This window comes from Triticum aestivum, chromosome 7B (assembly GCF_018294505.1).
Source record: "Triticum aestivum cultivar Chinese Spring chromosome 7B, IWGSC CS RefSeq v2.1, whole genome shotgun sequence".
Lineage (NCBI taxonomy): Eukaryota > Viridiplantae > Streptophyta > Magnoliopsida > Poales > Poaceae > Triticum > Triticum aestivum.
In genome coordinates, this window is record NC_057813.1 from 1,263,911 (window position 1) to 1,408,089 (window position 144,179).

General features: G+C 44.8%; 4 protein-coding genes, 1 long non-coding RNA gene and 4 pseudogenes across 9 annotated transcripts; 6 read left to right on the top strand and 3 right to left on the bottom strand.

Annotated features, from left to right (window-relative positions):
• Positions 1–338: 338 nt before the first annotated feature.
• On the bottom strand, positions 339–8,041 carry LOC123161002 (COP1-interacting protein 7). 2 transcript variants are annotated; one of them, XM_044578851.1, is made up of 14 exons: positions 7,680–8,041; positions 7,234–7,413; positions 7,011–7,131; positions 6,879–6,921; positions 6,243–6,295; positions 6,077–6,138; positions 5,616–5,768; positions 5,091–5,216; positions 4,963–5,033; positions 3,070–4,580; positions 1,465–2,412; positions 859–1,234; positions 724–780; positions 339–631 (listed from the first exon to the last, which is right to left on the bottom strand). In XM_044578851.1, exons 1-14 carry the CDS (start codon positions 7,736–7,738, stop codon positions 576–578), a joined length of 3,816 nt encoding a protein of 1,271 aa, XP_044434786.1. In that variant the 5' UTR covers positions 7,739–8,041; the 3' UTR covers positions 339–575. The 2 variants fall into 2 exon arrangements, with proteins under 2 accessions (XP_044434786.1, XP_044434784.1); XM_044578849.1 differs by having other exon boundaries at positions 4,963–5,216; positions 7,680–8,040.
• Positions 8,042–14,462: 6,421 nt separating this feature from the next.
• Positions 14,463–15,153, top strand: LOC123163028 (uncharacterized). Its single transcript, XM_044580786.1, has one exon. It carries the CDS (start codon positions 14,609–14,611, stop codon positions 15,005–15,007), a length of 399 nt encoding a protein of 132 aa, XP_044436721.1. The 5' UTR covers positions 14,463–14,608; the 3' UTR covers positions 15,008–15,153.
• Positions 15,127–22,115, bottom strand: LOC123163027 (transcriptional corepressor LEUNIG_HOMOLOG). 4 transcript variants are annotated; one of them, XM_044580783.1, is made up of 17 exons: positions 21,949–22,115; positions 21,715–21,812; positions 21,170–21,297; positions 20,145–20,380; positions 19,998–20,067; positions 19,800–19,905; positions 19,381–19,430; positions 19,104–19,304; positions 18,646–18,804; positions 18,346–18,555; positions 18,134–18,260; positions 17,940–18,049; positions 17,361–17,510; positions 16,150–16,305; positions 15,923–16,051; positions 15,638–15,835; positions 15,127–15,524 (listed from the first exon to the last, which is right to left on the bottom strand). In XM_044580783.1, exons 1-17 carry the CDS (start codon positions 21,981–21,983, stop codon positions 15,381–15,383), a joined length of 2,307 nt encoding a protein of 768 aa, XP_044436718.1. In that variant the 5' UTR covers positions 21,984–22,115; the 3' UTR covers positions 15,127–15,380. The 4 variants fall into 4 exon arrangements, with proteins under 4 accessions (XP_044436718.1, XP_044436717.1, XP_044436716.1 ...); XM_044580782.1 differs by having other exon boundaries at positions 20,001–20,067; positions 20,145–20,386; XM_044580781.1 differs by having other exon boundaries at positions 20,145–20,386.
• A 688-nt stretch (positions 22,116–22,803) lies between these two features.
• On the bottom strand, positions 22,804–29,149 carry LOC123163025 (probable serine/threonine-protein kinase mkcB). Its single transcript, XM_044580780.1, has 9 exons — positions 28,874–29,149; positions 25,354–28,197; positions 25,191–25,271; positions 24,727–24,879; positions 24,100–24,263; positions 23,847–23,994; positions 23,633–23,755; positions 23,343–23,430; positions 22,804–23,251 (listed from the first exon to the last, which is right to left on the bottom strand). Exons 2-9 carry the CDS (start codon positions 28,084–28,086, stop codon positions 23,061–23,063), a joined length of 3,681 nt encoding a protein of 1,226 aa, XP_044436715.1. The 5' UTR covers positions 28,087–28,197; positions 28,874–29,149; the 3' UTR covers positions 22,804–23,060.
• A 17,872-nt stretch (positions 29,150–47,021) lies between these two features.
• On the top strand, positions 47,022–48,379 carry LOC123161072 (uncharacterized). Its single transcript, XR_006480525.1, has 3 exons — positions 47,022–47,423; positions 47,547–47,721; positions 47,813–48,379. It is a non-coding gene; the product is annotated as an uncharacterized lncRNA (long non-coding RNA).
• Positions 48,380–49,514: 1,135 nt separating this feature from the next.
• On the top strand, positions 49,515–99,560 carry LOC123158893 (putative disease resistance RPP13-like protein 1; annotated as a pseudogene).
• On the top strand, positions 58,008–72,802 carry LOC123158892 (putative disease resistance protein At3g14460; annotated as a pseudogene).
• On the top strand, positions 86,270–97,368 carry LOC123155990 (uncharacterized; annotated as a pseudogene).
• Positions 99,561–110,751: 11,191 nt separating the features above from the next.
• LOC123156005 (probable disease resistance protein RF9) lies at positions 110,752–119,280 on the top strand (annotated as a pseudogene).
• The last annotated feature ends 24,899 nt before the right edge of the window (positions 119,281–144,179 follow it).

A 144,179-nucleotide genomic window follows, 5' to 3' on the forward strand; every position in this document is an offset into this window, starting at 1 on the left:
TTATTATTTTGGCCTGACAAGTGGCTACAAAAAAGGTTAATCATCCATAGCTTCAATCAATGAGATAAATTTATTTGCATTCTTAACAACATGTTTGGAATATTTGCTCTTCCTATTCGCAAGTACATGTTTGGTTGTTGGGGAGTTCAAAAATGATTTTTAAGACCTTGAAAAATGGTTTCTCCGGAATATTTGCTCTTCGTCTTCTTAACTACTACTCCATCCGTCCAAAAAAGCTTGGAAAAAAGGGCGTAGAATTCATGAAAGTAATTCTTCATTGTATATACACCAGAACTAATACGCCGCTTTTCAGATCAATACAATTCGATCCACAAGTATATAGGAGCAAGAGTTGATGTGTAGATTGTAATACAATGTAAAGGACAGATTACACATACAGTACTGCTTACAAACAACACAACACAAGCGTACAGTGCAAGTATATATATACGAAATAGTATGCACGTATGTATGTATTTACTAGAAGAAATCAACAAACTAATAATCTCAATCGATACCCAATCAAGCTGTTGGCCGGCCTCATCAACAACAACAAAAATAGTACAAGAAAATCCTCACAGCACGACCTTGTTCTTGCGGAATGGCGCCAGCAGGGAGAAGGACCGAGAAGCTGCATTTGTGAAGTGAACATGTACATTTATCTCATTTCATTTCATTTCAGGGAGAAAATTAACTTATGCTAGTTTCATTTACGGTACATACCTTTGTAAGAAGAGCCTGCAGAGTCGTCTTGTGAAATGAGGTTTTTCAGCATCGAACCTGAATGAAACATGAAGCACGGTTAGTTACAGCAATGAGCGAGCGCTTGCAATAGTGCAATCAAAATTGATTCATTACCATCTCCTGCAGGGGCTTCGTCGACTGACGATGCATCAGAATCCATCGTTGAAGTGTGGCTCTTCTTGCCGAATTTCAGCAGTTTCCTGAAGCCTTTCGGTTCTTTGCTTCGAGGCTTGCCATTTTCTCCATGTGTCTCCTCGGCTGAGACTGCATATGCAGCAGGCTCAGGTACGCGTGCCCTCACGCTCGCTGCACGCGCAAGTGTCTCGGGTTCCTGCGCAGGTAACGGGTGCTGGTTGTAAGCAGGAGTCTTGCTTGAAGCATCCTCCAATGATGTTACCCTGGCAAAAGGGGCCTCATAAGGCTTCTCCTCCATTGGAGCCAGCGGGGCTGGTTTCTCAAGCTCATCCTTCTTGTACTCAGGCACATCCACCTAGCCATAACAAGCAGTAATTCTCTTATCAATGTCGGCTTAATTAACAAACCTTAAAGCAATGTTTGATTTAATAGCATGGTAATAACATTGCATTTTAGTCGAAGGCTGCTGCACAGATAATCCGAGCTCAAAAGTACTTAATGAAGAGACACAGCAAAACAGATACCCCAAAGAACAGAGCATCAGGTAAATGAACAGGGGAAGTATTAGTGTTGGATCATACATACCTCATAGGAATTCAACTGGTTGTCAGATGCATGGATGGTAGGATTTGCATCTTCAGGAAGATCAACGGGAGAAGGTGGAGCCCTGATGGCAACATACTCCTGCTCCAGACTGGGATAGTCCATTCGGTCATCGCTGCGAGTTTCGCTCTCTGCACTTCTTCCAGGAGGTAGAACAACAGGAGGCGTAGAGACCACTTCGTTTTCAAGCATCACGACGGTCTTCTCAACCACCACATTGTCATCACTGCTGATTACCCTTGAAACTTTACCGTTGGAAGATTTCTTTCCATCTCTACTTTCTGAAGTAGCATGTGCTTTAGGTCCACCACGTGGCGCCTCTTTTGCTACTTTAGCCGCCGCCTTGTTCTTCACAACGACAGCGGCAGGGGTTCGGGGGGATTTGACTTTCAGCTCTGGTAGGGCTGCCGACTTGGTCTCGTCGAGCTGCATTATAGCAGAGATTTTCTTGGTCTGCACATCTTCCGGCAACGGCAAGCTTCTTCTCCGTGGGTGATCCACGCTCGCTGACTTGGGATTCGAAGGATGGTCAGTCGAAGCATTGCTTTTAGGTTCAGCAAGCTTTTTCAATCGCTCAATCGACGATTCAGTTCTGCCACTTTTCTCCTTTTTGATCTCAGCCAGTGATGAGGTTGACTTGCTCACTGCACTTGAGCTGTCACCGCCGAGTTTGCTTGCTTTGGCTGTTTTGTGAGGATCACTCCCTGGGGTACTGCTTCTGGCAGGAATAATTTTTCTTAGAGGCGAAGAGGATCCTGGTTCAGCGTCAGTGAACTTCGAACTCTTGTGGGTACTGGGAGAAACCTTTGGAGAAGGTTTTGCTTTAGCCTGCGGCGATGTTGATGTTGGATTAGATGCGCCACTTCTTGCAGCGATCCTCTTTTGCCTCTCTTGCTTAAGCCTTTCGAGCCGTTTAATCTGTTCGGCTTCCTGAAAATACGAGAAAAACACTGGTTTGAGCAATGCAGCAGAAAACTACTCCCTCCGTTCCTAAATATTTGTCTTTCTAGACATTTCAAATGACTACTACATACGGATGTATGTAGACATATTTTAGAGTGTAGATTCACTCATTTTGCTCCGTATGTAGTCACTTGTTGAAATGCCTAGAAAGACAAGTATTTAGGAACGGAGGGAGTACAATTCTTAGGTGGTAACTGATATTAAGAACAAACCTATCAAAAGGACAAGCGAGGGCATGCCATTTTTTTACATTAAAATTATCGTGTAGCAAACAGTTAAAAGATTCTTGGAAAACAAATAAAATAATAGGACAAGAGACCAGAAAATTCAAACTAAGAGCTCATACTACCTCGAGCAAAAAGTATCTCGTCTTGATAAGTTGGTGTTCGTTTGTTAATATAGCCATTTTGGTTGTACCAATAACAGGGGCAGGAAACAGTGTGTCTAAAAGACATTTAATCCTTGGTCTGTGTGCATGGAGCTAAAACAGCACCAAATGAGAATGACCGGGGGGGGGGGGGGGGGGGGGGGAATAAGTGACGAGCTCCAAAGGAGGATATTAAAAGATGAGTAAATTAAGTCTCGTGAAGTATAAATCATTCAATGGGTAAAATGGAAAGTTACCAGCTCCTTCTTTTCCTTTTGTAGGCCCGCTTTATACGCGCGTAGGTTTTGTGCACGTTTCTGCGCATCAGTTAGTGGGCCTTTGGGCGCTGACAGTCTCCTTGCTGAGGCATCCTTCCTTCTTTTATCCAAACCCTCCTGTGAACCTCTAAGCTTCTTGTCTTTTGCTGGCATCTTTCCTTCATCCTCGACGCAAGCTGATAAATCCTCTGCATTTGCATCTTCAACGCCGACGTCAGGATGAATCTGCATGTGGCTATCATAGTCCATTGATGGATCATATCCAAATGAAACATCTTCAGATCCACGCTCTGGCATCAACTCATCTGGCTCATAGAAAAGTTCACCTCCAGCCTTGGCATCCGATGTTTTCTGAACACTTGTGCCAAGCTCAGCATCTATGTCAATGGCAGTACGGCCGTCAGCTCCAAGGTTATCATGTGAGTTGGAGCTAACAGGTATCATGAAGGACTCATCCACACCGTGCACATTCTTCTTTTCCTCCAGAGTGGGTCTCTTGTAATGCCCCTCGGCAAGGGGGTCCAAGGAGCTCCCCCTGTCCATTGAGTTGTCATGTCCATAAACCATGAAGTCATCATTTGCCCCTCTTCTGTATCCCCCACCTCCGGCTTCTATCTCCTTCATGTCACCATCCACAAAGCTCCGACCTTCCCCAGACATCATAAGTTCATTACCAGACATCATCTGCCTGGCCCTAATTCTCCCATTGGCTGTGTTGAAAGGCATTCCATTTCGCTCATCGGCATCAGCAGAACCCCGCTCGGATAAAAGAATAGGATCATCCATATTTCCTGTGGTCTCTCTCCTCCTAGGTGGTGGTGGTGGCTCCCTTTCACTGGCGAACATATCCGCGTCATTATTATCTCTTGTCTTCTCTTCATCTCTGAGCAAGAAGTTTTGGAACGCATTCCAGTTTCCTTGATCTCCATCTTGCTGCCCATTAGACATTCCATCCTTGGTGTACTCATCTTCAGACTCAATGGTTTTCTTGCCCCCTTTTTTCTTCGAACTCGAGCGCTTATGATTCCTCTTGCTTGATTTTCTGTGTGAATCATCACTATCCTCTGATGACATATCTGAGCCTGAGTGTGACTCGCTCTCTGATGACCTATGCTTCTTCTTTGATGTTACATTTACATTGCGTATGACAATTACATTCTTCTTGCCCGAGCGCTTGCCTTTTTTACTGGACTTGCGGCCATGAGAACTCTCCCTCTCTGAACCGCTTTGATCGTCACTTTCATCATTGGAGTTGTCGAAGTCCTTGCTATCTGCTGAGTGCTTCCTTGATGGTCTCCTTTCCGAGTAGTTGTACCTGGGATCATCTGCTGGGGGATAGGGAGGAGGGTAATATGGGTTCGCCCCAGGGTAGTATGGTGGCATGCCTTGCATGGGGTAAGGAGGATGCATTGCCCATGGTGGATATCCTGATTGATATGGACCATGATGGTACTCATGGGGAGCTCCTGGGTGGTGATGTGCCCTGTGATCTGTCAAACAACGGAAAAACGATTCCTCAGATCCAAGTTCCCTCTCACAGTAAAACAAAGGAGAAACACAAATTAATTGTGCATGCGGATTGACAAAAGAAATGGTACAAATTCAATATGGCTGCACAATTACCAAGCAAAAGGGCCATTTCAAATTGGAAGAAAATTTGCCATGTAAAAATAAACAGAAGGCGGCTGTATATTAGGAATAATTTGGATCACAATGTTTAGGTAACAAAAACTTAAAATAAAATGTGGCGGTATGGAAGAAATAAAGTGAACAATCATGCAGATAACAAAATCCGCTTATCAACTACAAAGATATAAAATACTAAACAAAGTGAGCATTTGGTAAGTAAGTTAAGTCATGGCACCAACATACCAGCTTTAGCAGCATCTTCGCCATTTGTATCTCCATTAGAGACAGACATTGTTTCCTTATCTCCCATGAACATAATCCCATTTGTATCTCCATTAGAGACAGACATTGTTTCCTTATCTCCCATGAACATAATCCCAGAAGCATTGAAGGGGGGAAATTCAGAGCGTGTAGACATTGTTTCGGGTTCAACGTCAATCCACTGTCCAGTCTCATGTTTTTGCCTCCACAAATCAATGAACTGTGTGCATGCCTTCCTATAAATTGATAGCGAACACCAACGAAGTTAGCGCTTATGCACTTACAGAAATTACTTAGATCTAACTGTTAAACACGGCAAGGAGATCAATCAATGGAGGTGTGTTCCAGTTGATCAAGAAAAGGTTCAAGTGCAGTAGTAAAGTAAGACATGGACCAAGTACAGTTGTACAGCAATGGAACTGTGTGCATTATCTAGCATGATGTGCTAATTGTGCATTGCAATAACATTCAACAATCTGAAATGGCGTCAGAATTAGCATCAGAATGGAATGCAATAAGTTATGCAGTTATCATACGGAGTCGGCGCAAATTAATTATCTGCCTTAGGCTCACATTATCAATTATCCGATACATCAAGCATGATACTGCTTTATTCATTAGAAGGCCGTACTTACATCAAGCGTGAAGCACCAAAACGCTCTGCGAACGAGATCAAATATATCAGGTTGTCTATATCAAACCCAGCAGCTACAGCACGTGCAAAGGCCATAGCCTGCTCTTTACGTAAGACAGTTTTGCGAGTCTCCAGCACTCTGAGAAGCTGAACTCTGCAAAACATTGTAAAAATATATATTTCGATTAACAACTCACCAAGATGCAGATAAATACTTCTTCCAAGAAAGAAATTCCAAAAAACAAGACAACATACCAAAAAGTGGAGATAAAGTAAACAAAGAGCTGAATTTTAGAATAGAATGAGTGTGAGCCAATCGTTCATTAGACAAAAGCATATGTTACTCCACGAAAAAAAGAATTATGGCAGTGCAGATTTTTCATATAAACAAGACAGAAATGTGAGATAAAACGTCTTCAAGGAAAAGATCATGGAGAAAAGGGGGCTTATGCATATAAATACTTTGAATGCTCCTCATGTACTCCGTCGTCATTCTGCAGTGCGGATGCTGGATGTGCGTCAGGCTGCCATTGATACAAGAACGTCAGAGTTAATTATGATTCCCTTTTACCATGACACACTTATTACAGAAAATAAATGCAGTTCTAATTTATCCATACAACCTTACCTTGTACAGAACAAGTGCCTTATCACCATCAGTATTGTAACCTGTCCTGCCACCTGTGAAGGGACATGTCAGGTAAATTTACCAACGAAAGAAGGGATGCAAAATCATGTTCCAGTTCAGATCAATCTATCATGAAAAAACATATATAATTCCCACAGAATCTTCTTTACGTAGTTGTAAATTATCCTGAAAACTTGCGCACTTAATGATGGTTAGATCCATCTTACAGAATAATCAGCTTCCAATATAAGTTAGGTAAAACAGAACGCAATGCATAAACACGAATAAAAGATAGGCCGTCAATCAAACATGACACATTGTCACTTCCCCTGTACAGGTACAGCCACCCTAATAATACTTTTGAGGCGTCCACTATGATGCACCTAACTGGCTAGCTAACTCAACAGCTATGACTGATGGTACACCGCACCAAATTCCATAACTGATAGATAGATTCTAAAACAGCGGTGCGGTGCGGTCGCCATACAAAAAGTTTCTGTGGTCCAAACTCAAAGCAACGCACAGCAGAGGATTTTTTTTCAATTACGGATCAGCATTGCCGAAGATTTCTTCGTGGATACTGTGACTGCGCAACGCAATGTTCAGGAATGAAATCGGTAGTAGTATCTCCTGTACCTTCCATGGACGAGTCCACGGGTTTCCCATTATGGCCTTCTTCCTAACACAGAGCCATACAAACAAGTCATCACTCACTCTGCAGTCAGTGTCAAGTAAGTAGTACACTGCAGATTACCATTGTGTACTTACAGATTTGAGTCCAAGATTTTCGTTGCTCTGGACGGCGATGGCGTCCTCGAGCTGCAGTATCTCGGACTCTATCGTCGTCACCCGCTCCAGGACCTCCGGCGTGCTCACGAAGCGGACGAACCTAATGCGAACAAGAAGCAACCACGCAAATGAGACACTAACACCGCCGCCGCCGACAGCAACCGGCAGACAAAGACGAGACACCGACAGATAAAGGACGAACCTCTCGACGGTGCCCCTGGTGAACCATGGCGCGTCGGCCGCCGGATCCGGCTCAAGCAGGATGGTGTAGCCTCCCTTGGCAATCTGGTCCTGGGCGGCCTTGAGGTGGGCGACGAAGGGGTTGAGCAGGCCGGAGGCGATCTTCTCCTTCCTCCCATTCGCTATCACAATCAAATCACACCTGCAATAAAATAAAATAAGGGGAGAAACATAAAAATTGTTTCTTGTTGCTGCTGCTGCCGCCGCCGCCGACAGACGAACGCACGAACACACAAAAACGGAAAGGGGGCTGAAGATTGCAATGCGATATATTTCAGCAGTAATGAGAGCACAAATCCAGCGATAAAGTAAGGTGGATTGGATCTAGTACAAGTATAACGGCAGTTGGGTGTAGCAGAAAGAGCAGAGCTTTGGTGGCGGCGCAGATCCGTATAGTATGGGAGTTACCTGGTGCGGGTGGGGGTGAGCTGGAAGGCCGCCGAGTCCAGCCGCGTCTCCGGCCTCATCGCTGCCGCCGCCGGTGGTGATTCTTGACGGCTTCAGTTCAGATCTTGCGCCAGCCGAATGTCTGGTAGAACAAAAAACGTCCAAGAAAAAGTGGCAATCTCCCTAGATGGGGGAGCTGGAATCCGGCCGGGAGCAGGAGCAAATGCAAAGACTCAGAGGAAGAAGAAGAAGAGATGCTAGACAGAGAGGTAGGGTAGGATAAATATGGTAAAATAAATAAATAAATAAATAAAATGGGAGAGAGGAGGAAGAGAGCGCAGAGCACTGCTCCTGCTGCTGCTCAGTGAGAGAGAGAGAGGGGGGAAATGAGGCTGCTCTGCTCTGCTCTGCTTTTTATTTATTTAGAGGAAGAGGAAGAAATGGAGGATGTGCAGTCCATCTCGTCTCATCTCATCTCATCTACCAACTGGACTGGATGTTAACCCAAGAGCAACTTCAATGGGGCGATCCATTTCGTCCGCGGTCGTCCGTTTGGGTCGGCGCGGACAAAAAAGTCCGCCCAATGCATCGCCCTAAACGGACGCGCGTCCGCTTTCGTCCGCCTGCCGGTCCATTTTTGAGCCGGATTTGCGCCGGCGCGGACACAAGACGAACGCGCGCGCTCGCCCTCTTTCCTCACCGGGCCCGCTGATCGGTGGCGCATTGGATTGGCCTCTCCACATCAAACAGCACACGCTCGCCCGCCTGCTTCGTTGTCGACGCCGCCGGCCATTTTTTCAGATAAAAATAGATACAGAGATAGTTCTGGCGTACACAGATAAAACAAAAGACCACTACTCGTCGCTTTCTGACTCCGACTCGGTAATATCCTCCTCCGATGTTTGAATGTAGGCGTCAGCATGCTGCTTGTCTTCAAAGTCCCAACCCGACGTTTCTCGTATCTTCAGTTTCAATTGAGCGGCCTGCTTCCGCGAACGCTGGTCCTCCCGATAAGCGGCTCGCTCCGTCCTCCTCGCGTCCCTCTTCAACCTCTTTTGTTTGTAGAACTGGCGCTCGTCGACGATGTCCTGCGGGAAGCGTTCACGCCACACCACCATGGCTTCCACGTCCATCTCGGCGATGGCGAGGCGACACTGCCGCCTCCGGTGGACACGACGATCCTCGTCGGTGAAAAGTCGCGGGAGAGGCGCCAGATCCTGCGCCCGCTGGCTCGACACGTCGGGAAAATTCATATCCCGACGAGGCCTCAGGAGGCGCCACGCCGCCACGTCGTGCGCGCGGGCCGCCTCCTCTGCGGTGTCGAAGGTGCCGAGGATGAGACGTTTCTTACGAAACCAGATCTCGAAGGAGAAGGCGCCGGAGCGGCGCTCGCGGACTCCGCGAAAATCCAAAGCGCCCAGGCGGCGGATCGACATGGTGGCGCAGAGGCGGCGAGGCTAATGAGAGGGGGCGAGACGAGTGGGCGGCGGACAGAGTGTGGAGGGAGCGCCTTCTTATAACGAGCGCCGGCTGCGGCGCGCGCGAACCTTTCCTGCGCGCTGGAGCACCAAAACCAGCGCGCGCTAAGCCGCTTTCCCCCGCGCGCTGGAGCGCCAAAACCAGCGCGCGCTAGGCCGCTTTCCCCTGCGCGCGCGAACCTTTCCCGCGCGCTGGAGCGTCAAAACCAGGACGACTGCATGGCCGCTGGCATGATCTAAAACGCGCACGGTCATGAAATGGGTCGGCCTGTTGGACGCACTGCCGACCCAAAACTAAAAGAGGACAGGCGGCGGGCGGGCGGCCGGCCGACTCAAATGGACAAAAAACTGACAAAAAACGCCGTCCGTTTGGGTCAGCCCGTTGGAGTTGCTCTAAGCTGTAGCAGCTGAGAGTGAACACACTCAAAGCTTCTCCTAACTGCTTTGCTCCATCTAGACCCAGAGCAGAGTGTGGAAACAAATCCAATTGTGATTTTTCGGTGGGTTTATTAGGATTTGAAGGTACTTCACTCCATTATTGTGAGATTAAAAAATCATTTATTTGCTTATTTATGGTTTTTGGATCAGCTGCCTGCCAACAACCTAAGATGGCATTGGATTCCCCTGGCTAGTAGTCTAGACAGCCTGGGAATGGAATTACCTCAGTCAGAGTGACAGACAAAATAATAAATGAGGTAGCTGTAGTATGAGGAGGAGCATGTGGCATGGCATACAAGCATACTACTACTACTACTACTAATATTAGTATACCAGATTACCAGGGAGGGTGGAGGTTATGTTGGTCATTTCGGCTGGTTAGCTGATTATAAGTTGGTGAGATTAAGATTAAGGGAGAGAGAGGGAGAGCCCAGGAAGAAGTTTCCTCTGCTTTGCTTTGCTTGATGGCTGTCTTTAATTTGGTTGAGTGGTTTGGTCTTGATTGACAGCTACTCTAGATAGGTGGTGGTAGATGCTGGACTAGTATATTCTTTGCAGGCAGATGTGGATTTGCTTGCTGATGTAACAGTCAGATCTATGGTTGCCACTGCAAGGGATCATGACACTCTGATCTCAAATTCTGGTTTACTTGGGTCTACTTTATTCACTCATTTAGGAAGGCTAATTAATTAAGTTAAACAATGAGCCGCTCCTTTGACACCCACCCCATGTGAGGTCTGAACCTTAACTGCTGGTATGTATATCATCTGCAGTAACCAAGTATTAGATACTCTACCAATTATGATGCCAAGTTGTGAGGCTAATTAATTCTTGTTAGCTTGATGGGTCAAGTGATGATGATGAAGATGATGATCATGTCAAATCAAATCATGGAGGATGAGGCGGTGGTTGCCATCCTCCTCCTCCGTATTTATCTTCTTCTCCTTCTTCTTCTTCTTTCTTCTGTGCGCGTGCGCGTGCCCCACCTCTTTTTGAGCTTGTGTTTTTTTTTGCTGTCACTTGCTAATTGTTGGCTGGCTGGCTGGCTCCGTCAGTGGCTCTATTTGTAACTAATTGCTTGCTTAATTAATTCTAGCTAGAGACCTAGGCTAGTGAGGCCATTTGATATTTTCATTTTTATTTGCTAACTTTTATTTGGGAATCAACCACTGTGTGTAGTCTCTCAGTGCTCCACCGTGAGAGTCTTATAAATTACTAGCTTGCTAACTTGGTTACAAGATGAGATTCTATCTTAATTAAACAAGATACCACAATTGTACAAACCATTGACAGAACAGTCTTACATCCTAATTAAACAAGATACTACAATTGTACAAACCATTGAGAGGACAGTGTTGCCTGCCTTGTGTTAGTGTCTCTTCTATTCTCCTAACTAATTAGATACATTTGATTGTAACGGATGATTGCATGAACATTTTAAATTAATTCATATATGGGAGGGGTTTTAAAAAAAATAGATACGTTTGATGGGATGGCATCTAACTCTAATCCGGCGGTTGATTGATTGATTGGTTAATTGGTTGGTGAAGAAATCAAACGATAGCTTATGCCGTGCATGCATCACACCTGCTACCTAGCCATTTGATTCATTCTGTACTTCATGCAAATTTTTAGGCTCACTCAAATAGACGCGTGTTATACAATCACTAATTGCCATCATCCGATCCACCCACAATTACTCTAAAAGCAATGGCATGCATGCTTGCTTGCTTGCATCAATTATTCCTTGTTTATCGCAATGTACTATAGCCAGCTGATAGTTGACTAGTAGCAAGAAAGCTCACAGCGCAATTATAACATGCAGTGCCACCTAAGGAATAAATTATGTGCCACTATAATTAATGATGTGATGGGTGGCACTAGTAGTAGTATCATGCTATGATACAAATATCATAGTGCAAAACCGATAAAATATACTGCCAAACAAATCATGTACACAACTTCATATTGCGATTCTATAAATTCTATGATAGTACTAAGTACTCCATCCATCCCAAAATAAGTGTCTAAAGTTGAGACACTTATTTTGGGACGCAGGGAGTATAATGCTATGAGAGGTCTTAGTATATACTTTGCAAGTGTTAGTCAGCTATGCATATTTAGTAAGCTATCCAATGATTATTTTTTGTGACAACATGGAGCTATTGCCATTGCCAAGGAGCCCAGATTTCACAAGAGAACCAAGCACATCAAGCATCGTTTCAACTCCATTCGTAATTATGTTAAGGATGGAGACATAGAACTTTGCAAAGTACATACGGATCTGAATGTGGCAGACCCGTTGACTAAACCTCTTCCACGGGCGAAACATGATCAGCACCAAGACTCCATGGGTGTTAGATTCATAACTATGTAAACTAGATCATTGACTCTAGTGCAAGTGAGAGACTGTTGGAAATATGCCCTAGAGACAATAACAAATTGGTTATTATCATATTTTCTTATTCATGATAAAGGTTCATTATTCATGCTAGAATCGTATTGACCGAAAACTTAAATACATGTGTGAATACATAAACAAGTACTATGTCCCTAGTGTGCCTCTACTAGACTAGCTCGTTGATCAAAGATGGTTAAGGTTTCCTAACCATAGACATGAGTTGTCATTTGATAACGGGATCACATCATTAGGAAAATGGTGTGATGGACAAGACCCAACCGTAAGCTTAGCAATTGATTGTATCAGTTTATTGTTATAGCTTTCTTCATGTCAAGTATCTATTCCTAAGACCATGAGATCGTGCAATTAATTCTAGCTAGGGCCTAGGGTAGTGAGGCCGTTTGCTAATTTTATTTTTTATTTTCTAACTTTTATTTGGGAATCAACCACTGTATGTAGTCTCTCAGTGCTCCACCGTGAGAGTCTTATAAATTACTAGCTTGCTAACTTGGTTACAAGATGAGATTCTATCTTAATTAAACAAGACACCACAATTGTACAAACCATTTAGAGAACAGTGTTACATACTAATTAAACAAGATACTAGAACTGTACGAACCATTGAGAGGAGTGTTGCCTGCCTTGTGTTAGTGCCTCCTCTTCTCTTCTCTTCTCCTAATTGATTACATGAATTTGATTGGATGGCATCTAATTCTAGTCCAGCGGTTGATTGATTGATTGGTTAACTGGTTGGTGAAGAAAGCAAACAATGTTTTATGCCGTGCATCAGACCTGCCATTTGATTGATTCCTTGCACATTTTTGTTTAGGCGCCTAGCTACTCAAATAGAAGCATGGCTTATACAATCACTAATTGCACTAATAATCCGATCCATCCACAATAACTCTAAAAGCAATGTCATGCATGCTTGCTTGCTTGCATCAATTATTCCTTGTTTATCACAATGTACCTTTTTTTGCGGGGTATCGCGATGTACTACTACTTATATTGCCAGCTGATAGTTGACTAGCAAGAACGCTCACAGTGCGATTATATCATGCAGTGCCACCTAAGGAAAAGATTGTATGTGCCACTATAATTAATGATGTGATGGATGTGGCAGTAGTAGTGTTATGCTATGATACAGTATCATAGTGCAAAATTGAGAAAATATACTGCCAAATGAATCTTGTACATAGCTTCATATTGAGATTCTACACAAATCAACAAATAAGATGACACTATGATACTCCTACAGGTGTTAGTTAGCTATCCATATTTAGTGTCTTGCTCGGTTTTCCTGCTAAGAGCTCTCTTGATGGGTTATCTATGCAATTGAGTTGCAAAGCCTTTTGATTTTATAGGCTCTGCTTGGAGGCTGGCAATTTTTTTTTACGGAACACAATACCGACGCGGACGCTCACAAACACAAACATACACTGACCCCTATGAACGCATGCACATTCGAAGACTAAGCCAGCGAGTCTTGCGATTGACGAAGTCACCACAAGTGTTTTGCTATCGACATGAATATCATCTCCCACTGAAAGAATATTCCACCTTTACGAGACACCAAAGTATCAAACCTAGGGTTTGATCCCTGATGGCTGGAGGTATCACGGCCCTTCTAACCATCCAACCACATGTTGGTTAAAAAATGCAGGAATTGTGTCGGTGTGGATTCTGGCAGACCCCTCAGACTAGCCGGAAAGCCCAGAGAGGAAACATGAGACAGATTTATCCAGGTTTGGGTCCTCTCTGTAGGAATTTTTTCGGTGGGAGGCAGATTCCAAAAAGGCAGCTAGGAGTTTTTTCTCTGTAGGAATTTAATCGTACATTTATTATTATTTTTGTTACGATTTCCCTTCGTTCCAGAGGGGTTAGCGGGAGAAGGGAAAAGCATGAATGGGCATGATGTGTATGGTTGAAGGATCAATTTCAAATGCTGCGCTTTCCTGGAGTGGACTGGGCCCTTGTGTCGTGTAGGTAGAGAACTCTAAGCTACTGCAAAGATATGCATCGATCATGCATGTTAACTTGTCATCATCAGTACCAACTGAATTATGCATATATTTGTATGCAATGGTAGCTCGCAAGTACACATACAAAATGATAGAATTAGCATGCATGCATGCAGCCCCACGTAGGAAAGTGACAGTTGAAAGTTAGTTCCTAGCTACTAGTTCAGGATGGAGTGACCTGTAGCTTAGCGAACTGAATTTTGCAGGTGTTGAAAGAAGAAAATCTAGTGAATTTTGCAGCTGAGCTGGGTTGGCTATTTAGGGTTTTTTCGAAAAGGAGGAATACCCCGGCCTCTGCATCTTTTGATGTGATGCACACGGTCATATTTATTAAAAATCCAGGTGCCAAACAGGGTCTCAAAAAGCTTTACAAATCTATTTAGGTAGGTAGGGAATAGCATATACCGGCATAACTAACGCATGCTAATTGATGCACTCTTCCCTCCCAATATTTACTGGTTCATTTGGTGAACGCCCGGACGTTACGGAGCTCATGAATTCATCCTCTCCATCACCTGTCCCCAAATAAACAAGGCAAGGCAAGGCAACGCATGCATATATAAGCAGCAGGCGGACGGAGCTAGCTCGCCGGCAAACACCAAATCGAACCACATGCCAACGACGACGACGACGGCGACCAGCGGCAGGGGTTGCGGGAGGAGCATGACGGGCGCGTTGCTGGTGTTGCTACTGGCGCTGCTTGGCCGGCCGTCTCCGGCGAGGGCGCAGCTGGGGGACGCCCACAAGTGCCGGGACACGTGCCTGGAGGGGTGCACCGGGTGGGTGGTGGTGTGCCACATGTCGTGCGCCAGCGCCTGCGCGGGGGCCGGCGGCATCGGCATCATGAGCATCGACAACGGCATCCCGCCGGACCACCCCAACCCCGACGATCTCCCCAAGCCACCGCCGCTGCCGGACCTTGTCCATCCCCTCCGAGGAGCCGGCGGCATCGCCTTCAGCCCCGCGCCGTCACCGGCAGCATCTTCCTCAGAATCATCGGATGATGATTAAGAGATTACTAGGCAACTAGTTAAGCACTATCCATAGATTGGTTGCAACAAGCAAGCATATGGATGACTGACGAATGTGGTAGGCCTTCTCTCTGCGGGTATGTCTAATGGATGGATGGATGGATGAAAATTCATCATATTTGCAGCCATTGCTTACTTTTACTGCATTCTCTTTCAACAATTCTCTCTCCCACTAAATTTAAAAACAAAATTAATTAAATAGCACGCTTCTTTCCACTAATAAAATTAATATTGATGGACGGTTTAATTACACAAAATAAGTAGTTACTAGCATGCATGTATTTGCTTGCTGCCTTGTGCTTCACTTCCAACCTCTCCCCCCACAAGCTTCGTCTTTACAACCAACCAATCTCCTACTTCCACAGCTTCACCCATCTGTCGTGGCTCGCCGACGCAATCGACCCCGTCAGCGGGGAGTGCGCCAGCGCCGCAATCAGCCCCTCGTGCGCCGGCACCACGTTCCTCTGGTTATCCGCCACGCTCCACAGCTCCACCGTCTGCATTATCACATCGCATCACATGTTTGCCTCTCTTGTGCTATACACCACCTTATTATTATTATTATTATTATTATTCAGAATTTGCAGCAACCATGTCAATGCTTGCTTACCTGGTAACCACCAACGATCAAAACTTTCGGGTATCTCGGATGGAATATGCATGACTGGTACTGGTTCCCGTGCGACCTCAGCTCGTGGATGCACTGCCCTGACGCCACCGACCACACCTTCACGCTGTCCTGGCTCGCCGACGCCAAATACTCGCCCGTTTCGTCCCAGCAGATGCAGTTTACCTCGCTAGTGTGAACCTAAATAATTTTAAAAATAATTCAATGGTGAACAACTACCTCCTCTCCTCACGTTGCACAAACGACCGCCGTGCAATTCTTGATTACCTTTGCCTGCGAATGTAAACTCGTGTCCGTGTCGATATCAATCATGTTCACCGTGTTTCCTGCTGCCACCGCAAGGAGCTTTCCGATCCGAGGCTGAAACCTCACCCTACCAGTACCGCCCTGTTTCACCTGTATCCATTCATGTACAATTCAAGTATTATTATTATTATTGTCACTGAAATGTGTGGCTGCAAAACATCTACAAACGTCATGCGCTAGAGACAAACCCTGGACACGCGTGAAGCCGCATTTTGACCAACTGTCCAGAACCGGATCTCTCCATTGTCGTCACACGAGCATAGAATCTCTGTCAATTTCGGGTGAAAATCTACCGATGTTACATGGGAGGAATGCCCAAGAAAAATTTGCAATGCGCCGGTTCGCTGCAAAATGAAGAAAATAATGGATTTAGGTATCTGGCAGTCAATACTAACATGGTGAAGTGAAACATAGGTCCATAAAAAATCAGTCACATCATCAATATGTGCACATGATTAGCGAATTAATGCGTGAAGTTTGGTTCCCTACAATTAGGATCAGCCAACTGTATACTAAACATATATGTTATGTTCAAGCTCAATCTGACTAAACCTGTCTGCGTCCAATCAACAATCATGTGTATCAAAAAACGACAGACAGCAAAAGAACTAGGGTTACTGGGCCGCTCTGTAATAAACAAATCAAACTAAATCCATCATCAATTTCTGTCTGGCCCAAAGAACAGACCACTTTAACTTCTGATCAGCCTTAACCCATTAGACTCCATAATCATGAACGGTACTTGACTTGCAATTTGATTACTGGAGTCTGGATTCCTAAACTTGAACAGTTGTGTCAACCGGCTGGACTCCATAATCATGAACAGTACTAGACCGCTTTACCTTAAGATCAGCTTCTACCCAATGAATTTAAATTGGTTAGACAGCCTGAGGGCCCTGTATAGTAGCTTATGCCACAAGTAAATGTTCTTGGACAACCACGACAAATGATGTCCTGGCACAATATTATTTCAGATTGCAGAATATAGTTTACATCTAGCAAGTACCCACATGCTTTGAATAATCAAACATTGCAATTAAAGGTACCAGTAAGTCTTAGATATTCAGTTGAGATTTTTGCATTTAAGATATAAGTGTTCCATGGAGTTACAAAAGCTTGGCGCTTACTGAAAAAGAGACAAAGGTGTTCCCCTTTTACACTAACAAATAGGAGAGCATGATTTACACTTCCTCTATAAAGACCTTCTATGGTATCCCCCTTCTATGGAGTTTGTAACTCAAGTTTGCAGTGATCTCTTGCCACAATCAAAGCGCAAAAGTTTAAATTTCAGTGTCAATGGTAGGCAGTGAAAAGCACCAAAAGGCCGGAACTTGCAGCAAATAAGGAAAGTAAGAATTACTAATGAGAAACACATATAAAAGAAAGTAGAAGAAAATACCTCGGCTGCATTCCATAGTCGAACAGTTCCATCAGAAGATGAAGTAGCCAACTGAGTCGAATTCGGTCTGAATCTTATGTCTGTTATAAAGTTTGTATGTTCTTCTGGTTTAGTATCCATGCTAAAATTGTCCATATTCCAGAGGAAGACCTACAGTACCATAGAAACATCACATATAAGAAAATATAAACTGCTTTAGAATGGCCTAATTTTCTATCAGAGGCGCAAAGCAATAACAAAATTACATGTCAACATTGCAGGTCAAGGTGGGTGAAAGGGTAATATTGCATCTCCAGCGATAAACAGAATAAGATGGAGGTGCCAGTGTACGGTACGGCAGAAGAAATATGAGATAAATATTTTATTACTGAAAAAAATCGTGACTGGAGTTAGCAATAACAGGTACTTTTAACAGTGATGAAATCTTGTGCCAATATTAAAGGTAAATTCTACTTATAAAATCCTAATATTCTTAAAAGAAGAAAACTGATTTTTAATGATTTGAACACTCTGGCACAAGGAAGGAATTTACAAGATAAATTGTTAACTCGCATCTACTTGTGAGTTTACACAGCTTACCTTTTTCTCATGACCGGCGCTAGCAAGTAACTTTCCGTCTGTAGAGAAGTGACAGCAAACAACCTTGTTGTTGCTTGCACGGTTATTAGCAACCTCACTCAAAGAAAGACCTACAAAAGAATGAACGGTTTATAATGATTATACTTTTTCAGGGCTGAAGTTTGCGGCACAGCTCAAAAGCTTAAAATATTTACTTTTCAGGGACTCCTGCTCCGAGGGCCCTTTCTTCAATGCAGCGAATATGTCTCGACCATCCCCATCATCATTTGACAAAAATGAATCGACGTTATCTTCAAAATCAACGAAACTATCCAAATTATCCTGTCAGTAACAAAAGTTGTTTGAGCACAACAAACTTACAACCAAAATTTGAAACAGCAGAGCAGTATACGCATAATAGTGGTACCATCTGATTAGAGGATGAAGCAAATCCACTTGTTCCATCCGCGCCACAAACCATTGAACTTTTTTGCGCAATGTTCACGTTGCTAGCTACTGGTATTCCACCACCAGGAGTATGAGTTGATGGAGTTGAGGGTGGAGAATGCCCAACGGTATTTCCTGTGCCGGTACTATTAGCTGCCCCAGAAGAAGTCGGCTTCCGCTTTCTAATATTCTGGATATCAAGAATAATGGACACGCTTAGGTATCACACGTATGGAGCTAGAAAACTTAAAAAACATCTCAAGGTAATTACTCAGACTACCTGCTGCTGCTGCTGCTGTTGTTGCTGCTGCTGCTGCTGTTGCTGTTGCTGTTGTTGCTGTTGATGTTGTTGCTGCTGTTGCTGGTGGTGGTGCTGCTGCTGTTGTTGCAATTCCATCATCCGGTGACCCGAGGACTGCTGCATCTGGGCCATCTTCAACTAACAGATAGCAAATATTGTATAATAGTCAATCATAACATGCATAGGGTGCCATAGGAAGGCATAAAAGTGAAATTATAGAATCATCCATACTATTCCCAAGCAGAAAAACTGTGGAAAGAAAGTACCAGTAAAATGCAGAACATCTTTCCAGAAAATATAGAACATTTTATTTAAACAGTGAACATATTTGTAGAACAATGTAATTTGATTGATAGTGAACTATAGTTCGTTAGAATTGTCAGCTTTATAATGGACTTGACATGTATCAAGTTTCTCAGAACCAATTGTATACTGACCTTCATCATATACTCGTGTTCATCTGGCCGAACCTTTGGTGAACCAGAATGAGCTGGAGAACCCATTCTAGCAAGCTCATTCTGTGTTTGTGCTTGAGCCATCATTTGCTGTTGAGGTGATAAAATTTGAAATTGGTTTGGAGATGTCATCAACTGCTTCTGTGCTCCTAAAGTTGACCGGAGTTGATCGATACCTGGGACCTTCAGCCAACACCAAAAACAGATGAGCTTTCAATAAGAAAAGTAAAGAAGAGTAAAGAGATGTCAGCAAACTCACTGTTAGGGGCCAGCCTTTCAGTGGCACACTCCCAACTCCTTGATTTAGCCCTAAGTGGAGGAAGATGGATCAGAAAAAACACCTTCGGCCATTTACTGAAATTATTTTCATTGTTTGTCATATGGTTCTACAAATCTCAGTCAATTTAATTTCAGGGTGTTTGTCGTGAGTTTAATGTGCAAGCTAACTAGCTGTATGCTCACATCTAAATCAACAAACACTCGAGTATGAATATGATAGTACTAGCCACAGCAAGCCGAAAAGGTAATAATGGGTAAAAACAATAGAACTCATGATGCAATTTTCACAAGGACACCCGGTATGAACACATAATGGGTCTTCCATCAGTACCATGTGTTTTTCTACATCAAGAGACACAATGAGCAGCAGTACTTATATCATCTCAGGATGTTACTCACCAGAAGCGGCTAATCCAGATTTTGATTGCAGCATGGCTGCTCCGTATAATGCAGAAGGGTCTGTAGGCATTGTTCTTTGTTGAGTAGCACCATCACCTTTGATGTCCTTGAAAATAGTTGAGTAGAATATTAGGAAGCAGCAAAAAGGTGCAGAGAAACTGTGAATAGAAATGAGCTAGAGAAGACAGTATGCATTACAACTTGCTGGTTTCTTGACTGAAGCTGCTGCTGCAGAGCTGCCATATTGACCGAGCTGCCCTGAAGTTGCCTGAATGGACAAAAGGATTAGTCAGAATCTCATCATCAACGCTTAGTTGGTGCTGGAATGAATTGCTGAAAACCTACCCAGTTTGGTTAGCTGCTGACTTGAGAAGAGCCATCCTATTTGCATCGAAGAGCTGCTGTGATGCCTCGGAGTCCATGGGATTGTGATTCCTCATTCCTTCCATCAATTTAGAGGCCAGAACAGCTGATACATCAGAGTTCATAGCACCATTAAGGGCCGGTTGATTTGGATCCCGTCTCTGCAAGTGGGCATTCTGCTGTTGTAATAGCTGGAGTCTCATCTGGTGCTCCCTTGACTTCATCTAGTGCACCACAAAGAATTCCATATAAATACAAAAGCATATACAATGAGCAGCACATGTGACTTCTTGACATACCATTAAACTTGATACACAGAATGCAGATATCACATTCACATTTCACAGATAGGAAAAAAAAAAGACAGTAGCATTCTGAGTAAGTTACACGCAGTATCCATGTTACGGCCTAATTCAGTGTCAGTGCACTTAGACATCTAGTCACACTCTCTGGTCAGTTTTTACTACTTTGCCAGATTATGCATGCCACATTCCACTTTGAAATAGTTAATGCATCCTATTGCGGGCGCTCTGTTTTTCTTTTTGCACTCTTGAGGTCACTGTGAGTTGGCCATAGTAGCATCGGATCACACGGCAGTAAGCATAAGCTTGTGTACATACAGAGTAGGTATTACAGAGCAGGATATTTATGGTAGAATGCTAGTTGCTTCCCAGCTATTAAGTAATAGAATTTCAGCAAAAATGGAACAGATAATTATAAAAGTGGATGTTCAGCTGAAGAGCTAGCTTCCAATAGCATTTTAGCAAAATAAGAAAGAGAGGTTGAATGAATCCGTATTGAAGTCACACATTATTAGCATTGCAGGCCAAGAATAAAGGCTATAGTACGTCCTGTTTGACGTAGTAACATCGACGTGCAGGTACAGGTGTGGTGTGGGATGATATAAAGTAAATCCTAGTTAAAAGCAGGGTAAGGCATAATAATAATAATAATAATAACTGAAGCAATGTAGAAAGAAGTTGGTAACGGAGGAAGTAATGACATACGTCCATAGAAGGCGGTGTGGCGGCACCGGGCCCTCCTCCTTGTTGGGGCTTGTCCCTTGTCCTGGCGTCGAAGATGTCCCAGAAGATGGACCACCACTCGAAGAGGAAGCCTCCCGGGGCGTCGATCGCTGCGGAACGAAACGGAACCGAACCGAAGCGAGAGCAGACAAGCATTAGCCATTAATTAGGTAACAGATGAGTTACTAGTACTAGTACATATTCCTCGTGGTTGTAGTGCTGGGTGTTTTTGGTTGGTGTGAATTTTGGGTGGGGTGGCAGGAAAGAAAAGATGCACGTATATCTGTTGTAGTGAGTGCCTTGGGGGGGAAAGGCACAGGCCGTGGTATTTATATTTGTTTGTCTGTTTTCTTGCCCCAACAAGGGAGGGGATTGGTTGTAGCATCTACGTACTGTCTATTATTAGGCACTAGTAGGTCTCTGCACAAGTAGAAGAAGAAGAATATGTATGCATCCCTCCCTCCATCCATCCCTCCCTCCATATATACTGGTGCAGAAGAAGAGAAGAAGAAGAAGAAGAAACGTACCGACGGGATCGGTGGCGACCTTGCCCTCGTTCATGAAGGCCTTGGCGGAGTTGTGGAGGTTGCGCTTCACCAAGTAATCATAGATGTACACGTCCAGCCTGCAATCCCCCCAATCCCAATCCCCCCAAAATTGAATTGAACTCAATTTCAATTTCGATTTGATTCGATTCGATTCGATAGGAACTAGAGATAGAAGAAGCAGAGGAGAGGGGGAGGAGGAGATTGGATACATACATCTTGTCCGCCTCCCAGTTGCTCCTCTGTGCCATCTCCGGCTCGCCGCCGGGATCCCTCTTCCTCTCTCCGCTTGCCGCACGGGTCGGGTCGGTGTCGGGCTAGGGTTGGGCCGGGCCTGTCCTGCCCGAGAAGAGTAGCTACCAAGCACACACTAGCAGGTGGCAACCGAACATGGATGGGGGAGGAGGTCGGCGGTGGTGGCTGACTGGTGGGTCCCACCTGCCTGCCCGCTTGCCGGCCGGCTTTGGCTCTCCTCCTCGTTTTACCCAACGATGCACCAAATTATCAAACATTTATATTTCCTTTAGTGGGTAAATTTATACGTCAGTAGTTACACGTACTATAATGGTGCTATAGTATCATCACATGGTGGCGCTTATTTTTTTAGGTGGTAAGAGGGTGCACGGGATTGATATGTTTTTCCAGCCGGATGGTGTTGATTGATTTGAAAAATCATAAACCAAATTCAAAATTGGATATCTCAATCAAATAAAAAGACTTCAAAATTAGAGAATATGGTGAACTAAAATAATTAAATGGGGGATCTCCTCTAGAAATATTGACCCGGCCAAAATCGGATAACCAAGTTCTAAGCTGAAGACCTCAATTAATCATGATGATTTAAAAATTAGGAAGCATAATATATAGTATAAAAGAATTGAATGCTTGCTTTGAGGAATTGTTGACTTGGTCAAAATCAGGTAATCAAATTTCAATTGAACACCTCAACTGATTGTGAGGCCTTTTTACCCCTAGGGCCTAGAGAGCTTAGTGATATAAGTGGATGACATGCCCCACCCATGCACACAAAAAAACAAACAAAATGAAATTCACTTTGTACCGACTTATATATAGATAATAATAATAATATATAATATTTGTTTATAATAATAGTACATAGTGTGTGTATAATTTTTACACCCGACCGAGGACACGATTCATTCATCATTCTCACCAATATTTTTACACTCACAACTCTATAACAGGCAGACAAACAATACATACACCACAGACTCCACCGCAACCGCAACTAGTAGAGCATACATTCCTCCCACCAATCACCAGAACCAGAACCTGAACCCAGCCCCAGCCGGCGATTTGTAGTACTTCTACTTGGCCGCCGCCGCCGCCTTGGCCTGCTGGTTGGCTGCAGCAGACATGGACCGCAGCCGCGCCGCAATCTCCGTGAAGGCCGGCCGCTGTGCCGGGTCAGGCGACCAGCACTGCTCCATCAGCCTCCTCCACTCCGGCCCGCAGTTGGCCGGCACCGGCGGACGCAGCGTGTTGTTCACGATGCCACCTGCCAAAATAGACCCATCCATCCATCAACCAACCACCACAGTGGACAAGAAGAAAGATGGCTCCACCAAGAGAATCATCGGCATACGTACCTATTATTGCGCCATAGTGCATGTTGGCGTAGGGTTCCTCCCCGGTCAGGATCTCCCACAGGACGATACCGAACGAGAACACATCCACCTGCATTCATCATATGCCAAAAAACCAAAAAAAAGAACACTCTCCCTGTCATATACTTTATTTATTCCTTCACTGCTAAGTTTAACTAACTTCTTGCTAACCAAACTCTCTCAACTCTGGTCCAGTCAACCAGGAACAGGCCACGCCTAGATAGATATCACCAGAACAATATCCACGAAAGAAAGACGCGTCACCGTCTTACCTTCTCAGACACCTTGCTGCTACTCCCGTTGAGCAACTCTGGAGCCATCCAGGGGAGCGTCCCCCTCACGCCGCCCGAAACCAGGGTGTTCCTCTTGATTTTCGACAGCCCAAAATCACCCACCTGGACACAACGACAGCAGTAATTTACTCAACAGGTGGTCACCGCAACACTATTTTTAAGCGGATGGAACGGAAACATCCACTAGGCTTACTTTGCAGATAGGGCGTGCGTGGTCCCTCAGGTTCACCAGCAGGTTGTCGCACTTCAGGTCGAAATGCACAATGTTCTTCGAGTGAAGATACTCCATCCCGAACGCCGCGTCCATTGCTATGATCAGCCGCTTGCGGAGATCAGGACACCTTTCAAGTTATACAACAGATTATTACTTTTTTGCTTAGCTATTTATACGTTTTAGATCCAGAGAAGGGCAAATAAAAGGGAAACGCCAGGAAGAGCTTGCTTACTTGTCCTTCCGCTGCAAGACATGCCGAAGAGAACCATTAACCATGAACTCGGTCAGCGTCGCCAGGGTACCGCCCGGCCCGTCCTTCACCACACCATAGAACGCTACGACGTTTGGATGATGAAGCTTTGACAGAATCTCAGCTTCTCGCCAGAATTCTTGTGCCTAGAAACCACAATGTTTATTTAGAGCATCATTACAGCACCCAACATCTCCTTTCTGCTCAAATTTCAGCTGTGGTATATAAGACCACATTCATAACTACCTTTCATATTCAGAGCCTACCATCATATAGACATTAATAATACAAGTCACAGATTTCGAGAAGGTTAGTGTTCAGTGATGCTGCAACTACCTTTCATATTCAGAACCTACTGTCACATGCTCCCTTCGTTCCTAATTCCTAAATGTTTGTCTTTCTAGTGATTTTAACAAGTGACTACATACGGAGCAAAACGAGTGAACCTACACTCTAAAATATGTCTATATACATTCATATATGGTAGTCCATTTGAAGAAATCTAAAAAGACAAATATTTCGGAACGGAGGGAGTAGTATATGCCAATAAAATGGGAAATCAAACTAGCATGCTTAACACACAACTTTAACACAGGTTCAGGAGCTTACCAGCCTTTCTTGCTCAGATGATCGTCCTGTAAAACAGCTCTTCTTGATGCGCTTGATAGCCACATCAGTTCCTCTCCATTTCCCATGGTAAACAGTTCCGAAAGTACCAGAACCAAGTTCCCTAAGCTCCTCAAGATCTTCATTCTTGATTATCTGTTAAAATATTTGTTCCCAACAGAATAAAAGTGAGCATTGTTGGCATTGTCTCAAAAAATAAAGTGAACATTGTTGGCATGTCACTGGTCATGCTCGTAACAGAGGTTGTCATGTGCCCTTTGGTTGGCAGAAACATTGGATATTATGCACCCAGAAAATGCCAATATTGTCTTTCCAGAGCTAGTAATAACACTTAAACATGTTGACAACAATGAATAAAGATAGCAACATCATGCAACTTTAGATGATTCTGGTTTGAGAATTTATCCAAAACATGTTAAGTTTCTTCCAACACAAAACCACCATACCTGCAAGTGTTCAAAATCAGAATCTCGAAGAGAAGCATCCATGACTTGTGCGGCAGTTCTGTCCTCTTCGAACTTTGGTTCCTGAAGCCATGAAAACAATCATAAATATGACAACACAGTGTGATGACAAAAGTGACAGTGGACTTCTACTAAACATGCATACCTCGAAATCTGGAGCAGGCAGATTCGTATTGTCCACCACAGGTTGATATGGATTGTCAACTTGAAATGCTTCAACACTCCTCTCCATCTTTGGGAGATGGTCAATATGTGACGTGGCATAAGCTGGAGGCATGCTGCTAACGTCAGCAACTATGATGGAAGGCTCTGCCTTCTTCTCGGCATCAAAATTGTAGGTAGGATTCAAACCCTTCATGCTGATTGCGTCATTATCTGCTCCTGCGAATGCATACATCCCTTCGTCAATCTTTGCCAGGCCTTGTTGGTCATTACTCTTGCTTGGGAACTCATCCTTTGCAAGATTTCTGAAGAACGACCAGTTCTTAGGCTCATAGTTTGGCATGTTCAAGCTAAGAATAGGATCATTAAAAGGAGTTGATGACTGTGCTGCATCTTTCGCCTTTGCAAAGAAATCGGAAAGAATATCAGGGGGGAAGCGGTCATTGATATCAACAAAAAAATCTCTGTTCTCCGAGTTAGCAGCTGCAGATACACTATCTGCAACAGCTCCAGCAGTGCTGGTGGACGATGGCACAGCTGGATCATGCTTAACATCATTGGGGGGCGCGGGCTTGGGAGCCTCCCAACTAACACGGCGTGCCATGGCAGCATCACTTCCCAGCTGCTTCTTAGCACTTTGCATTCTATTGGTGGTAGTGGCTTTCAAATTACCTTTAGCTGGAGTCTTTTCAACTGAATTCATGATGTTAGGGACATCCACTGCCCTCTTTTCACTGGCCTGTTGCTGTTCAACCACAGGATTTTCAGACATCATTTTAGCATCTGATTCTTCTGAAGGTATGATTATACCAAATTGACTCGGCCGTGGTACAGCTTTGGCAAAGTTTCTCTCAAACTGTGCTAGGGAATCATCGCCAGACGGTTCATTCAGGTTCAGTGATGGGGCCCCTGAATTTGGATTTTCAGCTCCTTCAACAGAATCAGAAGCCTCTGCAATGGATTCTCTAGCCACACCAGACTGAGACTGAGGTATTAGAAACTGAGCACCTGAATCATCAGATTTTGACAACCGATTCAGGGATTCCATTTGCTCCCGAGGGATTCGTTCAGAGTGGAAGGTCCGCCCAGAACCAGGTTGTGGATCCATGAAGCCATGATCGGTCATGTCAGACTCAAATTCAGAACATCCAGATGCAAAAGCTCCACCAGAGGACTGGCGGTCATCTTCATTTAACTCTCTAGGCTCTAAGCTCTTTCCACTGTCACTTGGTTGAAGAAAAGATGTCCGGCCTTCTTGAGCCGAAGAAGCAGGGGGCACTTCCAAATGCATGCTATTTGAAACAGACAGATCATTATGCAGCACAGGAGCACTCAAATTCTCAAGGGTTTGGAAGTAGTCCACTTCACTTTTCTGATGCAGCGTGTTCTTGGAAGCCTGATTTGCATCATTTATAGAACCTTGCATCATGAAGCCATCCTGATAAGACCGCTGGTCAGGAGTTGCCAGAGATGCAGGCCCAGAATGTGGCGCATACTGAGAGGCCACTCCATAATCTGAGGGCGCAGATAGAGGCATAGAGATGCGCCTCTCAGTGTCATAGAAATTGTCTCTAGAGCTCTGAGCGTACAGCATTTCCTGCCCTTGGTAAGATTGCAAATTTGCAGTGTAATCACTGGATAAACTTGGCGGTGTTGGAGTTGGTACGGTAGCAGCAGGCACCAAAGATGGCCCACGCATACCATGAAAATCTGACATGCTTTGGTTTGGGTTTGACTGATCATTATCATTATTGAGATTAATGAACTGATCCATCATACTCACGGATGTGCTTGCTAAACCATGGCCACTTGAAGGCTTCCCTGATCCTACATCTATTCCATTGACAGCAACAACATAATGGAGCTCAGAATCACCATCCATGCTACCCAGGTTATCATCAAAATCGAGTGAGGAAAACAGAAAAACACGGAGCTTCTGAGAACCTCCTTCACTTTCAATCATGGCAAACTCATCCATCATGTTTGTCAAATCCTCGTCGCCTGACACCGAGATCAAAGAATCGAGGTCTTCACCAGGGAGCTGGTACTTGATGATATGGGGCTGGTTGAAGATGGCAGACGTCTTTTGTCTGAGCTCCTGCCAGGAAATGTCCTTGCTGATTCGAATTATGCGCGTCTCACCACCAACATACCTAAGCTTCCCGTCACTGGGCCGGGGCAAGATTTTGCCCCCAAAGCTGCACAGGAACTTGATTCTCTTGGAGGCATCTGAAGCATCGGAGGAAGCATAGCCATGAGACAGTCCCCGACTACTGCCATCGCCACCTGACAGAGCTCGCGGCACCGACCTGGTCGACGAGTGCCTGCTCCTATTCTGAACCTGAGCAACAGGTTTTCTCTCGGGCTCCTTGTGCCGCGGATCAACAATAGGTTGGAGCATGAATATATCAGGACCAGTTTCTGATGCAGTGTGGCTGGCACCAAGCATCCCTCTCAAGTCCATGTATCCGCTTGTCGCAGAGATCTGGTCTCCGGACGTACCAGTGGCCAGGATCTTCTGGGACATGGCACGGTCCCTCATGAACTCGAGGGCAAACTCCTCCCCGGTCTGGATAGAGTAGTTGAGGACGGGCTTGACAGCGCCCGGCACAAGGTACTCTGGAACACGGGGAGGAGCGGTGGAAGCTGAAACCAATGGCGCGTGCATGGCTCTCTGGGGCGCAGAGCCAGCAGCTGCGTCCCTTCTGGGGTCCATGGCGCTCTGTCAATTGCTGTTGCGGTTCATATCATTGATGCTTCATTTCTGTTTGCGAGCAGTGCAGTGCGTCGTGGAGTCGGCGGGCAGGAGGGGAAACGTGAGTCTGACCTGGAGTAAACAGGCATAAGAATGTATGTCAGATGCAGCCAAAAAAACAAACAAGATGATTAATCATTGGCAACGAACAGCAGAAACTAGAGTTTCCTTATGAGTAAGAAAGGCACACACTCGTTCCATTTCCTAGTACGGCATGTTTGTTTGTTTATGTTCCATACAGACATAGAAAGCATACACCAATCAAACTATACAAGTAGTAAAAATCAGAGTATGTGCGACTTTTCTTTTCTTATCATTTCCGTAGTAAAAAGGGCAGCACAGGTATCAAGTGGAAAAAAAAATGAGTGGGTGGATTGATGTGTGTGGAAGCAAGCAGGTAATCAAAGCATCAGAGTCAGTCTGCCTAGTAGGAATGGATTGGAGTCAAAGTCAAGTAAAGTGCGGTTGCTGGAGTTTATGCATGCAGATTGGTGGAAGGGGATTAAACAGGAATGAATGAATGAATGAATGAATCCGTGGGTGGTTTTGTAAACAATCCTGTTACATAGATACATACATAGATACGGTAGATAGAGTAGAGATAGAGATAAGGTAGAAGAAGAAGAAAGGAGGAGTAAACCCTAGCTGGCGGGCATATAAGTAATAAGTAAGGTGGATAAGCATGGGCATGAATCAGAGATTAGCGGTACGGAAATACTTATAATCGAAGAAAGCTAGGGTTGGTTACCGTCCAAGGAGGCTCCAGGTCCGGATGGGGTGGATCTCCGCTCCGCGCCGCCAAGTCGCCGGTCCGCTCCAGCAGAGAGGAGCGGCGGCGGCGGCGGCGGCGAGGCGAGAACCGGTGGCGGGCGCGCTGGAGGCCGGGTGGTCGGAGGGGAGGGGCGGATTTGAAATTGGATGCAGACGAGACGCGCAGAGGAGGAAGGAAGGAAGGAAGGAAGGAAGGGGATGAAGACGACTCGCTCCAGGACTGGAGACGGAGGGAGGCAGGAGGCATCTTTTCTTTTCTTTTCTCTTGTCTTCTCTTCTCATCATTATTTTCTCCATCTTTTCTTTTCTTTTCTATTAGTATATATATATATATATATATATATTCAAGTGATCCATCCATCGACTAACTATGTCCTCCGTAAACTAATGTAAGAGTGTTTAGATTACTATTTTAGTGATCTAAACGCTTTTATATTAGTTTACAGAGGGAGTACTTTACTATAAACTAAACTACAGGAAGAAGACGTAGTTGATCGGTAAAGTGCATCATCAGAAATCCAAGGCGTGGTTAAACATTTTTCCTCCATCTCTAGTACTAGTACATCATCATTTGTTGTATCTCCTCTCAAGACTGGAGACGGAGGGAAACATTATCGTGCTTACTAATTAGTTGGAGAAGACTTAATAATACACCGATGGCCAACGCACGCCTTGCCGCGATTACATTTTGCGGGTTTAGTGCAAGTTTTATCCCATAGTAACGTGGTTACCATCCAAAGGCAAGATTTCCTGCCTTGTCGCGATTTTACACATATGGGGTCTTCTTTTGTCCTCTCGATGTTTCGTGTTTTTTTCTTCAGAAATAGCGCCACTTTATTGCTTGTTAATTTGGGCTTATTTGTCTTGGTGCACTCAGGGTGTATAGTTTGTCATTCGGTATGGGAGGAGCAGTTTGCCAATCTTCTATTTAGCGCCTTTTCTTTTCTCTTATTTTTTCCTTTTCTTTTCATTCCTTTATTTGTTTTTTGTATTTCTTTTTTCTCACAGTTCCTAATTCATGATTTTTTTTTCAATTCTGAGAAAGAAAAATAGTACATTCATTAACAACTGTTAATGTGCGAACAATTTTTAAATTTGATGGACAATTTAAAAATTCATAAATATTTTTAAAAATATGAATTTTTTTAAATTCATGTAAATTTTTTAAAACACAAAACATTTATTAAATATTTGGTCATTTTTAAAATTCGAACACTTTTAAATGAACTTTTGGAACACTTTTCCAAATACATGAACATTTTAAAATTCTAAATGTTTTCAAATTTTATGAAAATATAAAATTCATGATCTTTTTGTCTTACCAAATTGTTTAACACAAATAATTGGTAGCCAGTTTTGTTGGAGAGGGAGGCTGCAAACTTTTTTTAGCAAGCACGAGTTTCCTTTCTTGAGCACTTGCACAGAAAAGCTACATGGGGCCGGCAATTCACTCGTAGACCCCCTAAAAAAGTTTTAATTGGCATTGTGGAAAGCTTCAATCTGCAAGAAAAGCTTCAACCGGCATAGAGAAAGCTTCAACCGATGAGATAAAAAGCTTCAACCTGACTCGCCAATGGCGGCGAGCGGCGACGTTGAGAGCTGCGTCGGCGAAACGACAGTGCAGCGATGATGGCGACTGCTAGGTGCTGCAACGACAGAGGGTGCCGGTGTGCTTCAAGACGACGCCTTTTTTGCTGCGAGGGGCAACGGCTTCCTTCTATACCTAGGAGGGAGGCTAGTACGGATGCTGCGACGACGACGGAGAGCACATCTAGCAGCGTGGGACTGCGAGGGGGAGAGGAGGTCCAAGTGAGGGGGGTAGTCGCCAGCGGCAAGAGCGGCTGGGGTGGGCGCACGGTGAAGAAGAAGAAGAAGAAGAAGAAGAAGTCAACACAGGAAGAGGGGGGACGAGGAACAGATCTGACGGCTCAAGCTCGCAGATCGGACAGCTGGGGTGCGACCGGCCGAACTGTTTCGGCCAGCGCGCCGGCGCCAATCACTTGTCTTTTTTTAACAGCCCGCTCCATTTTTTCACACATGGGGTGTTTTTCCCCTCTTGTATTGTGGATGTTTCGTCGCTTTTTTCTTTTTCTTTTGAGAAACATCGGCATATTATTGCTTGCTCATGTGGGCTTATTTGTCTTTCTGCACTCGGTGATGCAGGGTCAGTTTGGATAGATGTCTGGACGTCATGCATGGGCAAATGAGATGACTGGATCCAGCCTGAGAATATGAGAAAAAACATGTGCGTTTGGATGGTGTCTACAGCCTGCCACTATTTGTCAGAGTGTATTGATGTGCATTAGAGCGCTTAAAGCTTTTAAATGGGACGCCTGGACCAGACTAAGTACCCTGTTGGAATGACACCAAATAAGTCGGTTACCCTAGGCAGGGTACTTAGTCTGGTCCGGGCACGCATCCACTCTATGAGGACACCAAATAAACACGTACCAGGCAGAGTACACCAAATAAATAGACGATGCGGAAGCCAACCAAACCGACCCGCATTCTGTCAATCGGTATGAGAGAGCAGATTGGCGCCTTTTCTTTTCATTATTTTATTTGCCTTTTGTGCTTACTTTTTCTCACAGTTTCCAAATTCATGAATATTTTTCATAATTTCTGAACATTTTTTCTACCACTCACTAATATTTTCTCAATTCTTCGAAAATAATCATGAACAATTATTAATGTGTTGACAATTTCAAATAATTACGGAAAATTTTAATTCACGAATATTTCTAAAATATATATGACTTTAAAAATCCATAGAAATTATATGAATATTTGGTATTTCTTAAAAGTCCCGAACATTTTTAATGAGATTTGGAACATTTTTAAAATTCATGAATATTTTAAAAGTTTATGCAAATAATCGAATTCATGATATTTTTTTCATTTAAAATTTATTTAACATAAAAATTTGATATCCCTTCTGTGTTGGAGTTGATCCCAGTTCACTGTGCTGCAGAGGAGGTAAGGGGCTTGGAGCCTTCTTTGTCTGAAAGGAACATGCTTGATTTGTACAACTTATTACTAATTCTCTTCTCTGTTAACGCACATGCCATTAACGCGCAAACTGACTTTCTGCAAATTAAAGTGAAAATTTGAGCGGTAACGCTAGATACTTGTAGCATGGGCTCCGATAGCAAGCTGCCAACTAGCATCTAAGGGCCAAGTATTTTTGTATTGCACATTTTTTCCTTGATTTCCCATCTTTTGTATTTCTGCTCAAGCCCTGCTACAACATGGACCCACCACACGACATGTTCTCATCCCACGTACTAGATAGCTCCATCCGTTACGGTTTAAACCAAGGAAAAAAATAGAGCGTTATATAAAATAACACCGCCCCTAAAAATATGCTATTAGCGAGCTATTGTACGCTGATCAATTTAGCGAGACAATTCTCTACACGCTATAGCGTGCTATTAGCGGTATTATAGGGGGCTATTTTTCAGTGGTTTAAGCGATGTGCTTAGCTAATTAAAACAACCATATCTTTTAAATCATATATTTGTTTCTAAAACTTCTTTTATATTTGAGCTCCTTGCGCCAAAACCTTTAAAACAGGACCAATATTGAATAATTTTCAACCACATTTAAACTCAAACGTACATTTCACATTCCATTGGATTGTTTTATATTTCTATTCATTTTCAGAACCTGCATTTTACTTTCCACTAACTTGTTTCATAAAAATTACATCCATTTAGACTACACATTTTTCAATTATTGTATTTAAATTTTTTGAAACAAATTTTTACACATTTTCAAAAAATCAATTTCACAAGTTGACATTTTAATTTCATATTTGTTTTCACTTTCAAAGCCTACATTTCACTTTTCATTGACTTGTTTCACAAAACTCACATTTATTTTAATTGCATATTTTTTAAATAACCTATTTCACTCTTTTGAACAAATTATGACAAATTTCCAAAAATCAATTTGACAAGTTGACATTTTAATTTCATATTTGTTTTCACTTTGAAAACCTACGTTTCACTAACTTGTTTCACAAAAATCACATTTATTTTAATTGCACATTTTGAAATAACTTATTTCTCCTTTTGAACAAATTATTACACATTTTCAGAAAATCAATTTCACAAGTTCATATTTTACATTCATATTAGTTTTCACTTTCAAAACCTACATTTCAGTATTTCACTGGCTTGTTTCCCAAAAATAACATTTATTTTAATTGCACATTTTGGAATAACCTATTTCACTCTTTTGACAAAATTATTACACATTTTCAAAAAATCAATTTCACTAGTTGAAATTTTAATTTCATATTTGTTTTCACTTTCAAAACCAACATTTCACTTCTCACTGACTTGTTTCACAAAAATCACATTTATTTCAATTGCACATTTTGTAAATAACCTATTTCACACTTTTGAACAAATTGTTACACATTCAACAAAGTCTATTTCAAAAGTCGACATTTTAATTTCATATTTGTTTTCACTTTCAGAACCTACATTTTATTTTTCATTGGCTTGTTTCACAAAAATCACTTTTATTTTAATTGCACATTTTTAAATAACCTATTTCACTCTTTTGAATAAATTTTTGCACGTTTTCAAATAGTCAACACACTTATACAATTCATAGAACACACAATAGTAATAGCTTTGCTCGGAAGCAGCCATTAGTGGGTTTGATTCATAAAGATTATCATATTTATTCCGATCATACTTTTATTTTAGTGAGTATATCCCAATAGCCTTTTGTTTCATAACCTCTTTGTTATTAGCTATTGGTTCAAACTTCAAACTATGCAACATATCTGAAAAGTCCAGAAATTGGAGAATTCATATCCCTTATTTATCTTTTCTGTTTTGTGTGTCTATGATAAAGATAGCATACTGAAATATTTTTTGGTATTTTTGAATTGTTCAACAAGCAAACAAGCGAACTAAAGGTATATAAAAGTAACTAACAAGATAGATAATGAGAAGGTAATGTGGTAGTATGTAGGACCTGTTTGTTTGAGAAGAAACTCCCTAGCAACGGCGCCAGAATCTTGCTTGCTCTCTCCTAAGATTGTTTGGCTAACTCTCAAGTGTAAGGATGAAGTAACCTAGCAATAAGTATTTCCATCAATTGAGAATAAAGGTTTATCAAAGTAGAAGAAGTTTTCCAGCAAACACAGTCCTGGGTATCTGCACACAAAACACAAAACACTATTGCCCGCAACATTTTAAAAGGCTGTCAAGCTTCTTGTCCTGCTAGTTACAAGATTAAGTTGCACAATATGGTAGGAATTGACAGATAGATAAAATAAATAAAACGGAACAACAACAAAAATATATTTTTGTAGATGTTTTCAGTAATGGAAAATAGACCACTGGGGCCATAGGGTTCACTAGTGTCATCTCTCAAGTAGATAAATATGGTGTGATGAACAAATTACAGTTGATTATTCATACGGAACAGCAGCACTTAAATTATAATTTTTATATTTATGACTATGATTATTCATCGCATAATCTTGTATAGGCATTACGTCCGTGATATGTGGTAAGCAATCGAAGCTATTTGAAAACAAAAATATGAACAAGTCGAGGATGTAAATTATTCCATGCTACTAATTTTGGCCCCACAAGATCTCTCATCCATTGTACCATTGTAGTAAAGATTTGTATATTGGTTCTGCAGCGGTATATTACCTAATAACCACTTGACCTCTCAAAATCTGATTTTGAGTGCTATCCTTTATTGTGAAAGTACTCGTACCAAAGTGGAGAAAACCCCCCTTCACTTTCATGTGGCCGGCCCAATAGTATTGCAAGATCCAAGTCATGTCTTCATTTAGAAAACATGGATCTGGTTACCAAAAGCATTTGACGAAACAAAAAAAAAGAGAATTCAACTCACTCTCAGAAAAGAGATATGGATAAGTGATGTATTGGAGAAGATTGATTATGAGGATATTATTGAAGATTTTATTACAAAGAACACTAAAATAATAATGTTCTCTCAGTGAAGACTATACAACCAAGAATATATACGATTCTTGATATTTCCAATTCGTATGTAAGATATTATGATCTTTGTATTACTTTTTTTAGGGGTATGATCTTTGTATTACTTTTTTTAGGGGTATGATCTTTGTATTACTATACTTATGTTTATCTAGTGTTCGTTAGTGAGATATGGCCCATTTTGGAGTTTCGCATAGGGCCTCCAATTTGCTGGTTCGGCCCTGCTCAAACACTACTAGGGAAAACCTTATATACAGAATCTTAGCAGCAGCGCGGTATAAAAACAGGCGCTACTGCTAATTAGCAGCAGCGAGCTTTAGAAAAGAGCGCTACTAATGACTGAGTAGCAGTAGCGCTCTAGGTGAAAAGAGCGCTACTACGATGAGAAGGCCCTGGCCATCTATCTCCATGAGTCGTCGGGACCGTCGTTGGCCGGTGGAGGCACGAACCTCGTCGGAGGAGCGCCATGGGTTACCAGATCTGATGCCAGCGCACGACCGACATGGCCTCGCGCTTTCCCAACCATGAATTCGTGCAGGTCCATCACACCACTGGATTCGTCGTCGGTTGGCGTGATCCGGCCTCGTTGCCTCTCGGTTATTGGTGAATCTTGCGAAGAAAAAGATCGATCATGATGTGAAGATGGACGCTGGTTATCTTACCGGTACATACCTTTAACGCGCAAACTGATTTTCTGCAAATTCGAGGGAGACAAAGCTCACTGGGATTCTGAATGAACATATTTTGATGGTGGAAGAACTCCGGAGTAACTGACTACTAATGATGTTCTACTCTGCTAATGCTTGTCAATAATCACTAGTGTGGTTGAGAAACGCCATGGTTCTTCCGATCGAGGAGCCTGGTATAGTCCCCGCCAGCTTGAGGCTATGACCCTGTGAGGCTATTAATTTCAAATCAAATCATTTTTTTGGCAATGCTTCATTCATTCATGCATGTAATGATTTGTCTATTGTGTTATTGCTTTTACTTTGTATACCTGCTAATGTGGCTATTAATTGTAGTCTTGCAGATAGGAGATGAGTGCACATCTTGGGCCTGCCTGTGCAAACAGTAAAATACAATGTTGGGTGTGCAAAATGGGAGCTCCTATCTGCCGCTCTTTGCGGCAGATCGATGGCTGAATGCACATGCTAGTACTTTACGGATGCAAGATAGAGTGAGTGAGGCTAGTACATTAGCGATGCAAAAAAAAGGGCGGAGAGTTGAACCTACGACGATCCCCCGACGGATCGAACTTACGGCGTCTCCCTAAAGTTGACGACCAGCCGGTCAATTGAACTAGCGAGCGTTGTTGATCCTACAATAGCGAAAATCCTTAATGACCAACTAAAACACAGATGCAATTTTATTTTACAAATTTCGAAGGCAAAACATTTTTTTAACAACGTGAATGCTACATGAAACGCGAATACTTCTCATATTCATTAACAAAAAATTTAAATATTCAAAACATTTTTGAGAACACAGACATTTTTCTGAAATCAAACAATTTTTGTGGACAAGAACATTTTTTTAAAATCATGTATTTTTTGAAACATGATAATTTTCGTAATCTAGACATAAATTGAGAACACTAACACTATTTTTGAAACATGAACATTTTCTGAAATTGCAAAACAAAATTTGGCAACACGAACATTTTTTGGAAATCCTGAACAAATTTTGAAAACACGAATAGAAATTTGCCAAAAGAACATTTCAAATCTTCCTACAATTTTTTGAATCACGAATTTTTTTTAAAAAATAGAAAACGTTTTTTATATTTCTGAACATCTGTCAACAAACAAACTTGAAAAATAAAAATACAACATTAAAGAAAGTAAAAAAGGAAAGACAAAGAAATAAGAAAAAATAAAGTAAAATCAATAAATGAAAGAAACTACAAGAAAAGGAAAAGGTGACAAAAAATAAAAATAAAAAGTAAAAAACCAGTTCAGGAACCTTCTAGAAGGTTCTAGGAAGCAGAAAAAACCTTCTGGGAAACTCTAGAATGTTTCCAAAACCAGAAAACGCTGCAACTCGGTAACGGGGCGGCCCATGTCACCGCTTTATCACCAGCTCGGGTGCGAAAGGACAGTTTGACGCAGGATTCGTCAAATAGGATATTCCGTGACCAAAGCAGTGGCAAGCCCAGTGTGGGGGTGCTGCGCGTCCTTTTTTATCTTCATTTTTTCCCTCCTTTTCCTGTTCATTTTTAATGGAATTTCAAGAAATATGGAAAAAATGCAAACTTAAAAAAATGTTCATGAATACAAAAAAAAATGTTCATGAATTCAAAAACACGTCCATGATTTTGAAAGATGGCCTTGGATTTGAAAAATATTAGAGTATTCAAAAAAGTTTATCATTTGAAAAATTGTTCGCAAATAAAAAAAAATCGTGGATACAGCAATTGTTCCCAAGTAACAGAAAGGAAAAACACACAAAAAAGGTAGACAAATATGGATAGGCGTTTGCTCCTTACCCAGAAACCCTCACCATACATATGGGCGTCGTATCTTATGCATCCGGGGTGGTTCGTGAATCCCTGTATCCGCAGTCTCCTCGACCGGCCGATCGCCATCCCACGCACGCAATCAAAATCGGAAGGAAATTGCAAATACACACCCGCAGCAGCTCTTAGTTAAACCTGCTTATTTGCTAATAACCCCTCGGCCAAGCTAATCCCCGCTCGTCTTCCTCCCAATCCCTAATCACGGTAGCAACTGCTTTTGGCGGCTCCTGCTGTTATAGATGTCCAATATGCATCAGCAGTGATCCATAGTTCAAGTGCTGATCCTGAGTATGCCTCTGCATCTAGCCGGTTGGAGGCCCATCTCAGTTTCCTGTTATGGCTGTAGAAACTGTTATGGCTGTAGAAAATACTACTACTGCAGAATACGAATCAGATTTCAGTACTGTACATGGAGCTTCAGGTAATGACCAGGTTGTGTATGACCTAGACTATTTGTGTGTTGTACATGCGTACTACTTGTTATCTAGAGACTAACCATGTTGATGCATGTGCAGTGCAGCTACAGAATTAGGCAAAAGCCTGGAAACTCAAGTGAAGGAGGGAGAATTTGCTACCGTGATTAGGGATTGGGAGGAAGACGAGCGGGGATTAGCTTGGCCGAGGGGTTATTAGCAAATAAGCAGGTTTAACTAAGAGCTGCTGCGGGCGTGTATTTGCAATTTCCTTCCGATTTTGATTGCGTGCGTGGGATGGCGATCGGCCGGTCGAGGAGACAACGGATACAGGGATTCACGGACCATCCCGGATGCATAAGATACAACGCCATACATATGACAGACTCGTGGTCTGTAGCTCTCCCACGTGCGGCCTTAAATGACCTAGGCATAGCGACGGAACGCATTCTTTTATTTTTATTTTTTCTCCTATATTGTTTTTGAAATGGTGTAAATGTATAAATATTTTTAAAAATAGTATTGTGTATTAAAATTTGTCCATCATGTCTTTGAAGAAAATACATGTCATTAGAAAAGTGTTCAAATACTTTAAATGTCTGTGTAAAAATAAAAGTAGGAAAAAAAATGAAGTGCAGTATGTGTCCCCCACATGACTTAATTTACTCCTTTTTTTATCATCCTCATTGCATATTTTAAATGACCAAAAAATCTAAATACAACAACAGAGTGCTATAGTATTATCTATCTCCTTTTGGAGTGGCAAAACTTAATTATTACCCCCACCGTTGTCAAATGTATCAAATGCCATTTTTTGCATCATTGTTTCCTAAGCTTGTTAACCATTTTTTTATAGTACACCACTACCTAGAAGCAAATAATAGGGCAAGTAATGTGGTGGAGAATGTCATTTGTTTGCATCTGCAGAATTGCAGTTTTCAAACCTCTGATGATTTTTTGTTGTTGTAAATAAATATTTTCAGGAAGCGGAGCAGATGAAACGGCCGGAAAGGCTCAAGCAAGAGAGGCAAAAGAGGATTGCTGCAAGAATCCTCAGAAAACCACAGCTAAAGCAAGCGCAGTGAGCAAGTCAACCTCATCCTTGGCTGAGATGAAAAAGGAGAAAAGTGGCAGCACAAATGAATCGTTGATCGAGCGATTGAAAAAGCTTGCTCAACCTAAAACAAATGCTTCAACTTTGAACCCCAAGTCAGCGACCGACCCACACACGCCGAGAAGAAGCTTGCCAGAATAAGGTCGTTGTGCTTTGGGTATTTAGTTTTGTTGATTGATTGACGAGGTCAACAATTCGATTTTATATAATTGTGGATTGGACATATTGTTTTGAAAAGTGGTGTACTAGTTCTGGAGTATATACGCTGAAGAATGACTTGCGTGAATATCTGTGGATCAGCTGAACAGATTCTCTACTTTTTTTCTTTTCAAATTCCCATACTGTTGTGTTGATACCTTCTTTTTAGGGGAAAATGAGAGTTCTCATTCAACAAGAGAATCCCAATCTTCTGAAAAACAAAACCGTCGAACTGGTTCTTCCATAGCTTAAGCTCTTCAAAGGCACGCCACTCATCCCAAGGACTGGCCCTAAAAATTATAGCGGCTGCCACAAAACCAAAAAATTTTGTGGCACGAACCCAACCGCCGTGGTGAAACTTCCCCGCCTCCGACCGTCGGCACCTCATGCCGATTCTGGCCCATTCTCGGTGTGGCATGCCACCGCCACGACTCAGTTGGTAGCCCCCCTAGCCCCGCCGCTCAGGACTTCCGTCGAAAACATGGCCATCTGAAATGACCTGCGGTTCACGGTAGCTTAATTAACAATCACGGCTACTGAACCACCAAAATGTATATCTCCGTACATTATATATATATACTGAATCACCAAAGGCAATGTGTCCCCTCGGCGTAGGGTGTGGGACCAGCTTGTCAGGTGGTTGCCACATGCTGTTTGCTATTCATTATCTTTGCCGAGAGCAGCTCTCGGCAAAGCGTCCCCTCAACGTAGGGTGTCGGACCACCTTGTCAGGTTGTTGCCACGTGGCTGTTTGTTATTCGTTGGTTTTGCTGAGAGTAGCTCTCGGAAAAGATGGGCCACATGGCAACCGCCGTCTCCGTCTGTCATTCATGTGTCAGCTTTATTTTGCTGAGAGGCCCAGTTTGGCTCTCGGCAAACCCTTTGCCGAGTGTCCGATGGATGGTTCTTGGCAAATTTCTATTTGCCTGAGCGGTGTACGCTGGGTGGTCTTTGCCGACAACAATTCTCGCAAATGTTTTGCCGAGTGTTTTAGGCCCTTTGCTGAGTGTTTCTGGCACTCGAAATAGTGTTCGATTCCAGTAGTGACTATGGATTTTTCCGCGGCAGCAGTTGTCAAGGCCTTGAATTGGAACTCTATCTTTTTCTCTGGTTGCAAGACCTTGGTAGAAGTGGCGAAGGCGAAGGATCTGATACGACACCCAGGACAGCGAAACTTGCAGCCTACTCTTGCTGATTTCTTTAATCTTATTTCTAGTCTCGGTTCTTACAGTATTGAGCACATTCCAAGGATCAAGAATCTTATGGCTCATAATCTTGGGAAAAAAAGCTTTCTCTAGTAGAACTCCATCTAGTTGCAACTTTTTTACATTAAAGACTCCTGATGCAACTCCAAAATGGCTTTTGAAATCATCTTCTTTCCAAGAGGAAATTTGATCTCTGTACACTCCCTAGGTTGCTAATAATAAAATGTGAAGCCCTTTTTTGAAAGTTGTTGGCTTGTTGCTAAAGAGATGGATACATGCATCTATCACAGGCACATCAGGAATCAAACGATGGATACATGCATCGATCACAGATCACACAGATGCACAAACAAACATTGCTACACATTACAGATCCGATCAGTGCTATCGCTGCCTACCTAGTGCACCTATGGTCGCAAGTACTCCTTCCGTTTCTAAATATAAGTCCTTTTAGAGTTCTCAATACGAACTACATACATATGTATATAGACATATTTTAAAGTATAGATACACTCACTTTGCTCTATATATAGTCCATATCGAAATCTTTAAAAATACTTATATTTAGGAATAGTGGAAGTTACTGCCTTGCATGCTTACATGACTACTACTATTTTGGATTTTTATCATATATGCCACTGGTTATGTCCCACTACTCAGTTTTGCCACTAGGAATTTTAACTGCTCAAAAATGCCATCACTTCTTTAGGCGCATGCTAAAAAATGCCACTGGAGACTATTACTGTCAGCTCAAATCTCGTTTTCCATGTTATAATGACAAAAATCCCTATGAACCAACATGCTAGCTCTCCCTTTATCTCACTACAATAAATTGTGAGTCCCACTTGATCCCAACAGCGTTCTTATTTTTCTCTAAAATTATTTACTTGTTTACTCTTGACAAGTGAGGGCCACACTTATCGTTGTGAGATAGAGTGAGCCGACTTGTGGGTCTAGGGGTATTTTTTGTCATGTAACATGGTCAATGGGTTTGACCAGACAATAACAATATCTAATGGCATTTTTGAGCAGACATCTAATGGAACGATGGTATTTTTAAGCAGTTGTAATTTTTAATGGCAAAATTGAGTAGTGTGACACAACTAGTGGCATAAATAATAAAACCCCCTACTATTTTATTCGGCCGATTATGCGTGGAAGCTAGGTAGTAATACATAGCCAGCTAATTGACCGCTGGTGGCTCACATCCTGACATAGCTAGAGCCACTGAACTAAACAAACTACAAACATAGTTAGAGAACCTAACAAACAAACGGAGCGGCTAAACTGAATTAAACAAACTAGAAGGCAGCGGGCAGGATAAATACTCACGTTGCATGCTCTACTCACAAGAGCTAGCTTGAAGTAGTGTGGCACACCCGTCTGACCGAGCCACTCGCCGCAGCTGATAAACCTGTGTGGCATAAACTTCCTGGCATCAGCTTCACTGAGCTTGTAGAAGGCACACCACTCGGCATGGTGGCTGACATTGGCGTCGATGCCATGGTTCCCGTACTCGCCGTAGTAGATGTGGTCCTCGTGTCCGGGCTTCGCGCCGCCTTTGACGGGTTGCTCGGCACGTCAACGATCGAGTTAATGGAGCAGAACATGTAGATGACCCGAGCATGGTCCTTCCAGGTGTACATGTGATTACGTACTACTTGACATAAATAATGATTACAATAACTATCGAATAAATATAACATGGTGAAGTGGGGAGGGGAGGGGGGCAAATGCCCCCTGCCTGCCCCATAATAGTGTTGATGTTATGTCCTACAAATCACATTTCTATTGTCTAGGTGTATCATTGCACACCAATTAAATGAGCATTACACTACATTGCATGCAAACAAAGTACCACCTAGTTCATGAAACATCTCTTTAGCCATTTCTTTCATTTTGCATTATCATTTCAAGGTAGCTAGGTTCTCAACACTTTGCAAGAAAAAAATATACTCCATCCGATCGAAAAAATGTGTCGTGATAATCCATTCCCCCCCCCCCCCAAAAAAAACCTCCATGTTTTTGTGTGTCAACCCGCACTACACACTGTCGCGAGTCACAACTACACCCCGCACGCTGCTCTCGCTCGATGTGTTCCGCTGCCGAACTCCCTCTCTTTGCTTCGCTCTCCCCTCTCTACTCCGGCATCGGGCTCCCCTCGCCTCATAGCCGCGCTCCTCTCGGCTCATCACACTCATCCCCTCCACATTCCCTCGGCTCGTCACACATCCCTTGGACCAAAGGATTTGACCTTTTGGTCCAAGCTGGCAACAAATTGTCGGATCCAGCGTCGGCGAGGCCAGATCAGGTGGCAACGAGGCTGGACGCGCCGAATCTGGTGGCTGCCAGGACCGATGACCCCCCCTCCCCGACACATTCCCAAGCAAGGAGGGAGGGTCAACACGAACATCGTCGAATCCGCTGGCGCCAACAAAGGTATGGGTCTCTGATCTTGTACGGATCTCACCTCCTTGGATCTTGGTACGGGTCTCCTCCTCTTCATCTCTGAGCAGTTTCTCTGTCCATCATCGATAAGGGTGACGAGATGAGCGCTGATTGTGAGAGCTGTACTTTTTGGAGGGATTTCAAGAACACATGGGTGACGAGAAGAAGCAATTCTTTGTTGTAACTAAGGGTGAGTTCAAGAACAACACCGCGAGTTACTCATGTTAATTCTTTTGCAAATTTATTTCAACCATGCATTGTTGCTTCTAGATTGCGGGAGATGTGCTTAGCTTCTCCATGCTTGAATTGAAGTGTTCATGCTGCTCGGCAGATTAGACTACATGCCATGCTTGAATTGGATAGTCATTGCCACATGGTGTTTATTTGGAGGGGAAGGCTAGTTAGCAATATTTGATAAGTATGTGATTGAGATGGATGAATAACCAAATCTAGCTCATTAAGATGTATGTGATTAAGATAGCCACTATACCTAATTAAATAGCCAACCAAGTCAGTGAACTGGAAATTGGAATGCGTGAAAGATTCCATCACTCATTTTAACAGCTACTCCATGATTAAAGAAGTTTGGAATTTTTTTTGTTTGTTTCTTTAATACTCCAAAAAGGTTTGATTAATGCTTTCCTTGTCAATGAAATGCAGCTTATATATATACTGAGAGAAGTGTTCTGGTGACCTTGTGTTGACACCACATTTTGCCATGGCCAAAACCCTAATTAATATGGCATCAAATGAAAAAGTTGTCAACATGAAAAAGTTTTTTTTAGAATCACCAACGCGGATCAATACTTACTGAGTACATTCCTTTGTCACTATAACTCACTAATCCATCCGACCCCATGACCGTTCCTTGCAATAGCACCACACGCACTCGCACCCGATCGAGACAGCGTCAAAAGCAGCGTCAGTATTCAACTTCACTGAACCGCTTGGGGGAGGGAGCGATAATTTTCCTGGATTTCAATATGGGCGTCAGTATTCAGCAAATCTACACTCTAAATTATGTCTATATACATTCTTATGTAATTTTTATTATAATCTCTAGAAAACAACTCATTTTTTTCCTAAAAAAATCTCTCAAAAAACTTATATTTAGAAACAAAAGGAGTATATTATCTCTTAGGAACCATGAACGCCATAGCGTGAGCAGAAATTTGTTTCGACCATCTGCATCAACTGAGTTGTGGATGCCTTGGAGCCAATCACCATGGTGTCATGTACTCATGTTCCAATGCCGAGGCGGAGTACCGGGCTGTGGCTAAAGCCATCGCCGAGTGTTCATGGCTTCGCCAACTCCTTCAGGAACTACATCTTGACGTTCCCACGGCCACCATCGTCTACTGCGACAACATCTCCATCGTCTACCTCTTCGTCAATCCTGTTAATCATCGCCACACGAAGCATATTGAGTTTGACATTCACTTCGTGTATGAGCAGGTGGCTCTCGGGCGCGTCCACGTCTTGCGTGTTCCCACTGCTTAGAAATTGGGGTTACCGACAACCACCTTCGAGGAGTTCCGGTCCAGTCTATGCGTCATAGGTGATGTATTGACTCGGGAGCGCTTTACTTTATATAAGAGTTTGTCCAGACTTGTCATTTTCTATAAAAAGGATTTTGCCAACTTGCTGCACCTTTGCTACACTTGTTATTTGTTACCCATTACGAATTATCTTACTATAAAACTATTTGTTACCAATAATTTCAGTGCTAGAAGAGAATACCTTGCTGAAAACCGCTTCTCGTTTCCTTCTGCTCCTCGTTGTGTTTGAACTCTTACTTATCGAAAGGACTACGATTGATCCCCTATACTTGTGGGTCATCATGCAACCTCACCAAGCAGCCCCATGGTGTTCAACCCCAGAGATCTTGTGTGGCTACACCTTCGCAAAGACCGCTTCCCCAATGAGCGCAAAGACCGCTTCTACAATGTGAGCGATATCTTCAACGTCACAGCCCTATCTCCCTTTTGATGGTGATGAGATTTTCGATCCGAGGTCGGATCTTTCCCAAGGGGGTGGGGGCAGATGATGCAGAGCATCCTATGGTCATGCCCATGGACCTACCGATATCTCGCCAAGTGCCAAGTGGACCGATGACACCAACACATGCAAGATCTCTCGAAACCGAGGTGACATCTCTCCTTTGTGATATTTCGTATGACCCAAGTGAGACATGGCTACTAGCTACCTAAAGCCGGAATGCTATGTGTGATTAGGTACATAGAAGACGCTCTAGGAGATGCTCGTGATGATGGACAAGTCCCCAAGTACATGGATGAAGAGGACCGACAAAAGGAACCGGAAGGAGTCGACAGGATCCGGGCATCTGGCCCCCGGCCCGGACATCCGCCCCCCGGCCCGGACATCCGGCCCTTGAAGATATCTGCCACAGAAACAACCCAACAACCGAAGCTACAGGACCCGGACATCCAGCCAGAGCTTGGACATCCACCACCCTCCCAGAAATCCGATACCCCATATCCATAGAGCAACCGAAACCGGCCCCCGCCAGCTTGGACGTCCGGCACCTGTCTGCGCACAGTGAATGAGCCGAAGGCCCATGTATCTCTCCAACTCATCCCACCTCCGTTACTTGACTATATATAGACGTCCTCCTCCTCCTCCTTCTCCTCCTCCTTCTAGGGTTGGCATTGTGATAGCTCATTGTTGAGATAGAGCTTTGCTCATCCACTTATCCCTCTACTCCATTGGAGGCCAAGGCCTCCTAGGAGAAGATCCCCCAAGTGGGTTCAAGACCCCCATTGTGGGAAGATCCTATATGGATTCAAGACCTCTTTACTCATAGTATTGGGATGAACTAGTTACCCTTGTATCCTCCCTTGTTGTCCTTCGATCTTTGTTACATCTATGTGTATATGGATCTAGCACATGTGTGATTGTTTCTCGTTGATTTGAGTGTTTCCTCTCGTTCCCCTCATGTTTTCCTCTTGTGTGTTCATCGTGTTCTTCGGGAATCCCCCTTCCAATCGTGAAAGATCAGCCCCTAGGGTTCCACTCTACATCACCATGGGCTCGCGTCTGCAATGTCCATCTCACTTGTGTAGAGAAGGGAAAGTAGTGGCTGAAACCCAACTCGGTGCACCCACGCAAGAAAACATAGCAAAACATTTAAAAAAAATCCAAAACTTTGTTTGAATGATCATCATAATTATCATCAAAAAATTATGGGTGCTTGCAAAGTTGGTAGTCAAATAACATTCGAGGAGCTCTGGACAAAAAGACAAAATTTGACCACCAAACTTTGCAATTGTTGCCACGCCTTCAGCTTCTCTGATAGTATTTCATATCAGACAAAAAAGGGAGAGTCATTGCCAGACTACTGCAATTGTAGCCACACCTCAGACTTCGCTCAGCCTTAATGCCAACACCGACATCTTTCGTGGGTCCCGCTTACCTCCTCGGCTAAAGATCACACTCATAGTGTAGCAGTTCAATCGGAAATGACCCAAAACTAAGTGAGTCAAGCGGACATGACCCAAAACTGGTGAGTTAGATGGTTTGTCTAATTGCCAAACATTGACGCATAAACTTATCGATATATGCTACTATTCAATTGTGTTTTATTCATCTTTAGTATCTTGTATTTTAATAATACATTTTTGAGTCACTATGGGAAAACATCAATCTGGTTTCTCTAAGCGCAAGAGGAAAGAGAGAGAACAAAATTTAGTTGATAAATCTTATAAGGGTGGACTGGAAAGATATATTAGAAAAGAAGCACTGCCCGACCCTAAAGAGGGGGTGGCAACAATGCTGCCTCCAAGAACATCAACGATGCCCGTAGCCGCCGCCATCACTGGTCACATGCCCAAGGCCGAGATAGAGTCTTCACACAAGCTTCCATACAAAGCAGCAAATGCTTTTTGAGCATACAAAACAACAGTCTTGACAAGTCCGCCAAAACCCATCACCACCAACGAGCGAGCCCACAAACAAAGAAGCCCACCGCAACAGAGCACCAACAACACCTGCGGAGGTTGCCGGTGTACACCCACCAACACAACAGTGGATGCTCAAAAAAGAAAAGAAATAACCAACACAACAGTGTGAATCTGAAGATCCAATTGTATTATAGGTGATTGATATGTGTTTTGTGAGGGTGGATTGCTTTTTTTTTGAGAAATCTTGTGGTGTGTATCAATACTTGTGCCATCAACACATAAACATTTTGTTTAAAAAAATACATAAATATTTTCTATGGTAAGAAAAAACATAGAGGTTTTCAACCGATATTCCTACTAGAAAATGCTAAGAAAAAACATAAAGGTTTTCAATCAATATTCCTACAGACGAATCATATTTTTCATCTGTCCTCGAAAAATCGGAAAAAAAAAAGGGAAAAGAGGCAACCGGCGGACAGAGTTGCTGCGCAGCGGCGGCGGCCTCGGATCTGGGCTATGGTTGAGCTTCCTTATCCGGGAGGAGGTGGTCGATGAGCCACCGGCGGCGGAGCTGGGCCAGAGCAGGAAGAGGTCGTGGAGTCGGGGCCGGAGGTCTACTCGGGGCGGCGGCGGGGGTCGTAGGTCGCGGAGGTGGTCCGGCCGACGCGACGCAGCTTCCTCGTCCTCTCTATGGCTCTACGTTCCGGCCCCTTCCAATGTGGTTTTCGCTCAATCCAATCCAATCCAATTAATCAATCAGGGATGAGTTGGCCCCAAGTGCCTTCTTCCTGTAGCTTCTCTCCTTGTAGTTGCCTCTCAGTGGTTTCTTTCTTTCTTTCAGATTCAGATTCAGATGGATGGATCCTGTCTGCTACAAAATTCATCAGCTGCAGCAGCAGCAGCAGGACAAGATTAATTATATATATTGGCGACTTTTTAAAGGATTAATTGGTAACGAGCATTTCTATCGATCCGGGACAGCATCTGCGTTTCGATTTTGAAAAATAAGAATCAAGGTACACCCGAAAATTTGTCAGTATTTACTCTCTTTGCATGGTTATTATTATTATCTACACCTGTTCTGAATATATCCTCTTGCAACTTCAGTCAGCCTTCAAGCAGTGATGCCTTTCCATGTCAATGTTCGTTGATGCACAGATTGGGCTCACTTTAGCTCACAACTAGCCAGCCCAACTTACAATGTTGAAAAGACGAAACGCCGTTAGCCAAGTCCGATGGGCAATGGGTACTCGAGTTAGGTGTCATCTCTCTTTCGGAACCAAGGATTGAATATATATGCCTCATGAATGAAGAATACTTACATACATATAGTTCTAGGAATGCCTCATGAGAACGAGCAAGGTCCTTCCATGGAGTGCTCTTTGCTAACGAGAACAGCATGGGCTTTGAACACAGAAGCACATAACTTGGTTTGCTATGCTTTATCTTCGTGTGTTGGCCGCCATCTTTGGCTGGCAGTGCCACCCAATGAGGTTTGTATTCCTCAAAACATTATTAGCTAAAAAAAAGAGAAGTGCTCTTTACTTTTTTCTTTTCTTTTCATTTTCTGATGTGTGTGCATATATGATCTACAATCTCTACTGCTGGCCCTAGTTGTTCCTTTGTCGTCCCCTTTCTAGAGGCATTGTTGTTGAAGCACCTTTCATGTTACCTGACCTGGGGTTGCCCTCACTGATGGTTGCTTTTGTTCCTGCTACAACTGTTATGCTTATCTTTTGTTATAACATTAAAGGACCAGCTTTCAATAATTTGATTTTTTGGAGAAATCAATTGAGCTAATTTATGTGTGCGCTAGTCCTGGTCAGGTTTTCTCAAAGGCGTCTCGAACAACAAGTTGCTCTTATACTACTAGGAAGTATGAAACAACGTACGAGTACTGCCTTTGTCATGTACTCTCCTATGTTACCACGCGCATCGATCGATCTTGGTTAAAGTGATCAATCCTACTTATATTGTTAAGAAATTCATCGATTGGGTGAATGCATGGGTTTATGAATACAGTACTACAAGTTGTGCCTCAAGGTTTTAATTATGCCCCTAATCACATTGATTCATGCACCAACCACGGCAGCATGGGAGGGCTGTCAGTTCAACACAAAAAAATGATGAACTCTCCACTTTTTATATGCCTGCCGGTGGTATGCCAAATGAATGCTCCAGGATTCACGTGTGTGACAGCACATACGAGGACAAGAGATAAGATGGAAGAGTTTGTAAATTATAAGATTCAAGATTCCAAGAGCCATATATGCTTTTCCTTTGATTAGGACCAGGATAACCTAATGTCTTCAGGACATCACAGTGGAGCATGGTCATTTCTTGCAAAGATTTCAAATTAATAGTAGCTGGATTTTCAAGATGCCATCCACTACCAATCACCTTGAATGTCCTAAACGTAAAAATGGTTAAATCGGTGCACACAACTTGGTTATTAATTTGAATCACTTTAGTCGGAAAGCTCACGCCCCAAAAAAATGTCGCACATCATCACGCGCGGAGCCATGTGAGGGAGGCAGAGGGGGCGGCAATCTTGCTAAAAAACCCTGAAAGTTTATATACATTGTGTTATCATTGCTCTCATAAAAGTTAAAACCCAAATCCCTGACTCGATAGAAGTCCCCAAATTTGCGGCGAACTTGGATCTTGGCGAGCGGCGGCCAAAATCCTGTGGGCGACGGTGACTTGGCCACACTGGCGGGGAATAGAGCGCAACCTGCACGCGGCTGCGCTCACATCTATCTGGCGTGCACATGGTGGTTAGCAACTTGGAGACCACCTAGTTTCACTCAAGTTTTTTGGATCTTTATTTATAAAGCTTTGGAGACTTGTGCAAGTTCGCAGATTTCACTCAACGTTACCCGAATTGTCTAGTACTCCCTCTGTACCGAAATACATATGGTCCGCGACATGTATTTCGGTACAGAGGGAGTACTTAGTAAAAAACAAATCCCGCAAAGGCACAAACCCCCATCGAAAGCTAGTTTCATTGCGTTCCTGCCTCCCCATGTTACCATCGCCACGCCGCCCAGCCCCAGCTCCTGCTACCACTACCAGTCGCCGCTCCCCGCTCAACGCCACACACTCACGCCGCGCCGCCCAACGCCCAACGCTCCTCGCCACATCTCTAGCAGGCCACCAAACCACCCCGCTAGCAGCTGCGCTGTCTGCTGCTTCCACCACTGCTCCGGCGTAGTGCAGATGGCGGCGGCTCTCGGCGCTGCGGCCACGCTCCTCGGCAAGGTGTTGACGACGCTGTCCGCCGTCCCGGTGGCGGCGTACGTGGACAGCCTTCAGCTCGGCCACAACTCGGAGCAGATCAAGGACAAGCTGCTGCAGACGCAAGGCCTGCTGCACAACGCCCAGGCCCAGGGGAGCCACCTCGGCGACAACCCTGGCCTCCAGGGGTTGCTGGAGAAGCTGAGCAGGGACGCCGACCAGGCCGAGGACCTGTTGGATGAGGTCCACTACTTCCAGATCCATGACAAGCTCCATGGCACCACCTACGCCACCACCCAAGAGGCCGGCCATCAAGCTCTCCACGCCGGTAGTGCTATTCGCCACTTGTTCCGGTGTTTTTCTTGCTCGCCTACACCCAAGAGCAAGAGCGATGGTAGTGATGATGATGCTCGGCAATATCCCAACCAGCAGCAACACGACAGTGACAGTCGTCCAAGACCGGCCTCAGACTGCTTCCATGATTATACAGGATACATTGTATGGCAGGAAAGGCATTTTTGAGGAAACTGTCAGTCGTATCACCGCTGCCACAAACATTGTTTCTGTTCTTCCTATAGTTGGTCCTGGGGGTATTGGAAAGACAACTTTCACCACTCACCTGTACAATGATGCAAGTACTCAAGACCACTTCCAAGTCAGGGTCTGGGTATGTGTGTCCACTGATTTCGACGTGCTTAAGCTCACCAGGGAGATCCTTGCCTGCATACCTGCAAGTGAAGAAGGAGGAAGCAGCAGTGTTGCAAACGAAACAACCAATTTAGACCAGCTTCAGAAATCCATAGCACAACGTATCAAGTCCAAGAGGTTTCTGATTGTATTGGATGATATATGGAAATGTGACGGCGAGGATCAGTGGAAAACCCTGCTAGCTCCGTTCACAAAGGGGGAAGCCAAAGGAAGCATGCTACTCGTCACAACTCGATTCCCAAAGGTAGCAGACATGGTGAAAACAGTTGATCCACTAGAGCTGCGGGGTTTGGAGTCTAATGACTTCTTCACATTCTTTGAATCATGTATATTTGGTGCAGACAACAAGCCCGAGCATTACGAAGATGAGTTTGCTGGCATTGCACGAAAAATTGCAAACAAGCTAAAAGGTTCCCCGTTGGCAGCCAAAACAGTTGGTAGGTTATTGCACAAGGACCTTTCTCAGAAACATTGGAATGGAGTTCTTGAAAAGCATCAGTGGCTAAAGCAGCAAAAGAATGATGATATCATGCCATCTTTAAAGATTAGCTATGATTGCCTCCCTTTTGATCTGAAGAAATGTTTTTCCTGTTGTGGCCTTTTCCCTGAAGATCATAGGTTTACTTCTTCAGAAATCAATCATTTCTGGGTTGCAATAGGTATCATAGACTCTGATCATCAAGACGATAGGAACTACTTGGAAGAACTAGTGGACAATGGTTTTCTCATGAAGGAACCAGTGGACAATGGTCATCGGTACTGCTATGTAATGCATGATTTAATGCATGAGCTATCTAAGATTGTTTCTGCACAAGAATGCCTCAATATAAGTGACTTAGATTTCAGAGCTGATGCCATCCCACAATCTGTTCGCCACTTATCTATCAACATAGAAGACAGATATGATGCAAATTTTGAGGAAGAAATGTGTAAACTGGGGGAGAGGATAGAGATTGCTAATCTACAGACTTTGATGATTTTTAGAGAATATGAAGAAAGAATCGCCAAGATTTTGAAAGATAGCTTCAAGGAAATAAACTGTCTGCGTGTTCTGTTTGTAGTGGTGAAGTCTGCACAACCTTTTCCATATAGGTTTTCAAAACTTATCCACCTCCAGTACCTCAAAATTAATTCATCTCTCGATGGTGACAGGGAAATGAGGTTACCTAGTACACTATCAAGATTTTATCACTTGAAATTCTTGGACCTAGATGGTTGGCATGGTAGCTCTAATTTGCCTGAAGACTTTAGCCACCTTGAGAATTTACATGATTTCCATGCTCGAAGACATCTCCACTCCAACATTCGCAATGTCGGAAAGATGAAGCATCTGCAGGAGCTAAAAGGATTCCATGTTAAAAAGGAGAGCATGGGATTTGAACTGTCAGAACTTGGGGCATTGCCAGATCTTGAAGGAGGACTGTTTATATGTGGTCTTGAACACGTGGCAACCAAGGAGGAAGCTACTGCAGCCAAAATGATGTTGAAAAGGAATCTGAAGGAGTTGGAATTATTCTGGGGCAGAGATGGACCAACTACAGATGCCGGTATTATTGATGCTCTTAAACCACACTCTAATCTTAGAGTACTGACAATTGTAAGGCATGGTGGTATCGTTGGTCCTTGTTGGCTGTGTCTTGACATGTGGTTAACAAGTTTAGAGACTCTCAGTCTACATGACGTATCTTGGAGCAACCTCCCACCTTTTGGGAAGCTACCAAATCTCAAGGGCCTCTATTTGAATAAAGTTTCTGGAATGCTTCAGTTTGGGCCTCTATGTGGTGGCGCTCGAGGGAAATGTTTTATGCGCTTGAAGGAAGTTGGGTTTTATGAGATGCCAGAACTTGCTGAATGGGTTGTGGAACCTAATTGCCATTCCTTTCCAAGTCTTGAAGAAATCACATGCATCGATTGTCCCAATCTCCGTGTGATGCCCTTGTCGGAGGTATCTTGCACCAATTTGCGGAGACTTTATGTTTCCGGGTGCCCCAAGATGTCTCTGGCCTCCATGCCTCACACCTCCACACTGACACATTTGGATGTTATAAGAGGTGGAAGTCCTAATCCAGATAAGTTGTTGTCTTATGATGGAAGGAAATTGGTTGTTAGAGAGTATGGCGGTGCTTTGGCCTACCACAATCTGGATAAAGTAGAAGATATGGATGTCGGAAGATGCGACCATTTGTTCCCTGAAGAGCTGGATGGCAGTATTATCTTCTGTTCAGTTAAGAGTCTCAAATTAGATGTATCTCATCTTACCAGCAAATCATCATCTTCAAAAGTGGTAAACTGTTTCCCAGCTCTTTCTGTGTTGAAGATAGATGGATATGGACACCATGACTATGAGGTGGAATGTGTAATGCAGCAGTTCCCATCATCCAGCTCACTGCAGAAACTTACCTTGTCAAGGTGTGAGGGCGTGGTTCTTGTGCCTGTGGAGAAGGAGAATGGAGGAGGAATTCAGGAGGACAAGTCATTGCTCCAATCATTAACAATATTCAGCTGTGGCAAATTGTTCTCTCAGTGGCCCATGGGAATGGGAGAATCAGAGACCATTTGCCCTTTCCCTGCTTCCCTGAGGAAACTTGATGTTCACGGAGAGCCAAGCATGAAGTCAATGGCTCTGCTCCCAAACCTCACGTCTCTCACCAGTCTAAGTCTGTCAAGCTGCAGTAATTTAACAGTGCACGGATTCAATCCTCTCATCGCAGTCAACCTCGTACAACTGCAAGTTCATAATTGCAACACCTTAGCAGCTGATATGCTCTCAGAGGTTGCCTCTCAGAGGGCCAAATTATTGCCTGCGGGTTACATCTCTAGATTGGAGAAACTCAGTGTGGATGACATCTCTGGATTGCTTGTTGCTCCTATTTGCAACCTCCTCGCCCCGGCCCTCCGCGAACTTTTATTCGAGGATAATGGGATGGAAGGCTTCACAGAAGAGCAAGATAAAGCGCTGCAGCTCCTCACCTCCCTCCAGAAACTAAGTTTTTCCCATTGCAAGGGTCTGCAGTCCCTTCCTCAAGGGTTACATCGCCTTTCTTCTCTCGAGGAGTTACATGTCATTCAGTGTGCAGCAATCCGATGGATGCCAAAGGAGGGCCTCCCGGTTTCGCTGAGAAAACTACATATGGATTGTCGCAGCGCTGAGATAGACGAGCAAATTGAGACAATCAAAAGAACCAACCCAGATTTATCCATCTCATATTACCCCTCAAGCACCAGCTGTGAGATAGACCTGAGCGCTTTATTCGCATGACGCAGTAGGACTGAGCAGGCCAATTTAACTGTTGGCGAAGAGGAGGTATTTAACTGCTGTTATTTCCTCTTACCATGAATTGAATGAATCAAGTGCCTTTATTTCCTCTTTCTTGAATCCTCTCCTTTGACAGGATGATGTTATTGCAAACGAGAGAATGCTTTCCAGTTTGTTTGATTCTTTCTTGAAAATATTTAGCCTGATATCACTGAATTACTCTTCTAACTAGGACAGAAGCAATGAGGATTATTATTTGGTCAACCACCAAGTTTAGTTTATGCTGGCTGGGGCAGAGTGCTGAATTTGAGGTTTCTTTGATTGTGAAAGAGCTCTGTCGATGCTTACTGTTGTGATTCAGAAAGCAAAGGAATGAAAGGCCATGCTTCTTGTGCCTGAGGAAGATCCGCTATACGCCTTCAGGTCTGAATCTGATCCTGTAAGTAAGATTATTAATTTCAACTGAATCATTTTTTGGGCAGTGTGTCACTCATTCATCTATGTATACTTATTAATGTGGCCACTGATTAATTTTCTTGCAGTTGGACCTGCCTGCCTGTGCATATATATATTCAGATAGATAGCGCATATATATATATTAAAGTGGGCACGACGGCAACGCAATCGCCGGCCCAATCCAATCACACATTAATCTCTGGAAGGGTAGTTAGTTAACGCTAGGACCTAGACAAGGAACGGGCCAATAGTGGGCTTTACAATGGGCTTTCTCTATTGTTTATATTTCCGTTTGAGTTGGAGGGGGCCAAGTACTTCTAATACCTCACGTTTTCGCTAATTATTGGTACTACGTCCCCCCCCTGTCTCCGCCCCTGATGCCTTTGACACGGGAACCTTTGACACTTGGTTACAGGTTTTATACCTTTGCTAACAACTATGCAAGAACACCTCCAGAGGAGTAGAGGACATGACTAGGGCTTTTACCTCCATCGCTGAGAGGCATGAACCTGTATACACCTGATGCCACCCTTCTGTGCGTCATTAGATCAAGCCTCATCTCCTTCCCTCTCTTGATGTCAGATTTCACCCCCGCGACAGCTGGCGCCCACGGGGCTGCGCATTTCACAAACCATGAACAATTATTAATGTGAGAGTTTTTTTTAATACATGAACATTTTCAAATTCATGAATATTTATTTTTAAAATCAGAAAACGTTCGTTAAATATTTGGCCATTTTGTAAAATTCTTCAACATATTTTCATGAATTTTGGAACACTTTTTCGAATACATGAACATTCCTAAAGTTTGAGAACAATTTTAGAGTTCATGAATATTTTAAAAGTGTATGGAAAAATCAAATTCATGATTTTTTATTTTATGCATTAACAAATTGTTTAACATAAAAATTGATAGGCAGTTTCGTTGGAGCCAAAAACTGGGAATTTTTTCAGCAAACACGAGTTTTTTTTCTTGAGCGCATGCACAAAAAAGCTACATGGGCCAGCCAACGTCAAATAGAAGATGAAACAATTCACTAGAGCAAATAATTGAGGAGCGCTCCTTCGGAAACCGTGGCGCGCTCTCAGCTGCCGCCACGTGTCACGCTTTGGACGCTCTCTTCAGATTTTTTTTATTTTTCCACACACATTTTCGGCTTTTTAGATGTTTTTTTGGGGGTTTTCGGCTTTCCACCACTCTTTTATACCATTACCAGAAAAAAATTTGCGCAAAAAGCAAAAAAAGAAAAGTTTTTTCCACGAGAGGCACATATTTGCTCCTCGTGTAGGCATAAATGTGCTTACGAGAAAGAAGGGTTGCGTGGGTACCTTGGGACTGTGTGATCATGCCCACATATAAAGGAGGACTTGGATTCAGAGATACAGAAATTTTCAACCTTGCTCTACTAGCTAGGCAGGTGTGAAGAATCCTAAATGAGCCGATGACTCTAAGTGCAAAAGTGTTGAAGGTTGTTTACTTTCTGGATAGTGATATTCTGTCGGATGAATTGGGAAAAAAAAATCCTTTGCAAGTTTGGAGAGCTCTATGTGAAGGTAGGACCACCTTAAAACTAGGTTTGATTCAACTCATTGGGGACGGGAGTTCAACGGAGATTTGGGAGGACAATTGGCTGCCACAAGATTATAGTTTAAGGCCTCCCTGCTCGCTAAAGGCTAACCCACCTGAATTAATGTGATTTGCCCTGTGACGCGTACATGGAAAACTTAGGTGCTAGCTGAAAATTTTCTTCCCATGGATGTGGACATTATTAAGCAGACTACGCACAGTTTTGGGGCACACACCGATATTTGGGCATGGAACTATGAGAAAAAGGGTACCTTCACAGTCAGGACGGCATACAAGATGATTGCAGAGACAAAACTTAGGCATGAATGATGTCTTGAAGGAAGAGCAGATGTGACAGAGAGCATACAACTAGAAAATAGCTGGAAAAGTTTGTGGAAGGTGAAAGTCCCTTTGAAGATCTGTTTCTTTGCATGGCAACTAGCAACATCTATCTTCCATCCCGAGGGGGCAGGAGAGAATGAGGAGGCACATGTCATCTTCGGCTTTGTGCAATATTTGCAATGCAGCGACAAATTCCTGGCGACATGCTCTGGTCGATTGTGACATGGCTAAGGCCGTTTGGGCTATGAAAGATGATGGCACGGTCCTTTCGTTGTATGAAGATGAAAGAACCAATGCCAAACTTTGGTAGTTCTCTCTCAGCACCACACTGTCAAGGGAACGGTTTATCGAAGTCTTCGTCACTTTATGGGCAATGTGGTGGGCTTGAAGGAAGGCAATAGTACACGAGAACCAATTCCATAGTCCTCTCACCACCCATTTATTCACCAAGAAATATTTGGAGGAACTCCGTAAAGAGAAGCTCAAGAGGAGGCCGGCTGAAAGGAACAACAGCTTGGATTTATCCTTAGGCTGGACTGATGAAAATCAATTGTGATGGAACTGTAGCCAAATAGAACGTGAAGGATGCTGTAGGGGCTATATGCCAAAATGAGCAACGGCTTTTCTCATGTGTATCAGAACTACTCCCCCGTTCCATAATATTTGTCTGTCTAGAGATTTCAACAAGTAACTACATACCAAGCAAAATGAGTCAATCTACATTCTAAAATATGTGTACATACATCCGTATGTTGTATTCCATTTGAAATGTCTAGAAAGACAAATATTTAGGAACATAGGGAGTAGTTGTAAAAGGAATTGATGATCCAGCTATACTGGAGGCACTCGCATGTAGAAAGTCTCTAATGTAGTGATTGGCAAGGTTCAAATGGCGACTGTCTTGGGGTAGTCACTGAAATAAATCAAGGTAGCAATGCAGGTCGACAACGTATGATATTCAAGGACATAGAGGGTAGCCGGAAGGATTTCTTGATGTCCATCTTCAGACACGAACAATGAGAAAAGATTCGGGAAGCGCATCGTATTGCAAAAATGGCCACATCCCTTGAGGCTGCCCGTCATGTCTGGTTTTCTTCCCCTCCTGAACACCTTTGTATCCCTGTAAACGCCTGTGATCAATAAAATATTCGTTGTTTCAAAATGCCCCAGCGATGCTCTGGGACGACTGCAAGAGATCCAAGATGTTCAAACATATGATCGGACGGTAAAGAGCACTAAATCTGGGACGACTTGCTGCTTGTGAGAGTTTTATCTACAACTTGCCTCTCTCTCAGTGGTTTCTTTCTTTCTTTCTTTCTTTCAGATTCAGATGGATTTTCTACAAAATACAAAATTCATCAGCCGCAGCAGGACAGCATCTGCTCTCTCTCTCTCTCTCTTTAAAAACGAAAATAAAAATACAATCGAGGTACATTCGAAATTTGTTACTATTTACTCTCTTTGTATGGTCATAAGCTCATCTGTTCTGAATATAATATCCTCTTGCAAGTTGCAACTTCAGTCAGCTTTCAAGCCTTTCAATTTTAGTGTTCATTTAATACACAAAAGACCAGGTTGGCTTTTGATTATTACGGTTTCAGGCTTTCAGCTCCAATATTTCGTCACTCACATTCTGCATGCTGTTAATTATGAAGTGTTTCCAGAGGGCCCTCTTGTGCTCCCAAGTTCTCTAAAATTTGAAAAAACTGCATCATGTTCTGTTCTGCATCGAAAAATTAAATAAAGTGGTTCGACAGACGACAACCGCTTCAAGCAATAAGCATAAAGTGGTTCAACACCACATTGGTTAGTTTATTACATATTCAGTTGCACTTTACGTACATCAGTGGAGATGGAATGTCTTGGGAGTTGGACTCAAGAAAAGAACCCACTCCAGTCATTATGCTTTTAATTTGAAAGCCCTGCCCAAGCAAAGCAAAAGGCATTCCTTGTCTCACGCAGCAATCAAATTCACAAACCAATATTCTCTACTTCGAACGAGGGACACACCACATTCTTTAATCTCTGGCTGGAAGCTCTCTCGTTGCACTCCTGCAATTTATTTACAAACAAAGCACCAATACTCCATTCTCTTCTCGTGGGTTCAGACTTCAGAGAGACCAGAGCAACAGCTTGGCTTCGCTGGAGATCCATGGCCACGAGCGGGATCGGGGGCGTAATTGCCGGTGCCGTGGGGAAGCAGATCGTCGGCAAGCTGGGCGGCATGCTGGGAGACTACGCCGCAGCGGAGGTCACTCTGCAGTGGAGGTACAGAGAGCAAGTGCTGGAGATGGAGGAGAAGATGAAAGATCTGGAGGCAGTGCTGGGCGATGCCGACGACAAGTCGCGTCGAGGAGGAGAAGGCGGAAGAGTCTTCCAGCGCTGGCTTACCAAGTTTAAGCGCGCCGCCTATGACGTCGAGGATGTGCTGGACGAGTTGGACGCCAATGAGCTCATCAACAAGAGCCAATCCAAGGTATTCATTCCCATATTGATTCTTCTTATCTTATCTAAAAAAGATATCGTGTTTGGAGCAAATGTCTTTGTGCATCTGACATAGCCCATCTCTGTATATCCCTTTTTTTGTAACTAGCGTCCAACCTTTTGTGCTCCTGCGGTGCATCAGAGTCTGAAACTTAATCTGAAAAAAGTTGTGCTCAGAGACTTCAATTTTTCCTTGTTGCAGGTCAGCTTATGGTTTTCCAGGAATAATCAACTCCTGCAGCGAATAACCATTCCCCACAAGATGAAGAACGTGATGATGAAGATAGACCAAATTGAAAAGGAGGGCAGAAGGCGACTTAATCTTGTGCCTCAAGAAGCAAGGGAACAAGGGAGCAGAAACAATCAAACTTTTGCAGCCAATTGGAATGGTAAGGGAATGAAAACTGGAATGGTGGGGAGGGGCATCGAGAAGGAGAAGATAATCAGCCTGCTACTCACAAGGGAAGAAGCTAACCAGCAAGATATCTCCATCATTCCAGTTGTTGCTTGGTGGCATAGGCAAGACAATATTGGCCGAATCAGTTCTTGCAGACAAGAGGGTCAGTGTCTTTGATGTCGCAATCTGGGTTAATGTGTCCAAGCAGTTTGATTTGCACAAAATTGGGGGTGCCATCCTGAAAAGAATGTTGAATAGCACCATCAACCTTGACAGCTGCGATTTGCAGTTTCATCTGAAAAAGGAACTTGCTACTAGAAGATACTTGATTGTTCTAGATGATCTCTGGGAAGAAGATGGAAACAATCTTGAAAGGTTGAAGGAGATGTTACAGCATGGCCGCAAGGGTAGCCGTATTATAGTAACTACCCGTAACCGAAGCGTAGTGCAACAATTGCGCACTGGGTTTCTTGCAAATCAGAGGAAAATTTGTCCAGTTCCAGAGTCTGACATGATCGATTTGGTTGTTTTAGAACCTGCAGAATGCTGGGAATTAATGAAGCAAAGGGCGTTTGGGCCTGATGATGACCACAGTGGCTTGGAAGAAATTGGAAAGCAGATTGCAGGCAAGTGTGGGGGTTTACCGCTCGTGGCAAATGCTCTCGGGCAAGTAATGTCGGAGCTAAGGACCGTGGGGGCATGGGAAGATATAAGAGACACCAAGGTTGATTTGGGTTTGAGAGAAGGACATCAGAAAGAAACATTAGAGAGGCTAATGCTGAGCTATCACCACATGAAGCTAGAATTTAAAATGTGTTTCATTTACTTGGCAACCTTCCCCAAGGGATTTGTCATGGATAACAATCATTTAATCCAGCAATGGAATGCGCTTGGATATATTAATTCAAGGCATGATGGTCAAAGGTGCATCAACTACCTTTTGGGGATGTCCTTTCTTCGGATTCCAGGATCCGCTCTGGTTAGTACCTATAGACACCATTTCAATTGTATGGGTGGTTCCCTTTTACTATTACGTTTATTCTACTTTATCTGTAGCCAAGAACATGCTTTCATAGATTATATTCTTATGGTTCTCGATTTGGCCCTACACTTTGATTTCTAACATATGTTAATGATTTAATATATCTATTGCTAAATTTAAATTTATTATCATGACTGATAAGTTTAATTTTGTAGTTTACTAGGTCTATTATTTTGACTATGTTGGGTTTATATATTCCTTTTCTTGAGATCCCTTCTTGTCCTTCGATTCCTGAATTTGATATCTCGATTATGTGCCACAGAATTAAAATATATTTATAATCAATTTATTAATCTATTTTTAATAGATTTGGAATTGTTATATGATGTATTTATATTTTTAGATCCTTCGTTATAGATCTCTCCAATAATATGCCATGTTCATTATTCAATCCTAGTTAGAGTCCACCAAATTATGTGCATGGTTCTATTCTTTTCGTGCTAGAATTTGTGGCATTCCTTTTGCAACCTGCCACCTTTTTTTGGAAAAGAAGATACATTCCTCCTACACGTATATTAATTTAATAATTTTAGAAAAATAGGCTTTGGGACTCTAGCTTAACTTAGTAGAGTAACAAACCACAATATGTCATTTGGTAGAGCTACAGGGTTAACATTATAACACAACTATTTTGCAGGAACAAACCTGGATTGACTTAAAAGTTCATGAACTGGTTATAGAAACAAAGAAACTTACAGTTAGAGCACATTCGCTGGTGTGAGCACTAATCCCAACACTCTGCCAATGGCCCTTCGCTAGTATATAATTTTTCCAGGTCACCCGCAGGCAGCCCACATCATTATTGTGGTTCCGTGGACCATGACGACAATGCTCTTGGGAATGGTGATGATCACATAAAATTTGATCAAGCTCATATTAATGGCATCTCATGTTGTTCCTACAAATCACAAGCAACGCAATAGGAAGAACAAACTACAAACATACATGATAGTCTAGTGAAAACCCCCCAACTGCAGGCAATGGAGGCACGCCTGTGGATTGTGGTCAACCTTGTCGAATGTTCTGGCGGTATTTACAGGCAGACATAGTCGTGCGCCCCCTTGTCTAGGTTAGCCACTGGAACATTATGGGTTTGGGGCCCATGGACCTGTATGGGCGACATATACAACACTCCTCAAAAGGGGTGATGAATATCTATCATCCCGATCTTGTCACTCTAGATTGCATTCTTTAGTTCCCAATCCTTTTGTCAAACAGTCTGCATTATGTTTCCCTGAATTCACGTGCGCTATCTTGATGATCCTAGCATCTAGCTTTTCTTTGATAAAGAGTCTATCTATTTCCAGATGCTTGGTTCCATCATGGTGTAGTAGATTGTTTGCTACGTTGATTGCTGATTTGTTATCACACCACACGTTCACACAACAAGTCTTCAATATCTTCAGTTCTTCTAGTAAATTTCTAGTCTAGAACATCTCATTTGGTCCTTGAACCATAACATCATGTTTCTTCTCCATGAGACCTTATATTCGGCCTCGGCAGTCGACCTGGACACAACAACATGTTTGTTCTCCATGATACTAAGTTCCTACCAACAAAGACACAAAATCCCGAGGTTGATTTACGATCATAGAGGCAACTTGCCCAATCTGCATCATAATACCCATCAATTATGAGATGCCTGTTTCTCTCAAATAACAGTCCCCTTCGTGGAGTCCCCTTCAAGTACCTTAGAATTTTATGCACTGCTTCAAGATGACCACTCCTTAGTTCATATGCATGTATTTTCTTACACACTAACTGCAAAGGCAATGTCAGGGCATGTATGATATTAGTACTACAACTTCCCAACTAATATTTGATACCTCTCCTTATCCACTGGCTCTCCTGGTTGAGCTGTCGCTTTGTGGTTTTGATAACTTGGGGTTGAGGCTGCCTGACATCCTAGCATTCCTACATCACACAGGAGTTGAAAAATATACGTTCTCCGAGATAGCACAATCCCCTTGGCATACCTGGCCACCTCTATGCCTACAAAGTATTTGAGTTGGACCAGATCTTTGACTTCAAAGGAGTTACCCAAACGTTCTTTCAGCCTTGCTATTATTTCCTTGTCGTCCTCTGTGATAATAGTATCATCCACATATACAACAAGTATAGTCATTTTCCCATTTTCAGATCTTTGGCTTCAAAGTCCATACCCAAACACTCTTTCAGCCTTGCTATTTCTTCCTTGTCATCCCCTATGATAATAATATCATCCATATATACAATAAGAATAGTGATTTCCCCCTTTTCATGTCTGTAGAACAATGTATGATCACCATTACAATGCCCATACATCATATTACATACAACATGTCTGAACTTATCGAACCATGCTCTATGAGATTGTTTCAGACCATAAATAACTTTTTCTAACCTGCATACTTTTCCAACGGTCTCAGAGTAGAGAACCTAGGTGTGATCTCTATGTAGACCTCCTCCTGTAGGTCCCCATCCAAGAACACTTTTTTCACATCATTGATGTAAAGACCACTCGAAATTTGCCGCACAGGAGATTAGAATCCTCACATTGTGCATCTTTGCTACTGGAACAAAGGTATCATCATAGTCAATGTCGTAGGTCTGGTTGTACCCCCTAGCCACAAGTCTTGCTTTGTACCTTTCAATCTTTCCTTCTGCATTCTGCTTCATAGTGAATACCCACTAGCAACTGACTGCCTTCTTTCCTATTAGAAGAGGTGTTAGTACCCATGTCTTGTTCTTACTTAATGCCTCAAGCCGCTCTATCTTAGCTGCTCGGCACTTTGGATTTGCTTTTGTTGCCTTCCAAACAGCTGAAAGAGACACCAACTAAAGAGAAGCAACAAATGCTTTGTAGACTAGAGATAATGCTTCATGGGAAACATAATTTTCAATATCGTTGACATCTAACCATACCATTCCTCCGTGGTATCCCTACTTTTGCTTGAGTACCTTTTCTCAAAGCAATTGGCAAATCAATTGACCCTTTTGTAGCCACTGACTATTCAGCCCGATCCCCATCAGAGGAGGAAATCACATCAGTATTACCATGTTGTTCTACTTGTGGCTGATCTAGTTGCTCCCCATTATGTCCAACACCATCACCTCGCCTCCGTGAATACACCTTTAGCCGTGGCTGATCTAGTTGCTCCCCTGATGTGCAACACCAACACCTCGCTTCCGTGAATACACCTTTAACTGTGCCTCTTGCTCTGTTGTCCACCTCGACACACTACCAGTTTGAGCAGTGCACCAACTTCCACATACTCAGTGCCATTGTCTGATTTAAGTGCTTGTATTTTCACATTGAAATGAGTCTGAACAAGTGCTTGTATGTTTAGCAAACTCAACCGCATCACACTTTAGCTTGCTCTTGTGCACACTACTCATCATGTCATGAAAAATTTGATACATTTTGTCGAAAGACACATGTCCCATAACACAATGATGAGTTATGGCTCTAGTTTATTTTTCCTCAGCAACTGTAGTTAGCATGTACATTCCCTCATTAGTGGAAAAAAGCCTAGCTATAGCGTAGCAAAAAAGTGTCTTGCTGACGTAGAGACCCAAAGCCACCAATATGGCGCCAGTGTTAAAAAATAGTGGTGGCGCTGGAGCCTACGCCAGCACTATTCTGTATACCTATGGTGTTGGGTTTAAACGCACGACGGCATTATAAATAATATCTATGGCGTGTGACATAGTTTAACGATAGTAATCAGTTACATCTTCTCTGCTCGTCCAACTCCAGCAAATGATTTTTTTGGTAATAAAAAAATAGATAATCATTACATAAAGAGGCTCATGAACTCAACAAGTTGATATTAAACTTCACAAAAGTTCACTCAAGTACTCTAGTTACTCCATCGCTAGCTAGCTACTTAAAAAACTAATCCTCAGCAAGGATTATGCCCAGCTGGATCCGCTTCTTTCTATCTGCCTCTCCTTCTCTTCTGAAATGATCTACATCCATCTTCAGGTCAATCCTCTCACGTCTCCTATCCTCCTTAAGTTTATCCTGGTCCTCGACGAGCTTATCCCTCTCGTCCCTAAGCTGATTAGTCTCCTGAACGAGCCGAACAACATCCTTGCGTAGCTCTTTGATCTCCCCCTTTAGATTGTCATTTGCCCCTTGCACGCTCTTGATGACATACTCAAAAGTGTTTACGAATTCATTGTTGGCCATGTCCACATCGCACACCGACTCGTTGTTGCCTCCAGAGTTGGCCATGACCTACAAACACATCGCGTATATATACGATCAAGATAATATGCAATGTAAAATAGTTCATGCGTTGGAAAAATATGATTTGTAAGGTTTCATTATCAAATACTTGGTGTGAGCTGTATCAAAACAAAATCATATTCTTTTATAGTGAATAGTGCATGTGTTGGAAAGACATGATTTTGTTAATTAAGTAGACATGATTTTGTTAATTAAGTAGAATATATAAAATTAAGATATAGCAAACTGACTTCTATACATACACATACTATCATATATAAGAATAACTTATGTATGCAAAGCTATTTGATATACAAATACCAGTCAACCTATATAGAAATGTGTAAAGAAAACTAAATTGACAACTTTGAAGAACATACATAACACATTCTATAAATTTCTACTAAACTAGCCCAGATCCGCCAATGGAGGGGAGACACAATAGCTATCGGATGATTATCACTACAATTTTCGGCCGTTTGGCGTGTCCGCGATCGGAGGAGAGTGGATCTAACCTTGGTGCCGGTGGGGGCGGCGGGGGCGGTGGCGAGGGTGGCGGCGGGGCGGCGACGATGGTGGCGGCGGCTTTGGTCAAGAGGGAGTTGTGTCTACTACCGGGCCGGGTGGGGTGTGAAATAAGAGCGAGCGGTGGACTTATGTATTTTAAGTTGACTCAGATAGGTTATTGCCGGCGTTGGATAAAATGGCAATGCCATAGCCAATCACAGACCGAATAAAAAAAGATTAAAATTAATAAAAGACTTGACAAAATAAAAGACTCAAAATTTGAACCGGTGGTAAAAACTAAAATTCCTAACATGATAAAAACTGTAAAAATAATGATGACAAAAAAGCATAATATAATTATATACTTAAAACACTTGATAAAATAGGAAAAGTGTCTCTGGCATGCAAAGAAAAAGAACGCCAGCACTAACAAAATAACTATGGCGTTCGAAGAAAATCTACGTCACCAGTGGTTTCCAAACGGTGAGTGTATATGGGCTAATATATTTGTGGCGTTTACAAGACAAGCAACGCCAACACTATGCTTGTAAGGCTGACATGCGGATTTGGCCTACGTCAGCACTATTTGAAAAAAATAATGCTGACGCGGATGTAAAATGCCGCGCCACCAACAAAAGTTATGGCTAGCACCTTTTCCACTAGTGCCTCCCTCGTCATGCTACGGTCCATTTACCACGAGACCCTAGGCCTCACTTGTATAGACAAAGTTGGCATAACTGGTAGCAGTGTCTTATCCTTTGGTTGGTAGCCTCCCTTAAGCTTAAGCAGGTACATTCACCGGAGCATTCCAAGAACCGCTACTCACATTCTGACCACCATACCTAGTCCAACCCCTCTGTTGCTACTGCCACCGCCATGCTCTTTGTCTCTGCCTCTTCTAAACTGAAGGAGTGAATGATTGGTATCAAGTTCATGGCACGTGATGGAGTTGTGACATGGAAACACAGAGCTCCTCCATCTCAACTCACAACTTAAAGGTTAGAGCATCTTTCTCATGTGTCTCCCCCTTAGATTTTTCCTTGTCAGTCTAGATTTCCTCTGTCTTCCTCTTGAGGCTCTCCAATTCCTTAACAATTTTAGTTTTCTCAGCGTTGAATGGCTTGCAAACGACCTCGTTTGCCTTCACCAACACACCCAATTCTATCCTAAGCCTCTCAACCTCTGCTATCGACATGCTATATTTCTTCTCTGAACCCTTCTCTGCACTCTCCTCACCACTCTTCTATGGCTCAACATCACCTCTTATCGTGTTATCATTCCCTACAGACTCATTGACTGCATTATCAGCATCAGAGATGAGATTGCCCACCTCTGTGCTATTTTTTGGAGCCTCCACAACCTAGTTGTTAGCATCACCGTGGCATGGCATCACACATCTCAGTCTCATTCTTCAAAGCATCCTCAACTGTGTTAGCAGAACCAGAGGCACAACCATCCATCTATAGGCAGTTCTCCTCAACAGCATTTTCCAGAGACTCACTTACTACTCCCTCCGTTCCGAATTACTTGTCTTGAATTTGTCTAGATACAGGTGTATCTAGACCCATTTTAGTGCTAGATACATCCGTATCTAGACAAATCTAAGACAAGTAATTCGGAACGGAGGGAGTACGTGTTAAGCACCAGCCGCAACTATGGCTTCTTCCATCTCCCGTCCCCCTGCACTTCCCCTTTTCCCAGCCTCCTGGCAAATCCAAGTCCTTGTGAAGCCTCTCGCACTGCCGAGCTACCTCAGATGCTTCCGGCCTCCTGCTGCTCTATGCGTGTGCCTTCCACGAAAGCACCCTCGTTGCCAAGATCGCCCATAACCCAGACGCCGGGGCACATCACGGATGACTTGTCGGTGCACCATGATGGCCTCATGTCGCCGACCTCCTTCTCCGTCAGGAAGTGCCTCTCCTTGAGCGTGAGGTTCTCCTCAAGCCCTTCTCCTCTTCCTCCGGAGCAGCCACCTCAAAGAATCCTGGTCGAAGCGTAGCTCCTCGTGTGCACCGCGCCGCTCATCGCTCTGCTCGATCACTGCCTCACGCATAGCCTCGCACACACCTCGCCCGCAGCTGCCTCTCCTTGCCAGGCACCACCGTCGACTATGCCACCGCGTCTTCCCCGCTCACTGATACCATGTAGACATTGGAGGGCTGGAGACACACCTGTGGACTATGGTCAACCTCTTCGAGTGTTCTGGCAGCGCTTAGAGGCAGACATCTTCATGCGCCCCTTGTCTAGGTCAGCCACTCGAACGGTATGGTCCTCGGCCCCATGGGCCTGTATGAGACACATATACAACACCAACCAAATCCAACTAGATCAAAGAAGAAAGAAGGGCACTACGGCGCAACTCTTGATGGCAATAGCGAGAAACCTGACCGGTTATTGCCATGTATTCCTTGTCCCTGCTCACAGGCAGGGCAAGTTTTTTGTTGTCCCTGATACCCTCCAGGGATTCCTGCTCTGCCCTGACCTTGAGTTGCTAATGCGGTAGCACTGTAGGATGGTGGTCGCTTGGTTGCTGGACGGTGGTCGGTGGACCACAAAGATCAGTTTGGGACAGCACCACAACGTAGGGATTGGTAGCTCAGGACATCTTTTGCGACCAATGACTACTAGGATCAGTCAGAGGGGAGGTCGGGGGCGCGTCGGCGTAGTGCTGTGCGCGGGCGAGGATGGGGAACAGTCAAAGTGCGGATTGACGTGGTGGAGGCGTGGGGCTGACGGACCACCATCATCAGTGGCGGTTTAGCGGGAGCAGGCTAGCAAATGGCGGTTGGTGAAGTGGCCATTGGCAGCGGCGGCATGGACTTTGTGGGAATAGGGGAGGCTTAGTTCCTTAGGATCTCAAAGGAGGTCCCTCATGTTAGGCCTCTCCTGTCGATCGGTGCTATCAAGAGAGACAGTTGAGAGGAATAAATGACGAGAGATTGTTCATATCCTTTGCGTGGTTCACGTAAGATCACCGTCCACCTTCTTCCTCCACTGGGAGCAGTGTGAATGTAGGGCCACCCCTGCTGTGGAGGAAGCGGCGGTGGCGGTGGCGGTGGCGGCGACAGAAAGTGCATGCATGGGTGGACTTTTGCTAGCTAGAGTTAGGCACCCCAGTGCCACTTAGGGAGCGGCACAGAGTGGTTCCTTTAATAATCATTCATATTCATAATTTATAGTTAGTAAGCAAGTTACATATAGTTTCAAATTATTTGAAACTTATTGAACTTATTTTGAGGAAGTTTGGATTTTGCTGGATATTAGTGTTTTCTCTTAACTGCATTTAACATTTCCTATTTTCAAGGCATTTTACATTTCTGTTTACAATCCTATATTGATAGTAGTTACTTCCGCAGGTTGGTTCAAGTCCATTGCATTTCAAGGCTCCTCCGGAACTCGTCATGCATGATTTGGTGCATGATCTTGCATCAACAATTTTTGCTGATGAATTCATCGATTTGGATGCTACCAGAAGCACCAGCTGGAACAAAGCTCGTTACTACCGGCATGCACAATTAACCAACTTCAAGAATGATCCTAAGGTTTTCAAATATATTCCAGGCAAACTTAGATCCCTCCACTTTAGGGATTTGGGGGGAATGAAACTCCCGAAAAAGGCATTTTCTCGGTGCAAGTACATACGTGTCTTGGACCTAAGTGGACATTCAATGAATGGCCAATTAGCTCCAAGTATCATGGTGCTGCCATCTTCCATTAATAAATTGAAGCTAATTAGATATCTTGATGCCACAGGCTTGCCAATAACATCACTTCCTAAGAATTTTCATGCACTTCAAAACATGGAAACTCTTATTCTATCCAATTCCTTGCTCGAAACCTTGCCTGACAGTATTTGTCGCCTCACCAAACTATGTTATTTGGACCTATCCGGCGGTTGCAACCTAAGTAAGCTACCTGGTTCACTAGGGAAGCTCTCTCAGCTCTTTTTCCTTAATCTATGTGGGTGTTCTACACTCCAAGAGTTGCCTGAATCAATCTGTGAGCTTACATGCTTACACCACCTAGACATGTCAGATTGTTCTGCTCTTCAAAAGCTGCCTGAAAATTTTGGTAGCCTTCTTAAACTCTCATTCTTAAACTTATCAAGTTGTTCAAAGCTCACCAAACTACCTGACAGTGTTAGCTTTCCGCATTTAGAACGCCTTAGCCTATCAAATTGCCATGAACTAGGAAACCTGCCAATTGATTTCGGCCACCTTCAGAAACTTGAGTTCTTGAACCTCTTTGGTTGCTACAAGGTGTCAATGCTGCCAGGGTCATTTTGCCAACTTAATCATTTGAAATACCTAGATCTTTCAGATTGTCATAACCTCGAAGAACTCCCTAAATGTTTTGGTAACCTCTTCGAGCTTGAATATTTGAACCTAACAAGCTGCTCTAAGCTCCGACAATTGCCAGAGTCATTATGCAAATTGTTTAAGTTGAGATTTCTCTATTTGTCATACTGTCTGCAACTCAGAGGGCTCCCCTCCTCATTTGGTGACCTTAAGCTTCAAATACTGCACATGAGTGGTCTTATATTTATGGATGATTGCCCTGATAGCATTGGTGACATGACTAGTCTCACCCAGTTGGTATCTGATATTGCAACTTCCCATTTGCTTGAAAAGACTCAAGCAATTCGAAAGCATCTAAATCTTATGGGCACAGTAGTGCATCATGTACATGAGATAGAGAGTAGAGGATGTAGCAGTATAGTGGATCTTATGGGGTTGACTTGTTCAGAGCTGATACTTATAGGCCTTCAGAATGTCAGACATCCAGAAGATGCAGACAGAGTCAGCCTACGGGATAAATCAGATATTCGAGTGCTAAAACTTGACTGGCAAAATGAAGGAGGTAGATCTGTGCTGGACAGGCTCGTACCTCCTCGGACTCTTGAAAACTTTTGGCTAGTTGGGTATAGTAGCAAGGATTTCCCTAACTGGATATTTCACACCTCGTCTTACCTCCCTTTTGTCAGCGAACTGACTCTCAGTTGTTTGGAAGCATGTGATTGTCTTCCTCCATTTGGGGCACTACCAAATTTAAGAAAGCTGTCTCTGGAATACATTCCTAACATTAGGAAAATCGGTAAGGAATTCTATGGAGAGGGTGGACCTTGTATGAAGCTAAGAGTTCTGGTATTGACATTGATGGAGAATTTGATGGAATGGTGGACAACAGAGTCAGGTGAAGAAACTGAAGAGTTTCTAATCCCTATTTTGCATCATTTGCAGATAGTGGATTGCCCAAAGTTGAAGTTCCTACCATATCCCCCAAGAAGTATGATTTGGGTTATGGGCAACAGCGAGACAATTTTGCCAGAGCAAGGATTTGGAAAGCACTTGTCTTCCATTAATCCTTCTGCGATGGTTCTAAACAGATGTAGGTTCTCTCAAGACAAGTGGGATAGACTTCAACATTTTCCCACCCTTGAGATATTTCAAGTATCCTTCGTCAGTGGCTTGAGGGCGTTGCCAGAGGTCATGCAATGCTTCACCTCTCTCACTGGACTATATTTGTGGTCGTTGAAGGACCTGGAGACACTACCAGTATGGTTGGGCCACCTCGGTTCTCTACAAGTATTTGAGATCCAAGATTGCCCCAACCTGACATGTTTGCCTGAAAGCATGAAGAAACTCACCGCTCTTACAGATCTGACGTTGATAGAGTGTAAAGGCCTGGAGACATTACCGGAATGGTTGGGACAGTTGACTTCTCTAGAAGAACTTACCATCAGAGATTGCCCCAACATGACATGTTTGCCTGAAAGCATACGGTGTCTCTCTGCCTTGAAGCTACTTGAAATTGCTCGATGTCCAAGTCTGATTGCGAGGTGCCAAGGGGAGGATGCCCACAAGATCTGTCACATCCCCAAAGTCGAATTCTGGCCTTGAAGGGGTTACTGTGAAGCGCTGTCGTACAAAATTGTTAGTCTCCTATGCAGAGTTCGTTTTCTGAGGCCACCTCTCCATCTTTACATGCTCCCGGTGGCTACATACTCCATACTCCATGCTAGAGTTGATGCCAGCTACTGCTAGAGTTGAGCCTTCCTTTTCAAATTTCTTTCACACCAAGCTCGCTGGGATTATCAAGGATCACATTTTGTTCTACATTCATGTATGTAATTTATTTGAAATATTTTTTGGCAGTGCTACATTCATGTATATAATTTATCTGTTGTGTTACTACTTCCTTTCTATACGAGGCAGTGCTAATGTGGTCATTGTATTCCAGACAGCGCACATCTTGGGCCTGCCTATGCAAACTACACGAGGGTGTGCTGTCACTTGCTTCATGATGATTCAGTAATACCAAGCCTAGCGCCCAAGAATGGAAGACGACACAACTCACATTGGCCGTCCCTTGCTGCATATATAATTTTGCTACTGTAAGTTGGCTCTGTACGTATACTTCAGTGACTGCAAGGCGTGTTTTTGATTTGTTCAAACTGTTTGATGATAAATATGTCGGTTTATATGTCTGTCCTCAAGTATGAATAATCACAGATTAGCTCATGTGCTGCTAAATACGAACCACTCCATCGATCCTAGCTAGGTAGAGCTTGGTAGCCGGTCTATTATGCTAATATTAGCATAATAATATTCTGCGAACACTTTTAAACGTCCTGCCGAATCTAAACGGACTTCATTTGGTAGCAAAAAAACTACACTGCTAGCAGAGAAAACTGCACGTGATTTTAAGTACTCCCTCCGTCCAAAATAAGTGTCTCGACTCTAGTGCAACTTTTTACTAAAGTTAGTACAAAGAGGTGACATTTATTTGGGACGAAGGGAGTACTATTTTTGACCCTTCTTTTTAACCGTTTGTTGGAATGAGGCATATGATATGCCGTTGGAAACCAATGAATTAGGCGTAACTCTGCCATGCTGAACACTTTTTGAAATTCCTCATGGTTTAAGAGCAGTTTCGAAAATAGTGCAGTACCCAACAAGTCGGCGAGCGTTTTTTCGCTTTTTGTGCAAACCACTCATTGGAATATGGCAAATGATAAGCAGTTGAAAATATATCATCAAGGTGCAACTTTTTCATATAGAACACTTTCTCTGATTCCTTACAGTTTAAAAGTAATTTCAAATTTACCCAAACACAAAAAATTTAGTTTTCAAGTTTTGCGATTTTTTTGTACGGTTTTCGCTACAGTTTTTAACCATTTGTCGAAACGAGGAGTGTGATATGACATTGGAAAGCTATGGAATATGTTCAGCTTTCATATGTAGAACAATCTTGCATGGAGATTGCATGCATACAGGTTTAGGTTTCATTGGCACTCATGGGTAATGAATGATTGGGTGTTTAAGTTACCTTAGAGAGAGTGCTTTGTTCATACTCTGTCTGACCCAAGTTCATTTATTCTACTTATTGGATTCTGCAGTCCCAGTAGTGAATTTCACAGCTGATTCAGAGCGAACAAATAGAACAAAAGAGTACTGAAGCAATTGTCTCTCTTGATATGCTGAAAGGTCAGTGCTGGATACTTTGTTCTCATTTTTGGGTTTTCCCTACTAATATAATTCTCAAAAGTACCGTACACTGAAAGATTGTAATATCTGAATTACTCGAATATGCTGTCGCCACATTCCTCAAGCACCACCTGATATAATTGTGTTGCGTGTTTGCAGAATAGAGTATCGACCTAAGTGATGGCTCACAGTGGGCTTTGTGGATGCAGCAACAGCCAACAGAGCAGAGCATTCCAAGAAGGGACATCCATTCCAAAGGGTGCCAAGGTGTGAGGTGGTCTCGGCACGATGAACTTTCGCAACGGTGCATACTCAAGGAGAACACTTGTACCTTCAAATTTTGTAAGGGATCATCTTATAATGCTACCGTCGTACTAAGCTAAATAAGAAGCATAATAAGATAAACATCACATGCAATCAAAATATGTGACATGATATGGCCATCATCATCTTGTTCTTTTGATCTCCATCTCCAAAGCATCATCATGATCTCCATCGTCACCGGCTTGACACCATGATCTTCATCGTAGCGTCGTGGTCGTCTCGCCAACTATTGCTACTAGTACTATCGCTAACCAATAGTGATAAAGTAAAGCAATTACATGGCTTTCGTAATTCATACAATAAAGAGACAACCATAAGGCTCCTGCCGGTTGCCGATAATTGACAAAACATGATCATCTCATACAATAACATATAACTCATCACGTCTTGACCATATCACATCACAACATGCCCTGCAAAAAACAAGTTAGACGTCCTCTACTTTATTATTACAAGTTTTACGTGGCTGCTACGGGCTTAGCAAGAACCGTTCTTACCTACGCATCAAAACCACACCGATTTTTCATTAAGTGTGCTGTTTTAACCTTCACAAGGACCGGGCGTAGTCACACTCGATTCAACTAAAGTGAGAGAGACAGACACCCGCCGGTCACCTTTAAGCAACGTGTGCTCGTAACGGTGAAACCAGTCTCGCGTAAGTGTACGCATAATGTCGGCCCCGTCCGCTTCATCTCACAATACCGCCGAATCAAAGTATGACATGCTGGTAAATAGTATGACTATTATCGCCCACAACTCATTGTGTTCTACTCATGCATATCATCTACGCATAGACCTGGCTCATGATGCCACTGTTGGGAAACGTAGTATTTCAAAAAAATTCCTACGATCACGCAAGATCTATCTAGGAGAAGCATAACAACGAGCGGGGAGAGTGTGTCCACATACCCTCGTTGACCGAAAGCGAAAGCGTTTAGTAACACGGTTGATGTAGTCGAATGTCTTCGCGATCCAACCGATCAAGCAACGAACGCACGGCACCTCCGCGATTGCACACGTTCAGCTCGGTGACGTCCCTCGAACTCTTGATCCAGTTGAGGCCGAGGGAGAGTTTCGTCAGCACGACGGTGTGGTGACGGTGTTGATGAAGTTACCGACGCAGGGCTTCGCCTAAGCACTGTGACAATATGTCCGAGGTGTGTAACAGTGGAGGGGGGCACCGCACACGGCTAAAACAATTGTCAACTTATGTGTCTATGGGGTGCCCCCCTGGCCATGTATATAAAGGAGCAAGGGGAGGGGGCCGGCCGACCTCATAGGGTGCGCCCCAAGGGGGGAATCCTACTCCTACTAGGAGTAGGTTCCCCCTTTCCTAGTCCAACTAGGAGGGGAAGGAAAGAGGAGGAGGGGAGAAGGAAAGAGAGGACCGGCCCCCAAGCCCTAAACCAATTTGGTTTAGGCCTAGGGGGGCGCGCCCCACACCTCCCCTGCTGCCCTCTATTTCCACTAAGGCCCATGAAGGCCCATTGACCCCCCGGGGGGTTCCGGTAACTCCCCGGTACTCTGGTATTTATCCGGTGACCCCCGGAACCCTTCCGGTGTCCGAATATAACCTTCCAATATATCAATATTTATGTCTCGACCATTTCGGGACTCCTCGTCATGTCCGTGATCTCATCCGGGACTCCGAATAACCTTCGGTACAACAAAACACATAAACTCATAATACCGATCGTCATCAAACGTTGAGCATGTGGACCCTACAGGTTCGAGAACTTTGTAGACATGACCGAGACGCATCTCCGGTCAATAACCAATATCGGAACCTGGATGCTCATATTGGTTCCTACATATTCTACGAAGATCTTTATCGGTCAAACCGCATAACAACATACGTTGTTCGCTTTGTCATCGGTATGTTTCTTGCCCGAGATTCGATCGTCGGTATCATCATACCTAGTTCAATCTCGTTACTGGCAAGTCTCTTTACTCGTTCCATAATACATCATCTCGTGACTAACTCATTAGTCATTTGTTTGCAAGGCTTATTACGACGTGTATTACCGAGAGGGCCCAGAGATACCTCTCCGACACTCGGAGTGACAAATCCTATTCCCGATCTATGCCAACACCACAAACACCTTCGGAGACACCTGTAGAGCATATTTATAATTACCCAGTTACGTTGTGACGTTTGATAGCACACAAGGTATTCCTTCGATATTCGGGAGTTGCATAATCTCATAGTCAGAGGAACATGTATAAGTCATGAAAAAAACAATAGCAGTAAAACTAAACGATCATAGTGCTAAGCTAACGGATGGGTCTTGTCCATCACATCATTCTCATAATGATGTGATCCAGTTGACCAAATGACAACACATGTCTATGGTTAAGAAACATAACCATTTTTGATTAATGAGCTAGTCTAGTAGAGGCATACTAGGGACACTCTGTCTTGTCTATGTATTCACACATGCATCAAGTTTCCGGTTAATACAATTCTAGCATGAATAAAAGACATTTATCATGATATATAAGGAAATATAAATAACAACTTTATTATTGCCTCTAGGGCATATTTCCTCCAGTAAGATTATTAATTCAAACTTAACCGTATTTCTGGCAATGCTTCTTCTTACGTATGTAATTTCATTATTGTCTTGTAGATAGCATGCATCTTCGGCCTGACTATGCAAACTAGTACCGTGTGTGCTGTGCTGTCTCAGCATCACGATCGTGGTGAGTTGTTTCCTGGTGCTTCAGGGCGGGTGCTCGCAAGGACACGATCAACAATACCACGTTGAGTTGGGCGCCCAAGGAATGGAACACAAGACAGCTCAGCCTCCAATGGCTAGCCTCAGTTGTGTTGTGAAACTTTGCCAAGCAAAGCAAGAAGAGGGAAAACTGCTAATGCAGCAACGCACAGAAAAAAGAGAGGAGTATATCTCATCACAGCTCAGGCATGTAAACACCATCTATATTAACATCATATTCGTTGCGGAGCTCGGGCTCTCTGCATTAATCTGGTTTTGTAAAGTAATTTGTAAGGTTGTTGATGTTTCAGGAGATGTTTATTTCCATTGAGGATTATAGCTATGTTTGCTGTTTGTTTGTTCCCATTTACAATCATGTACGCTGCTATATACTGTGCTCTGTTTTCTTCATGTGTGTACTTGAGCAAACAAATTGATGAGAGAAATTATATCTTTAGTTTTCATCTTTCATGTCTTCTGTGAAAATTCAGTCCATCTAAGATGGTTTTCTACCCCTATATACGGTGCATTACAGTTAATTGGACTGCAAAAATTCACCAAAATGTAAGACGTTTTTGCAGTTCGAATTGGACTACAAAAACGTCTTATATATTTTAGTACATAGGTAGTACAAAAATGTCTTATTATTTAGGGTTTAGGGTTTTGGTCCGAGATAAATCTCTCTGTGTGTGTGCTCTTATATGATTATTACTTTTTTTTTACCTTTTTTTGAGGGAATGATCCATTCCTTTTTCCGCTTCAAATCTGACATGGCAATGCTTTCATGTTTCAAGCAGTGTATATTCATCTTCAAATATGAAGGATACCATCACATCTGAAAATAATCTCTAGCTCGCTTTGGTGCCAGTTTCTCGATCGACTGGAGCAGCCGCTGCTCCCGCCTGTGGATCTCTACTCCGCGCCACCAAGTCGCCGGTCTGCTCCAGCGACGCGGCGGCGGCGGCAATGGGAGGAACTGGCGGCCGCGCTTGAGGTTGAGGCTGAGGCTACATGAGTATACCATGTGCTCTATTAGAGAAAATCGGTGGGAATGTAGAAATTCTCTCCTTATACTTGCAACGTACCTTGGGTACCAAAGTATTATTTCTTGCTTGTACTAATCGTCTCACCAAAACAAGTCAAAATATGTACGCACGAGAGCACTAATCGCCTCAGCGAAACAACTTCAGATACATCCTATAAATTGATGCTTCCCAGTCCGCATAGGCACCAACATCGACTTGCTTGTCTACACAGCCGCAGCAACCAAACATCAAGAACAATAGCCAGTTAGCCACCACCAACACCAAACCCATGGCGTCCTCTCGCATCCTTCTCCTAGCCGCGATCCTCCTGGCCCTGGCTTCTATCCAAGCGCGCGGCCAGAGCATGCCGCCTTCACCGGCAATGGCACCAGCACCGGCCACTCGCGGTGGCAATTGCACTTTGAATGGCGCAATCGCGCTTGGTGTGTGTCTTAAACTTCAACCGGGCAGGACAAGCCCGGCCGACAAGAACCGGTGCTGCCATCGGATCCAGGGGATGCAGAGCCCCGCCGACTGTCTGTGCTTGGGCTTCCAGCTGGGTGGTGGCCTTGTCGGTGGCATTCCCGATGGCGTCAATTCCGTGCTCGGCATCTGTGGCATGGCCCGCATCCCCAACCTAGTTTGCCTGGTGGCCTCTGGAACGGTCTGATCGGCCTCGGCCTCGCTGGTGGGCTCAATGAGTGCTGGCTGGAGGCAGGCTCACACTCTGACAGGTGTATCAGCGCACCTACGTCACCAATAAAATATAAGTGCTGCCTAAATAATCTGCCATACTAGCCATATGTATGGGTTTCGACCCGACTTACTATGTATGCATACTGGTTTTCCAAATAAATAAGAATTTGCGATCTACTTACCATACTTGTCGTGTGGGCCCATCTGACGACCAGTAAGTATTTATAGCATCTACAACCGCAAACATCAAAATCCACCCCCAGACGCATGCGGTCGCGCCCGGGCGCACACACAAACAGTGATCGACAACACACACAAAATTGATTCAACAACCACAAACAACATTTTCAAATCATCAATTCCTTAGATGCAACATAAAACTAATTGGGCACAACGCGTTTGGCTCCGTCCTGTCCATAACCCGTGGATGGCGGTGCCCCTCGAAGAGTTGATGCGCTGGCGAGGTAGAGCAGGACATGGAACACACACTGGCTCACGGGACTCGATTCCCCGCCACATCTCCCTTGTCCTACTCTTCATCCTAGGAGCTTGTCGTTGGTGCACGTGATGTCAATGTTGGATTTGTCGCGGTCAGAGCCGATGACATAAACCATTACGCGGTTGTGCCACCCGGGGTTGGTGGGCACCATACACAACACTGGAGAGTGCGACTCCGCGTTGCCAACGTCCACCGCAATGGCTGCTGCGGCCTCCTGTGCCCGGTGCCTCGCCCTGCGGGCATGTCGTGCCATATTTGCATAGGACAACTCGCATGCGTTCACTTCTGCCTCAGATGAAGATTACACGGAGTCTCTCACAAGAGAGCAAACATGAGGCCACTGTTGAGGCAAAGTTGCAAGTGTGACGTGTCTTGACTTCCCTACCTTTTTACTATTTCTTGCAGATCTGCTAATTATTTTGACCGTGCACTCAGGAAGCAAGATTTGTCCAGTAGTGTAGCGTTCCAAGTTTGCTTCTTACAAAAGCAAAATGGATACATGAGTATACCATGGGCTCTATTAGAGAAAATCGGTGAGATGTAGAAATCTACGCTTATACTTGCGACGTACCTTGTGTACCAAACTATTATTCCCTGCTAGTACCGCTGCACTAATTACAACCTTTCTCTAGAAGACAAGACAGATCTTAGATGGGGCCCACTTTCTATGAGCTTTCTGATGGGGCCTTTAGTCTTTTGATTAGAGTGGAGGTCGCGAGAGAGCAGAGCATACCGCCCTGCCATAGTCGCGAGGATCTTAATAGTCGGTCGCGACTATTGTCATAGTCAACGATGGTTAAATACTAAAACATGAAGGCGCGCGTTGCGGCATCCATGTATTTTTTTTTAAAATACACTATGGAAGAATGGGCTATCATTATCACCCTTATAGTCTTAAGAGTGATGAGATAAAGAGAAAAACACAGTAAAGAAAAAAGAGCGGCATGAAGGTATATATCATATTTACTCGTGCAGAGCATCCAAGCCCTTCATTTGTTTGGGATGCCATATTCTTAGATCTGATAAAAATCCACATAAACCAGTTAGCAATAAATTAGTACAATCAATCAATATAGCATATAGGGTGGGCAGCAAACAAAGATAGTCCCGTTATTTGGATGCGACCCAGAAGCGTGAGATGCCATGTGGTTCAATGAATACAGCACATCACAAACAAAATTACCATCTATGCACTGAGGCGATAGCAATGATAAGCAGCCAATACCTGTTTAAGATCAGCAAGGGAAAACATGGTAGAGGACCAGAAGATTGGGATGGCTAGGACCGGAGTCCTCGAAGGCGCACCATCATCGGGCTGCTGAAAGTTGGGCAGCGCGAGCACCGAAGCTGACACCAGCTGATCTTTGAGCACTTGAAAGGCTGTGTCAGTGGTGGAAGTCCAGAGGAAGGGAGTGCCTTTCTTAAGCAGATTGAATAAAGGCCTTGAAATCACCCCAAAATTCCGAACAAAGCGGCGATAGTAGCCTGCAAGCCCCAGAAACCGCGTACCTCCTTGACATCTGTCGGTGTGGATCAATTGGCGACTGCAGTGATCTTGGACGGGTCTGTGGAGACACCCTGGGCGCTGATTGTGTGCCCCAGGTAAGAGACTTGTTGTTGCCCGAAAGCGCATTTGCTGATTTTGACGTACCAGCTGTCTCGCCGGAGCAGTGTGAGGACTTGGCGCAAGTGGGCAACGTGTGCTTGCAGAGTAGCACTGAACATCAGAATATCGTCAAAGAAGGAAATCACGCAGACACGGTTGACTGGTTGGAGTGTAGTTGTGACTGCCCCGATGAAGGTGGCTGGCGCTCCCGCCAACCCGAATGACACCACTTTGAATTCAAAGTGCCCTTGGTGTGTTTGAAACGCTGTCTTGTATTCTTCCCTTGGAGCCAGTCGTATTTGATGATATCTGGCCCGAAGGTCGAGCTTGGAAAACCAGGCTGCGCCGTGGAGCTCGTCCAAGAGTTCTTCTATGATGGGCACGGGGTGCTTGGCGACGACTGTAAGTGCGTTGAGGTGCCTGTAGTCGATGCATAACCTCCAGGTTCCATCTTTTTTCTTGACCAAAATCACCGGCGAAGAAAAAGGGCTGGTGCTTCTTTGAATGATGCCTGATCTGAGCAATTCTTCTACTTGTTTCTCGATCTCAGATTTGAGTTCAGGCTTGTGTCTGTATGGACGCACATTCACTGGTTGTGCGCCTGGAATCACTGGAATTCTGTGGTCACAGGCACGCCTGGGAGGAAGGCCAGTGGGTTCCGCGAAAATGTCAGGAAATTCCTCAATTACTTTCTGGATGCAGTCAGGGATCGGAGTGGTGGTTTCAGCATCAGGAGCAACCACGCACAAGTGTATGATGTGAGAAACTGAACCTTGACTACAGAGCCCTTGCAGCTGCACGAAATTGATGGATTCACAGCGAGTGGATGAAGCATCTTGGCCCGTGAGACGGAGGGGTCCTGCTGGTGTGGGTATCTCAATGAACCGAGCACGCCATTCGACAACCATAGGACTGTGCTCTTCTAGCCAGTCCATCCCCAAAATTGCATCATAATTCCCGAGCGTGAGCACTTTCAGATCTGTGAAAAATTCGTGTCCTTGCGAGTACCAGGCACAACTTGGCACAGCTGCAGTGCAGATTAACTCTCCTCCGTCAGCCACACGAACACGCCCTGACTTTGGCAGACTCTGAACACCGGAGAGGGACTTCGCCAGTTGAGCATCGACGAAGGAATTGGAGCTGCCGGAATCCACAAGCATCAGCACTTCACGTCCTTGAATCCAGGCGCGTAGTTGGAATGCCTTGGCCGAAACGCCTCCAGTCACTGCAGACAGAGAGAGTGCCATATAACAGTATCACTTGTCTCCCCAGGTTCTGGAAGTTGAGTGTTGGAGAAGTTGTCGATGCCGAACATGTCCAGCAACTCCTCGACGACGTGTAATTGCACCGGGGTGGGGCACACATGATCGTGCCCCGACTTCTCGCCGCACTTGAAGTAGAGTCCATGGGCGCGCCGATATTCTCGCAGCGTCTTGAGTTTGGATGCTTCAGCTCGAGCTGCGTCAGTGCCACGGCGATCGGTGGCGACCGTGGCTGGCGGGTGACGCATCGGAGGTGCAGGTAACGGTAGCGGCACCCCTGTGCGCTGCGGCAACTCCGGGGGCCGTACTAGAGTCGCACGCGCGCCGTCGGCCACTTCCTCCTGAAGCAGGGCGAGTGCACACGCCGTGTCCAAATCGGGAGGCCGTTGTACCATCACCACCGCTCGTATATCAATCCTCAGTCCCTCGACAAAACGGGTCAAGAAATAGTAAGGATGTATAGTATCTGAATAGGAACTTAAATGATTGATAATAAGTTCGAATTTCTCTATGTAGTCTGCAACAGAAGTGGTCTGGTGGATAGTGTAAAACTGCCGGATAAGCATTTGGTGCCGATCACGGCCGAAACGTGTGGCCAGCAGGGCGGTGAACGAGTCCCAATCGAACTCGTGCAGTCGTTTCTGAACGGACTGAAGCCACATGGCCGCTGGCGCCGAGAAATTGAGAGCGGCCATGGGAAGCCAAAAAGAAGGGGTGATCCCAAACATGCTAAAGTATCGCTCGAATGGGGATGAACACCAAGAACTAGGGTTCGAGAGAGAGTGGGTAGGTAGCCGCCGCCGATTCATTGATCCACTGGATGCTCTGTTCTCTTCCGCGTCGTCCTTAAGTAGCTAGGCAGGGCCTCAGCTGGTCCACTCCGGCCCAGACACGCGGGTTGGGCCGCCTTGGTCTTGTGGGCCGCTGGGCAGTGTGGTTGCTGGTGTAGTCGCTGCCCAGCGGGTCCGGTGCGTTAGGCATGCTGACACTCTGGGAATAAATCAAGATACATTTGAAATTTGTTATCTGTACTACTATCTTTGTATGGTAATCTCTCTACACATCTTTTTTGAATATGGGCATCCTTGTGCAACTTCAGTCAGCCTTTAATCAGTGATGTGATGCCTTTTGATGTAGATGTTCAATACGTAATACACAGATTGGATTGGATTGGATTGGCTTTTGATTGATTATTACTGGGAACGAGCATATTAATATTAATTGGGGATGTATCTGCTTTTGTTTTCACATTCTTATTTTCTCCGTGGGACAGACTTGAACCAGCTAACTGCTGACAGACAGTCAAGGGCACACCCAACCATTTTTCGATCTGTGGAATCGCCCAACCATATCTTAATCTCTTCCTCAAACGAACCAACGAACGAGGGACACACCCGCCATATTTTAATCTGTGCAGAGTCTCTCTGTCTCTGCACTCTTAACCACAAACACATGAGTCATACTTGAGAGATGGGAGAGCAATAGCCTGTTACGTCAGGTCGCTCGCTCGGTTCACCATGTACTGGTTTGGTCCAGTTTTTTTCCCGATTTCCTTACCAATTTCTTTACGGTTTTCTTAGTTTTTTCATCTGTTTTCTTCGATTCTTTCATGATTTTACTGGTTATTTTTTATTTCCTTTTTTTTTACTTTGTTTCTTTCTCAGTTTTCATTAGTTGTTTGCTTTTCTATCTTTTGATGTTACCCATTCAACATTTTTCGTAGATACTAGGAACATTTCTTGTATACTGGTTAATATTTTCTAAATATATGATTACATTTCTTGTATACATGATTACATTTCCTATTTTATGTCTACTTTTCCCATATACATTGTAGATTTTTTTTAATATATCAGTAAAAGAATATATACACGTTTAACATTTGCCAAGTACATGCTAAAGATTTTTTTAAAATTTACATTTTTTATGTCTACTTTTTCCATATACTTTGTACATTTTTTATACATCAGGAACAATTTTCATATACATGTTTAAAATTGCTATCAGGTGCAGGCAAGGAAATTCTCATCAAATCCGTCATCCATGCTATCCCAGCATATTCCATGGACGTTTTCAAGCTTCCAAGGAGTTTATGTGAGTGAAGATTCTAGTGGGGGAGCAAGAAGAGAGAAAGAAGGGTGGCGTGGGTATCTTGGGACTGTGTGACCATGCCCAAGTATAAAGGAGAACTTGCATTCGGTGATATAGAAATTTTCAACCTTGCTCTACTAGCTAGGCAGGTTTGAAGAATCCTATATGAGCCGATAACTCTTAAGTGCACAAGTGTTGAAGGCTGTTTACTCTCCGAACAGTGATATTCTGTCGGTTGAATTGTGAAAAAAAAATCCTTCGCGAGCTTGGAGAATTTGATCCCGCTCATTGGGAATTTGGGATGGGAGTTCAACGGATATTTGAGACGACAATTGGCTATCATGGGATTATAGTTTAAGGCCTCTCTGTTCGCTGAAGGCTAACCTGCCTGAATTGATGTCAGAGCTTATTTGCCATGTGATGCGTACATGTAAAACGGAGGTACTAGCTGAAAATTATCTACCCTTGAATGTTAACATTATCAAGCAGATTCTGCATAGTCTTGGGACACACACGGATATGTGGGCATGGAACTATGAGAAAAAGAGTGCCTTCACGGTCAGGTCGGAATACAAGATGATTGCAGAGACAAAACATAGGCGTGAGTGATGGCTTGAAGGAAGAGCAGATGTGTCGAAGAGCACATAACAAGAAAATAGCTGGAAAAGTTTGTGGAAGGTGGAAGTCCCTCTATATGGCCATTGCCCCCTCCTCCACCCCTCCCCCCTTCCGGCGGTGTGGGCCATTCGCCTGCCTTTGAAAATCCGGATCTTCATGTGGCAATGGATCCGCGGACGGCTACCGTCTGGGGTGGAGGTCCGTAAGCACAATGGTCCTGGCTCCGGCCTATGCCCGCTGTGTGGTACCGCCGAAGATTCGAACCACATCTTGTCCTCTTGTGTGTCCACTCAATTCTTGTGGAGCTGCTTTAGAGAGGTTGTGGGAGGTGATTGGTGCCAGACCAACTTCCCCGACCTCTTCGCCGAACTTCAGAACTCCCCCCTGCCCTCTCGCCACATTAGGTGGCTTGAGATTGGGGCACTCGCATGGACCCTCTGGACGATTCACAATAAGTTTGTGATTCAGCGCATCCCTCTTCGAGAGGCTACTAACGCTCTCTTCAAACTATCTAGTTACTTGCAGCTTTGGCGGCCGCTTAGCCGCCCTCAGGACCGGGACGCCATCTCCGCCTTCATCGCCGACCTTCGCTCGATGGCCGTCCGTCTGTCGCCCCCCCCCCCCCCCCCCCGCCGCCGCCTCCTCCGGAGCCAGATTAGACGCCTGACTTGTTCTCCGGCTTCGGCCTCTTCTTTTTTATGTTGTTTTTTGGGCTTGTTGAGCTGTGCCCTCAGCAGAACATTTGTACCTCTTGTTGTGTGACTTGGGTGTGTGTGTCCTGGACTAGTCCGTGTATGTGTGCTCTTGGCGGTTTGCTTTATCTATAAAACGGGGCGAAAGCCTTTTTGGATTAAATAAGCATAATAACACTGATTATGTATATCCGTCAAGCATGGCAATAGGCACTTAGTTTACATTTTCAGTTGCACTTTACACATACTCAATTCCACTTTACACTAGCCAGTGCTGATCTGATCGACACGCATACAGACTTCTTTGGGCTGAAGAAAAGAATGGTTATGCTTGTGAAAAGTGAGGCTGGTGAAAAATGAGCGGTGATTGCGGAGGGACGGTCGAGGCGAAAAGGGGGCGACGCCCGTCGTACCAACGAACCGGCCTGCCGGCGGACTGCTCCGGCGATCGGAGAAAGGAGTGCGGAGGTGTTGAGGACGAGAAATTCTTGGGAGAGAGCGTGGTATCGCTGAGGGTGCGGGAGGCATGGTTACGGGAAAGGAAGTTGGAGAAACAGATTGCCATGGATGGGGAGAAGATCGACGAGACCAAATCTGGGATCGGTAGGAGATCACTGTTCATTGATGGGGCCGGCTGGGAAAGAATCAGAGAGAGGATACATGCTACGAGGAGAGATCTCGATCATGGGTTGAGTAGGAAAGTTTCTAGGGTTGCGGCCCTGGGATCATCCTGCATAAAGGATACAGATCCACCTGATAAGTCCAATAAGCCAACAAATCAAGAACATGGGGAAAGTGATCAAACGGAGGGAAAGAGATCATCCATATGGACAAGAGAATCGCGGGATTCAGATTGGGTGTTGTCCTGTATAAAGATCGGAGATGGGCAGGAAGAAACTCCACAACTTGCGCTTCTCCTTCTCCTGCATCTGCGTGCTCCTTCCTCGTGCGCGCAACCTCCTGGGATGGCGAACAAGGAATCGCGGAAGGACAAGGCCCCCATGGAGGCCCAGGCTGCCTCTGGCCATGCCGGCGGCTAGTCCATGACGGGGGCGATGCTCCATGGTGACTCCTCCCGTGGTCAGGGGGACAGAACATCCATGAGAAGGCTTGGAGCTGGCGGCGACATTGTTGCGCCAAGGTTCCTGACTCGCTACGACCCCCGTGGCGAGGGGGTGGTGGAGCTGGATCTGTCAAAGGAGCGAGCAGCAATGAAGTTCCGGTGGGTTGCTGTAGGGCTCTTCTTCTCGCCCCTGCCCTACAGTAACGAAGGGCTTTTTGGTGAGCTCAAGGGCAAGTGGGGCCTCTGTGGAGGCATGGACTACAAGCCCCTGAAGAACAACCGCTTCCTCATCGAGTTCGAGCGGGAAGGAGATCGCCGTTTCATCCTCAACAACGGCCCGTGGACGCACCAAGGGGATGCATTCCTCATGGTGACTGTGGACGGCGGCGCCCCACCGGGCGAAGTGGAGGTTGCGCACATGCCCATCTGGGTGCGTGTCCACGACGTGCCCCCCATCATGCTTGATGAAGGCGTTGCATGGAAGCTCGGAGCAGAACTAGGTGAGGTGTTGGAGGTGGACACAGACATTAGGGGCAAGATATGGGGGGATTTCATAAGGATCCGAGTTAACCACGATGTAGATGAACCACTCAGAGATAGAATTAAGTCTCGTGACACTCCTAGTGGTAAGGTTTTCTCTTTAGAGGTTAAATATGAGAGAGTGCCACGTTTTTGTGGTTTTTGTGGTTTCCTTGGGCATGGCCAACGCGATTGTAAGTTGCCGGAGGACCTCCATGAGATGAGGTTCACGGCAACGATGCATGCCTCCCCATATAAGAAGAGCAACAGTAGAGGAGGATATGTGGCTCCTGTTGCGAATAGCGCACGCCGCTTCCTTAGCTTTGGAAATGAGGTGCAAAAAGAGAGAAGCTCATACCAGGAGAGGGCGGGCCGAGGAAAGATCCTGGAAGATATTCTGCTGAATCCACAGGTGCAAGCTGCCATTGCTGCAGTGAGTGCGCTCAGAGTCTCTGACGAGACCGCCCCCATCAGTTCATCTACTCCAACTCTGACTAAGGGGGCTGCCAAGGACCAGGGCGAGGACAGGGAGAGGGATGCGGCCAGGCCTACCACCGGGGGCAGAGACACCCAGATGGCTGTGTACAAGCACCCCCATGCATTAGAGTCCGGTACTATGAAGGGCCAACCTGAAGAGGCGAAGAAAATAGTGAACGTATCTCAAAGCCAGGAGGGCGAAAACGCCTCCATGAGCAGTCTTAAGCTCGGACGGCGCATGCACTAGGTAATCAGGAGCTGGGAGTGGACAAGGCTGCGATGCACGGGAGCGGAGGTACTGAAGATACAGGGGGCGATGGTGAGAAGACCGACGAGCCGCAGTTTCCACCTGGGTTTGGGCCGCTCCCTCGCTTCACTTCTCAGGAGGCGGTCTGGACGGTGGAAGGCCTGTTTAACCGGAGGGTTATCAACATCAGCAAGCCAAAGAAGAAGGCTTCGCAGATGAGCTCAATCCTGGGCAAGAGGGGTGACCGCGGCGAGCAGGCCTGCGACGCCCCAAATGTTGCGTATCTGAAGAGGGACCGGACAAGTTCAGAAAGGTGGGTGGGTCAGGTATGGTGCATGAGGAAATAGTGGGCAGCAAGGAAGCATCCGGGCCAGGGGCTCCCGGCGACCTGGTGGGTGCCAACGGCGGCGCCCACCAGGAGCCATGACGATCATGAGCTGGAACTGTCGAGGTCTCGGGCAACCTCGAACAGTTCAAGAACTGGTGTGTCTTATACACACACACAAGCCCAAGCTCGTCTTCCTCACCGAAACTCGGCAAAATAACAAGTATGTCACAAATCTCAAATGGAGGCTGGGCCTCCGTCATTGTATCACGCAACCCGGTACCGGTAAGGGTGCTGGCATTGCTCTTTTCTATGATGAAAGTGTGGAAATAAAGAAGATTGCCATGGGGACGAGGTATATTGATGTGTTGGTCCGTTTAAACCCTCATGGCCCTCAATGGAGGGGCACTTTCATTTATGGGGAGCCGAAAGCGCATGAACGGCATCACATGTGGTCACTGCTGAGTAGAATCAAAGACACAAGCAACCTACCATGGCTCATGACCGGAGATTTCAATGAAACTATGTGGCAGTCAGAGCACTACTCGGTCGCAAAAAGATCAGAAAGGTATATGAGAAACTTAAGAGAGATCATGTCGGAATGCAACTTGTTTGACTTAGGCTTCAAGGGGCCGGGATGGACCTATAACAATAAACAACAAGGTAACAACAATGTGTGAGCTAGGCTAGACAGATTCATGGCCTCCCCGTCGTGGTCTGACCTCTTCATGAATGCTTCCGTGGAGCATATTTGCTCATCGCGATCTGATCATCTCCCTATCCTTCTGAGGATGGGCGCCAGGAAGGAATGGAAACCGGTCGAGCAACCTAAACAGAGCATTTTCAGATATTAACAGATGTGGGAAAGGGTTGAATCTCTCCAGCCAATAATTTCTGCGTCTTGGAGCAGGTCTGGTCCGGCGGGAAGCTTACGTATGGTTAAGGAAAAGCTCCAGAACATGTAGAAGGACCTCTCCGCCTGGGCAAAAAAGGACTTTGGATCGGTTATTCGGAAATCAGCGGAGATAAGAAAAAAGCTGAGCAGAATCTGGTGCTCCACACCGTCGGCTACACTTGAAGTAGAAGCCGCAAAATTGGCAAAGAAACTTGATGAGCTACTTCTTAGAGAGGAGATCATGTGGAGACAAAGATCCAGAGCGACCTACCTGCGTGAAGGTGATAGAAATACAAAGTGGTTCCATAGGAAAGCTACATGGCGCCAGAAGAAAAACTCCATCTTAAAGCTGCGGGATGACAATGGAAATTGGGTGGAGGACACCAACGGACTGCATGCGATAACCAACACATATTTCAGCGACCTGTATACAAATGAGGTTAATACTGACCCTATGGACATTATGGAGCTAGTTTCAACTAGAGTCAATGGGGATATGAACAGCGAGCTTATAAAGTCATTCTCGGACGAGGAAATCAGTGATGCCCTTTTCCAAATAGGCCCCCTAAAAGCACCTGGACCGGACGGCTTCCCGGCCCATTTCTTTCAGCGTAATTGGGGTGATCTTAAGGAAGATGTGATTAGGAGTGTACGGGGCTTCTTTGTGGACGGAATCATGCCTGAAGGAATTAATGATACGGTGATCATTCTCATCCCAAAAGGAAAAGACCCCCAGTCGATCAAGGACTACCGCCCGATCAGTTTATGCAATGTTATCTATAAGGTAATTTCCAAGTGCCTTGTAAATCGACTGCGGCCTATTCTGGATGGGATCATTTCGGAAACCCAAAGTGCTTTCATTCCGGGCAGAATGATTACTGATAATGCTATCATCGCTTTCGAATGTTTCCATAAGATTCAACACTGTAAAAAGGACAAGGACAACTACTGTGCCTACAAGTTGGATTTGGCCAAGGCTTACGACCGGGTTGATTGGGGTTTCCTGGAGGGGATGCTTCTGAAAATTGGCATCTGTAATACTTGGACCCAATGGGTGATGCAATGTGTTAAGTCGGTGAGGTTCTCGGTTAAGTGTAATGGAGAGCTTTTGGAGCCGAGGGCGCGACAGCCGCGGTTGACGGGGCGGCGGCGGTGTGGGCCACAAGCGCCTGCCCAGGCGAAGTAACAGCCGGCGGGAGCGCGAAGAGGGAGCCGTCGCTCCATGTCCCGATCGGCGCCTGAAGGGAGGCGGCATCCAGCGGCCTTGAGAGAAGTGCCGCGAGGGAGGCCGGCAGAAAACCGGTGGCGGTGGAGCCGGACGCAGCGGCGGACGTCATAGCAGTCGAGCGACGGCGACGGCGGGCGCAGCGGCGGCGGCGGCGGCTGTTTAGAGTTTTTAGGCGGAAGCGGACGTAACCTAGCGTGATACCATGTAAGATAATAGGCTTTGGGGGGAACTGGCACAACCCTCTAGGGGTGGCCTATCACATATATATATATATAATGAGGTGGTATACAACGTTACGATATACACATGTAAATACAGTCTAACAGAAGTTGATGAAGATGGCGAAGTCAGGTTGATGTAGAAGCCTTTCTCGGCGAGCCCGGGATTGGTGATGACGACATTGGCGAGGTTGATGAAGATGTGAAGACGATGAGCAGCTCCTCCCCCGTCTTCTTCGTTCGCACACAGGTGAGCGCTGATTATCCATCCATCTCGATCGTGATTCGGATGCACTAAATGAGAATGATAGGAAAAGAGAAAGATAAAATGATGCATGTACGCATGCCCTTTAAAGAAGATTGATGACGTGATCTTAATCTTCCCTCGCTAAGGTAGATGATGGTACAGCCTTGGACGACGACCTCCTCACTCCGGCTTGTACACCACTGCTGACGTTGGTCGTTGTCTTCGCGGTCATGCGTGTACATCATGCGCAAACAAGTCATGGTCCGGTTGATTCATCTGGCCTTTGTTTAATATGCGCCATGCATGCATACGCACAGTGCAACACGTGAGTCATGCATGCACACATAACTGTGATTAATTAACCAAACTGATTGGGCCACATGGATGCATGATACCCTCATCATGGCATGTACGTAAGCTGTGTCTATGCATAGCTCTTGTATTCTCACGCACATCCATTTGCTTGTTAACTGAGGCTCACTAGACCACGTACGTGTAGGCATAATTAAATTATGCTCCACTGATCTCAATGAACCCTTTTTATGAGAAAATCAATATCTTGGTCATTGCTATACACATGCAGGTGCACACGTATTAATGTCATATTTCATAATTGACAATCCTGAAACGCGTCGAACAAATGCACCCTCGCCGAGTCGGGTTCGAGCGCGAAGCGAACTGGACTCGGGTCGGCGAAAATTCCCGGTGCGGCCGGTAATATACGCCCCTTGAACATAAAGATTCTGCACTATCCGCTGAGCGGTTACTTTGAATATATATCTTCAACTCACGGTCGCACTTGAACCAGTTTGTTATCTCCTTAGAGAATCGGAACAAACATCTAAACTGCCAACCGGTTTAGATCTTCTAGTCTAGAGGACTTATATAAGCAACAGCCCTCGTGAGACATCGACGCTCATATTCGAGAGAAGCCACCTCTTCAACTCAAGCAGTCGGTCTCGAGGAATTTCTTCTACGCCGACGCTCGTCGAGCAGCCGGCTCTTCAACTCGTAGACAAGGTACAACTCCATCTCCCCTAGCCCTGTTAACTTTGCTTCTCTTGTAGTGACCAAGTAATCAACATACGCCGCATGCATCTGCAGAGATGAGGCATAAGATGATTTGTGTAGCATACTCACGTGCATGCATGCTCGCCTACATGCATAGTGTTGCCTTTTAGTATAGATCATAAGATCGCATCCAGTAGCACGCTTGACTGCAAGCTTACCGATATTTATTTTCTTGAGCGCACATCATAGATCAGTTCCAGTAGCATACTTGCGTGCATGCATACTACCAACTTGATTTTTTTTTTTATCTTTCCGCGCATAGATTCAATCGTAGCAAGCTAGATGCGTGCATACTGATGTATATACAATTTTTTTAGCATACATGGATCATACAATCGCTTCTAGTAGCACGCTCGCCTCACTAGTAGAAAACCGGCCTTTTGTCCCGGTTCATACGGGCCTTTAGTCTCGGTTCCCGAACCGGGACTAAAGGGTCGTTACTAATACCCTCACCCTTTAGTCCCGGTTCAAATCAGAACCGGGACAGATGGGCCTCCACGTGGCCTGTGCGCCGAGCCCAGGCAGGAGGGCCTTTGGTCCCGGTTGGTGGCACCAACCGGGACCAATAGATCTCCACGCGTCAGCATTTCTGTGCCTGGGTTTTTTTTTTTTTGAAAAGGGTTTGGGGGTTTTGGGAGGTTAATTTAGGTATTTCATATATTGTGTTAGATAGCTAATTAATAGAGAGAAGTGTCCTCTCTTATGTCCGTGCTTGGTCGACGCTACGTACTATACATACGTATAGAGAGAACTAATCACGCTAACTAGCTAGTAAGCAAACGAAGAAAACAGAAGATCGTCATGAACATATATGCATACAGAGAGAAGTGATATCGACCACCTCTCCTTCTCCGAGAGATTGGTCGAACAACAAGTTCTCGTATATCTATCGTCCGACACTATCGGCTACATATATACAATAATTATCTCTTACAAATATAATCTCCTACATTATGGACGCATGGTTCACATAGTATTCTTCGTCTTCAGCGATCACGTGGTCAAGAAAGAATGCCGCCAATTCCTCTTGAATTGCTCGCATGCGATCTGGTTTTAGGAGTTCATCCCGCTGCCGAAACATCTAATTTGAAGAAGGGGGTCAATACATATATATGAATGAATGGAACTCAACACAAATGATGGTAATAAACAAAAATTGTGAATATTATTTCTTACGCACTTCATATTGTTTGTCAGAGTAGCCCCGCTCACAAGTCGTGTGGCGGATGGACTCGCAGATGTAGTATCCACAGAAATCATTTCCTTGTTCCTGCCACAACCACTTTACAAGAAATAGAGGTCAATCAAACAGATAAGCAAGAATACCAAATGGTATTGATGAAACTAGCGCTTGAATCAATAGCTAGGAGACGCGCGGAACATGGTACTATATGTACTTACTTTCGGATATCTAAATTGTAGCTCCTTCGGGAGTCCCGGGGATTTTGTGCTGAATTTTCTCCAAACCCTGCCAGACAAAAGAAAACAATTACTTGATATCAGGAAATGAACAAATTTGCTGATATGGTGGATAATGATCGATTTAACTTACTTCTTGAGGATTTCAGTCATGTCCGCATACTCCTGAGGATCTTTTCGTCTCGAGTCCAAGACAATTACTACTCCCTGCTCAAACCTAATCTCCAGGAGAATATAGTGGAAACTGCGCACGCATGCATAACTCATCAATTACATTACTATAACCTGGACTAATATATAAGGGAAAGCGAATATGCACAAAACAGCACTCACTTGAAGTTGTAAGGAAAGAGTATTATATCTTTGTGTTCATTTATTTTGAATGATCGTAGCAAGTTGGCCTCGGTTTCTGCCGCATGATCTTTAACCTGAACTGCGTCTATGAGATTTGTGTTAATGAACCCAATATCACCGATTTGTCTTTTCTTCAATTCGGCGATCTTCAATCTGCATAATATAGTGAGGATAATTATAAATACATGCAATGAAAGAGCTGAGCTATATAGAGAGACTTAATGATAGAAGTAGTAGTACTTACAGACAGTAGCAGGTGACCGTTGCTTTATCGAGGGCCAATTGATTGAAAAACTGATAGAACTCCCCAAATGGAATAGGCAACAGTTCAATTCCAATGAGGTCATGCTCCGGTTTAACTCTCGCATAAAAGTACTCCTCCCCCCAGACTCTCTGCAGATTTTCAAGTACCAATCATGCAATCTTCGCATCATCATTGTTAGAGATTTTTCATCTTTGACGAGAGGCTTCCCATACTCGTATCTGTGTATCTGCACGTCCAGGAAATCATAATGTACAGCGTCGGGTAGGTACTCGTTGATGGTCACGAACAGCAACGCCTTTAGGTTAAATTCCTCCTGTCCGTGCTCATCCCACGTACGTACACCGTTTTCATTCCACAGCTGTAAAAGTTCTTCAACTAATGGACTTAGGTACACATCAATGTCGTTGCCGGGTTGCTTAGGGCCTTGGATGAGAATTGGCATCATAATGAACTTCCAAGAAGGAAGGTTATACATACATAGAGTGACCGGCCAGGTGCTGTGGTTGCTGCTCTGCTCCCCGAAAGGATTAATGCCATCCGCGCTTAAAGCAAACCATACGTTCCTTGGGTCCTTTGCAAACTCATCCCAGTACTTTCTCACGATTTTTCTCCACTGCGACCCGTCAGCGGGTGCTCTCAACTTCCCGTCTTTCTTACGGTCCTCACTGTGCCATCGCATCGACTTGGCATGCTTTCCGTTTCTAAACAGACGTTTCAACCGTGGTATTATAGGAGCATACCACATCACCTTCGCAGGAACCCTCTTCCTGTGGGGCTCGCCGTGAACATCACCAGGGTCATCTCGTCTGATCTTATACCGCAATGCACCGCATACGGGGCATGCGTTCAGATCCTTGTATGCACCGCGGTATAGGATGCAGTCATTAGGGCATGCATGTATCTTCTCCACCTCCAATCCTAGAGGGCATACGACCTTCTTTGCTGCGTATGTACTGTTGGGCAATTCGTTATCCTTTGGAAGCTTCTTCTTCAATATTTTCAGTAGCTTCTCAAATCTTTTGTCAGGCACAGCATTCTCTGCCTTCCACTGCAGCAATTCCAGTACGGTACCGAGCTTTGTGTTGCCATCTTCGCAATTGGGGTACAACCCTAGGCAGCTTGGTCCAGTGCTTTTCTTGCTCGCCTACACCCAAGACCAAGAGGGATGTTGGTGATGCTGCTGCTGCTTCTGTTGCTATTGCCGGTGCACCACGCCGCGTCACCAACACCCTAGGCACCTTGCTCCACTGCTTTTCTTGCTCCTCTACACCCAAGAGCAAGAGGAATAGTGGTGATGCTGCTGCTGTTTCTGTTGCCGGCGTCACCAACTCCAATTCTGCTAGTGCTGATGATGGTGACACGCTGTCTTTCGACAGAGTGTCCATGTCCAGAAAAATCAAGTCCCTATTACAGGGCATGCAGTCACACTGTGATTCCGTCTCCAATTTGCTCGGCAATATCCCAACCAGCAGCAACACGACAGTGACAGTCGTCCAAGACCGGCCTCAGACTGCTTCCATGATTATACAAGATACATTGTATGGCAGGAAAGGCATTTTTGAGGAAACTGTCAGCCATATCACCATTGGGGATGCCACACAGACTGTTTCTGTTCTTCCTATAGTTGGGCCAGGGGGTATTGGCAAGACAACTTTCACAACTCATCTGTACAATGATGCAAGGACTCAAGACCACTTCCAAGTCAAGGTCTGGGTGTGTGTATCCACTGATTTTGATGTTCTTAAGCTCACCAGGGAGATCCTTGCCTGCATACCTGCAACTGAAGGAGGAAGCAGCAGTGCTGCAAATGAAACAGCCAATTTAGACCAGCTTCAAAAATCCATAGCAGAACGTCTCAAGTCCAAGAGGTTTCTAATTGTCTTGGATGATATATGGAAATGTGACAGTGTGGGTCAGTGGAAAACCCTGTTAGCTCCCTTCACAAAGGGGGAAACCAAAGGAAGCATGCTACTTGTCACAACTCGATTCCCAAAGCTAGCAGAAATGATGGAAACAGTTGGTTTTGGTTAACTAAAACTGGCAGGTTTGGAGTCTAATGACTTCTTCACATTCTTTGAAGCATGTATTTTTGGTGAAGACGACAAGCCTGAGCATTACCAAGATGAGTTTGCTGGTATTACACGAAAAATTGCACACAAGCTAAAGGGTTCTCCGCTTGCAGCCAAAACAGTTGGTAGACTATTGCAGAAGGACCTTTCTCAGGAACATTGGAATGGGGTTCTTGAAAAGCATCAGTGGCTAAAGCAACAAAATGATGATGATGATATCATGCAATCTTTAAAGATTAGCTACGATTGCCTCCCTTTTGATCTGAAGAAATGCTTTTCCTATTGTGGCCTTTTCCCTGAAGATCATGAGTTTACTTCTTCAGATATTAATCATTTCTCGGTTGCAATAGGCATCATAGACTCTGATCACCAAGCCGATAGGAATTACTTGGAAGAACTAGTGGACAATGGTTTTCTCATGAAGAAGAAAAAGTATGTTTGGAGTGATCAATACTACTATGTAATGCATGATTTAATGCATGAGCTATCTAAGATTGTTTCTGCACAAGAATGCCTCAATCTAAGTGGCTTAGATTTCAGAGCTGATGCCATCTCACAATCTGTTCAACACTTATCTATCAACATAGAAGACAGATATGATGCAAATTTTGAGCAAGAAATGTGTAAACTAAGGGAGAGGATAGACATTGCTAATCTGCGGAGTTTGATGATTTTTAGAGGATATGAAGAAGAAAGAATCGCCAAGATTTTGAAAGATAGCTTCAAGGAAATAAACAGTCTGCGTGTCCTATTTATAGTGGTGAAGTCTGCACAATCTTTTCCATATAGGTTTTCAAAACTGATCCACCTACAGTACCTCAAAATTAGTTCGTCTTATAGAGACCGGGAAATGAGTTTACCTGCTACACTATCAAGATTTTATCACTTGAAATTCTTGGACCTAGATGGTTGGCGTGGTTGTTCTGATTTGCCTGAAGACTTGCCACCTTGAGAATTTACATGATTTCCATGGTAGAAGTGAACTCCACTCCAATATTCGCAATGTCGGAAAGATGAATCATCTACAGAGGCTAAATGAATTCCATGTTAAGAAGGAGAGCATAGGATTTGAACTGTCAGAAGTTGGGGCATTAATAGAGCTTGAAGGAGGATTGATTATTCGTGGTCTTGAACACGTGGTAACCAAGGAGGAAGCTACTGCAGCCAAACTGATGTTGAAAAGGAATCTGAAGGAGTTGGGATTACTCTGGGGCAGAGATGGACCAACTACAAATCATGCTGGTATTCTTGATGCTCTTCAACCACACTCTAATCTTAGAGTGCTTAAAATTGCAAATCATGGTGGTACCGTTGGTCCTCGTTGGCTGTGTCTTGACATGTGGTTAACAAGATTAGAGACTCTCAGTCTAAAAGGTGTATCTTGGAGCAACCTCCCACCTTTTGGGAAGCTACCAAATCTCAAGGGCCTCTATTTGAATAAAATTTCTGGAATGCTTCAGTTTGGGCCTCTATATGGTGGCGTTCCAGGCAAATGTTTTATGCGCTTGAAGAAAGTTGGATTTTATGAGATGCCAGAACTTGCTGAATGGGCTGTGGAACCTAATTACCATTCTTTCCCCAGTCTTGAAGAAATCACATGCACCGATTGTCCCAATCTCCGTGCCATGCCCTTCTCGGAGGTATCTTGCACCAATTTGCGCATACTTGAAGTGTCTGGGTGCCTCATGGTGTCTCTGCCCTCCATGCCTCACACCTCCACACTGACAGATTTGTATGTTCAAACAGGTGATTCAAAAACGTCCTTGTCTTATCATGGAAAGCAATTGGGTATTAGAGGGTATGGCGGTGCTTTGGCCTACCATAATCTGGATAAATTAGAAGATATATCTATTGCAAATGTATCACACATATCATTGACAGACATTCAAAAGTTTAAATCCCTAACAAAACTAAGTGTTGGAAGATGCGACGGTTTGTTCCCTGAAGAGCTGGATGGCGGTTTTGTCTTCCGTTCAGTTAAGAGTCTCAAATTAGATGCATCTCATCTTACCAGCAGCAAATCATCATCGTCAAAAGTGTTAAACTGTTTCCCAGCTCTTTCTGTGTTGTACATATATGAAGATGAAGAATGTGTAATGCAGTTCCCATCATCCAACTCACTGCAGAAACTTACCTTCTGGGAGTGCAAGGGCCTAGTTCTTGTGCCTGTGTAGAAGGAGAATGGAGGAGGAATTCAGGAGGACAAGTCATTGCTCCAATCATTGAAAATACGCAACAATGGCAAATTGTTCTGTCGGTGGCCCATGGGAGAATCTGGGACCATTTGCCCTTTCCCTGCTTCCCTGAAGAAACTTGATGTCGAAGGAGAGGCAAGCATGAAGTCAATGGCTCTGCTCTCAAACCTCACGTCTCTCACCACTCTAAGGCTATCAAACTGCTGGAATTTAACGGTGGACGGATTCAATCCTCTCATCGCAGTCAACCTCATAGAGATGCGAGTGTATAATTGCAACACCTTAGCAGCAGATATGCTCTCAGAGGTGGCCTCTCACTCTCAGAGGGCCAAATTATTGCCTGCAGGTTACTTCTCTAGATTGGAGGTGCTTATTGTTGATGACATCTGCGGATTGCTTGTTGCTCCTATTTGCAACCTCCTTGCCCCTGCCCTCCACACACTTGAATTCTCGTTTGATGAGAGCACGGAAAGCTTCACGGAAGAGCAGGACAGAGCGCTGCAGCTCCTCACCTCCCTCCAGAATCTAATATTTTATGCCTGCGAAGGTCTGCAGTCCCTTCCTCAAGGGTTACATCGCCTCTCTTCTCTCAAGGAGTTACTTGTCTTTGGGTCACCAAAAATCCGATCGATGCCCAAGGATGGCCTCCCGGTTTCGCTGAGAAAGCTACAGATGAATGATCGCATCGCTGAGATAGACAAGCAAATTGAGACAATCAAAAGAACCAACCCAGATTTATCCATCTCATATTACCCCTCAAGCACCAGCTGTGAGATAGACCTGAGCGCTTTTTTCGCATGAAGCAGTAGGACTGAGCAGGCCAATAATTTAACTGTTGGCGAAGAGGAGGTATTTAACTGCTGTTATTTCCTCTTACCATGAATTGAATGAATCAAGTGCCTTTATTTCCTCTTTCTTGAATCCTCTCCTTTGACAGGATGATGTTATTGTAAACGAGAGAATGCTTTCCAGTTTGTTTGATTCTTTCTTGAAAATATTTAGCCTGATATCACTGAATTACTCTTCTAACTAGGTCAACCACCAAGTTTAGTTTATGCTGGCTGGGGCAGAGTACTGAAAGTATTGTACCCAGCTACGTACGTACAGTCTTGCAGGGAGATTGCATGCATACAGGTTTAGGTTTCACTGGCTGGCATTGATCCTTGACTCTGTCTAAGGTAATGATGAATGATTGGGTGTTTAAGTTACCTTACTAAGAGTGCTTTGTTCATACTCTGTCTGACCCAAGTTCATTTATTCTACTTATTGGATTCTGCAGTCCCACTAGTGAATTTCACAGCTGATTCAGAGCAAACAACCAGAACAGAACACAAGTGAAGCGATTGTCTGTGTTGATATGCTGAAAGGTCAGTACGTACTTGACACTCTGTTCTCATTTTTGGGTTTCCATAACAGAACAGTAATGTAATTCTCAAACGTGTTGTGCACTGAAACATTGTAATCTCTTGAATTACTCGAATCTGCATGTCGCTAGAATCCTCAAGCACCAGCTGATACAATTGTGTTGCGTGTTTGCAGAATATCATATCAACGTAAGTAATGGCTCGCACTGGGATGCCCTTCTTTTAAAGAAGTGGGCTTTGTGGATGCAGAGGTATGCAGCAAACAAAGCAGAGCAGAGCATTCCAAAGACATCCAAAGGGTGCCAAGGTGCGAGGTGGTCATCGGATTCAGCTTCAGCCTCGCACCACTTGATAAGAAATTTTTGTGTATTCGCCTCTGTAAATTAAATAGGTACTGCAGTAGAATTGTGTTTTTTTTCTTCCCAGTGTTCCGATCATGATTTTGTTCCGTAACGACGGACCAACTGATCGGTGATGCCAATGGTAGCCATTACATTCACGCTTGCTTAATGTCTAGGATTTGGCAGCTTCACATCTGAATCTGATATTGAAGGCAAAAGTTGTGTGGTTTATAAATTCCTCAGTGGCAGCAACCAATGTGAGTGACTGCCTTGAGCTGTACATTGGTCAAGAGTGCAGCAGCAGTAGAAGATTGGTGTGCTTTAAATGATCACTGGGAACAAATCAAGATACATTTGAAATTTGTTGTTTACTACGTATCTTTGTATGGTAATCTACACATCCTTTTTGAATATGGGCATCCTTGTGCAACTTCAGTCAGCCTTTAATCAGGTGATGCCTTTCGATGCAGATGTTCAAAGTTACACATATTGGATTGGATTGGCTTTTGATTATTACTGGGAAAGAACATATTTATCGGGGATATAATATCCGGGATGGATAGCATCTGCTTTTGTTTTTCAAAATAAATAAATCAAAGTAAACTTGATACTTGTTAACTACTTTCTTTGTATGGTCATTTGGACTCATCTACACATCATCTGTTTCGGTCAGCCTTTAATCATTGATTGATGATGCCTACTTTCAATGTTGATTGTTACAGTTTCATCAGACCACAAGGGAAGAAATGGAACTATTTCGTCAGTCACATTCTGCTGTTGGTGCTTGCACAGAGCTTGGCTGGGGAGCAGCCATGAGCGGGATTGGGGGTGTGATTGCGGGCGCCGTCGATGAATTTGAGGTTTCTTTGATTGTGAAACCTGACTGTGCATACATATACCACCACACAAGGCAGGGCGGCATCACCCATCCTGCTCCTCAGTTGCTTCAAACCAATGGTCGTCTAATTTCTACATGCTCAACTGGGAGAAGCTTAGCTAGCTAGCCTTGTGGAGGGTACTTGCTTGTTCGTGTGGTTTCTTATATAGAGAAAAAGGGCCACAGCCCCAGTTGTTCCATTAATAAGAATGAAACAAGCAGGTTTGGGGTTCTGAAACTTTGACAAGCAAAGCCAAAAGAGAAAAACTGCAAATGCAGCAACAAAAAATAGAGGAGTATACCTCCTGTCTCCGCATTCATCTGGTTTTGTAAACTACGTAATTTGTAAGGTTTTCGATGTTTCACCATGGTGTTTAATTCCATGGTTTGTTTGTTTGTTTGTTACCATTCAGAATCATGTACGTGCCACTGCTATGCTCTGTTTTCATCTTGTATTTGAGCAACCAAAACGTTGAATTTATTATCTTCAGTTTCGATCTTCTGTTAGGCTATCCGCTCTTCCATGTCTTGGTGAAAGTTCAATCCAACCACCAGTACTCTACTCCACAAAATATGATTATTATCGCTGAGAGGCATGAACCTGTATACACCTGATGCCACCCTTATGTGCGTCATAGATCAAGCCTTGTCTCCTTCCCTCTCTTATGTCAGATTTCACCCCCACGACAGCTCGCGCCCACAGGGCTGCGCATTTTGCAAACCATGAACAATTATTAATGTGAGAGTATTTTTTAAATACATGAACATTTTCAAATTCATGAATATTTATTTTTGAAATCAGAAAATGTTTGTTAAAATATTTGGCCATTTTGTAAAATTCTTCAACATTTTTTCATGAATTTTGGAACACCCTTTCGAATACGTGAACATTCATAAAGTTCGAGAACAATATTAGAGTCCATGAATATTTTAAAAGTGTATGGAAAAATCAAATTCATGATTTTTTATTTTATGCATTAACAAATTATTTAACATAAAAATCGATAGGCAGTTTCGTTCAAGCCAAAAACTGGGAATTTTTTCAGCAAACACGAGTTTTTTTTTTCTTGAGCGCATGCACAAAAAAAGCTACATGGGCCAGCCAACGTCAAATAGAAGATGAAACAATTCACTAGAGCAAATAATTGAGGAGCGCTCCTTCGGAAACCTCCCCAAGGGTCACTTAGGGTGGGTTGAGTGGCGCGCTCTCGGCTGCCGCCACGTGTCGCGCTCTCGGCTGCCGCCACGTGTCGCGCTCTGGACGCTCTTTTCAGATTTTTTTTATTTTTCCACACACGTTTTCGGCTTTTTAGATGTTTTTTGGGGGTTTTTTCGGCTTTCCACCACTCTTTTATACTACTACGAGAAAAAAATGCGCAAAAAGCAAAAAAAAAAGTTTTTTGTCCCACGAGAGGCACATATTTGCTCCTTGTGTAGGCATAAATGTGCTTACACGGAAAACACTGCTGTTCCTCTTGGACAGGAAAAAAAATGTGTTTTCGGCGATGGTTTTTTCTACCAGTTTTTATGGGTTTTTCGTGAAAATAGTTCGTCAAAACCTATTAACATGAGATCTAGTTTCATAGATCTTGATGTGAGGAATCAACGCTGAAAACAGTTCGGCATTTGGACGCATGGTTCAAAAGATAAAACATTGTGAAAAACGAATCTAAGATAAAATAAGAAAACTCTCAGGTTGCGATAAGTAGTGCACTGCGTGGAAACCTTCATCTGTGTTCTTTGATTCTTTCATGATTTTTCTGTTTTCTTTTCTTTTTTTATTTTCCTTTCTTTCTTTCTTTCTCGGTATTCATTGGTTGTTTGCTTTTGTTTCTTTTGATGTCAACTATTTTACATACGCATTCAATATTTTTTTAGATATTAGGAACATTTTTGTAAATACATGATCACATTTTTTGAAAGCTTATATTTTGTATGTCTACTTTTTACCATGCACATTGTATATTTTTTGTACATCACAAAAAAAATTTATGTAGATGTTTACCATTTTTTTCAAATACGTAATTATCATTTTTTTAACTTATATGTCTTTGTGTCTAGTTTTTCATGAACATAGTACATTCTTTGACACATCAAGAACATTTTATTTATATGTTTTTAATATTTTTTTAACTGCAGGATTAACAATTTGTTAAACATAATTTTTTATGTCTAATTTTCCCGTACACATTCTACAGTTTTTTAATATATCAGGAAAAAATATATACATGTTTAAAATTTGCCAAATACATGATTACCATTTTTGAAAAACTTATATTTTTAATGTCTACTTTTTTCCATATACTTAAATTTTTTTACACATCAGGAATATTTTTTGTATACACGTTTAAAATTGCTACCAGGTGCAAGCAAGGAAATTCTTCTCAAATCTGCCATCCATGCTATCCTGACATATTCCATGGATGTTTTCAAGCTTCCCATGAGTTTATGCGAGCACATAACCTCGTTGATTCAAAGATTCTGTTGGGGAAGCAAGAAGGGAGAAAGAAGGGTGGCGTGGGTACCTTGGGACTGTGTGATCATGCCCACATATAAAGGAGGACTTGGATTCAAAGATACAGAAATTTTCAACCTTGCTCTACTACCTAGGCAGGTGTGAAGAATCCTAAATGAGCCGATGACTCTAAGTGCAAAAGTGTTGAAGGTTGTTTACTTTCTGGATAGTGATATTCTATCGGATGAATTGGGGGTGGGGGGGGGGGGGGGGATCATTCGCAAGTTTGGAGAGCTCTATGTGAAGGTAGGGACACCTTAAAACAAGGTTTGATTCAACTCATTGGGGACGGGAGTTCAACGGATATTTGGGAGGACAATTGGCTGCCACAAGATTATAGTTTAAGGCCTCCCTGCTCGCTAAAGGCCAAACCACCTGAATTAATGTGATTTTCCCTATGACGCGTACATGGAAAACTTAGGTGCTAGCTGAAAATTTTCTTCGCATGGTTGTGGACATTATTTAGCAGATTCCGCACAGTTTTGGGGCACACACCGATATTTGGGCATGGAACTATGAGAAAAAGAGTACCTTCACGGTCAGGACGGCATACAAGATGATTGCAGAGACAAAACTTAGGCATGAATGATGTCTTGAAGGAAGAGCAGATGTGACAGAGAGCATACAACTAGAAAATAGCTGGAAAAGTTTGTGGAAGGTGAAAGTCCCTTCGAAGATCCGTTTCTTTGCATGGCAACTAGCAACATCTTCCATCCCAAGGGGGTAGGAGAGAATGAGGAGGCACATGGCATCTTCGGCTTTGTGTAATATTTGCAATGCAGCGACAAATTCCTGGCGACATGCTCTGGTCGATTGTGACATGGCTAAGGCCGTTTGGGCTATGAAAGATGATGGCGCGGTCCTTTCGTTGTATGAAGATGAAAGAACCAATGCCAAACTTTGGTAGTTCTCTCTCAGCACCACACTGTCAAGGGAACGGTTTATCGAAGTCTTCGTCACTTTATGGGCAATCTGGTGGGCTTGAAGGAAGGCAATAGTACATGAGAACCAATTCCATAGTCCTCTCACCGCCCATTTATTCACCATGAGATATTTGGAGGAACTCCGTAAAGAGAAGCTCAAGAGGAGGCCGGCTGAAAGGAACAACAACTTGGATTTATCCTTAGGCTGGACTGATGAAAATCAATTGTGATGGAACTGTAGCCAAATAGAACATGAAGGATGCTGTAGGGGCTATATGCCAAAATGAGCAAGGGCTTTTCTCATGTGCATCAGAACTACTCCCTTCGTTCCATAATATTTGTCTGTCTAGAGATTTCAACAAGTAACTACATACCAAGCAAAATGAATGAATCTACATTCTAAAATATGTCTACATACATCCGTATGTTGTATTTCATTTAAAATGTCTAGAAAGACAAATATTTAGGAACAGAGAGAGTAGTTGTTAAAGGAATCGAAGATCCAGCTATACCGGAGGCACTCACATGTAGGAAGTCTCTAATGTAGTGATTGGCAAGGAAGGTTCAAATGGCGACTATCTTGGGGTAGTCACTGAAATAAATCAAGGTAGCAATGCAGATCGACAATGTATGATATTCAAGGACATAGAAGGTAGACAGAAGTATTTCTTGGTGTCCATCTTCAGACACGAAGAACGAGAAAAGATTCGGGAAGCGCATCGTATTGCAAAAATGGCCACATCCCTTGAGGCTGCCAGTCATGTCTGGTTTTCTTCCCCTCATGAACACCTTTCTATCCCTGTAAACACCTGTGATCAATAAAATATTCGTTGTTTCACTTAAAAAATGCCCCAGCGATGCTCTGGGACAACTGCAAGAGATCCAAGATGTTCAAGCATATGATCGGACGGTAAAGAGCACTAAATCGCTGTGGACGTCATAGTTTGCTATAACTGTCCCTTTTTTTGCGGGTGAATAACTTCTATTACTCAACTCATAGAATTACAATCATCAGCAGCTAACTGGACAGTTTCCTCAGGACCAGAACCCAACCAAGTCATGGTTCTACCTTTGGTACGAGCAAAATTAGCTAGACTGTCACTAACCCTATTTTGGGATCAAGATATATGAGTAATACATGATTCACGAAGACTCAAAAGATATCTAATTTCACTAACTATGGAAGAATACACTGATCTATCAACTTCTTTAGACTGAACAAGCTTAACTGCCACAATGAAATCCATCTATATGGATATCGGACAGTTGCTTCTCTGCAAGGAAAAGGAGAGACCCTCCATGCATGCACACAACTCCGCTTCAAGAGCATCTCTGCACGAAAACAGTACTCGACAGGCTGAGAAAATGATATTACCATTGTTGTCCCTGAGCACCATACCCGCACTGGCAGATCCCTCGTTCGAGAATGCGCCATCACTGTTTAGTGTAACCCAACCCGATCTAGGAGGCTGCCAAGTTTCAGGGGAGGAGCAGATGCTATTTCATGCGGCCACAGCAGCACCTTATCACATGTGATAATCTGTTTACCTTTCTCCGGGTCAGAAGCTAAGTCCACCTTCAGGCACAAGATCAAATTCAAACAGGACACCAGAAAACGCTTCAAAGCTTCCATGGTCGGCATTGGTTTATGATGAACAACCTCATTGCGGATATGCCAAGAACGCCACAAGGTAAAGAGAACCATGGAACACTCCACGTCTGGAAGTGACTCAAGAACGTTTAGCAACCACTCGCGCCCATTGTTCTGGATTGAAGAGAGGGTCGGCAGCCGCCATACTTCCGACATAGTGTCCCATAATAAGCGTGACTGAGGACAGCGGCAAAAGGCATGGAAATTATCCTCGGGTTCACAAGCACAACTCGGACACAAATCAATCAACTCCAGACCTCTAGTGCTTTTCTTTTGCCATGTAGGAAGCGAATTTGTAGACAATCTCCAAGCGAAATTTCTGACCGCAGGTGGTACAAGGGACGCGACCTACTTGAAGCAAGTCGAGACGGGTTTCTCTCTTTTTCTTTTTTCTTTTTTCTTCTCCGTTCTTTTTTCATTCTACATTCTTATATACATAATCAACATTTTTTAAATACTTGTACCACATTTTTCAAATAATTGCTCAACATGTTTTTTCAAATACTTGTTCAACATTTTTATATACATGATCCACATTTTTTTACAAATACCTGTTCAACATTTTTCAAATATTTGTTCAACATGTTCCAAATACTTGTTCAACATATTCTCAAATACTTGTTCAATATTTTTCAAATACTTGTTCAGAAATTTTTTATATACATGATCAACATGTTTCAAATATGTGTTCAGCATTTTCTTTAAATACTTGTTCAACATTTTTCAAAATACTTGTTCAATATTTTTATATACATGATCAACATTTTTTTAAAAAATTGAAGATTTTTTTGTAGTATATAAATTTGGAATATTTTAAATATAAAAAATATATAAGTTAAAAATAAAAAAGGAAACAGAAATGTAAAAAAGAAAGGGAAAAGAGGCTGTGGCTCACGCGCTCCTGGGCCGGTCGACACTGCCCGCCCTTCAGCGAGAGCTTACTCTGGGCTCGCGTCAAGCGAGACATAGGGGCTCCCGTACACGTGTATGTATTTTTTTTGTTCTCTGCTCTTTTTTGCTTTTGGGTTTCCTGTTTCTTGTTTTTTCTTTTCTGATTTTATTCCGATTCTCTTTATTTCTTTTACTTTTCGTTTTCATGAATGTTTTTTGGTTTTGTTCTTCTAGGTGTGGTACTTTCTTTGTTATTTCTTCTTTTTTTGCATTTTCTTCTAATATATATTGAACAGTTTTTTAAAGATATAATTGAATATTTATTTAGTAGGACGTGAAGTTTCTTTAATACATGTTGAACAGATTGAACATTTATTTTATATACGGTGAATTTATTTATATACAGTGAGTTTTTTTAATGTATCGTGACCTTTTTTCTAATGTACCGTGAACTTGTTTTCATATAGGCTAAACAGTTTTTCGTACTGAACAATTTTTATTTTTTCTGTATTGGTTTTACATTTTTTAGCTATGTAAGAATTCAGGAAAATGGGTTTCCAAAAGAAAAAAGAACTGCCATACAAACGCATAGATGAAAATAAAGAAAACCGCTCAAAAAACCGCCATACAAAAGGCATAGAAGAAAATAAAGAAAACCTCCAATGGTGAAGACAACGGCGAGGCATGAAGATGAAAATCAAGTCATCCAAAATGCCAATGAGCAGCAGTTTACTCCACCAAATTTCTCTCGATCTACATCTGTACACTATCTAGCTATGCACTGTACTCTCTTGAGCCAGTGTCCACTCCATTCTACTTTTCCAAATTATCTACTGTGTTGTTCTCAAGATATTTGACAAACCAAAATGAACTACCAACAACAAAGATAACAACCAACAAATGAAGCTACACCTTAGCCAATGGACGGGCCTATGCACGGGCGCACCTCCGCCCTGTTTGCTGAAGTCGGCAAAGGTCCCCTTTACCCAGTAATATACTCAATATCTTCAGCAGGTGGTATACCGAGCTTATAATACGTAAACTCAGCAAAGCTTTTATGCAGTTAAAAAAAGTAAGTACAATTTGTTTACCCCGAACGGCTGTGCCACGTGACTCTTAGTTGCCCAGTTCGACGTGAACGGCTGTGTATTCGTTTTATTGCCGAGGAGGAGGCGCGCCCGCCCTCGTTGATGACAATGCCGGCGCTGCGGGTGCGCCGGCCAAGCGGTGTCTCCACGGGCTCGGCCTTGATGTCGAACAGCGCCGGCGACCCGGAGGAGGCGGAGCGGGAGAAGGAGGAAGAAGAGGACGCCGCCGTCCTTCTCGGCATCCATTGGCCGTCGCTCGGGGTCGGGGCGGCCGGGTACCTCAACGGCGGGTCGTTGCCGCCCTCGATATACCGGAGAACGGCGTGAAGCGAGCGGCCGGGGGCGCCCCACCACATGCAACGCCCCTTGCTGTTCTTGGTGCCCCGCACCACCGGCGCCCCGTTGATGGAGGACAGTCGCTGCTGGAAGTACGCCGCCCACGCCTCATGGTTGTCGGCGGCGTACTGCGGGAGGGTGCGCTGCTCCTCCGTCGGCAATGCCCGTACGCGGTCGACCTCATCGGCAAAGTAGTCGGGGCGCGCGTTGAGGTCGGGCAGCGGGGGAATGGGGACGTCACCGGCGCTGAGCCTCCACTCCCTCCCCCCGGCCCTGCGCGCATGTCGGGAGGCGCCGGGATGTTGGCCTCGAACAGCACGTACGCTTCCCACCCGTGCAGCGACCGGCGGCCGAAGCCGTTGGCTGCCGCCCTATCGCCGGGGAATCGCTCGCACATCGTCGCGGCTGGGCTTGGGGAGAGAGGGGAGGAACGCCGGCGGCGGCTGCGCACGGGGAGAGAGAGGCAGAGCACGTCGGCGAGGTAGAGCACGGTGGCTGCGGGCGGGTGTGGCCAGAGGCGAGGGGGAGACGTTGCTTTTATAACGGCCAGGCGCCGTGTGTACGCGTGGCGGGAGGGGGGGGGCGTTGCTGCGCCGCTCATAAGGAATCAATGGAAGGCTAACCGGCGACAGTCTTGGCATTGATTTCCCGCGGGAAACCGAGGCGTTCTGAGGATGACGAGGCGAGTGTCGCTGACTCGACGGGTCCGTGGTTATTTGGCGCCAAAATCGCTTGCCCCGGCGTTCCCGGGCGCCCCCAGCGCGCCGGGTTCGGTCTGGGACCGCCGACACCAGTTTTGGCCCAAACCGACGAAAAACGAGCTTCTGAGAACATGACTGGACTGATTTTTGGACACCAGCGCGAGAAAATCGCCTAAAAAAACGTGTTAGGGACGCGGCTGGAGATGCTCTAGCCGCCAATGGACGGGCCTATGGACGGGCGCAGCGTACCGCCACACCTCCGCCCTGTTTGCTGAAGTTGGCAAAGGTCCCCTTTACCCAGTAATATACTCAAATATTTTTGGCTGAAGTTGGTATACTGAGTTTAGAGCATCTCCAACAGCTCGTCTAAACGGATGTGTATATGCGTTTTACACGACGAGAGCCAAAAACTGGCGTCCAGCAGCTGGTCTAAACGGACGTGCAAATATACACATTGTCCAAACCGCAAGCTAGATTTTCCCCTCCCGCCGAGACCAGGAAGAGGCGCTCAACCGTCGCCAGGACGCCGTCGTGCACTCGTGCCGCACAACCCCATCCGCTGTCGGGCTGGATCAAGGCGTTGCCACCGCGCTCGGGGGAGTGACGCCTCACGGTTGGGACTTGGGAGGCACGCGCTCGGAGGAGAGGTTGATCCAGTGAGCGCCGCCGCGCTCGAGGTAGCCGCGCAGGGGATACAGAAGGGGTTGCCACGGGCGGCTCGATCCACGCATGGGACCCAGCGCTTGGGTAGCCCGCCCATGGGCGTCAAGCTGGCCGTGCAGGGGGGAGCAGGACCTCTGAACTGAAGATGCAGTTTTAATTGAATATGTTCAGTGCTACTGAACTGAAATTTTAATTAGATACTCTGCTGGTACTAGTAAATATGTTCAGTGATATTAATGTCGCTACTGCTACTTATATAGAGAATTTTATTTGATATTGATGCTGCTAGGTAGGCTATATGATATAGTGCTATATGAGACTTCTGTCGATTTTTTTGGAGATGGAAGGCGACGAGAGTTTTTCTGGGCATGTTGAATATCAGTATCTCAACACAAGCAGCTGTTAGAAACCAATGCAATTGTTTAAATTACCATTAAAATTGAAATGATAGTTACAAAATAATATTAAGATATATGAGAGAGAATATAGACGTTTTGTATATAGACGTTCTACTGTAAAACTGGACGTGTATATCAAAGAATCTTTATAGACCATTGTCTATATGGATATATAGACATCTAAATTTAGACATGCTGTTGGAGATGCTTTTATAATACGTAAACTCGGCAAAGCTTTTATGCAATTAAAAAAAGTAAATACAATTGTTTACCCGGAACGGCTGTGCCACGTGACTCTTAGTTGCCCAGTTCCATTTGGTGAGCTCTCGCCATGATGCGTATTGGCTGTGTGTTTTCGTTTTGCTGAGTATTATTTTGACAGATACTTCCTCTGTCTGGGAATAGTTGTCATCAAAATGAATAAAAGGGAATGTATCTAGACGTAGTTCTAGAACATTCTTTTTTATACATTTTGATAATAAGTATTTTCGGATGGAGGAAGTATCAGCGAACTGATCTCTCAGCCGAATATGCAATATTTGGTTCTTGGTAAAGGCTGGTGTGCCGAGAGCCCATGAAAGGGAACACGGCAAAGGACATTGCACTCAGGAAGCAAGATTTTTCCACTAGTGCAGCGTCTCAAATTGGTTTCTTACAAAAGCAAAAGGGATACAGGAGTATATCGTGTGCTCTATTAGAGGAAATCGGTGAGAATGTAGAAATTCTACGCTTATTAGAGAAAATCGGTGACAATGTAGAAATTCTACGCTTATACTTGCAACGTACCTTGGGTACCAAAGTATTATTCCTTGCTAGTACCGCTGTACTAACTAAAACCTTTATTATCTAGAAGAAGAGAGATATTAGATGGAGCCCACGTTCTATGAGCTGCCTGAAATATACTCCTACTTCCGAGACAAGCAATGGCCTTCTTGTACTAGTTGTCTCACTAAAACAAGTCATAATATGTACGCACGAGAGCACTAATCGCCTCAGCGAAACAACTTCAGACACATCCTATAAATTGATGCTTCCGAGTCTTCATAGGCACCAACATCGAACTGCTTGTCTGCGCAACCGCACCGCAGCAACCAAACATCAGCAACGATAGCCAGTTAGCCACCACCAACACCAAAACCATGGCGTCCTCTCGCATCCTCCTCCTAGCCGCGATCCTCCTGGCCCTGGCTTCTGTCCAGGCGCATGGCCAGAGCATGCCGCCTTCACCGGCAATGGCACCGGCACCATCCGCTGGCGGTGGCAAGTGCAATCTGAATGGCGCAGTCTCGCTTGGAGTGTGTCTTAACCTTCAACCGGGCAGGACAAGCCCGTCTGACAAGAACCGTTGCTGCCATCGGATTCAGGGGATGGGGATGCAGAGGGCCGCCGACTGTCTGTGCATGACCTTCATGCTGGCTGGTGGCCTTCTCGGCGCCGATGTTGCCAATGGCGTCAATTCCGTGCTCGGCGTCTGTGGCATGGCCCGCATCCGCAACCTGGTTTGCCAGATGGCCTCCGTAACAGTCTGATTGGCCTCGGTCTCGCTGGTGAGCTCAATGAGTGCTGGCTACAGGCAGGCTCACAATCTTCGAGGTGCATCAGCGCACCTACGTCACCTACCCTAAATAATCTGCCATACTAGCATGTACCGGTTTCGACCCAGCTTACTATGTGCGCATACTGGTTTTACATAATAAATAAGAATTTGCGATCTACTTATCGTACTTGTTGTGTGGGGCCCATCCGACGACTGCATATTTAGAGCATCTACAACCACAGACACCAACAAAGGTTGGGGGAGACTTGTGTGAGATCTCACATTAGGTGAGATCAATGTGATTGATTTTTTTTTTGAAAAATCTACACGTTCAAACATTCTTAAAAAAATTGTAGACACACATCAACAGTTGATGTTCAACCTCAAAAAGTTTCAGCTCCTAATTCAACCTACATTAATAGAAACAAAAAGACAAAACTGAAAGTGAATAGTGTCAAAGTACTATTCACCAAAAGTTGCCACAATTCACATCTGAATTTGTCTTTTTTTAATCTCCAAATATACTTTGAGTTTTGAGCTGAATTTTTTTGGAGTTGTAGACATACCCCACATGAATGTTATCAAATAATTTTAGATTTTTCCGAAATGTCTAAATATGAATTTTTAGGGTTGATCTCACGATCTCACCTAATGTAAGATCTCATACAAGTCTTCCCCCACAAACGTGTGCGGGTGCATCCGTGGACAGTGATCGGACAACACAAAAAGTTGATTCCACGATCACAAACACCATTTTCAAAGCATCAAATCCATATTATTATATGCAACATAAAACTAAACTTGGACGGAGCTCTTCCGGCTCCGCCCTGTCCATGACCAGTGGATGGCTGCGCCCCTCGAAGCGTTGGTGCAGTCGCTGGCAAGGTAGAGTAGGACATGATACATGTATCGGCTCTCGGGACTCGATTTGCCGCCATTTCCCATGTCCTACTCTTCCTCGTCGGAGCCTATTGCCTGTGGACGTAAGATCGATGACGGATCCGTCCTGGCTGGAGCCACCGACGTCCACCACAACGCAGTTGTGGTGCCCGGGGTTGGTGAGCACTATACCTGGCGTTGGAGAGTGCGACTCCACCTCACCAACGTCCGCCGCAAGGGTTGACGCGGCTTCTCGGGTCCGCCATCTCGCCCGGAGGGCCCGCCCCGCCATATTTGGGTCGGACTACTCCCATGCGTTCACCTCCGCCTAAGGTGAAGATTGCATGGAGTCTCTCACACGAGAGCAAACATGAGGCCATTGTCGAGGCAAAGTTGGGGATGCGACGTGTCTTGACTTCCCAACCTTTTTACTATTTCTTGCAGATCCGTTAATTATTTTGGCAAAACGAATGTGGTTGTGGTTGTTTTTATTTTTGTACAAACTTCTAGATCTTACTGGAGGCTTTTTTGGAATTATTCAAGGTTTTTTCTCAAAAGTTTATATATATGTATTTCGACCGGGACAATTGTCGTATTCAAGGTTTGGGGTCAAAGGGGTCCAAGATGACAATTAGTTTGCATTTTCTACACAGACATATAATCCCAATCTGGTTACTTGAATACATGTCTTGCACCACGGATCGTAACCATCTTTCCACCACCCTTCCACTGACCTTCATGATTGCCTACGCGGTATAATAAGAAAAAGAATTATTACCATGCATGCATACATATGCATATATCAAAATCATATAAAAATTCGGCATGACCTTCCTTAAAAATAGGACATATAGAGTTTACCCGAAATTTGTCGAAACGGAAATAAATCGACATTTCAACAAAACGTAAGCAACTCATGTCACACACGATCCGACAAATACACATAGGCGGCAACTCATGCCACACGCACATTCCCATCATCGTAGCGCAAACACAAATGTTTCCATTCTTGCAAAGCACAACTTCTTACTCATCTATCGTCTCGAGAGAGGGATCAAGCACACACGTATGGTAGATGGCCGGTGCCACTATCTAGGGATAAAAAAGTAGTAGGACAATGATGCATGGTAGATCTAGCTGGACGGAGATGCTCTACCTAACTAGTGGAGAGGGAGGGAGAGTTAGCTAGTGAGACAAAGGTATGAGTGGGGAAGAGAAGGAGGGCGAGACAAATAAAGTGAGGAAGAAGTTAGAGAGAAAGAGAGGTCATTGATGGAGGAGATGGTGGATGGGGGCATTAATGGGGAGAGAAGAGAGGTAGGAGAAGGAAGAACTAAGTGATGGAGTAGAGGAGGGAGAGGGGAAAGGGGAGGAGGGTGGGAGAGAAAAGATGGCTGCTACGTGTAGCAGTAGCGCTGGAAGCATGCCAGCGCTACTACTAAGCTCCTTAGCAGAGCGCGTGTCGATGGCCCAGCGCTGCTGCTAATCAGGGACCACCTGCTGGCACCGTGCACACATAGCGATAGCGGTGGGTCACAGACACGAGCTTACTGCTATGGGATTAGTACTAGCGCTAGTTTTCGCCAACCGCTACTACTATGGGTAGCCCCGGTCGGTGACGATGGGACCACTTAGCAGTAGTGCTGCCTAGTTATCCCGCGGTACTGCTACTTTACTACCTGTAGCGTCGGTTGGAGCCCCGCGCTACTACTAAGTAGCAGTAGCACTGTTACCTTAGCCCGCGCTACTGCCACTAGTGCAGAACCGGGATGTATCACCGGTTCGTAAGGGCCTTTAGTGCTGGTTCTACAACCGGTACTAAAGGGGAACCACCCCTTTAGTACCGGTTCTGCACGAATTGCCGCTAAAGGGCCACCACGTGGCATGAGCCAGCGCCGGGGGCGGGGAGATCTTTAGTACCGGTTGGTAACACCAACCGGTACTAAAATATTTAGGGGGTTTTGGTTTCATGATTTCTTTTCCTTTAATTCTGTGTTTTCCATTTAATTATTTTTCGTTTGCTGGTATTTTACGATACTACATATTGTACACGTTATGCATATATAAAAATATAATTTCTCGTAGAACCGATCATATATATATATATATATATATATATATATATATATATATATATATATATATATATATAATCAAATGTCTCACAACCACCATTATTCTCACACACACATGTATATATATATATACACACAATTAGGTATATATACAATTTCTCCTATATGTTGCCTTGGTGTCTTCAGAGCACGATGACAATTGGGAGTGGTTCATGGGGGCGATAGCGGGTAATAGTATTTTTCTTTGGGATCTATGACCTGGTCGAGCAAAAATCCCGATATTTCCTCTTGAAGTGCTCGTATGTGCTCCGTTGCTAGGAGCTGGTCCCGCACCTCTTTGAATTGTTAAGAAGGAGATCAATATGCATGTGTATTAGTTGTGTGACTAGATATCGATAATCATGTAAAAATTATGAATAGTGTCCTATCAAACGTACCCATTCCTATCTTTGAGATTTACTCTTTTCGGATGCCATCATGCGATCTCGAAAACATAGTATGCACACACATCAGTCCCCGGCGCTTGCTTCAGGCCTTTACGAGAATAGAATTTAATCAGATAATAATTAATCAAGCATGATAATTAATTAATGGTATTAAAACAAGAATTAAAGAGATGGTAGCTAGTTAGTACTACTTAATTACTTACCCTGGGTCGATACCAAAACAATTTTTGTCGCCATTTGGCTGGAGTCACCTTGAGGAAATTTGCCCAAGCCCTGCCCGCTGGCAAATTTTTTTAATAAAGGGGTTATTAAATAATTGATATCAGAAAATGACGAACTAAATAGGCCGAGATATAGTCAATAATGATTGAAATTACCTGTCGAGTATTCCCTTCACGATGGTGAAGTCACTTTCTTTTTTAAGTAGTGAGTCCAGTACTTCAACTTTTTCTTCTTCAACTTTAATGTCTAACAAGACCCAGTGGTAACTGCATGCGCACACGTTTGCATGTCTTAATTAAGCGGGCATGTGCATAACACTAATCAACTATACCCTAAACCCTATACACTTAATTATTAACATCTAGCTAGGTAGTAAGCAAAAACAAAATTTGTAGTACAAGACAGTGTGACTCACCGGAAGTTGTAAGGAAGTAGTATATCTTCATTGCTGTTGAGGCGCTTCAAAAACTCTAGCATTTTATTCTCTATATCTTGTTTATAATATTCATATGTCCATCTCTTTTCATTAATGGTATTTCGGTCAATGAACCCAATGCCATATCGTCCAACTTTTTTCATTTCATACATCTTTATCCTGCATAATACCACAAAAAAGAATATAGTGAGGATAATTACAGGTAATGATCAATCAATGAGCACTAAATCTATCTTGAGACTTAAATTACAGAAGGAAATCACTTACAGACAATAGCAACAGACGAGAGATTTGTCGAGTGCATTTTGATTGAATAACTGAAATAATTCTGAATACTCAACGGATAGAGCTAGCTTATGGAAGTAATGCTCTTCCTTGACCTTCACCATGAGGGACTCTCGATTTGAACTCTTGGTAATTTTCATGTACCAATCATGCAATTCATACATTCTCGTTGGGCGGTTCTTGACCTCCTCGGGCTTCACCAAAGGTTGGCCGCGGACATATTTCCGTTTTATTTCCTCCTCTCTAAGCTGAGACATGGGTTCGATCTCGAGGATTTGTCCAACTCGGTGGGCCCATCCGCTTTCGCGCCAAAACGCCTCGCCCCGGCGCCCCCAGCACGCCTGGTTCGTCCTGGGTCCGCCGACGCCAGTTTTGGCCCAAACCGACGAAAAATGGGCTCCTGGGGCGCGACTGAGCCAATTTTTGGGCGCCGGCGCGGGAAAAACGCCTGGGGAGGGCCTGTTGGGGGCGCTGTTGGAGATGCTCTAACCAGAATATCTCCATCATTCCAGTTGTTGGCCTTGGAGGCATATGCAAGACAATATTGGCTGAATCAGTTCTTGCAGACAAGAGGGTGAGCGTCTTTGATGTTGCCATCTGGGTTAATGTGTCCAAGAAGTTTGATTTGCACAAAATTGGGGGTGCAATCCTGAAAAGAATGTTGAATAACACCATCAACCTTGACAACTGCGATTTGCAATTTCATCTGAAAAAGGAACTTGCTACTAGAAGATACTTGATTGTTCTAGATGATCTCTAGGAAGAAGATGGAAATAATCTTGAAAGGTTGAAGGATATATTACATCATAGCCGCAAGGGTAGTAGTATTATAGTAACTACCCGAAACCGACGTGTACTGCAACAATTCCGCACTGGTTTTCTTGCAAACCAGAGGAAAATTTGCCCGGTTCCTGAGTCTGAAACAGTAGAGTTGGGTGTTTTAGAACTGGGTGAGTGCTATGAATTAATGAAGCAAAGAGCATTTGGGCCTGATGATGACCATTGTGGCTTGGAATAAATTGGAAAGCAGATTGCAGCCAAGTGTGGGGGTTTACTGCTCCTGGCCAATGCTCTTGGGCAAGTAATGTCGGAGCTAAGGACCATGGGGGCATGGGAAGATAAAGGTTGATTTGGGTTTGAGAGAAGGACATCAGAAAGAAACATTAGAGAGGCTAATGCTGAGCTATTAAAAGGCGTCTAAATCTTGTGGGCACAGTAGAGCACCATGTACATGAGATACAGAGTAGAGGATGCAACAGTATAGTGGATCTTGTGGGATTGACTTGTTCAGAGCTGAGGCTTCTAGGCCTTCAGAATGTCAGGCAGCCAGAAGACGCAGACAGAGTCAAACTGCATGATAAATCAGATATTCGAGTACTAAAACTTCAGTGGGAGAACCAAGGAGGTGAATCTGTGCTGAACAGGCTCCTACCTCCTCGGACTCTTGAAAACTTTTGGCTAGTTGGTTATACGAGCAAGGATTTACCTAACTGGATGTTTCACATCTCATCCTACCTTCATTTTCTCAGTGAAATGACTCTTGATGGTTTGGAAGCATGTGACTCTCTTCCTCCATTCGGGGCACTGCCAAATGACTCTTGATGTAAACATTCCCAACATTAGGAAAATTGGTAAGGAATTCTATGGAGAGGGCAGACCTTGTTTGAAACTAACTGTAATGCTATTGACGTCGATGGAGAATTTGGAGGAATGGTGGACAACAGAGTCAAGTGAAGAAAACAAAGAGTTTCTAATCCCTAATTTGCATCATTTGGAGGTAGTGAACTGCCCAAAGTTGAAGTTCCTGCCGTATCCCCCAAGAAGTATGAATTGGGTTTTGAGCAACAGCGATACAGTTTTGCCCGAACAAGGATTTGGAGAGCTCTCTTCTTCCACTCATGCTTCTACAATGGCTCTAGAGAGTTGTGATTTCTCTCAAGACAAGTGGGATAGACTTAAACACTTTCCCACCCTTGAGAAATTTAAGGTAATCTCGGCCAGTGGATTGAGGACTTTGTCAGAGGTCATGCGATGCTTCACCTCTCTCACTGAACTATATTTGAAGTCGCTGAAGGACTTGGAGGCACTCCTAGTATGGTTGGGAGACCTCGGTTCTCTTGAAGAAATTGGAATCGATGATTGCCTCAAATTGACATCTTTGCCTGAAAGCATGAAGAATCTCAGCCCTCTTAGAAAACTGAAGTTGAAAGAGTGCAAAGTCCTGGAAACATTACCGGCATCATTGGGACAGTTGACTTCTCTAGAAGAAATTTTAGTCCATGATTGCCCCAGCCTGACGTATTTGCCTGAAAGCATGAAGAACCTCACTGCGCTTAGAAAACTGATGTTGAAAGAGTGCAAAGGTTTGGAAACATTACCGGCACCGTTGGGACAATTGACTTCTCTAGTTGAAATTTCAATCGATGATTGCCCCAACCTGACATGTTTGCCTGAAAGCATGAAGAACCTCACTGTTCTTAGAAAAATGGCGTTGATAGAGTGCAAAGGCATGGAAACATTACTCGGTTCGTTGGGACAATTGATTTCTCTAGAAGAAATTTTAATCGGCAATTGCCACAACCTGAAATCTTTGCCTGAAAGCATGAAGAACCTCACCGCTCTTAAAAAACTAATGTTGATAAAGTGCAAATGTCTTGAAACATTACCAGGATTGTTGGGATAGTTGACTTCTCTAGAAGAAATTTTAATCGGCGATTGCCCCAACCTGACCTCTTTGCCTGAAAGCATGAAGAACCTGACTGCTCTTAAAATTAGGGGTGGAAAGTGGTAGCGGATAATCCGAAATATCCGATATTCGTATTCGATAAAATGCCTATTCGTATCCGAAACATCCGCATACGAACCTAAATGGAAATGGAAATTGTCCGTATCCAAATTTATTAAAAAATACAAAATAAAATATGGTAGGAGATTTTGACACAAATATGGATATGGAAGTGGATATATCCGTATCCGAAGAAGATTATGGGAGGTATTTTTTAAAATTCTAGGCCCAATATTCCAATTATCCAACATAAAAGCCAAATAAGTGGTTAAATTTTACTCTTTATATGATTAAACTTATAAATTATTATGCATTACAATAGTATTTATTCATAAACCTATTTATCATTGACTTATTGTATGTCACAAGTTGATTATTTTAGGTCACATAGCTATCGACTAATTTACTTAAGCAACATGTTGATATTATTCGTATCCGTTTCGAATCAAGAAAATATCCGATACGTATCCGTATTCGAATAATATCCGAGCCGAATCTGTATCCGAGAACATCCGTATTCGGATTCGTATTCGTTTTGAAAATATGAAAATGGAAGTGGTAAGAGCACTATCCGATCTGCATCCGATCCGTTTCCACCCCTACTTAAAATACTAAGGTTGACCGAGTGCAAAGGCCTGGAAACATTGCCGGGATGGTTGGGACACTCTTCTTTAGAAGAAATTTTTATCTTTGATTGCCCCAACCTGACATATTTGCCTGAAAGCATGAAGAACCTCACCGCTCTTAAAAATCTAACATTGGTAAAGTGCAAAGGACTCGAGATATTACCGGGATTGTCGGGACAGTTGACTTCTCTAGAAGAAATTTTAATCGGCGATTGCCCCAGCCTAACTTTATTGCCTGAAAGCATGAAGAACCTCACCGCTCTTACAAAATTGACGTTGAAGTGCAAAGGCCTGGAAACATTACCGGGATCATTGGGACAGTTGACTTCTCTAGAAGAAATTTCAATTGGCGATTGCTCCAACCTGACATCTTTGCCTGAAAACATGAACAACCTCACCGCTCTTAGAGAAATGATGTTGAAAGATTGTAAAGGGTTGGAAACATTACCGGTATCATTGGGACATTTGACTTCTCTAGAAGAAATTGTAATCATGAATTGCCCCAACCTGTCATCTTTGCCTGAAAGCATGAAGAACCTCACCGCTCTTCAAAAACTGATGTTGGAAGGGTGCAAAGCCCTCGAAACATTACCGGGATGGTTGGGACAGTTGACCTGCCTAGAAGAAATTATAATCAGCGATTACCCCAAGTTGACATCTTTGCCTGAAAGCATGAAGAACCTCACAGCTCTTAGAAGACTCTGGATTAAAAGTTGCTTTGGCATGGAAGCATTACCGAGATGGTTGGGACAGTTGACGTCTCTAGAGCAACTTATCACCTGCGATTTCCCCAACCTGACATCTTTGCCTGAAAGCATAAGGAGTCTCTCTGCTTTGACGCTACTCAAAATTGTTCGATGTCCAATGCTAATTGTGAGGTGCCACAGGGAGGATGCTTACAAGATTCGTCACATCCCCACAGTCGAATTCTGGTGACCAAGGAGTTAAAAACCGTGAAGCAAGCAATGCTTACAAAATTGTTGAATTCTAATTGATTCGTCACCTGTCCCATCTTTGCTCCCGGTGGACACATACATCTGCATACCAACAAGTGTTGGTGGCTGTCCGGCAGAGGAGGTAAGCGGCCTGGAGCCTTCTTTTTCAAGTGTTGTAAGCATATTGTGCCCAAATGGATTATACCATGCATTACCACTTTTTTCAGATTGTTTTCTTATGCATGCAGTCTTACTTGTAGCAAATCTTGTCAAACTTTTAGAAATCAAACAAGTAACTATGAATTACCGAGTACAACTTCCCATTGGTTCTCTTCTTTGTTCCTACTACTTGAAGTATATTTGCTACTGTCGCCAAATGGATTATACCATGCATTAGCTCTTTTTCTTTCTTTCTATACAGTTTTCAAGGGCAGAAACATATACAGTTGTAGCTAGTCTTGTCAACTTTTAGAAACTGAACTTTCATCCAAGAACTAATTAAAGGGACTTGCCTTTCATGGTTGGCTGCACAACATGTTCGGAATGCAATTTCTTATTGGTTCTCTTCTCTGTTTCTACTGCGTAGATAACTTAAAAAATATCTACTCAAGGAGACAATTTTAATTGTGCCATAACATCCAGTTGGCATCCACATGACTGTTATTGGTCAATCATGTGTGCAGGGCTTACATTGCTGTTGCGGACTTGCCGAATCTCACAGAAGATCAATTTCAGAATGCAAAAGATGAGGCAGAGCTCAAGGAAGCGGCCGATTCCAGGTAGCAGTTTCCTTCGGACCAAATCTCACTGGGATTCTCAAGGAGCATGTTTTTGATGGAGGAAGAGATCTCAAGTAGCTGACTAACTAATGTTGTTCTGCTCTAGTAGTATCTGTCTGTTGTGATTCAGAAAGGATTAAAAGGTCATGGTTCTTGTGCTCAAACCTCGTAAGATTGTTAATTTCAACTCAACCACTTTTTGGCAAATGCCCCATTCGTTCATGTATTTAATTTACCCATTGTGTTACTGTTTTTAATTTGTATAAATTTTAAAGTGGCTATTAATTGTCTTCCAGATAGTGCACATCTTGGGCCTGCCTGTGGACAATACTAGGTACCAGGCGTGCTGCTTCAGGTACCATGCTGAATTGGGCGCCCAGGGAATGGAATGGAAGGCAACAACTCATTTTGCCAAGCGCCCGAATCAACATCCATGCACGTACGTAGAGGATATATACTTTTACTTATTTATCTAGTTTTGTAAAAGTCATTTGTAAGTTTCATGAGATGCTTACTTGTATATATGGACATGGAGCAGGCCGCATGGACATGGTGGAAGTTATGGACATCACGGCTGCGGCTGAGTAATTTCATATCAACCCCGGACTCCCTCTGCCCTGTGGTCAGAGGACGACGAGCTCAAGGAGACAAAGCTCGCTGGGATGGGATTCTCAAGGAACATATTTTGATGGTGGAAGAACTCTGAAGTAACTAACTACGTACTAATGCTGTTCTACTCTGCTACTTCGAGGAGGCTGCTATATTCCTCGTCAGCTCAACTGACTCTGACTGGGAGCAGCTAGCTATGCCCAGCCATGCTTCACTTCAGGTAGAGGATCCATCTGGTTTTGTAAAGTCATCTATAGGATGTGCTCTTGTGTCATGTTATGGTTTTGTAAAGTCAGCTATGAATATATCCACTAATTGCCATCAGTCTTCCGATTTTACTGTGAGACTTCTTTGGCCCAGGTTCATTTTCTTCCCTGAAAAGGAGGTTTTTTTGAAGGGTACCACACCACTTTATTTAGTTATTAAGGTTCGGAATTTCATCCGCAATTACATCCAAAATAGAGTCCGGAGGCACCATGCGCCAAACATTACTTATTTCATCTCCTACACCTAACCGCGCTAGTTTATGTGCCACCTTATTCGCCGAGCGTCGCACCCAAGTAACCTTCACTTCTTCGAACGAGTTTATCTTTTCTTTCACCTCCCAGATCCAAGGACCAACACCGCTCAGATTTCTGTCGGTTGCATTGATCATTTTCACAGCCATCTGACAGTCCAACTCCAGATGTACTTTCCTGACGTTGCACTCTCTAGCCAACTCCAACGCCTTCTTGGCTGCTAGAACTTCTGCTGCTTCTGAATCAGCAACCTGGGGGAAGAAATAGCATGCTCCCACTATATAAGCTCCATTCTGATCCCTAAGCATAACTCCCCCTCCTCTTTTTCCTCCGCCTCTTGCCGTGGCTCCGTCCGCATTAATCTTCACCCAGCTCGCCTCCGGAGGTTCCCAGCTCTGCTGCTCGCTAACTTTTGGCGATCTAGGCGTTGCAGCATGTACTTCTTGCCATTCCTTTGCATGGCTGAGCATGGACGCCATTATTGCATGTGGCTCGGCAATTCTTTTACCGTCTCTAGCTTCGTTCCTTGCCAGCCATAACCCGTACACAGCATGGATGAACAGCTCCTTCTCGTCCTCAGCAGCACCTGCGAACCATCCTAGTAGCCAGTTCGACAGGTCACTCTGGGAACTAATCATCTCTGGTGGGTTTGCCACCATAGCTCCCGTTTCCGAGCGCAACAGCTGCCAAAAAAGTGAGGAGTGTGGGCACGTCCAGAATCGATGTAGTATAGTCTCTTCCCTTCCGCACGCCACACAAAACACTCCTGGTTTGATTCTTCTTCTGTATAGTTCAGAGCCCGCGGCCAGTCCATTCCTCAGCAGTCTCCATACATGAACTTTGGCTTTCCCCGGGGCCAAGGTGTCCCAAAGTGCCATAAAACCTTTGTGTTTACTTGTAGACGTCGAGGGTTTCCGGCCGTCCGGATCTCAACTTGTTCATGGACATTCTCAAGTGATAAGTTGATCTCACTGTAAATGTACCATTCTTAGTGAAATTCCACACTAACCTGTCCTGGCAACTCGCTCCGCCCACAGCTATCTTCTTAATATCCTGCGCATCATCTGGTGTAAACAAAGAATCCACCCTTTCCTCATCTCAGTCCGCCCCGTTGGGGAGGAGGAGATCTCTTACCTTCGTTATACCCCATGCAAAGTTTTGACCGAGCGGCCTCATACTTCCAGCTCACGGGATCCAATTATCATGGTGGATGTTGATCCGTGACCCGTTACCTATACGCCACAACAAACCGTCCCTTAAAAGATCTCTGCCATGAAGAATGCTACGGAACGTGAATGAACCTGCCGATGGACAAGTGGCCGAAAGTATAGAGTCGTCCTGAAAGTAATGAGCTTTCAGTACACGGGCGCAAAGAGATCCAGGAACTTGAAGAATTCTCCAAGCTTGTTTGGCAAGGAGAGCTTGGTTGAATGCCTCCGGATCACGGAAGCCCATCCCACCCTCCTTCTTAGCATCGCACATTTTCTCCCACGCAATCCAATGCACCTTTCGTTCATCTTCCATTGCACCCCACCAGAATTTCAAAGAGATCGAGGTAAGATTCTGGCACATCTTCTTTGTGAGGTGAAAGCAACTCATGGTGAAAGTAGGTGTTGCTTGGAGGCCCGATTTTGTCAGAACCTCTCTTGCCTTCATGGACAGGCCCTGTCCCTTCCATCCACTAACCTTGCCCTTTGAGCTCTCCGTCACATATTTAAAGGTACCATCCTTTGACCTCCCAACCTGTGTTGGTAAGCCAAGGTATTTCTCATTTAGAGCCTCCTCCTCTATCCCAATGTATTGCTTTAGCTCATCCTTTGTCTCCTCCTGACAACCTTTTCCAAAGAAAATCGCCGACTTCTGGAGGTTTACCCGCTGCCCTGAGGCCTCCTCATATCTCTGTAATATGATCTTTAGTGCCTCCATATTCTGCCTTGTACCTTCCAAGAACACAATACTATCGTCAGCAAAAAGGAGGTGAGTCACTTGGGGGCCAGTGCTACCAAATGCCACACCCTTCAGGCTTCCTTCCTGTTGTGCCCTTTTTAGCAAAGCTGAAAAACCTTCCACACAGAAAAGAAAGAGATAAGGGGAGAGGGGATCCCCTTGCCTCAGGCCCCGTGAAGGTACAAATCTCCTGGACAAACCTCCGTTCAACTTTACTGTAAACGTTGTCGACGTCACGCATCTCATGATCATTGCAATCCACTCCATGGCAAAGCCATATTTAGCTAGCATCTGTTCCAGAAAAATCCATTCCACTCTATCATATGCCTTCATCATATCCAGCTTGACCGCACAAAATGCCTTCCTCCTCTTCCTGGTTCTGATTGCATGAACACACTCATACGCCACAAGAACATTGTCCGTTATTAATCTACCAGGCACAAATGCGCTTTGCTCCTCCGAGATAAGAACCGACAGGATTCCTTTGAGTCTATTAGCCATCACCTTTGTTGCTATCTTATAAAGCACATTACATAGACTAATAGGCCGAAACTGCGTGAGAATCTCCGGCGAGTTAACCTTTGGGATCATAACAAGGATTGTATCATTGAAGCTTGTGGGTGTCGCCTCCCCTAGGAGAAAACTCCTCACGGCCTTGCAGATATCCGTTCTTAACAAAGGCCAGTGCCTTTGGTAGAACAACGTAGGGAGCCCATCTGGCCCCGGCGCTTTCGTCGGGCCCATTTGGAACAAAGCTGCTTCGATCTCTTCATCGGTTATCACCGCAGTGAGCTTTGTGTTCATATAATCTGTCACCGAGGCCTCAATATTTTGGAGTAGCTCCTGCGCACCCGCTGACCCTTCCGAGGTGAAAAGATTTTCATAGAAGCTTGCAGCCATCTCTCTCATTTCATCATTCACGAGACAACGCGTCCTGTCCTGTCGACGCAAAGCTCTCACCGTGTTCTTCCTCTTGCGATGTGAAGCTCTTTGTTGGAAGTATTTGGTGTTTTGATCCCCTGCTTGCAGCCAATCGACTCTGGATCTTTGCCTATAGAACACTTCTTCTCTCTCATAAATCTCACGCAGTTCCTCTTCGATCTCCCTAATTTCATGCCTATAGCCAATGTGGATCGCCCGTTCCTTTGCCTCCTTCAGCTGTGTTTTTAGTCGCATGATCTGTCTCCCGATAGAGCCAAACACTTCCCTTGCCCATCTCCTCATGCTACCAGTTGTGGCACCCAAGCGTTGGCAGATTCCAGCTAAGCTGTTGTCCCCCCCGGCCGACGCCTCCCACGCCTCTCTCACCATGTCATCATATGTGTCATGCCTTGTCCAAGCCTATTTGCAGATCAAACAAAGGTTGGAGCTCCTATTCCGCGACCAAAGCGGTGGCGAGCCCAGTGCCGGGGTGCTGGGCGTCACTTTTTATCTTCATTTTTTGGGGTCTTTTTCCCCTCCTTTTCCTTTTTCCTTTTTAACGAAATTTCAAGAAATATGGAAAAAAAATGCAAACTTGAAAAATGTTCACGAATGCACAAAATGTTCATGAATTCAAAAAACTGTTCAAGATTTCAAATAATGTTCATGATTATAATATTTCAAAAATTGTTGAAAAAATGTTCATGAATACATCAATTGTTTTTAAATTTAAAAATATTTTTATTTTCAAAAAATATTTGCAAATTCAAAAAATATTTGTGGTTTTGGAAAATGTCTGAGAATCAAAAAAGATGTTCAGGGTTTCAAATATTGTTCGCAAATTAGAAAAAAGTTTGTGAATTTTAAGAAGTGTTCACATATACAAGAATGGTTTGAGAATTCCAAAATTGTTCACGATATTAAAAATTATTTGCTAAATCAAAAAAACACAAAAACCAGAAAGGGAAACATAGAAAGGAAAGTAGACAAAAAGGGAGCATGCCCGGCCCAGTATCTGTGCGTAGCAAATAATAGGGGTATGTGAGCAACTAAATTAGGAGTGTTACTCAAAAAAATTGTTACTAAAAATCCTAATTGAGGAGCATTCCTTCAGGAGCCTCCAAACGAGTACTTGGGGTGGGTCGAGAGCGCGCCCGCCGCCATGTGTCGCGCTCTGGGCGCCGCCGCCATGCGTTTTTTCCTTCCATGAGAGGCACGATTTTGCTTCCGTGAGAGGCATGAGCGTGCCTCTTGGAAACGGCTTTTAGAAAGGGAAATAACATGCTCTCGGTTCGGTTTCCTTCGTCCGCTTTTTTTCGTGAAAAAAAGTTCTTCAAAACCTATCAACAAGGGATCTAATTTTGAAAATCTCGACGCGAGGAATCCAATGATGAAAGCGGTTCGAGATTTAGACGCACGGTTTAAGAGATAAAACATTTTAAATAAATGAATCTACGAAAAAGCGAAAACTCGAAGGTTGCGACAAGTGGCGCATATGCAGTGTATCACTTGTCGCAACTTGGGGTTGGAGTGACCTTTGGAAGGAGTACTTCTCAATTAATGATTTCATAGGGGTATGCGTTTGTTCGTTACCCAGTAACCCGCACGACAAATATGGCTGGCCCATCGCCTGTATCATAATAGGAGGGCTCCCACGCGCAGCCTTAAATGACCAAGGCCTAGCGATGGAACCCATTCTTTTAAAAAAAAATCGTTATAAAATATTGTTTTTGAAGCAGTGAAAATGTATAACTATTTTAAAAAATATTATTGTGTATTAAAATTTGTTCATCATGTGTTTCAGAAAAATACATGTCATTAAAAAAGTGTTCTTTAAATGTTCATGTAAAAAATAAAAATAGGAAAAAAAATAAAGAAATAAAAATGAAATTGTTCATGTAAATATAAAAATAGTAAAAAAATAAATAAAATAAAAGTATTGACGTCATTTTTGCATCATTGTTTGCTACCCCTGTTAACCGTATATTTTTAATATGTGTCTCTAGAGTAGAACACCACTACCTACAAGCAAATAATAGGGAAAATAATGTGGTGGAGAATGTCATTTGTTTGCATCAGCAGAATTCCAGTTTTCAGCATGATTGCTCAAACCTCTCATGATTTTTTTTCCTTGTAAATAAATATGTTTAGGAAGTGAAGCAGATGAAACGGCTCGAAAGGCTTAAGCAAGAGAGGCAAAAGAGGATTGCTGCAAGAAGTGACACATCTAATCCTCAGAAAACCACAGCTAAAGCAAGCGCAGTGAGCAAGTCAACCTCATCCTTGGCTGAGATGAAAATATTTCAAATTTGCTTTGTAGTTTGAATATTAAACCGAGAGATCAGACTTGAAACTAAAACATCAAGTTTCTCTCAAACCCGCCTATATTTCGTAAGCTGATTATTCTGAAAGACATTTGCCCAAAAAAGTCGTGGTTGTATGCAATTTACGTCATCCATCTTTCTTTTTTGCGGGGAATTTACGTCATTCATCAACATCAAGCATTGGATCTGCATCAGCCATCCCCATCCAGGGAGTAAAAATCATGCATGCATGGGTTTCCTGGGGAAGCATGCATGGATCGCGCGAGGCAGGGGACAGTGACCACCGTACTGCGTAGCACTGGACAAGCAGTGCTGTATTACTGCCCCTGCAGGGTTGTGAATATGGGCAAATTTTGAATTGGATCTGAATTTGATGCGTGTATTAATGGGTGTCAGTCAGACCATATACTGTATGTAGATCGTGCCAAATTAATTAAGTGAAATACTGTGCGCGCAACTTTGACTACTGCTTGGCCGCCCAAACGCTGGCCCCTAAAAACGCAGGCCCCCCAAATAGAAAGTTCACAGTTTATCTTTTTCTTTTGCGGTCCAGTTCAGAGTTTATCTGAATTTATCACCAACATCAGCCCTCAAAATGGACATAGTATTTATCCACGGATGCGCCAGCGGACAGTGATACAAAATAGACATCTAAGCCATGTCCCAAACCTTCGCCCGTAACTAAAACCAAAATCAAATTAGACGGACAAATATCATGCGAACACGACAGATTCATGCAAATAGACATAAAATTTGATACAATTTACATAAACCGGACGATAGTACGTCTGTTGAACTAAAACTTAAAAAGTCTAAACTAAGGTGACGTTGATGCCATCAAAGACATCGCCGAGGTCCTCCCAGAGGCAAAAAGTCGCGGAGATTTGGCTGCTCTGCTGGCCGCCGCATGGCGCTAGCGGAGGAGCCGCTCGGCTCCCTCCTCCTGTGTCGTGCACAGGGCCGCGTTGGCCAACGCCGCTCCTCATCAGGGATCACTTAGCGACCATTTCTTCCCAATCTTGGCGAGGTCGCCATCCAGGCGGCACATGCCTTAGGAAGGTTGGGATCCGTGCAACCTAGTCCAGCGTGAGGTCGAACTTCACGAACGCCGCCAGGCGCACCGCGTTGCGCCGCTTCCTCCAATGCTCCTCCATGGCCGCTCTCTCCTCGGCCGCGGGCAAGCTTCGTGATGAAGAGGCGCCGCCACTGCCAGGGTAGAGGGCATGCCCGCTTGCCTTCGCGATTGCTATTGGCACCTCCTCCTTCATGGCCTTGCCGTGCCATACGGGGCCGTCGGTGAAGCCAGCCCATCGATGCAGGCATGCCAGCTGTGCAGTGGCGACGGTGGCTCCTCCTTCACATGGCAACCATTCACGTGGAGTGGGTTTTTAGTGGGACTGGCGGCGGCCGTTAGGACTCCCGCAAACCCCCCCGATTTACGCGTCCACCGACCGATGTAGCGCCATATTGGATGTTGACACATCGGTCTGAATGTTTGCATATGTTTTGAGAGTTCGTGTTGGAGATGCTCTTAGTGCTGTTGCGGTGTTGCATGAGCGTAAGTGTCGGGTACGTCAAAGATTAGCATGATTGCAACACGTACGTCCATGATTAGCATGCATGGTCGGTTTACTATGCTCCACTCCACGGTCGAGTACGTGCGCTGTGCTCCACGGTACATGGAGTCAGTGTCCCGGACAAGGCTATGCATGCAGCTACATGCAAAATCAATCATATGCATGCGTCATCGTCGACCGTCGGTCAGTATATTTACTGGTCCTTATTCTCCATCCATTATTCCTTTCCTTTGTTCACACAATATATCTACCACAGCCTCTCAATACTCTTATTATTCTTCTCATCAAATGATAAATCAATGTTGGAATTTTTAGCACGGCAACCCGAACATTTTTCATGACAACTTTATTTCATGCAAAGATGGCAAAATGGCAATTTTTTGACAAAAACAAACTGGGACAAAGTTGCTATGTTTTAACAACTAAACTTGCCAACTCACGTCAACTAAAGTTGCCATGAAAAAACATTCGAGATGACGTGCTTAAAATCTGGACGTTTGAGATTTATCGGGGTCCTTGTTCTTATATATTTAAATTTCATTTTCAATAATTTTAGTGCTAGAAATCTTGCATCAGTGCGTAGGGTATGCGTGTGGTACATTGTCCGTCTAATGAACCCATCTAATTAGGTTACCGCTCCCTTTTGTGCTTCATTTGTATGTGAATCTGACTCAGGGTATTCTCTCAAATTACTGTTGTTTAGTCGGCCGTATATAGAGGGGTTGATTTGGTCCCAGCTCTGCAAAGCCCGATATGCATCCCTTTGCCAGCTACGTGAGTACTTACTTTCTCTTGCCGGAGACAAAATTTTACCACCCCGACGCTTCAAATTCACTTATTCCATTCTTAAAAAACATTCACGAGATATATAGTTTTAGGATACCCATGGTCCATGGATTTCGATTAAATTCATTGCACAGATAGTACGTAGTTGGTCACATGCGCATGGGTCTCACGGGGAACAAACAAGAACAATGAAGGGCCTGTACGTAGGTAGATGCAGAAGCGGCAGCAGTACGTAGCAGTAGTGTGATCTAGACCGGCCGCGGGGGAGGGGGTTGAATTTATATGGAACACAGGTTAGCTAAATAAATTCGGTTTTGCTATTTTTCAGGCGCTTGAATATTTTTTCATGTGTCAGGTCTTTTTTTGTTTGGCACGCCGGACCTCGCCGAAGAAGAAGAAACTTCAGGGGAGAAGCAGCAACCTTATTATCTATCTTAGGAGAAAGAGCAGCCACATTCTACTAGTCTATCTTAGGTGAAAGTAGCAACCCGACTACCGGACGTACGTCTATCGTTCCATCAATAGTTTTGTCCTTCATTAATTCCTCTGTTGCCTTGATGAATTATTTTGAACTTACTACGTGCATGCAATGCAAATGCAATTAACCGGTAGCTGTGAGAGGGACAGGGCATTCTCGTCGCGTTATTAGAGCGCTTTTTTTAAGTCGGCACTACTCCACTACATGATCAGCCGGTTTTTGTACTCACTACTGTGTAAAATGTTCCTTAAATTTTATTTAGTTAGTTTTCTGAAAAGGCCAAAGTTCATAAAGTAAGTAGCAAAAATACCCATACAAATTGAAAAATAAATTTAAATATCCTTGAAAGTGGTGGAGTCTTCTTCCTCCAAGTTGGCCTTTGTGGATAGTTGTGGACCGAAAAGTTATTCTTGGAGGCGTTTTCCCAAAATGCCACGACGCAGATGGATTTTTTTTTAGGCACATTCGTTATGTCTGGTCGGAGATGCTCTTAATCTGTAACGGTGCAGAGATGAGATTAAAGTTTTGAATGAAGGACATTCGCTATCTCTGGTCGGAGTACACGGTAAGGAGACTCCTTCCCCTGGATCCTGGTACAGATCACATACGATCGATCTGCAGCTGCGAAGGTACCTACACTACACAGATATGTACATCAGCTGGGAACACGTACTATGTACGTAGGTGGTGTGGCCGGGCCGTGGTGACTCACTCACATCACATGCATGGTTCCAGGGGGAGAGGGGGACCGCTACGTCATATAGATCGATGCCGACCACATTGATTCACGCTTCAGCTAACGACCCAGCATTCGTACATGCATATACGTACATTGCAGTGTACAGTCCGTACGCGCGTCCGTATGAGTATCTATTATTGTGTGCGTTGTTGCCTGTGTATATATATCCCTCTCTCCTTCGCCTGTCAACGTACTCCTACCTACAGTTCAGTGCACGGCGTCCCTAACGCTCCAGTCTCTCTTATTCCATCCTTATAAAACATTCACAAATAATTAAGAGCATCTCCAACAGGCGTCCAAAAAGAGCTCCGCGCACTGAAAACTTGTTTTTTTGGGCGCCCAACAGCTCCAGCAAAAGTTGTAGCGCTAAAAAGTTTTGGGCGCGTGCTGAAAAACGCTATTGCGCGCAGCATATTTGGGGCTCCGGATTGGGCGCGCTTCACAAATTGCACTGTCTGCTTTTTGGGCGCGCGTCTTTGGGCGTCTGCTAAAGCAATATTGGTCCCGGCGCACTAAAACTGCTAAAGTGACGCGCTATAATTTTTATTGGGCGCGAGATTTTTGTGCGGCCGTTGGAGATGCTCTAAGAGATGTATATATACATTATGCAGACATATTTATAAACTTTGATGCAAAAGCACAATCTTATGCATACATGTCTCTATGCTTGTACAAAATAGATTTGCGGTGGGGTCATACAAAGAATAATCTTGTACATACCCTATCTTTTTTAATTGAGTGCTAGTAGTTAGACACCAACTCATTTTATCAATTGCACTAAAAATAAATTTATAGTTGTAAGCAAACTAGCTAGATGGCATACTTGCAAAAGGGAAAAAAATCAAAATTAAAAGTTTTTTTTCAATCGGGCACTGCCCATTTCCATTAATTTATTAACAGAAATACATAAATAAAAGGAATCCTAGATAAAAAAAAATATAGTCCGAGCGCAAGTAATAATATCCACGATTAGCAGGCAAAGAAACGACCCAAGTATGAAATCCGGATATAGATAGTTTTAGGATACTCATGGTCCATGCATGGGTGAAATTGACTGGACGAGTGGCACAGATATATAGTACGTAGTTGGTGACATGCATGGGTTTCCCGGGAAAAAGAACAACCAAGGGCCGGTTTGAATTTATATGGATCGTAGGCTGGCTAATTGAATTTGAATCGGAATGAATGAATGAATGAATTGTGTCAGATCATGTATAGCGATGGCCACAAAACAAAATGCTGCAGTGTACCAGTATCGTTTTCACGATGTGTGCATGGATTCTCTCTCGGTCTCTGCTGACCACACGTAATATGAATATCGTGTGGTTGATCTTGTGAGAATAGCTGGAAGCGCATGCACAATGCAGGAGCGCGTTGCGTGTTAATAAAGGGCTCAAGGCCGGCGGCTTACAGGGGTTAGGGTTTAGGTTAGGTTGGATTGATCTCCAAGCTAACTATAGGATCATATCTCCACAACCCAACCTATCCTAACAGATTACAACGCACACGCCACGCCCTAGCTAACAGAACACAATTACAATGTTTAACACTTCCCCTCAATCACAACTATCTAAGTTGAGATTGCGTCTAAAAACCTCCAGCTGCCGCAATGATAGTGGTTTAGTGAAACCATCCGCTACTTGATCACCAGTGGGAACAAACCGAATGTCCAGAAGCTTATTGGCAACCCTCTCACGAACAAAGTGATAATCAATCTCAATGTGCTTTGTCCTAGCATGAAAAACTGGGTTGGCAGAGAGATAGGTAGCACCAAGATTATCACACCAAAGAGATGCTGCAGATGGGTGACGAATGCCTAACTCTGTTAACAGATTCTGTACCCAAATGATCTCAGCAGTGGCATTTGCTAAGGCCTTGTACTCAGCTTCAGTACTTGATCTGGACACAGTAGCTTGCTTGCGTGCACTCCAAGAAATCAAGTTACCACCAAAAAACACTGCAAAGCCTCCAGTAGATCTCCGGTCATCAGGACAACCTGCCCAGTCTGTATCTGAAAAGGCACTAACAAGCGTAGAATTTGACTTAGCAAGTTTGAGACCATTACTCTTGGTTGCCTGAAGGTACCTCAGAATTCTTTTTACAGCTGTCCAATGAGTACTAGTGGGAGCATGCAGGAACTGACAAACTTTGTTAACTGAGAAACAAATATCTGGCCTAGTTAAAGTTAAGTACTGCAATTCTCCTACAACACTCCTGTACCTGGTGGAGTCCTCAGCTCCAAGCTTCGAACCATCATAAAGAGACAACTTCTCTGAGGTAGACAAAGGAGTTGGAGAAGGCTTGCAGCCTTTCATGCCCACTCGCTCAAAGATATCTTGTACATATTTTTGTTGAGACAGAACAATGCCACTAGCAACACGCTTTACCTCAATCCCAAGGAAAAAATGAAGACTGCCCAAATCCTTGAGCGCAAAATCCATGCGCAGATCCTTAAGGAGTGCATCAACTGCTCTAGTGGAGGAGCTGGTGACAATAATATCATCGACGTAAATAAGCATAAAGATAGTTATTCCATGTCCATGGTAAAAGAACAGTGAACTGTCTCCCTTGGAGGCAGAAAACCCAAGAGACTGCAACTTGAAATACAGACGATAGTACCAAGCTCGAGGTGCTTGTTTCAAGCCATAAATTGCTTTATCAAGCTTGCAGACATGTCGTGGCAAAATGAAACTTTCATACCCAGGAGGCTGCTTCATAAACACTTCTTCTTCTTCTTCCAGAACACCATGCAAAAACGCGTTCTTAACATCTAGTTGTCGCATGCACCAATTTTGAGATACTGCAACTGAAAGAATTAACCTGATAGTAGCAGCTTTGACCACAGGACTAAAGGTGTCCTCATAATCAATTCCGTACCTTTGCTTGAAACCTTTGGCCACAAGACGTGCCTTATACCTGTCAATGGTGCCATCAGATTTCCGCTTGACCTTGTACACCCATTTGCAGTCAATGACATTCCTCCCCCTAACTGGAGGCACCAGGCGCCACGTGTTATTCTCAATAAGAGCAGAAAATTCTTCATCCATGGCTTGTATCCACTTGGGATCTCCCAGAGCATCTTGCAACGTCTTCGGTTCTCCTGTGGCACAGAAAGAGCCCCAACGAACACACCCATCATTATAAACCTTGGGTTTAGCAATACCACTTTGCAACCGAGTACGGGGACAGGCGGGAGGAGGCGGAGCTGGCCGAGCGTGCTGGAGCTGAAGGCGGTTGTGTGTAGATGAGACAGCGGAGTCGGAAGAGGCAGACGCAAGCGCAGAAGATCCTGAATCCGCTGCCTGTAGAGAAGCAGACGGATCCGGTATGGCAGCCGATGACGAACTGCCACTTGGCAGTTCCGGAGTGGGCGCTGGGCGGGAGGGAATCCGCGCCGCACCGGTTTCCGGGCTCCCAGCCCCACCGCCGCCACGTGGGCCTCGTCCAGCCGACCCGCCGGGAGAATGCGCATTGTCCCACGTGGGAGACAGCGCGGGGGTCGGCCCGCCAGGGGACAGCGCCTCGGTGCGCCCGCCTGGTCCGCCTGGCCGCCCGCCTGGCCCGCCTGACCGCGCGGATCCTAGTGCAGATTCGCCTGCCGCTTCAGAGGGCGCTGATCCCGCGGTGGATTCGCCTGGAATCGCTGCAGCAACAGATCCCGAGAGATCCTGTGGATCTTCTATGGAGCTTCCTGTGGAGCTTCCTGTGGGCTGCATAAAATCATACGAGTTTTCGCCAAAAATTGCAATATTTTCCTGCTCTGTTTCCTGCACACTTTCAGCTGGGTTATTGGCATTAGGCATAGGCATATGATCAGCAGTAAAATCAACTCCCCCTTGACCAAAGCTAGGAGACGGTAAGAGGTGAGATGGCAAGAGTAGTAACTCCTTGCGAAGTTGGGCGCCGGCGTTGGAGTGGAGTTTGGTGAAAGGGAAAACTTGCTCATCAAAGACAGCGTCACGGGAAACATAGACACAGCCAGAAGCAATATCGAGGCACTTATAACCCTTGTGGAGAGTACTGTATCCTAAAAAAGCACATTGCTTGGACCGAAACTCGAGTTTGTGTTTATTGAAAGGACGCAAGTTAGGCCATACAACACAACCAAAGATGCGGAGAAAAGAATAGTTGGGTTTAGTGCCGAATAGTTTTTCTAGTGAAGATTGGTTCTTGACAACTCTACTAGGTATGCGATTAATAAGATAGACTGCCGTGAGGAACACTTCGTCTCAAAATTTGAGCGGCATGAAAGCGTGAGCAAGTAGAGAGAGACCAACTTCCACTATGTGTCTATGTTTTCGCTCCACAGAGCCGTTCTGTTGATAAGCATGTGGGCAAGAAACATGGTGTGTGATGCCAATGCGTTCAAAAAAAAAGAGTTCAACCGTTGGTACACCCCACCCCAATCGGTTTGCATGGAAATAATCTTGCGATCAAAGAGACGTTCAACATGAGTTTGAAAGAGACGAAATTTCTCAAAGACATCAGATTTATTTTTGAGCAAATATATCCAGCTAAACTTGCTGAAATCATCGATAAAACTGACATAGTATTTCTGTCTTCCTACAGAGACGGGTCCAGGACCCCAAACATCTGAAAAAACAAGCTCTAAAGGAGCTGTAGACTCACTAGTTGAACGAGAATACGGTAACTGATGGCTCTTGGCCATCTGACATGCATCACACACCAGGAGATGATCTTGTTTATTGGAGACAGGAAGATTGAAGTCACGGAGAATCTTTTGGACTACCGGAAGAGCGGGATGCCCTAGGCGCTTGTGCCACCGCGAGGTGGATGGCTTGACGGCAGCAAGGACTTGACGTTGAGGGGCACTTTGCCGTCTGGTCACGGGGAATAAACCCCATCTACTCTTGTTTTGCAGAATTGTTTTCCGGGTAGCCTGATCCTTAACAAGAAAGAATTCCGGGTGAAGTTCAATAAAGACGTCATTATCACGCATAAGATTATAGGCAGAAAGAAGGCTTTGATCGGCACTAGGAGCATGGAGAATATTTTTCAAGTGCAAGGAACCGGAGGGAGTAGATAGTACTGAATGACCGATATGCTCTATACCCATACCTTGACCACTAACCGTGTGGATTTGGTCGGTGCCGGTGTAGCGATCGTGGACAGCTAGCTTCTCCAGTTCGCCTGTGACATGGTCCGTGACATCAGTATCCAGATACCAGTTAGTATCCACGCCATAGGAGTGGGTAGAATTAGCAGCGCGAGAGTTGCCGCCCCCGCCGCCGCCACCACACCCACCATTGTCGCGTCCACCACCACCGCCACTGCCAGCGGGGTTGCGGACATTGTTGTTGAAGCTTTTGTCGAACCGTTTCTTGCAGCGCCACGCACCGTGGCCCTCTTCCTTGCAGATTTGGCAGTGTTCACGGTCACCGCGGTCACCGCGATCACCTCCTTGTTGACGCGGCGCACCACCTCCGCCACCATGCCCTGAGTTGTCGGAGTAGTTGCCGCCGCCGTAACCACCGCGTCCGCCGCCCTGACCGCCGCGTCCGCCGCCATAACCGCCGCGTCCGCCGCCATAACCGCCCCGACCACCCTTTGCAGCTAGGTTGGCGGAGTGATGAGCGGTGTAGGCAGCGTGCTGGGCAGCGATCCGGGCCTCCGTAGACAACAGGAGCGAAAAAAGTTCGCTGAGACCGATCGGCCGATCGGTGGCAGCGCGCGTGGAGATGGAGGTGACAAACCCGTTGTAGTTGGGCTCGTGCATGAGTCCCTCGAGGATGTGCGAGACGACGTCGTCCTTGTCCAGGGGCTTTCCTGCAACAGCGAGTTCGTCCGCCAGTCCCTTCATCTTCGTGAAGTAAGCGGAAGCAGAGAGATCACCCTTGCGGGCGTTGCCTATGGCCGAGCGGAGCTGGATCTGGCGCGCCCTGGACTGCGCGGAGAAGCTTTCTACCAGAGCTTGCCAGACGCCCGCGGCCATGGTGTGGTTGGACACCTGCATGAGCACTTCGCGAGACAACGATGCAAGCAGAAAAGTAAGCACCTGTTGATCTTGAGTAACCCAGATCGCATGCTCTGGATTGGGTATCTCAACGGTCTCCTTCTTCCCGTTGGTTTCCTTCTCAGTGACGATGATGGCAGCGGGTTCCTTGGTCGAGCCATCAAGGTAACCCATCATCGCCGCGGCCTTGACGTGCGGGAGGACTTGAACCTTCCACACCAGGAAGTTGTCGCGCGTCAGCTTCTCGGTGATGGTGTGGCCGAGCGAAGCAAGCGAAGGCATGGCCATGGCGAGGGAGGAGGAGGAAGATGACATAACCTAGATGAGATGGAAGAACTAGGCTCTGTATACCATGTGAGAATAGCTGGAAGCGCATGCACAATGCAGGGGCGCGTTGCATGTTAATAAAGGGCTCAAGGCCGGCAGGGGTTAGGGTTTAGGTTAGGTATGGATTGATCTCCAAGCTAACTATAGGATCATATCTCAACAACCCAATCTATCCTAACAGATTACAACGTACACGCCACGCCCTAGCTAACAGAATACAATTACAATGTTTAACAGATCGATCGGCCGGGACCATGCATGCATATACTACAAAGTAAATGTACACGTTGAAGGCAGGCAGGCAGGCTGCAGGCATTGCTTTCTCCATCCCGATCCCGATCTCGACGTCGTTCTTTTACCGTTACAGCTACTGGCTACTTACGGCGACTCTTGATGGAACACTAGCAGCTCAGCTCGTACGTTAAGCCATTGCATGCCTAGGCTAGGTACGTGCCAACATACATCAATCCTTGATTTAGAAGCTAAATCATCAGTCACAACTCACAAGGCAATTGACAAGGCAGACCATACTGACAATAGCCCAGATAAAGGTGGCACCTGAGCTGCATGCATGCATGCACTGCTTTTGAAATCAACTTTTGCAGATTATATTGCCTAGATGAATTATTTTCAACTTGGTACTTCCACCTGGTTGCTGTGAGAGTGACAGGGCATTCTCGTCGCGTTAGATCGCCTTTTTAAGGCCCTCTTTGATTCGTAGGATTATCAAAACATGGGAATAGACAAAAATAAAGAATTAAAGTGACATTACCCACTTGAATTTCATAGGATTAGTACAGAGTGTTTGATGTGGAAATCTAGTACACATGATTTCATTGGAAAAATTCCTGTAGGATTCAATTCTATGAATCAAACGACCAATATAGAAAAAAATTCTAAGGGTTCTAATCCTTTAAAAATTCTATGAAATTTCTTTGAATCAAAGGAGCCCTAAGTCGGCACTACGTGCAGCTTGCTGGTCCTTCCTTCCCACAGCTACGCCTGCCTCCATGCATGCCCGGCCATCCCGTTTTTGTACGCACTACTGTGTGAAATGTTCCTCAAATTTTATTTAGTTATTTTCCTTGTGAAAAGGCCATAGTCCATAAAATTAAGTAGTATAAGGGCATCTCGAGCGGAGACCCGCGAAACTCCCACATGTGGTGTCCAGACAACTTTTGTTTACTTTTGCAATTCAATGGGGGCCTGTATCAGTCTGCGAAGCTTTCCGGATGTCCAAATTTCGATATTCTGGAGACAAACATGGAGAGTTTTACCGGAGTCCGAACATGCACTTGACCAATCACATGTATGTACCTCTGTTCTCTCTCTTCTTCCAACCACACATGCATGGTGCCCCTCTTCTTTCTCTCCTCTCAACCAGACACTAAAACAACAAATATCCCACCACATGCATGGTCTCCACCTACTTTTTCTCCTTACAACCGATACTTTGTAATTAGAGTTGGATGACTCCCTCGCGTATCATGTTCGCGCACCATGCCCGAACACAAAAACGGACATATACCGGAGGAATTTGTGGGTCGGTGTTGGAGATGCCCTAAACCCTTGCAAAACAAGCATACATAAATTGAAAAATACAATTAATTATCCTTGAGTGTGTCGAAGTCTTCTTCCTGCAACACGCCGTGGGCAATGCTTTGCCGCCTCTTGACCTCCATTTCAGCCGAGCAAACTTATTTAAACCAAATAGTTGGTAGAAGCAGCAGCCGGAAAGTTGTCGATGTAGACTAAAGAACTTTGACGACGTGCATCAAATCTTTGCCCCAAAGAAGAAAACACGGGCTAAATGCCCCAGTTTCGGCAAAATGGAGTTGGGGAATATAAATCTCATAATCTTCCCGACGAGGCCATGGCTAGGCACCCTTCGTCGGTCTAAGCTTGGAACTCGAGCGGGAGAATCAAGAGACAAAACCACGTTGTCCACTCCACCCGCTGCACGACCAAGACAAACTTTCAAAAAGAATGGCAAACCAGGAGAACTAGATCTAGGAGACACCATATTCCAAACGCCTTCCAACGAACTATCACTGGAACAAAGGAGAGGTGGAGAGACCTGATTCCACGCCGACATCGACACCATGATCTGGCCACATCCCGAAATAACGATAGCCATAGGGGTAGGGGCCTTTGGACTCAACAGAGAGTAGGGCAGATCAGCTGCCGCCACACATCGCCTAGGTCAGGGAGCTGTAGGGGAAAGAACGCCCATACACATCATAAATTTTATTTTGTTCTAAATAGGCAAAATAAATACGTACGACATCTTATATATGTGAAACTATAGGACAAATTACTTCGACCATGAATGTGTTACAGCCCAAGGCCCTAGCTGAATTTTCTAGATAGTTTTGGGCTGACAAGTTATTCTTGGAGGTGTACTAAAATGCCATGACGCAAAAGGTTTTTTTTAGGCACATTCGTTATCTCTGGTTAGAGATACTCTTAATTTGTAATGATGCAGAGACGAGATTGAATTTTTGAATGAAGGAACGATTGGAGTGACGGATGAACAATTATTAGTGGAGATGCAGTGGCAGCGACATGACAGTGATGAAGCTCTTCGCTGTGGGAAATTTGAGCAAATCTGCCTGTGCCTTCTCTTTTCTGGATGTTTGCATCGCACCGCACGTAAGAGTTTTGTGGTGGGGCCCACTTACATGCATGGACAGCTCCACGTACGCACGCCACGCAAGTATGCATGTCGATGTCGGCAGACTAGATAGGTGCTGCCGGCTGTATTATTCATGCATGTATGATATCTACTTTTTTTTTAAACGAAGACTTAAGGGGAGCCTGACTTTTTGAATTAACAAAGCCATCAACCGGCTAGGATTATACAAGGCCACCAAGCAAGAGCGACCTAAAGATACAAGGGAGCTAACAGAGCAGTTTACAACATAACGCACACTACTGCACACATAGAAATATACATGAAAGACTTGCAAGTAATGTCGAAGCCCGCTGCACATTGGCACCAAGAGCAAGGGAGCAGATTAGCGTCAAGGATCAGCCAAAGGCCCGCAAGAACTGCACGCAACCGGATCGTGGGATTGGGATCACGAAACCTGTCTTCCAATGCCGAAGAAGACCCCAATCCTCTCGCCTAGGCTCGAAGGCGCCGCACTGTCGGGTCGTTGGGCTCTCACCCGAGAGCAAGAGCAAGTGCCGGTCGAAACCCAGAGCAGGCATAGCTCACAGTCCTCACCACGCCGTAGGCACACCACTAGTTGCACTACCACCTGCCCCGAGGCCACCGAGAGCAGAAGGAAAACCGCTGGGAGGATTGTCGAAGAAACAAGCTGCAAAGACCCAAGGGCGAAGCTTGGGAAGCCTCTGCTTGGACTCGCAGCCGACGAGTGCTCTCCTACCTCGGCACCACTCACCCGGAGAACCAGACAACCAAAGGCGGCGCCTCCAAGGAGGGAACGACATGCAGGACGCCGCCACCGCCCAACCCGAGACGAGTTTTGGGCTTTCACCCAGGATCTGGGACGAGAATGGATACGGGAGACCTCAGCGGTGCCTCGAAGGAGAAGGCGATGCGCGCACACGCCCTCACCGCCGTGGTTGGAGATCCGACCAAGTGTTTCCCCCGGACTCGAGATATGCCACCGGCACCCCGCCAGCACCGGAACTGGCAGCAAAAGCTGCAGATCGGACACAGTCGAAGAGGAGGAGTGGGCAGAGGAGGAGGAGCAGCTCGACCTTCAGATCTGAAGCGGAGGAAGACCGCGCCATGACCACCACCCGCCGGATCCACGCCGCCCGAGCAGCCGAGGACGCCGGCTGTCACGTCCCGCGCACGCCGCCTGTCGCAGAGGCTGTGCCGCCTCGCCGTCCGGAGCCGCCGCCCCGGTGTCCGGGGTCCTTCGCACGGGAATGAAGCGACGAGAGGCCTCACCGCCACCTTCATCGGCGCCCGCCAGGGCTTGCCAGGCGTCCCTCAGGTGGCGGCGAGGGGAGGAGATGTAGGAAGGGGTGGCGGCGGCGGCGGGGGAAACCCTAGTCGCCCCCGGGTCGCCCACTGGGGACGACACGGGAGCCGGGGGCGGGGGGTATGAGATCTACTTGACGACAACGTACGTACAGTGTCAGTAAGTGAAGTCCCCTCCCTCAATATATCATAACAACGATATATATATATATATATATATATATATATATATATATATATATATATATATATATATATATAGTACGTGGATAGATACATTGTCCGTTTTTTTACGGGAAAATTTGGAGCTTTATTCAACAATCAAAGCCCGTGCAGAATCTGCAAGGAGGCTACTTACAATGATGCTAGTTTATAGATACATTGTCCATTTTGTACTTAGTAAGGAGGCTCCTTCCCACGGAACGTACGTATACAGATATGTACACCCGTTGGGAGTACGTAGGTATGTAGGTGGTGGTGACTCACTCGTATCCCATGCATGGTTCCGCGGGGGGTGGGGGTGGGACTGGATCGACAGTGACAGTGGTCATATAGATCGATGCCGACCAGATCGATTCACGCTGCAGCTACCTACCTAGTCCGTATGCGCTTCTATTAGGCCCCTGCAGCTACCTTCCACGGCGTCTAAATAGAGCAGCCTGGGGGCGTGCCGGCGCTAGTTCGGCCCCTGGGGCGACCTAGCTCCCAGTCACGCCCCCAAGCGCCGGCCTCATGATGCGGGAAATTTGAACTAGGTCGTTCCCGCTCACAAAAGATGTCACAAATCCGGCGATCGGACGTAGTCTGGCATTACAAAAAACAAAGCGCCGCACGCCGCAAGTTCGCGTGCGCAACGAATCACTCGGCGGGGTCGGCTCCAGGCGTTGGCGGAGTCGGCGTGCGCGGGCTCGGCGCTGTCGGAGCTGCTTCGGTGCTGGGCTGTGTCGGCGCGGCTTCGGTATTGCTGGGCGGCGATGTAGAGGCGTCATTCGGGCTTGGCGTCCGTGCGGCCGTGGGCGCGGGAGCTGGCGTCGTCGGCGTTGCCGTCTGCATCTGGTTCAGGATGAGGCCGCGCTCCGCCATGTACCACGCCCTGAGCTGCTCGTCGTTGCTCTGGAGCATGTCCGCCCCGCTCATCAGAAAAGCCATGTCGGTGTTCCTCTTCTTCGCGGCGACGTTCGTCCGGAGCAGGTCGACGTTGGTCCAGAGCAGGTCGAGCTTGATGGCGATGTTCGTCATCAGCGACGACCACCGCGCCTCGGTCTTCTCTTCACATAGGACGGCCCGGGCCTGGGCGTCGGCGAGGCAATGCTCGATGGACTCCTGCACTCGCGCGGTTGCCGCATCGGCGTTTTTCCCCTTCTTTGCCAACTTGTGGCCGTCCGGCCGCCCCTCTGATGCGTCCGGAGTCATCGCGTCCGGCCTGTATGTCTCCTTGGCCTTGTCGAGGGTACGTCGGACTTCCGCCCACTTCTCGCACTTGTCAATGCGCTTGTAGACGTGGAGGAACTTGAAGTCGGCGTCGAGGTTGTCGCGCCGATACATGGTGAACATACGCAGCAACTGCGCGGAGGAACAAACAGTTGGCGGGCGACGGGCGTAGACGACGAAGAGATGCGGGTGAACGGCGTGCGTACCTGATCCTCAACGCTGGCGCCGCTCTCCGGGCGAGCCGCGACCTCCTCGACGATTTCATGCCATTTGTTGCACGCCCCTGGATACGCCCCCAATGGTTCGCCATCGCCTTGGAGCCGCGCTGCATGTAGACGCCTTTGAAGTAGGGGTCGAAGAGCTTTCGCTAGTCGAACTCAGCCTTGATGCGGTCCCAGTACGTCTCGAAGCTCTGGTTCGTGCCGGTGGTCGGGTCGAGGCAGACGACTTTCCATGCTTCGGCGAGGCATTCCTCCTCCTTGGACGTCCACTAGATGCGCGCTTCGCCAGTCCTAGCCGCCCGCTTCTTCTTCTGGCGCCCCTTCGTCGGATCAGGAGCTGGCTCCTCCTCCTCCTCGTCCTCGTCCTCGTCCTCCTCCTCGGGTTCCTGCGCTTCGTGCGCGTCCTTGCCGTAGACGTAGCCGATCTCGGCCTCCATGTCGCCGCTGAGATCCACTACCTCGTCCTGTGTGGCGAACCTGGGAGACACGACGGTCGCGGTCGATCCTGTCGCGATGATGTCGTGCATGTCGGCTCCTGTGTCGTTGGCGTCGCCGAGGTGCGAGAAGGGCAGCGGTCCACGGCGGAGATGGGGCGTCGGTGTGGACGTGTAGGCGGGCGGCGAGTACTGCACGCCGACGAAGGCGGGCGAGGGTGTGCGCGTCGCGGGGTGGCCATGGGGCAAGGTCACGTTTGTGTTGAACCCACCGTGCGCGTCACCGTCGGCGTAGCCGGGCGACGACGATCCCCATGGAGATCCGACGCCTTGCTGTCCCCAGGGCGCGTACTGGGCGTGGCTGACGACGGGTGGATTCATCATCCCCGCGTGGTCGACCGATGAGGAGGACGCCGCCGCGCGCGCCGCGTTGTCGCGGGCCTTCTTGGCGATGGCCCTGTTCCGCCGGTCGGTGGTGACTGCGTCGCGTCGCTAAACTTCCACCCTCCACTCGGCGTTCGACATGCCCGGTGGCTTCAATGGCGGCGCCCTCGGCTTCCTCTGCTTCGGCTGGGCTACGGTGCCAGCCGTGGTTGCCGCCGCGCGCGGCATGGCGTATTTCTTCGGCGGCATGGCGGCGACTGGAAGGCGAGCGGGACGGGGTTTGGCGGGAGAAAGGGAGGGAATGGCGGGAGGAAGGCGAGCGAGCGGGAGGGATGCGAGGGAAAAGCGTCAAGAAACGGCGGAAAAAGGCCCTCGGGACGCCGTCAGGACGGATCCATGCGCCTTTTTCGTTTGTGCCGGCTCCCCAAACGCCCCCAGGGCGCCGGGTTCGGCCTGGGTCCGCCGGCACCAGTTTTGACCCGAACCGGTGGGAAACAGGCTTCTGGGGGCGCGACTGAGCCGTTTTTTTGGCGCCGGCGTGGCAAAAACGTCTGGGGAGGGCCTGTTGAGGGCGCGGCTGGAGATGCCCTTATTTGTGTGTGTTGTTGCATGTGTAGGTATGTCCTTCGTCTGTCCACGTACGCCCGTCTCTCTCGGTTTCTTCGTGTGTGTGCGCGCGCGTGTGTGACCAGAGCAGGCCACGCATGCAGCTATATACAAAAGCAATCATTCATGCATGATGGATCATCGATCCTCCATCCATGCACTATATGCGTAACCATATTCTTCATCCCATCCATCCTTCATTCACGCGTGCACCAATGACAGCGTGCAATCAATCACTAATCTCTAAATTATCTCTTCTCATCCCATCCATGCCCTGTAGATGCGGAGAGAACTACATGCTCCTACCTAGCTACATTATCTTCACCTTATGCTAATACTTCATTCAATTTTTGAGGGAAACAGCAGGACTCTGCTGCGTATTTTTATTGATTTTTTAAATAAAGTTACAAATAAAGTGTCTTCAAACCGAAACAAAAAACAAAAAACAAAAGGCACTATACGTCAGCTAAAAGAGATAAACAAATAAAGGAAGGAAAAACAACAAGAAGAAAGTACAATAAAAACAAAGCAACCAAAGAGTGCTATCGGAAGGACTGAATCCAGTCCTTGAATCCACTGTATGCCTGCCTTGTCGCCCTGTAGCTGATCCATTTAAGCTCCTCCTTGAACTTCCGTCTGCAGTTGTATATACTGGGTGGCGTTCGCTGGAAGATTTAGTCATTCCTTGTTGTCCAAATTCCCCATGAGACAAGAATAATGATCTCGAGGAAAGATGGCACGCCCAGCAGCTGCTTTAAGTTGTTTATTTCTTCTTGAATACCCGTGTATGTTGGCGTCCAGGTTGGGCATATATAAGCCCAACAGAGTTGTGCGAAGGGGCAATAAAAGAATAGGTGATCCCTTGTCTCCAAAACCTGCATATTACACATAACACAAGTGTAGTTTTCAATAAAGAAATTCTTACGCTGAAGGAGAGCTCTTGTGTTCAATCTGTTGTTGATGAGCAGCCAGTAGAATATCTTATTCTTAAGCTGGCAACATGTTTTCCAGAGCCATCTCAGTGCTGGCAAAATGTCAGGTGCAGGAGATAGCAGTTTGTAGATTGTGGAGACTTTGTAACTATTTGCATTGACTGGTAGTTGCCACAGATCATATTCTGTAGTTAAAGTTAAATCCTGCAAGAATTGCTCCAATTTCTGAAATTGTTCATAGGCTTCTTCTGATAAAGGTAAGTGAAAATGTTCAGCCAAATCATCCGTTTGCCAGATATCTAAAATGGAGAGTTGCTGGTTCTTAGCAAAGGAGAACAGGTGAGGCCAGGTAGAGGCTGGTCGTAGTGGAATGTAATAGAGTAGGTAGTAATATATGTGTGGTATCACGTAATCCTCCATTTATTTAGATGTAGATTTATTTTGCCTTGAGCTGTGTTATGTTACAGTAACATATTTACAACAAACTCCTCTCTCCTCACTAACTACTTATCACATAAACAAACTTTTTTTGATGTGTGTTATGTTACTGTCTAAGCTACTCCCACAATGACCACTCCGAGGGAGTCCATTAGAGCAACTCCAACGGGCCGACCCAAACGGACGGCGTTTTTGTCCGTTTGGGTCGGCCACCCACCCGCCGTCCGCCCTTTTTTTAGTTTTGGGTTGGCAGTGAGCCCAACGGGCCGACCCATTTCATGACTGCGCGCGTTTAACAT

What these genes read in the sequence shown, in the direction of transcription:
- LOC123163025 (XM_044580780.1), bottom strand. Translation starts at nt 28,086, where the DNA reads ATGGACCCCAGAAGGGACGCAGCTGCTGGCTCTGCGCCCCAGAGAGCC. An exon ending in GTCTTGCAGCGGAAGGACAA is followed by an intron (nt 23,995 to 24,099) that starts GTAAGCAAGCTC and finishes ATAACTTGAAAG; the next exon opens with GTGTCCTGATCTCCGCAAGC. An exon ending in GCAGCAAGGTGTCTGAGAAG is followed by an intron (nt 23,431 to 23,632) that starts GTAAGACGGTGA and finishes TGATGAATGCAG; the next exon opens with GTGGATGTGTTCTCGTTCGG.
- LOC123161002 (XM_044578849.1), bottom strand. Translation starts at nt 7,738, where the DNA reads ATGAGGCCGGAGACGCGGCTGGACTCGGCGGCCTTCCAGCTCACCCCC. An exon ending in ACCAGGGGCACCGTCGAGAG is followed by an intron (nt 7,132 to 7,233) that starts GTTCGTCCTTTA and finishes TGTTCGCATTAG; the next exon opens with GTTCGTCCGCTTCGTGAGCA. An exon ending in AGGCACTTGTTCTGTACAAG is followed by an intron (nt 6,139 to 6,242) that starts GTAAGGTTGTAT and finishes TATCAATGGCAG; the next exon opens with CCTGACGCACATCCAGCATC.
- LOC123163027 (XM_044580781.1), bottom strand. Translation starts at nt 21,983, where the DNA reads ATGGCACAGAGGAGCAACTGGGAGGCGGACAAGAT. An exon ending in ATCTGGATTAGCCGCTTCTG is followed by an intron (nt 19,431 to 19,799) that starts GTGAGTAACATC and finishes TCCTCCACTTAG; the next exon opens with GGCTAAATCAAGGAGTTGGG. An exon ending in GACTATGGAATGCAGCCGAG is followed by an intron (nt 16,306 to 17,360) that starts GTATTTTCTTCT and finishes TTCATTTTGCAG; the next exon opens with CGAACCGGCGCATTGCAAAT.
- LOC123163028 (XM_044580786.1), top strand. Translation starts at nt 14,609, where the DNA reads ATGCCAACGACGACGACGACGGCGACCAGCGGCAGGGGTTGCGGGAGG.